The sequence below is a fragment of the Lissotriton vulgaris genome, chromosome 7 (genome assembly GCF_964263255.1).
Source record: "Lissotriton vulgaris chromosome 7, aLisVul1.2, whole genome shotgun sequence".
Classification (NCBI taxonomy): Eukaryota; Metazoa; Chordata; class Amphibia; order Caudata; family Salamandridae; genus Lissotriton; species Lissotriton vulgaris.
The window spans coordinates 1,758,598,664-1,758,729,909 of NC_141695.1; the positions used below are offsets into that span (position 1 = coordinate 1,758,598,664).

The 131,246-nt window shown below is 45.5% G+C and overlaps 1 protein-coding gene across 1 annotated transcript; it reads left to right on the forward strand.

Moving 5' to 3' along the window:
- Positions 1-1,981: 1,981 nt before the first annotated feature.
- On the forward strand, positions 1,982-114,707 carry LOC147706600 (cell adhesion molecule CEACAM7-like). Its single transcript, XM_086929636.1, has 8 exons — positions 1,982-2,147; positions 38,086-38,421; positions 76,992-77,267; positions 88,939-89,079; positions 89,183-89,271; positions 96,721-96,753; positions 97,748-97,791; positions 114,604-114,707. The coding sequence occupies exons 1-8, from the start codon at positions 1,982-1,984 to the stop codon at positions 114,608-114,610; spliced, it is 1,092 nt and encodes a 363-aa protein (XP_086785762.1). The 3' UTR covers positions 114,611-114,707.
- Positions 114,708-131,246: the final 16,539 nt, after the last annotated feature.

Consider the following 131,246-nt stretch of genomic DNA (forward strand, 5'->3'; position numbering starts at 1 on the left):
GTGGAGCGTAGCTGGCGGTTCGGGGTGTAGAAGATGAGGCGCTTGTTGAAGTATGCTGGTCTGATGTTGTGTAGTGCTTCGTGGGCATGGGTGACGAGCTTGAAGGTGATCCTATTTTTGACTGGGAGCCAGTACAGGCCCTCCAGGCGGGCTATGATGTGACTGTGGCGGTGGATATCGAGGATGAGGCGTGCAGAGGCATTCTTTATGCGTTGGAGTCTCTTCTGGAGTTTGGCCGTGGTTCCTGCGTAGAGGACATTGCCTGTAGTCCAGCCTGCTGCTGACGAGGGTCTGTGTGAACTTCCTTATGGTTTCTATGGGGATCCTTCTGTAGATCTTGCAGAGCAAGGGTGTTGAAGCAGGAGGAAGAGACGGCGTTGACTTGCGGGGTCATTGAGAGCAATGAGTCCAGGATGACCCCCAGGTTGCGTGCATGGTCGGTGGGTGTGGGTGCGGCTCCCAGGGAGGCAGGCCACCAAGAATCGTACCAGGCTGAGGGGGTGGGTCTGAAGATAAGGACTTCTGTCTTGTCCGAGTTAAATTTCAGGCAGCTGGTCTGCATCCAGCTGGCGACAGCCTTTATTCCTTCTTGGAGGTTGGATTTGGTGGTGGCAGGGTTTTTGGTGAGTGAGAGGATCAGTTGAGTGTTGTTGGCGTAAGAGACGATGTTGAGGTTGTGTGAGCGGATGATGTTGGCGGGCGGTACAATGTAGAAGTTGAATAGGGTAGGGCTGAGGGATGATCCTTGGGGCACGCCGCAGATGATCTTGGTGGCTTTGGAACATAAAGGTGGGAGGTGGACCCTCTGGGTTCTGCCAGTGAGGAAGGAGGTGATCCAGTCCAGGGTTTTTGTAATGTAATCCTGTGTTGTGTAGGCGTATGTGTAGGGTGTGGTGGCAAACAGTGTCAACGGCGGCCGAGAGGTCCAGGAGGATGAGGGCTGCCATTTAGCCGGTCATCAGTAGGGTCCCATTGTTACCTGTGGCAGCTATGATGGCGGTTTCAGTGCAGTGATTGTTGCGGAAACCGGACTGGGATGGGGTCAGGATGTTGTTCTCTTTGAGGAAGTGGGTCAGTTGCTTGTTGAAATCTTTTTGATGACTTTTTCCGGTAACGGAAGAAGGGAGATGGGCGGATGTTTTTGAGGTCCTCTGGGTCCGCTGTGGGTTTCTTGAGTAGGGCGTAGATCTCTGTGTGCTTCCAGCTTTCCGGGAAGGTGGCAGTCTCGAAGGAGCTGTTCATGAGCTTTCGAACTTGGTGAGCGATGATGAAGTTTGCTTTGTTGAAGATGTGGTGAGGGCCGGGGTCTGTTGGTGAGCCTGAGTGGATGGTGTTCATGGTCTTGATGGTATTGCTGTGTTTGACGTGAGTCCAGGAGAGCAGGTGTTTGGTGAGGCTGGGTGGCGTTGGTCCTGCAGTGTTGGCAGCTGTAGGGAGGGTCTGGGTGTTGAAGCTGTCATGAATGTCTGCGATCTTGCGGTGAAAGAAGGTGCCTAGGAAGTTGCATAGATCTTGTGACGGCGGTATGTCCTTGGCGTTGGAGCTGGGTTTGGGGTTGGAGAGCTCCTTCACGATGTTGAAGAGCTCTTTGCTGCTGTGTGCGTTGTTGTTGATGCGTTCCTTGAAGGAGGTCCTTTTGGTGGCATGGATGAGTTGGTGGTGCTTGCGGATGGCATTTTTTTAGGGCTGTGTGGTTTTCCGGTGTCTTTTCGTTGTGCCACTTTTTCTTGAGTCTTCGGCTTGGTTTCCTGAAGGTCAGCGGTGAACCAGCTGGCCTTTTTGTCTGTGCTTCTGTTTGAGGGTTTTTTGATCTGGGTGAGAGTGTTGGCGCAGTCATCAATCCATTGCCTGAGGTTGCTGGCAGCTGTGTCAGCGGGTCTCGAGCAAGGGCAGTGATTAGCTGGTCATCCGTGACCTTGTTCCAGCTGCGGTAGGGCATCCTTAGCGGGTGGTGGTGCGCTGTGGGTTTCTTGAAGGTGAAATGGATGCAGCGGTGGACGGTCCTGTGGAGTTTGGTGATGTGGTTGAAGGTGACGTGGTTGCTGGCTGCGAGGATGAAGTTGAGCGTGGGACTAGCGGAGTGGGTAGAGGTCATGATGAGCTGTTTGAGTCCAAGGTTGCCGAGGATATCAAGCAGAGCGGGGGAGGTGCTGTCGTCAGTGTTCTCGAGGTGGAAATTCAAGTCTGCCAGGAGGATGTAGTCTGCGGAAGCAAGAGCACATGTGCTGATGGTGTCGGAGATGGTGTCGATGAACTGTGGCCGAGGACCAGGGGGTCTGTCTGTAGACGAGTGTTCCTCTGAATGTGGTGTTGGGGATGGTGTGGATCTGGAAGTGCAGTTGTTCGGCGGTGTTGGAGGTGTCTGTTGGGCAGGTCGAGACTCTGAGGGTATTTCTGTAGACAATGGCGATTCCTCGTCCTGGTTTGTTGGTGCGGTCCCTTCTGGTGAACTTGTATCTATCTGGGATGGCTATGGCAATGTTGGGAGTCGAGGCGTGGTTCATCCAGGTCTCTGTTAGGAAGATGACATGCGGGGAGGCTGAGTAGAGTACGTCCCAGAGTCCGACAGCGTGCTTGTGGACAGAGCAGGTGTTGAGTAGTATGCATCTGAGGTGGTTGCGTTCTGCTCTGACGGGTGGGGTGGGGCTTGCAGGTGTTTGGCCACTGGTGAAGCTGCAGTCACGACAGGTGAAGGGTCTATGGGTGAGTGTCAGACTGGCCTGGAAGCAGTTTGGTGATTGGCTGGTGTTGTGTCCATGGAGGAAGTCGACATCAAAGTGTTGTCGGGTGTCGTGGCTCTCGCGAGGGCCAGGGGTTTTGGCACTGGGCACGGTCCAGGCGCGGATGGGTGCAGACAGGCTTGCCTTAGGCGCATGCCCGTCTGCATTATATAGGGGAATGGAGGAAGGATCAGCTGGGAGGTGGGAGAATGGGTGAGGGTAGGGGGGCGGGGATGGGGATGGGGATGGGGCAGCAGTGGCTGGAATGGGGGAGGCGTGAGGGAAAGGCGCAGATGGGGAGGGTAACAGTGAAGTGGACATGGGGTAAATCAAAAATGAACAGAAGCTGAAAATTAGCGGGCACAAGAAAAGAACAGATGCTGGAACTTAGCGGGCACAAAGAACAAAATAGTAAATAACAAAAACCACAAGACCACAAAAAAACCTTGGAGATTTTTCTGCGGACTTTCGGAAAGTTCAGTGCGGGGTCCCCCAAGGCTCCTCCCTTTCACCTCTTTTGTTTAATCTTTACATTGCCCCTCTTATTTTCTCACTGCAGCAAATGGAGGTCACCGTATTTAATTATGCGGATGACCTCCAACTTGTCTTTAATCTGTCTTCTTCCCCTGCCTCTGTTCTTAATTTTCAATCTATTATGATTCACATCCGGGACTGGATGAACCACAACCATCTGAAACTCAACCCAGACAAGACTGAGCTGGTGTTGACGGGTGGTTCATCCAGCCCCTGGTCCTCCTTGTTTTGGCCCCCTTCCCTAGGCTCTCCACCTGTCCCCTCTACCTCAGTAAAAACATTAAGCATTAATCTCAATTCTCAACTCACCCTTCACTCCCAGGTTTAGTTCTGTGGTCTCTTCTTCCTTTCTTTCACTGCGCACTATAAGCAAGGTGTCCCGTTTTTTTTTCTTTTGATGCTCTGAAATTGATCACCCTGGCAATGGTCATCTCCCGCCTGGATTACGGCAACGCCTTATATGCAAGTATACCTGCATATAGCTTAAGGCGCTTGCAGCAGATCCAAAACCAGGCGGCGCGCCTGGTGTTTAAATTACCAAAGTCTCATTACGTCACTCCCCTCCTCAAGTCCCTACATTGGCTCCCTGTCCGCGCACGTGTCCAGTTTAAGCTTGCCTCCATCACCTTCCAAGCACGACTGGGCACGGCACCGGCTTTTATCTCATCTGAGATCATCCCCTACGTTCCCACTAGGAAACTGCGTTCATTCACTCAATCCCTTCTCACAGTCCCGCGGTTCCGGAGGAAGAAATGGGGAGGATCGAAATTTGTCACCCTTGCTCCACTCTTCTGGAACTCCCTGCCTTTTGAGGTTAGAGCCTTAACTTTTTATCCGCAATTCCGGAAACAGCTCAAAGCTCATTTGTTTACTAAATCCTTTAATTAGTTCATTAGCAGTTCCCTTTCTTTTTTAACTCAGCTTCGGCCTCCCCAGCCCAGATATCTGTTAGTTGCAGCGCCATGAAACCGCTGGTGAACGTGCGCTTTATAAATAATTTTAAATTCAAAATTCAATTCAATGAACACCCAGGGCCGGGGGCTCCGCAGGCAGCGATGGAGAGCAGGAGCTGCGGGGAGAGTGCAGGCCTGTGACCAGAGTCAAGGTCTTACACTGCAGAATTGGAGTTCAACAGTGAGGAATTGTTTACCTACAAGGTTGATCAGTTGAGGAAATTCTGCAGAGCTATGGGATGTCCCATGAAGGTTAGTGCCAAGAAGGAAGAGCTGCAAGTTGCCTTGAGGGCCTGGTTGGAAGCCAAAGAGGCTCACGAGACGGGTGATGTTAAGTGGATGAGGATGAACCAGGGAATGGATTTGGTCCACAGGATTTTCCAGTGTAGGGACCAGTCACAGAGGCTAGTAGTAGCAATTCAGGGAGGAGGTTTTCACAAGAGGAGTTGGTGTAAAACCAAAGGGTCAGACTGCATGAGTTGGAGGTGGTAAAATCTAAAACTCAAGAAGAGGAGAGCAGGAACGCTCTCACGTTGGAAGAGAAACGGATTTTCTTCGCTCATGAGTTAAGCATGGGGGAACTGGACATTAATGGTAGACAAACAGTGTCCAATGTGATTGGTGGCAGCCCACAGCCAGAGCCAAGTGTGGATGAGTACAAGTGTGCACTGGAAGATTGGGTAGTGGTTAGCATGGTAAATGATTTGGAGGGGTTATCCAGTTTGGCCCCAGGGGAGCCTAGGCTCAGAAATTATTTTTCAGAATTGGGCCACCCCGGGTTAAGGTGTGGGCTCTTTGATTCCCAGAAGCCTGCACAAGAACCGGACCCCTGGTCAGGGTTCCAGGGGCCTGAAGAGGCCTCAGAGAGGGAAGAAGGGCCATGTGGCGCAAGGAGTAGAGAGGAAGAGTTGCTGGTTAGCCCCTTGTCTCAAAAGAGTGGGAGGAAGAGTGAGCAGCACCCCCAGTGATCAACATCACCACACAGGAAACTGGGGGGGCCGTAGTAGAGCCCCCTAGTGGAGGCCTAGTGCCTACTTGCCCGAAGTGTGAGGAAAGACACCTAGCATCAGGAGGGCATGGGGAGTCTGTAGTCAGAGCTCCTGCAGTCCTTATGTTTGTGGGTGCCATTCCTAAATGGCAGGCCAAGAAGACTAAATGGAAGATTAAGAGAGGGTTGTGTTCCCCAGTGGGGACACCAATGGGACATTGTCCAGCCAGTAGGGCTGGGTCCCTAGGAGAGACTAAGGTAGACCCACTCTTAACCTAAAGGGCAGGATAACGGGAGGTAGTATCCTGACCGATGAGTCTCCCCAGGGTACCACTCCAGGGTGGGGTTGGCGTTGGACCTGCACCCCTGCAGAGGTCCCCTTGGCCAGGAGGGATCCATGGAACATCATTGTTGGCTCAGGGAGTAGTAATCAAGAAGACCCCCTGGGGTCAGGAAGGCGTGGAACAGGAGGGTGACCCTGTGGTAGAGGGCCTGTGCCCTGGTTCTATCGCCCAAAGTCAGGAAGTCCATCGAGGTAATGATTGGTCTACCCTGGCTTTTGGCTGGGAGGGGGTTGTGTAGGACTTGGCCTTTTTGGCTAAAGTTCCCTAAACTTTTTGCTTTACCCCTGGGTCGTTTTCAGGAAATTGACTTGCAAATTAAGATGCTTTGGGTAATTTGCCAATGCTGATCAGTGTCAAAGTGCAAATGTTTCCTGTGTAAAGTGTAATGGTAATTGGTTGGGCATGATTGGTATGTTTGCCTTACTAGTAAAGTCCCTAGTGATGTGCACTGTGTGTGCCAGGGCTAGTAATGCAAAGTGGGCAGAGAAAGTTCCTCAAGGCTGCCATGTAGGGCCTGCGAGCAGTTTGGTAGGCTAGCATGTTGTCCTGACAAGTGCAACTACTTGTCAGGTCTTACTTTCCCTTTTGCGCACACAGTGGGCACCACTGTGGTAGGTCCCGGGTAACCCTGAGCAGGGTGCAGTATAAGTAAAAGGGAGGACATATACTGAGGGGTGTGCTATGTCCTGACAATGAAAAACACTCCATTTCACTTTTCACTGGTGAAAGGCCATCCTGCCCATAGGATAGAACGGGGGAGGCTGGGTATTGTGTTTGTTAGCCTAGTTTCCCATGCTTTTAAAATGGAGAGGTGAAGTTTAGTATGTATGAACTTACAGTGTCATAACGCATCTTTCAATGAAGGTGGTTTTGTCACTGTGTGTTAAGAAACCACTCTTTTAGAAAGTGGCCGAGTTTTGTGCTTTAGGCATCTTTGTGTGTCTCTGCTGAATGTGGATTGACTTTCTGGGTCTTAGAGGTGAGAGGAGCTGGGGGAGGGTTTGAGGTGGCTCCAGCCTGACCGGCATCTGGAGAGTAGGGGGATGAGAAGCCCGGGAGGTGAAGAGGCCTGGGTTGCTGTTATAAAACAATTGACCCGTCTCCTGCTAAGGGATTAAGGATCCAGACACCCAGTATCAAAGGGAGAAAGGTCACCCTGGGAAGGAGACACCCAGAACTGATTTAGGCAGAGGTCAGGGACCACTGAACACAACGAACTTCAAAGACATTTAGGGGTATAACTATGAGAGCCGAGACCCCTGATTGTTGGAATAGAAATGGATTGAGACTGAAAAGGCTTGGACCCATTTCGTGGTCAAGAGGAACCTCTGCTAAGGAAGGCACAACTGATGAGACTGCTGGGAAGGACCAACCCTTGCTTCATGATCTCTGGCTTGTCTGCAGTTTGCTGTTTAACCAAGGAAGAGGCTGTTGTGCCTGTGCTTTGTGCTCTGTGTCCCCTGCTTGAATAAGACTGTGTTTTGTGCTGTGTCTTGTTTCCCCGAGGGCCAGAGGTGAGCTGGCTCCCTATTTGGAAACACAGGAATATAAAAGTTTTCATAGACCTTTCAAGTGACGCGGTGGGCGCGTGTTGTGGCAGCTTGAGACCCTCGGAAGGTGTGCCCTGTGATCTTGGACACACGAAGAAGTGAGACTCAGACGCCCTGGGTGCTTGTCGTGGTGCACAGGAGGCATTGGTGAAGAGCACCTAGTCAACGCGTGCATCAACGGTGAAGTGAGTCTTTGACGCACAGGGTGGGTGTTGTGGTGCACTGCAGGTGTTGGTGAGGAGCGCCTGTTCAGGGTGGGCATCGGAGGTTAAGTGAGACTTGGACACGTAGGGTGCATGTCGGGGTGCACTGCAGGCGCCTGTTCAGCATGTGCATCAGAGGTGAAGAGAATCTCGGATGAGCATGGTGCTTGTCGTGGTGCACAGGAGGAATTGATGAGGAGCGCCTGACCAACGTGTGCATCGGAAGTGGAGTGAGTCTCGGACACGCAGGGTGTGTGTCGGGGTGCACGAGAGGTGCTGGTGAAGAGCACCCGATTATCGAGTGCACCAAAGGAGAAATGAGGCTCAGACACAGTGAGTGCATCGTGGTGTGGCCGAACGCATTGGTGAAGAGTGCCTGGATATTGCGTCACCGGAGTTGGAGTCTCAGTAAAGCAATGTGCGTGCTTTGGTGCAACCTGGGACTGTGGAGGTGATCGGCTGATTATCGTGTGCACCGGAAGAAAGTGAGTCTCTGCTGCTCGGTGTGCGTGTCTTGGTGCCGACTGAAACGGCAGGAAGGAGTGCCTGGTGAACATACATTCGGAGTCGACATGAAGTTCCATCAGCGCTGTGTGTGTGGCTTCATGCCAGAGGAGACCCATAGGGTGCTGTGGTGAACGTGCACCTGGAGTAACGTAATTTCAGAGGGGTGGCGTACGTGTGCCCTGCGGCCGCCTGAGACCTTCCTAACAGTCGCTGTCCAGACCGGCAGCCCCAGAAGAGGTGAGCTGCCAGGCCGAGCCGCTAAGGCCCATTGAGAAAGTTCTGCACGGAAGGCCCAGTTTGCTGAAGAAGGAGAAGCAAGTGGGTTCACGCCACCAGGTAACGTGGATCACTACCTGGGCAGGGTGCGGGCTTAGCGGGACACTCTCTTGGCCACTCATTCGCGATGTGAGGCTTTGCTTTGGCTCAGATTAGGGCCCGTACTGACCAAAGGAGTGACCGTACTGGGGCAGAGTGAGGAGCTGTACTCTATATCATCATTGATACTTGTGGGGGGCAACTAAATCTGCATCTGGTATAATGTATGCAGGGTGGGCGTACCCCCATAAAAAAGGCTTGTAGAAGTGGCGCAAGAAATCTATGACATTTCACTGCGCCACTTCTACGAGTTCATGGTGTCAAATCCTAACGCCTGCTTCACAGCAGGCGTAAGGATTACCATAGGTCCTTTTGCATGAGACTCGCCCATGTGGAATGGCACATTGCTGGAGTTGCGTCTGATTTGCGACACAGTCCAGCAATGCTTCATTAATGCTCCACCAGATACATTAGGATTCCTGACGTATCTGGTAAATCCTTTTGACATGGAGTGCCGTACTGTAAATACTGCACCTCCAAGGTGTTGCAAGGAGGGCGCAATGAAAAGTGTTGCATCTCTGTTTTCAACCAACAATGCAACACTTTTCATAAATGAGGCCCTAAGTGCCTAAAGTCTCGACCACCAGCTACTGCAGAAGCAACAACATGTCATTTAATCTGTATATTTTATTTAGTTTTTATAGTCATTTTTATCTTGATCGTTCTTTGATCACATGTCTAAAAAACTTTTTCAAAATTATTTTTCTCACAGTTACATACATTCACAAACCAAAACACATATTATCATACATAAATATAGACTGTTTTATATTGTACGTCTTATTGTTAATCTACATCAATAGATTTTTTGTACACTCCCCCACTTTGGCATGCATCAGCTCCAGTTGTGAAATTAGTGGCACCACAACTCAATTAACAGGTTAGCTATAGCCGCGGCTGTGAGTTGCCGTGAGTTGCAGGACGGCCGTGGATGCCACTTACTAAGCGTCCCACAAGGGGAACAAGAGCAAAAAGCAAGTAGCAGAGGGTCTTGTGGGTACTGTCCGATTTTGCGGAAGCGGCCGACATTAGTTCGGTGCAGCTTGCGAATCTGTGCACCTTTAAACAATAAAAGGAAACGTAACCCACTCCGCCATTTTGTTGGGTAACACTGCTTAACACTGCTTATAGTTTCATCAGCAGGCATGAGACCATCCCAGTTATAACCTCATTTCAGCTCAATCACAAGCGCAAGTCTGGTTTTGGTTAAGGCCTAGTTTTGCTAGCTGAAGGGTGGTCTTCAAACCTCTGTAAGGCACAGTGCAGCAGGAAAAACAGTAGTTGGTGATAGGTCATTGGACAGAGTTGAGAGTGGGAGTCTCCGGATCCGGTTTGGAGACAGCGGACGAACGAATGGAGAAAAGAGCGGAGAGGAGTGGAGAGCGAAGAGCGAAGGGCCCGGCATGGCCAGAAAGTTGAAGTGCATCTTTCTGATTAAGTGAGTGGAGGTAAAAGCCAGCCAGGCCAGCCAGGCAGGCACGTAAGCCTGTAAGACCGAGCAAGATGTCCTTTAGGAAATTATGCTCGGCGTGTGCTCTCCTCATCATCTAGTAAATCTCATAAATTATGAAGATCGTTCAGCAGCTATAGACAATTACAGCAACTTTGCTACAAATCCCATCATGTCATTTCTGTTTATTCAAAAAAATACCCCTGATTACTCCTGAGGTGGCAGCAGTGGTCCAAGAAGGTTTGACCTTCAACTTCCACCCAGCAACGCCTTCTTCACTGCCCCTCGTGGAATCACAGGGAAATCAGTGTAGGTCTGCTGGGTACCAGGTGCAGTTTTGCAAAGAGACCCGGACCAGGGCCCAGATGACTGAAAGGGTTGAGGATGGTTCAAGGGAGCTACCATCTGAAACTACCCCCTGTGCAAACTTGATTTCAGACTCTTTCGTTATCCAGCAGAGACAGCTACATAGTTCCTTGAAAAGGACAAAGCAGCCAAAGCCGTCAAGGCTAGACTGCATGACTGATGTTACACCTACAGTGTTACCGGTTCGGAGGGACATCCACAAGGGACCAAGCGAGGGTGGTGGTTTGGATGGTCCTCTGGGTGATGTTTCTCCCATGATTGAGAGGGAAAGGACATGAGAAGAGTTAACGCCAGGGGAAAAGTTTACACTCCCTGACATCGATGTAGAAGGTAGAAGCCCAAATAAGGGACTGGGGTGAATCTCAAGACGAAACCCATAAGGATGATCATTTAACGAGTAGATCCAGGGAAAAAAATATTCCAATTGTAAGCTCTTCTCCTAGGCGTCTCTCTATGCCTTTTTATTCTGTAGTGTAAGTCATTGGATTGATACTACCATGGAGTCTGCCCATGATGTATTCCTGCCTTGTTCACAACTGAAACTGGGAAATGAGAGGGATGGTGTGCCCTCAGAATATCTCGTCTGCATTGAAAAAATCTTAAATTCCTTTTTATCGTTATTAGAGAAACCTGTATTGAGTTCTGACCAGTGCTTTAAATGGTCCGGTACTCACCGGTACTGAGTACCAGCACTTCATTATTTTTCCCCCAAGAGTACCGACACTTCTCCGTTGCCAAGGAGAGTACCGGAACGCACTGTATCAGAACGGCGTTTTAGGTCGCAAATAGTCATGTGAGCATGCATACACTGTGGCGCTTGCTCACATGATGGTAATTTAATTTCAGGGGGGGTCAGTGACACTCTATGGTGAGCAACATGTGACGTCGCCCTCCAGGTAGCTGAACGGAGGGAAGAAAGGGAAGCGCTTTAAAAAGCACAATGTGCTCTGGCTTTCCCTTTCTTCTTTGCAAGCACAGCAGGAAGAAAAATGGCCATAAAATTCCACCTGCGAGCAAGAAGCAGAATTCTTATCAGCGCCAGGGCCAGTCTGATTGAGGATCCAGCAACAAGGAACTTTCTACCTCTCCGTAGGGGAGTGCCTTGTGCGCACCCCCAATCTGCCTAAAAAAATGAACACGCCCGTGTGCACTGCAGGGGTGGATGCAGCGCTTCACCACGGTGCCATAACTTCCGGGCTTCTACTCGATATGCTGCAGCTGGGGCAAGGCCAGGAGGAGAGCAGGTGGTTGGCCTCCTCGCTTTCTTTGCAGGATGAAGTGTTTTTATTCAAAAGTTCTACTCACAAATTGTGTTAACTCTCACTGCGGCCACTTCCATGCAGTCCAGAAAGAAGCTGTTTATCGGGTCTGTGGAAATGGAAATGCTGAACTGTGTGCAAGATCCTTGGGTTATGTTTCAAATGCGGCATATGACAAGTACATTTCTCTTTAATAATGAGATAGTGATCCTTTTATGCATTTGCACTTCCTTTCTGATTTGCATGAGGGTTGAAGCAATGTTTTATATGTTGTTCCAGATCGTGGATGTGGAGATTAAGAATATTTTCCTTCAGTTTTTTCCTTCTTGCTGTTCTCCAGGGCTGGTCTGCCAGGGCCCTGACTCCTTATGTTATCGGGGGACTTTATAGAGTGAATTTTCACCATAAGGGCTCTTGCCACCAAGGAAGTGGGACTGTCTACCTGAGGTGTGTTTTTTCTTGTCCTGGCAGGTAAATGACTTGCCAACCCCCACCCCCCCAAACGGGGAATGTTACTGACATCCTACAATAATCACAAACAGGGAAATTCATTTTTTTCTGCATGTCAAATACTTTATGCGTTGGAGGAGGGACACATACAGCCAGCCCTACGCATCCTTTTAAATCAAATTGAGGCAATTCAAGTAACTTTCCGGGGACAATACCTGCAGTTTTCAACTAATTAAAGTAAAACCATCTATTTTAGGCGTGGTTTCTCCTTCATTGCCTGCACTCCAACTTGGGAGTTCTGCACCCACAGGGTGCCACTACTGTGTTTTGACAAATGCATAATATAAAAACCGGATTTCCATCCATGTAAAATTAGTGATTGGCAAAGTGGTATTGTCCCAAGAATGTCGCTGTCATTTCAGATGTGGCCAGAGGGCAGATCGCTCAGGCCAGGCAGGGAGCTTAAGAACCACCCACACCACTGCAGGCCAGGACACATTTCCCACCACTAGAAGGAGGGAGCGGGCAGAGAACCCAAAAGAAGGAAGGATCATGGTCAGCCAGGGAATCACAGGAATGTCTTTCCTGCTACAATGCTTTGGAGGCATCCAGGAGTGTGAGGTTTTGAGCAGTACAGAGATGTGATTGAGAAGTGCCACATTTCTGCCCCTCCCCAAATGTGGTGGTGGCCTAGTGGTTGTAGAAGGAACACTTGTTGCAATTTCCACTACAGCAGCTCAGAAATCTGTAGGGTTCCACTGCAACATGGTAGCACCAAACTGATCGTCAGCACAACACAACACACATGACACAACAGCTGGCTGTATCTGGTATTCATGAGAATAAAAGTGAGCCAAACAGTGGGAGCACCAGGGAACCCAAAGCACCCAAGGGAGGAAGCCAAGCCTTGGACTTGAGGAGAAGGAGCAGGCCTGAGGGAAGCTTTGATCATCAAACACATGTGGGGTGCCTCCCAGATCAGGAACAGTTGCTACATCCCTTTACTAGCCCCTCAGAATTTTGGACTAGGTTTTGCAGGGTGGCACACTATCTGAAAGTGAATGAAAGTGTGAAATATTATTGCTCTGTTGTGAGACCCCAGTAACTTGCTTTTCCCAGGATCATGACAGCCGACTGCTTCCTTCCACCCGATGTGAGTCAGAATTGCATTTTAGGATGTTGTCTTTTTTTCTTGTAATCGATTGCTTGTTGTAGTGGAGTTGTGCTGGGGCTGCTCTCTTCTCATATGTCAGGCATACTCTGTATGCTAGCCTTTAATCCATAATTCTGCCTTCCTGTTCCTATTGGATGTTTGAGTTTGTGGCATCACTACTGCAATCCTGATTTGCAACTGGCCCTTTTTGGTTCAGGGACACAGCTCACAAGCCCAATGCTGCACTGTCTAATTCCTACCAACTCTTTTCTTTCTTCTTTGCCCCATTGCTCCCGTCACCCCAGCTTTGAAGCTTAAGGACATTGACAAATGTTTTGCATGTAAAATCCATATCCCGACTGAAGGTATATAGGGGGATTTACCAGAGGGCAGATATGCAGTGCAGTCAGGGTTCAGAGGAGAGATTTCAGAGGGTAAAAGAGAACACATGGACAGTGGCACTGGATGGTGCAGGTGGAACAGATCCAAGACCACCGGAGGGTACAGCGTCAGGGACTGCTGCAGGTTCAGGTACAAAGAAAGGAATGAGAAAGGGGCACTCATGGGCATTTGGGTAGGTTACCTAGGGGGCATAGAGGTAGGGCACAAGCTTACAGAAGAGTATCAGGGTACATAGATCTGTGATGAAATCAGAGGCACTCTCTACTCTATCCATTCTCTTGCACTGTTTATCAGGTCCATCTCTTAATACTCTCTTCCCTTTCCCTTAGTATTTATTCAACACATTCTGGCAGGCGCGTTCTGCCCTTCATCAAAAGGTATACTCGATTTTCAAGTTTTCTGTCACACTTCTCAGATATTTTGCACCCATGCAGGCAACTACAATCTCTGCCCTGCATCATCCACTCCCACCATTTGTAACCTTCAACTCTTTTAACAATCCTTTTATTCCCCTTAGGTACTCTTCTCCAAATAGAATGACTCCTCCTATTTACACTTCTCAACCACCTGAGTCTGAAACTTCCCTGTGCCAATCATCCTACCCAAGTACCTACGTTAAGGTGTGAGCATGGGAAACTACCAATTGAGAACACCCCAAAATGTACCTCAAAAACTTGGCTACAGATTTGATGATTGTTAAATCTCAATTTCATGAGGCAATGTGTCCCTAAGTTAAAGGCACCTCCACACGCATAAAAAATAAAATAGATCCAATAATGGCCCAATCAATAATTAAGGCATAGATGCATCAAGGTAAAATCCGCTCGCAAAGGGGCAGATTCTCAGAGTCTGCCCCTTTGCGACCAGTATTTTTGCATTTGGGATACATCATCCCAAATGCAAAAATCGCAAATTTAGAAATCGCAAAATTGCGATTACTTGCATTTAAGGAATCTCAAATTGAGATTCTTAAATGCAATGCATTAAAGTTTAAAAAATAGCGATTTCGCTAATAGGGCTCGCAAATTACCATGAAGTTGAACTTCATGGTGATTTGCAAAAACTTTGAAAAATGCACTCAAGTGCATTTTTCAAAGTTTCATGTTGCGCGCACACATGCCCCTAAGGACATGTGTGTGCGCAACATATGTGTACAGTTCAATTTCAGGGGTGCAACAGGGTGTCCTTTGGACACCCCTGCACCCTTGAAATCGCATTCTCAATTTGCGATTAGCTAATTGTGATTTGCAAATTGAGAATGTCTTCCCATTCATTCCTATGGGCCTCTAGGTCCATAGGAATGATTGGGGAGGTATTCCTTAATTGCGACTCGCAATTTGCGACTCGCAATTAAGGAATTTTAAGAAATCAATATTTTTTTGTGTGATTTCTTCATGCATAGCATTTTGCTATTCCTTAATAGCGAATCGTTATTGTTCGCTATTAAGGAATAGCAAAATGGGTTCTTGATGCATCTGGGGGTAGGTTCCATATCAACAGATCTAGTACAGAAATTCAAATAGTATGATGGGGTCAACCATAAAGGCTGTCAGTAAATACAGCATTACAGGTTGGTGAAAAGGCAGAATTATTTCAAGTCCCAAATTAGCAGCAAAATAACACAGCGTTGCAGTTTAAAAATCACTCAATCATGAAGTGATACTGCCACAAACTGTGCAACTTTACACTGTATTTGTCTTTTCTTGATGCATAATTATCTTTTTCGAGGCATAATTATCTCTTGCCTGACGCAAACCCTGCAGCATTATTTGGTCCTCCTCTGTCTCATAACTCTAGAGTTAAAGAACATCACATGTGTAAGCAATCTGGTTCTTGTTAATGCAATGCCATGTTATAGGAACAGGATCATGTGTCTTTCAGTAAAACAAGTCTCTGCACCTTTTAATGTTTTGTTTAATATACAGGTGCCTCTTTATATTTACCTTTCAACAGTTTGTCAACTAGTACTACTTAATACATGCAAGGGCGCCAACAATACATTACAGATTGAAGCAATTTGTCATCATTTTCACCCCAATTTTTTTGGGTGCCCTTCAAATGTGTTTAATTAGCCCCGCACTTAGTACCGCCTCTAGCCCTACCTTCTTGCCACACCCCCTAGCTCAATCTGATGAGTACCTGCACTTTTTTTCTCCATTTCAAGCAGTGGTTCTGACCATATATTGGAGATGATCTCTGTAATGCTATTTGAAGTGCAAAATGTAACTAAGATTGATACCATCAAGCCTATGGCTACGATACATCCCCAGATGGAAGAACTGGCAAATGCTGTGCCAGTATTAGTCACTCCCTTCGGAGAATCGAGAGAAGTTTGTGTGCAAGCAGGAATACCTCTTTATTTCGTGACCCCCACCGTACCTATGTGCAATATTGAAAAGGAAGAGCTTTGTTTAAGCATATTGTTTGGGGAGGCCAAATTGAGTCCCCCTCCAGAAAAGTCCATTTTGAAAACAGTCCCTCTGTGTAATAAAGGTAAGAAAGGGGGAGAAGTTGTGAAAACAAGGGGTCATGCTAAGCAAGTCAAGCAGGTGGGGAGGTAGGGGGGGTGGGGAGGTCCTAACTCCATTTATCACTCCTGCTCATTCCCCTGTATCGACAGGGAAGGGAGGATTGAAAGTCGGGAAGCGGAGTAGACCCATAATAAATCATAAGGGGGAAAATATGAAAAAGAAATACAAAAAAAATAGACAATTTTCTAAACAAAAAGTGCCACAATTGCATTTTTCACTTTCCCTCGAAAGACAGGGTGATATTCATATGAAAATGGAGGAGGAACGTCCTAAATCCCCATTAGTAGATGGTATTCCTATGGAACCCCCCATAGCGTATATGGTATCAGCTAGGAGATTGGGAGACTCTGAATCAGTAGTGGCCCTACCAACCCGGATGTCACTGTCCCCCTAAGCAATTCATCCCACCTTGACTAACAAGATGCTTGATCCATCGGGAGGGGGAAAGGAAATAAGATGTGGGGTTCCCTCGCTCCAGATAGGGTCTGGGGCCCCTGATTTCAGGGTGGATAGCAACCTGGAGGGGGGTCCCAAATACCAACTATTACCCAGGCTGGGTCGAACAGAATCCCCATAGGACCACATCTCTAACAAATAGAAACCTAGAGGCCCCAATCTCCAACACCGCCTCGTATTCGAATAGTCAGCCTGATGGTGGTGCAAATGTTGTTAGCTTTAGGGATAGGGTTCCTTTATGGATCCCCTGAAGGGACGCTACAAAGAAAACTATTGGAGTACAGGTTGTTTAATCTCCTACGGTGGATTTTACTTGGCTATTTGACAATGAATCTATCCCGGTAAATAGAGGATTCATTCATAGCCTTTTTTCCGAAATTGAGGCACTAAAGCTGATAGCAAGTAAGGATATTTTAAATGTGATGATTAATGTATATGACACTTTTCCCTACTCCAGAGACACCTTTGGCTCCTTGATCATGGCCAATTTGGTTGTGCAGAATTGTGAGCATTTCTTGAAACGTGGGTTTGATGTACCATCTGTTATAGAATATGAGGAACATCATACTATGGGCTCTACAGCTCACTGTTTGAAAGTCTCTAGGGCCACCAATTCAGTGGCGCTAGAAGCGTTGGGCCCTGATACTGAGTATTCAGTGAGTAAACCTACAGACATTGTGGTCTCCGTGGATAAGAAAGGACGCTCAATAAATCTTGTGTCTGGTCCGGCAGCTGCTCCTCAGGCCCTTGACACAAAAGATGAAATAGCCCAGAGGAGTTGGGTTGCAAGAGCCTTGAACGACACCCATCCAGAAGCTGAAAGGAGCGCTCCGTTGAGGTAGCCTGGGGGGCTACTTTTGTCTTGGAATATAACTGGTTTGGGACCCATTGAAATGAAAACATGAAATCTGGAAACAATGAACCCTTTAATTATATGTTTATAAGAAACATGGTCTTGCAAAGAGTTTGATTGTGATGGCTATTTTGTTTATTCCTGCTACGTTAAGCGTTCTGAAAGGGAACATGCCAGTGAGGGGGTTTCCATTTTGCTTAAGAACTCCATTCTTTGGAATCAGACGGTTTGTTGCCACTTCTCAAATCTCTGTATATGCCTGAAGCTGGCATGTTTGGGAGATTCTTCCAGGTCCACTTTCTTCCTTGTGTCAAACCTATATATCCCTCCTGAGAGAAACTTTGTCATCATTTGAGTGCATTTTTGTCTTATATTCAGGATATAGCTGTTAGGGCAGAATGACCCTTCTGATAATTGTGGAAGCCCTAAATGCCAAAGTCCCGAACTCGGGATTCGGGGATTTATGTCAACACTGATAAAGAGGAAATTTGGCATATACCCGTAATAGTATTATGCCAGTGTAAAATTTGTAAAGTGTTCCAGAGTTTCTAGTTGCTTGGTTTGCTTCTTAATGTCGGCCCCAGGTAACTATTTTGATATTGGATTCTGTAGGTATTAAAAAACAGCATTAGCCCCCCATCTGTGGTTAAGAGGCTGCCCCTCCCATATAGGGGTCCCCTTTAGGTTGTTGCTCTTACCTGAGCGAGTACGCCTCAGACATCTGCCGTTCCGTGTCTGCTTTGGGCTGACCCGGAAGCTCTGAGTGAGGTTTCCTGGTCATATTTGCGTCTTTAGGTTCCGAAAAGAGCTAGAGCATGAATCCGAACTTCACGTTGGTTTTGCCCCTCCCTGGAAGTGATTTAGATTTGTACCTTTCCCTGTTATAAACTAGGGTTCTTTTTGCTTGACATCATTAGAAATTTAGATCTTGTTATCCTAAATGGGAAAGTGCCTGTTGACAAAATAGCACAATTTACTTTTCATACTCAGAGCCTTTTAGACTATCTGATTGTCTCATTTCAAATGTTCGGGGCTTGTGAAAATTTCTTTGTTCTCCCGTCGTTATGGAACGACTATATCATAGTGAGTATGACAGTGGCCTTTGATCTTCCTGTATGGGATCCGGGGAATCTTGGCCAGGGTATGACTACTTTTAATAAAGCAAATGGTCTGATATTTTGGAAGCAAATAAAACCTCTGAAGTAGGCTCGTTAGTGAAGAGGGCCTATGTAGAACAGCAGGGTCATGTTTAAGCCAAAATCACACAGCTCTTAGAGGCCCAAATGGAGAAGATACCTAATTTAAGTTCAAAATCTCCTGGACCTCGTTTGTTTTAAAAGGGTTCCTCTTCGCTGACACTTTTAAATCAAGAAATTAACTGACTTTTTCTAAAACAGTATATACAATTTCTCACAGGCCGATAGTGGGAAATTAATTGCCTTAAGCAAGTAAGAAGTCACTGTAAACTTAGTGAAAAGAGAAGGGAGTTTGATGCCAAATGGATTAGGCTGAGGAAAGAGGCAAGAGCCAAGATTCAAGAAAGTATTGGCACTTGATTGCACAATATTGTCATTCAAGGCAGAGGGTTCTGCCTATACCGATCCCAGAAAAGGACTGGGTGAATTACATTTCCCTAGTATAAAAAAATATCAGCCCAGTTGTTCTTGTGATGATTGATGTGGATGAATCTTCTCTTACTGAATTTGGCCCCCTTCAGGGGAGGAAGTGGTAAGTTTCATACAGAACGCCAGAACCTCTGGCGCACAAGGGCTCGATGGAATACCGATTGCGGTAATTAAAAAGAAGTCAGCTGCATGGTAAGATTTTTTAGCGCCATTGTTTAATTCCTGTTGGAAGGGTAGTATTATAGTTCTTATGTATAAAAAGGGTCCAAAAACTTTGGCGGCTAGATGTAGACAGATTGCTTTGCTGGATGCTTCAGGCAAATTATTCGAAAAAAGTATATTATGTCATCTGCAACAATGGGCCCATGACCAGAATATCCTACCACCTGAACAATCTGGTTTCAGAAAGAACCATCGTGCCTTGGACAATATTGCAGACGTTCAGACCATTGTAGAGAAATATGTTTTCTCACGAGGCTTGTTAGTGTATGCAGCTTTTATCGGCTTCTCCACGGCGTTTGATAAAGTGGATCGCCAAACGCTGAGGAGAAAGCTTTTCCATCTTCGTATACCTCATTAACCTTCAGAGTCTTATTATGGAACTGCATTTGGATACCTGGTGTCTAGTTCTGGTGGGAGGTTCGTTGGGGCTATCATGCAAGATCAGAACATATAATGGGCTTAAGCAGGGCTGCTTCCTGGCCCCTCTTATGTTTTCCTTGTATATTGCAAATCTCTCCGGTGTCCTGAACTCATTGAGGGGGAATGCACCCAGAATTGGTACAATGTCCGTTGGTTCCTTATTATGCACGGATGAGGTGGTAATATTCGATCTAACTCCCATTGGTCTGCAACATCGTTTGGATGCCCTAACCAAATATGCAGAAGCCCACTTCTTGAAAATTAACATTGCTAAAAGCAAGATTTTGGTTTTCCGCAAGAAAAGGCTTAGAATAAAGAGACGTTAAAATTGGATGCTTGGTATTGAAAAATGTATATTGGTTGATTCGTATCTATATTTGAGGAAGGTGTTTTCAAAAACAGGGCGAGACCTTGAGCACTTCAAACATTTTGTTAGCAAAGCTGTCTCCCAGGTGAGTGCATTAAATAGAATTGATAAAACTTGGGGCGGACGCCATTTTGGCCACATGTAAAACAATCCTATGCACACGCTATATTCATCAATACTTATGATATGGTATTTACACCATATTATGATTGCATATTAAAAACACATTGATATCAGTTTTTCTTCCTTTAAATGATTATGGTCGTTAGATGTTCTTTATTTAGAAGGATTGCCCAGCCAACACATGTTTCGTCGTGGGTGATATCCCAATCGACTTCTTCAGGGCTTCAAAAGAAAATGTATAAGTAGGATCAGCCGATCCAAAATCCAATTGTAAAAAACTAAACATTATAAGATGAACACTCAGTGACTTTTAGGTTATACAAACCACATAGCAATGGGACTGTTATCTGTGCAAAGGTTTATTGTGAGCATATATGTAGCCCACAAAATACAGCCAAACAGTGGATATAGCTAAATTGTCTGCATTGTAAATGTGTGTGTCTTGTAAAGCGCACTGCTACCCGGAGGCGTCCTGGCGCTATAGACCGCTGGGGAACCCGTCCTGGCTTTCCCTGTGAGATGGTCCCTGCTGGGTATCTCCAAGGTGAAACCAGGCATCCCCGGCGTTTGTGAGGGGCCGTTGTAGAGATGAGGCAAGCTAATGCCCAGAGTTGCCGAATGTAATTCCTGGTTAGAGTAGGCACCGAGGCAAGAATTATCGAGTCCGCTGACCCTGGTTCATAACCCTGCCGCATCGGGAATTGAACCCTGATCCCGGGCCTTCCTCTGCTTCCGGGTATGCCGCCTCTAACCAGTGAGCCACACCACTCCACATTGTGCACCTCATCCCAATAAGTGGTTCAAATCTGTAACATTTTTAATTACTATTCAAGATTGGTCCTTGTAACCGAAGTGACATCTAGATATGGGGAGGTCGAATATCTTAATTAAGTGGGGGTAAAAAAAAGAAGACAAGACCAAAAGTCCCCATCTTCAATTTGTACTGACCAAGGTGTGACATTCATGGTTATAGTGGTGGGCAATATCTAAATAAGAGTGTGAGCCTGTGTTTAGGTCCACCATCCTACCTGTCAAGCAAGTGGTCGATATCTGTCACGTTCTGAAAAACAAGGTGCAAGACGGTACTCACATTAATGTTAGTTCCTGTATGGAAAATAGCCTAATTATTGGTAAACGTGATCGTAAATACAGTATGAGATGGTCTTAGGGTATAGTTCACTCTAAGTGATTTATGGCCGTCGTGTCTTACCTAGCATTATGCCAGCGTGAAATTCGTAAAGTGTTCCAGAGTTTCTAGTTGCTTGGTTTGCTTCTTAATGTCGGCCCCAGGTGGCTATTTTGATATTGGATTCTGTAGGTATTAAAAGGCAGCATTAGCCCCCCATCTGTAGTTAAGAGGCTGCCCCTCTCATATAGGTGTCCCCTTTAGGTTATTGCTCTTACCTGAGCGAGTACACCTCAGACATCTGCTGTTCCGTGCCTGTTTTGGGCTGACCCAGAAGCTCTGAGTGAGGTTCCCTGGTCGTATTTGCATCCTTAGGTTCCGGAAAGACCTAGAGCATGAATCCGAACTTCACGTCGGTTCCGCCCCTCCCTGGAAGTGATTTAGATTTGTACCTTCCCCTGTTATGACAAACTTTATTGTTCCTTGTGACTCCTCGTTAGCCTTTGGATTCAAATGTGCGCGATTCTACTCAATCTTATGTTACGCAGATCCTTGTCTTTATGGTCCCTTATATAGCTACAATGACTTTCCCTTATTTTATAACCATAAATGTCACCTTAGTACGAGGATAAAACATTATTTATAGAGTAAATAAAACCGAGTGACAGGTCTTTTCCAAGTAACCCGCGGACAGGTATACAACAGTAATCATGGTCTTAATATCTGAATACAGCGTTTACTTGCGATGGTCAAGCGCTGCACCTTATTGTTTGATCTAAATGTATACATACAGCGTGTAACGTTCTTAGGTTACAGTGCATAATTCAAATGGAAAATGTGTAATCACATAACATAAATGGCAATAATAATGATAATACATTCTACCTGATGTACAAAATTGTGGACAAGGAAGGGGTCATAGTGTCAATAATGCATGCAGCATATCAGATGATTGGAATTTGTGATCTCATTCTCAGATTATACTTAGATTCCAACGGTCACAATTGAGGATTTAGGGTATTAGTTTGCCTCACCTTTTTGCACCGCGCAGATAGTTTATACACAATTACGCATATTCAGGAGGCAGCAGGTCCACACTTGGAAAAACACCACACCGTATGTTTTACCATTTTGGCCACGTTTTGTCAGCTTTCAAGGTTAAAATTTCCCCTTCATTAATGTATGCTGCTGAGGGATTGGACATGAAGCACTGGCTCTCTTTTGTTGAGGCTGAAGGATGAATCCTGAATCAAATTTATCACCTAAACTCTCTGGCTGCCCTACATGTATTACGTCTTGAATTTGGTTTAGTCTCTTCTTTTACTCTATCTCTGGCAGCGTTTCTGCGGTGGGGTAACTCCCTTTGTTGGGGGGAGGAGGGCACACTTAGAGCTGCCTTGAGAATAGAAATCTTTGATATATTAAAAGATCAATCAACGTTCTTTAGGTCCTTTGTATATGCAAATAATACATTTGGTTTCAGCTTGAACTCTGCTTCCCCTATGCCAAAGTTTGTACTGAAGCAGCTTTTAAAGAAATCTGTATCCTCTATCAGTTTGGTGAGAGATAGTGCTTTAAGTTAGTCCAGGTCCAGTAATGAGGCGGTCTGTGGGAGTGCCCTGAGGAATAAACCACAGTCGTATTTAACTTGGAATAGTCCTCACGGAATTAGAAGGCTGATACTCCTACTGAGATTAACTTTCTGCCCCTAAGAGACGTAACTGGTATCTGGGATAAAATACCAAGAGAGAAGAGAATATATGAAATGTGTAATGTACAAATCCAAGATCTTAACCATGTTTTATTTTTGTGTTCGGAGCTGCAAAGTGCCAGGCTTATGTTTTTTAAGCAACTTTTAATCAAATTTAGTATTCACTCGGCCCGGAAGGCCCGTTCACTGATTTTGTCTCATCCAAATGAAATGGTTTGTTCTAAGATATACCAATTTTTTAGAACATTTCTGACTATTTATTAGGTAACTTTTAATAGTAATTTTACTCATGTTATAACACCTAATGGTTGGATATTTAATTGTCTCTTGTATTTATTGCACTATTTGCACATCATACAGTATGTTCGTTTGTATTGTATGCAAAGTATGTCTCTTTTAATCTGTTTGTGTATTTTTGTGGACCTTCTTCGGAGTTCCATATCAAAATAAATAAGTTGAGGAGGAAAAAATGTGTACACTCCCCCATATCTCAATTCACTCACCCTTTCAATCACCACCAGACACATTTTTACCTCAACGTCAGATTAATGCCCCAGTCTCATGCCTCATGCCACATCCACTTTAAATTAAATTAGGGATAGCTCTCCAATTTCTTGTGTCATTGTTTCATGGAATGGGGTTTCCTAGACTTTCAGTCAATGCATGTTTCAATGGAAATAGATCTTACCAAACCACCTTCACCAGGACCACAAGATTGATACCTTATCCTATAGTGAAAACAATACGGAGAAATCAAGATTTCTAATCAATTTGCATCTCATTCTGGGTAGGTCACCTCCTCATCTTCTTTGGTCAAACTCCAGAGGCAGATATTTTTATCCTTCCACGGTTATACAGGCCTTAAATTGAACCCTTCATTTTATCACTTGTGATGTGGAGAAATGTATGGCATCTGCCGTCTGTATAAATCAATGCTTCCACAAAATATACACAACAATTTTTTGAAAGTAGGAGCATGTCCCTAAAAAAACTTGAATTAATTTTTGGAGATATTGTGTACCAGCCGAGTAGTGCTCCCGCCACCTGCAGAGTCTGTCAGTGGCTGACCATCGGTACATTGATTAATAGTGACAGTTGTTCTTCACATTTCCTGTACATGGTACATCTACATAGTCACACTGTAGTGTTAGACAATATATATGAGATAAGCTAGTGGTAACTGCCCTGGCATATTTATCAGACATTAGTTTTAGTGCCTTAAGAGTCCATGGGCTCAGTTTTAGAGGGCCCAGCCTGCACTTAGTGAACTGGTCTCTCAGTGATGATGTCACTGTAGCTCTGACCTGCGCCCATAGGTGACAACTGTAATTGTAAAGGCAGCAGACTTCTGCCTTGCGCTGCTGTGTGGGGCCCTCTTCTGTCACAGTGAGTTGAGCCCTGCTACTAATACTGGCTGTAGATTTGTATTAGAGGGTGAAAGGGTAGGGGAACAGGGTAGGGGAACAGGGTAGGGGAACAGTATTGGGGGAAGTAGCAGGTATCAATGGCCCCAATTCATGTTTTCTTCCTAACACACACCTAAAAAAACAATGACTGCCTTGTACTGGGTATGGGAGTTCACAGGCAGCGTAGGGGTGCGGTCATTGCTCCACGTGCCCTGGCATGGTCAGGGTGAGTTATCACAATATACCTAAGAGGGATGTCAGACAGCGCCCTTGCTACATCTTTCCATTAGTTCTACAGACCCTACAATGACACGTCACTCAAGGGGGACTGGGTTAGGCAGCTTATCATCCTTGCCCCTGCAAGGGCAGCCCAAAGCCTCAAGTTGTGACAATTTGCACCACCCCACTATTACCAGACAGGTTCAGAAAAAACCTTGAGACCGAGACCACCTCCTTGGTGCCCCTGTGTACATCTAGAGGAGTGGGAGCGGTGTCCAGCCAACACTCGGCCAAATTTCCAGTGCCTCAGGTCCTAGAGGCCAAACCAGCAACAGCGTGGGCTTCACTAGAGACATGGCGGTGTTCCATTACTCAGTGACCCAACCTCTAAAACAGATCAGCAGTTACAGCTGCGTCACATCACCACCACTCAACACAGCACTCATGGCCCTCAGACGCCATCCAGATACCCAACAAGGAGTGGTCCTGCCCCATTGGAAGGGCCTCCCCTATCGGTAACACAAATCAATTGGGTATTTGTCTTTTGGGACCGAAATATCACAACCACTTTTTTAGGTTGAGCTAGGCAGCGCATGTGCTGTCTCTTCTGAGACCTGCTATAATTATTCAGTAGGTTTGCAGTCAGGTTATCTTCTTGCTATTGGCTGCTTGCATTTTGACGCGTACATTCTGCATTTTGATTTCTTAAAGCGGGATTTGTCATGCCTCTTTTACTGTTGCCCTATTTTGGCTGAAAAGGCATTCAAATTATACTTTGTGTTGGCCGACAAAGTATTTATACCATCTTTACTATTTGTGTTTATTTTTTGGCCTCTAAAAGACGTTGTTATAAGTGTTTGTGTTTGTTTTTATGCCAGGCAAAATAAAAAAAGAACCTAACCAAGTAGAAACTTTATTGCATGATTTGTTAAAACCCTTTCAAACACTTCAGATAAAATGTTACAATATGTAAAATTGATTTCTTTAAAAACAGGTTCCTGTAGATAAAAGCATTAACATCCTGACTTATAAAGCTTTATTGTTGGTGCACTGTGCATAACTCATATAGTGGTGTTCCATGAGGAAAGTGTAGTCCTAGTTTAAAATAGCGTTTGAGGCCCGGATTACCTACCCTATGGGCTACTCCCCTTCTGATGACAATTTTATGTATTTTTTTTTTAAAAACTGTTCATGTGCCTGTCTGTTCTGCAAAAGGAGTTTGTCCAACAACTATTATGGTAAGCAAGGGGTCTAGGTCTCAGGCCAAGGAAGCGTTGAGCAGTTCTCCTCCACTAGTTTTTTTTACAACGCAATCCATGAACCTAACCAGTGCACAATTTAGGATGGTGTTCAGGAATCAAAGCAGGCAAACACTGCACCTCTACATGATCTGACCTCCTTGTCGAACCAACCCCTTCGTAGATGAGCTTGTCTTTCCTTCAAGAGGTTAGACCACAAACAGAGTACATGCAGGAGATCTTCCCTATGTTGGCCGCAAAGCCGACTTGTTTGCAGGGCACAGTCTCTTTTCCATTTGGGAAGGTGGCAAATCAATGGAATCGAATGCGGTATATTTCTGTACTCCGCCCCACATTAGCGTTATGGCATATATCATAGGGTGTCCAATAACGTGCTGTATGCCGGCCTCACCAAGAGGCAACCTCAGGTTCTGGCAGCAGTGTCCAGAGAAAGAGGGATGGGAATGTGAAAAGGAATGGTTTAAAAAACAGAACTTAGCCAAAAAAGGTTTTATTTAGAGAGGTTAAGTCTGTTGTTAAAATACAAACTTTTGAACAGGCAATTTTCAAAGGCATTGACAAAATGGATGATAAAAGACATACTTTTCAAAATCTGTCAAAAAAAGAACGTCAAGCATTAGAAGAATTACAGCATCTGGACAACATAATAATTAAACGCGCAGACAAGGGTGGAGGAGTAGTGATACTGAGCAAAGAAGGGTATAACCAACAGTGTCTAGCCCTACTGTCTGACACACATTTTTACAAGAGAATTGAGATTGACCCGACTGAAAGACTGCAAAACACCATCGCTATGATGCTCCATGAAGCAGAGACTCATATGTGGATCTCCAAGAAGGAAGCGGATTTTATGACCACAAAAGAACCAAGAACACCGTTCTTTTATTCTCTTCCCAAAACTCACAAAAATTAGTCTCCACCTCCCGGCTCCCAATAGTATCGGGCATTAGCTCAATTTTGGAGCCATTATCTAAATTCGCAGATGAGTACTTAAAGCCTCTAGTGCAGAAGACACCAACATATCTAAAAGATACTCGTGATCTGCTAATCCAAATTGCTGACAGACCTTTTGACCCCAAGACTATGCTACTTGTAGGGCTTGATGTTGAATCATTATACACAAGTCTACCTTAGGATGACACACTCCAGATGTTGGAAGATCTACTGTTTATGGAGGAGTGGGAATACAACACCCCGAGGCACTTTGTGCTGGAATGTTGCCGCCTGGCCTTACAAGAGAACTTTTTTGAGTACAATGGAGACCTATACCTGCAAAGCCATGGCACTTCCATGGGCAGTGCATTTGCCCCTTCAGTTGCGGGCCTGTATGTGAGCCAATTTGAGAGCCGATTCGTGCTTAATGAGAACAATCCATTCGTTTCCAGTATTTTATACTGGAAACGGTATATTGACGACATTTTACTAATTTGGAGTATAGAGAAAGATCTGAAACTATTCATAGACTGACTCAACGGCTGTGACAAATGGCTCAAATTCACCTTCACCTCCGATAAGCAAAAACTTGACTTCCTAGATTTGACCATCTTCTTCGAAAATGGTAAAATAGAGACAAAAACATACACGAAACCAACTGCGAAAAATAGTCTTTTGTCTTCTAAAAGCTACCACCCAAAACCACTAAGGGATAATCTCCCTTATAGCCAATTCTTAAGGCTAAAAAGAAACTGTAGCAAAACCAGCGATTTTAACCATCAAGCACAAGAACTAAGCAAGAAGCTACAAACAAGAGACTACACTCCATCAACAATTGCGAAGTGCAAAAAACGTGCTAAGCACCAACCTAGGGAATGCCTCCTACAACAACATGTAAAAGAACCCGTCCAAGATCTGGTCACCTGTGTGACTACCTACTGCCCTGCAACGTATGATGTTTAGAAGCTGATAAGGAAGAACTGGAAAATAATAACAACTGGCAAGTACAATTGGCCAAAACCCAGGTTTGCGAATAGACGAACAAAAAAATCTTAAGGACGTCTTGATCCACACACGTCAACGCAATTGCAAACTGCCGATACAAGTGAGAGATCCAAATTTGAGGCCAGTGAGCGGCCACTACCCGTGTGGCACATGTTCGGTATGCAAACTTACTACTGCCACTAAAACTTTCCAGCTCACCGATACATTAACATGGACCCAAAAACACCATACAAACTGTAATTCAACTCACGTAATTTACATGGTGCGGTGCCCGTGTGCAATGAAGTACAACGGGATGACATGCCGGAAGGTGAAAATAAGAATTGGTGAACACAAAAGTAACATAAGATTAAAAAAGAACACCACCAAACTCTGTTCCCATTTTGTTGAAGCTGGCCATGATTGTGAAGAAATGCGCTGGACTGTACTAGAAATGCTGAACGATAAAACCAACAATCCAGAGAAAAAACTGTTTGAAAAAGAACAGAGATGGGTGAATCGTCGCAGTACCCATCTCACTGGCCTCAACAACAATATACCGTGGCATCAAATCATAGACTTAAGTGTAAATAAACTTAATTTTCTACCAACCACCAGTCCCTTTTACACACATCCCTTTACATTGGGCAACGTTCCAATATTTGCCAAGATTAGCAGCAAGTCACGCAGAGCCTTTAGAACCACTGACGACTGATAGTCAGCAATACCCGTCTCTGTTAAAAAATCTGTACCTTGGGAGAAGACCGCCTTTCAGAACATCTATAGAGTCTACTTTCTAAAAAAACATCTAACGAGAATAAAAATACATTGTTCTTCTCAAAGGTCATATTTAAACCACGCAAATACTTGGTTTTTTTGCTACCAGCAGAAATGAAATCAAATTACTTGAATAAACACATTATGTTTGCCATTAGACATGAGCAAGTTTTGTCAATAAAGCTTAGCAGCAGTTTTTGAACTACGAACTAGTCCGTTCTCTATTGTGATCCCCACGCCGTATTAAACAAACGCATGACACACCCCCACATTATCCGGGGGCAGAGTCAGCACAGGAAGACGGCAATCCCACACGTGCGAGTAAGAGCGGCGTCCCCTGCCTTGTGAGTACGTCCGCCGATTATCCAGCAACGAGCCACACGGTAAACTTTTCCCGTTTTCATTACAGCTCAGTAACTATGGTGACCGCGTACCCCGTTGAGGCGAGAATTCCTCTCTAGTAAAGGTATGTTTAAAACAATATGCGAAGCTAATCCATTATAGCGCTTTTTATCCCAGGTGTCCCGGTAAGCGATTTACGGCTTTGTAAGAAGGAAATCACCTCTCTAGTAAAGATATGTTAAAACAATATGGGAAACTAACCCATTAGAGCGCTTTTTACCTCAGGTGTCCCGTTTAGCGATTTACGGCTTCGTAATAGGGAAAGCACCATTTTGATTTAACTAACAAGGTGTTCATATCGTGGTAAATAGAGAGAAAATCAAACTCCCCAAGGGACATCTACAAAGCGCCTCTACTAATTGTTTATGAAACGATCTGTACACGCTCATATGACCATGCAACCTTAAATTACATGCTGCTTTTCTAGCTATGTATATACAGGGAACTGCATAGTATTGGACGAGCTAGCTTTCGTAGTTATGTTAACAAACAAACCACCTACACACTAAAGTCTTTACCTCAGTGATACCCCGTCCAACTTGGGTCATTAGGTGAAAATAACATTACCTTGCCAAGATATACTATACCCCTTTAAACAATAACTGATTAACTTGCCAATAAATATCGTCCTACAATGACCTTAACCTTTCTGGTCTTGTAACAGAATCTCAGTCAGACTTGAGCCTTAGTAAGTCCCCTGTAAGACCCCTTCCCTGAAACGTTAGCTTAAAATAAGCTCCAAAAACTCTAAATCATTAGAAGTTGTAGAACTATGCTGTCATGCATGATAAAGATGTATCTATCTGCATTTGCCTGTTTTTTCCTTCTCTCCTTTTATTATAGGTCTAAGAGGGAAAACAGAAACAATCCAGTGCTTAAATTAACACTGAAAATTACTGCACAAGTGGTGTAAGTGATCTATGTTTTGTTTTGTCCTGACGAAGGCTCCATAGACCCGGCTGGGCACTAGGGAGCTGAAACATGTCGACACCATCCATTAAGTGGTATAACAAGATCCAGTAACTAGTTCTTTCCTCTATACCCATTACCTTTTTAACAAAAGACTTAACCTGTCTAAATAAAACCTTTTTTGGCTAAGTTCTGTTTTTTAAACCATTCCTTTTCACATTCCCATCCCTCTTTCTCTGGACACTGCTGCCAGAACCTGAGGTTGCCTCTTGGTGAGGCCGGCATACAGCACGTTATTGGACACCCTATGATATATGCCATAACGCTAATGTAGGGTGGAGTACAGTAATATACCGCATTCGATAAACATAGCGTTTTCTGAGGGTGTTCCATGCCAACCAACGGTTGAACAGTTACAAGTGTCCATTCCACCACTTGATTACTTTAGCATTGAAATGGGGAACAGAATGGACACCAATTCCTCCTCCCCCCTGTTGATTATTCATTAAATCAATGGATTCACCCCCATTCTCAGTTTTAAAAACTGGAGCTTTGTGCGTGCTCTGAAGGTGAGAGTTAAATAAATCTCAGGTTTAAGCTGTGCGTACGTTCTGAGAGTCATCAACCATGACTTCTAGCTGAGAGGCTAGCCTTGTCTTCTGCTGAGGAAAGTCTTTTCGCGCTGAGTTTTGCTAGCCTCTTGAATTCATTTTGGCTTACGTGCAAGTCCCAGAGGTCGCTCAGGCCTAGGATGCTGAGCCTACAGGGCAAATAGCGATACCCTGCTAGCCATCGTCTTGTGTTCAGCTGGTCCCACAAGTGGTGAGCCAGGCTGCCCTCTTTGACACCCTCAGCTTGTGACAGCTCATTAAAAACGTCGTCATTCGGCCTATTGACTCTTTGCAGATGCCGAATTCCAGCCTGATTTGTGCTGGTGAAGTCTGGGAAGGTAGCTGGTAGGTCGTTCTAAAAATTCTTGCGACTATTTTGTCTTGTTGGCCACAGTGTAGCCCTTTTAGCACCTCACTTCCATACGTTAAAGTTGGAATTATTTTTGCCTGGGCCGCCTGAAGGGTTGGAGCGAAGTTTGGGCCAAATAATTTCTTGTGAATGGAGCTGAGTGCAAATGCTAACACAGTTTCTTCCTTTTTTTGTTTACCCAATTGGCTCTTGAATCTGCCATTAATATTAAAGTAGACTCCTAAGTGCTTGTGGCAGCTGGTTTCTTCAATTCTTTCTGAGTTTAAGACCCATGCCAGCTTCTTGGGCCTTCCTAAGCAAACCGCCAGAATTTTAGTTTTCTTATTGTAAATCGAAAGCCCATTCCTGTTTTAATATACAGCGGTGCATCAAGAGCCGTTGTAGACCTATCTTTGTGTGGTTTAAAAGAACCATGTCATCGGCATACAATAAATTTGACAGGTGGAGACTACCTAGTTTGGGTGAGTGCGAGTTAGCTAGATTCGGGGCTTCCGGGAGATCAGAAAAGAATAAGCTAAAAGGTGTGGGGGCCAGAACGCACCATTGCTTAAGGCCATGCATTGTCAAAATTGGTTGTGACAGTCTGGCGCTGTCTCCAATCTTGATCCTGACCCACGTATCCTGATGCAAAAGTTGCACAGCTCTCAATAAGCTGTTTTGAATGTTCAATAAGGAAAGCTTCTGGCACAGCTTTGACCTGTTGACCTTGTCAAACGCCGATTTATAATTAATAAACCGCAACTGAAATCAGTTGCGCTTCGAGTTCCTGTTCACTGACTGTGGCGGATTTGGCCGAGTCGCAGGGATACCTTTTCGATATTACGTCTAGGTAACATTGTTTCATCGCAAATCCGACTGGGATTACACACTTGGAATAACTGAGTCGGATTCACATTGGGAATATTTGAGAAGATATACACCAATACCCTACAAATAGGCTTGCTGCTGAGATTATCAGGTCTAATGTCTGAATTATAATATTTGTCGACCAACAGCTGCGACTAACTAATTGTGTGACGAATAAGCCAGTCAGACTTATCCAGATATTCTAATTGGATTTATTTTGTTTCTTGGAAGGATCCTATACTTATCAGTGGTACTCATTGTTGGTGTTTTCTATAATTGCACACGCCCTGAAGAAGTTCTGGTGGTCAGAACGAAACGCGTTGGCTGATGGTTCTTTTGAGTATAAGAAAATAATAAAAAATGAACTGAGAAAATATTGAGACTTCTAAATTTGGATTTGGACTCTGAGAAGTTTGAACTGATTGTTTATGATTAGAGTGGTGCCCTAAACTGGATGACAAACCCATATAAATCAGGCTGGTAATGGTCTTTACCTGACTCAGTGCACAGCTCAACACAATTTGTTCTACTTTTCAAAATTCAACTTAATATCACTAAATAAACATATGACTCTATATGCTTATCTCTTTTGATGCTTGTATTTCAGCATTTTTTGATAATCATACATATATATTTCAAATCAATGTACATGTAGATCCTGTATTTACATCATACAAATAATTTTCTTTACAAAATGCTTTAAACTTTGTTTGTCATTAGCAGTGAATCAAAATCCAACTCTTTGGAAAAAATCCATCGAAGAATGCATGTACACATCTAACATGGGCTTCGATTGGAATTCATAGAGCATATTATCAAGGCCATTATCGCCGCTTTATCGGCAGTTTCCTGACGATAAAAGCGGCGATAATGTATCGCCTGTCCTTGATAATATGCCCCCATATCATTGTGTAATGCAACTAGTGGTCATGTAAGCACTCCAATACCTTCGCAATCTTTTTGCACAACATGAAAATAATGAAATGTAACAGCTACAGCTGCCAACTTTTAAGCTGCGGAATAAGGTTCACGTTTTGGCGAGATTTAAATATGGTGCAATTCTGGTCAAATCACGTATTTTTCACGTGCCTAACAATACAATAATATTTGCTTTAATAATTTAACTGCTGCTTTTATAAAGCACTTCAATACCATCTGCCGTATTTACTTGTATGGTATAGTTTCTATTTTTCAACATTTAAAAACTTACAAGCACTGACACGCATCTTTATATAATAGGACACAACATGTACATGTGCATATAAGTTTATATAGCGTGCCTCCCAACATTACCGAAGCTGCCCAGGGGCCCTCACACCCAGTCCTTCTAACGGAAAGTACTGCACAGCCAGCCCATACAGTTAAAGTCTTGGGGGCATATTTACGCGGTCTGGCACAACTCTGCCAATCAGCAGGGATGCGTCAGAATAGATGTGACATGCAATTCTCCCCTTGCGCCACCACGGATGCGTCGCATTTACAATGTGGGGCACTGTGGCGCAAGGATAGGCAAATGTGTGTCACATCTCTCGGCGTAAGGGCGGCGCATTGCTGGGGTTGTTTCACAATCGCAACGCAATTGCAGCAATGCTTAGTCGCCGCACATACTTAATGTGGTGTCTCACTCCTCATGCCTGCTTCAAGCAGGCATAAGGGTTTGACACAGCAGCGTCATAAAACTGACTCTGTGAAATCTTGTAGATTTTGCGGTGTCACTTTTACAAGGCTTTTCTGCGACAGAACACCCACCTGAAACCTGGCACAGGTTTTTTGTAGTGCAGTGCTTTACAACGTGACGCATCTGCCTAGATGCATCACATTGTAAATAAGTTGCAATATGGCGCGCTTCGTTACAGAAGTGACGCAACGGTGGCTCAAATGTGTCGCAAGGGGCTTGTAAATCTGCCCCATGGTATGCTGCCTAAAAACATTTATGCTGACATCTACGGCCACAACATTGCTTTTCCTGTAGGTATTTGTGTTCATTTTTAGGTCACGTAAAAAAAAAAAGTTAAAATGCATTTACACGTTGATTCCCGGTTGTGTTCCTATGAGTGTACATTTTTTTTACTTTTGGAAAAGAAAAGTACTTACACAAGGCATTCACATGTTTGTTCCAGTCTAAAATTCAAACACCTTTAGAAACTATTCGAAGATCTTTGTCGCCACAGCGACAAAGATCCTAACTACAAGGCCCTGTTTCTGTTCATTATAGGATTGCAGTTTCCTTTCACAGCAGATTGTGAAACCATTGACAACTGCTAGGCCACTCCAGACTTTCGGGCACACCCTTCATTTTTCTTTTCTAAAGAAACAAGCATTTGCGATGCAATAGATCTTGCATTTGGAGAGTTTAAGCAATTAGCATTGTAAAAAGCCAGAAACATAAATAACAAGCATTTACAATGCAATGGTTTTCCCTTTGTTAAAGTTTGAGCTATTGGCAATGCTCTTGACAATATTTTTATTTATGTTTTTTTTAACATAAATAAATGGCATTGTCATTTGCAATGCCACTAGCTTTATCTCTCGCAAATGACACCCACAAACACCTACAGAGAGCCCCCCAACACACACCCACACAGAGCCCCCCCCACACACTGCGAGCCCCCCCACGCACTGCGAGCCCCCCCACACACTGTGAGCCTTCTCCACACACTGCGAGCCTTCTCCACACACTGCGAGCCTCCCCCACACACTGCGAGCCCCCCCACACACTGCGAGCCCCCCCACACACTGCGAGCCTTCTCCACACACTGCGAGCCTCCCCCACACACTGAGAGCCCCCCCCACACACTGAGAGCCCCCCACACACACTGAGAGCCCCCCACACACACTGAGAGCCCCCCACACACTGAGAGCCCCCTTATCGTAACGGACCTTCATGCTCTCACTAAATCTAGAGTTGACAGTCCACAGGGGCGTCCCCAAACCGAAAGTTGCATTGGTAAAGACTCGAGATCGGTATTATGTAACTAGTTCACCCTTCTATCGGGCTACCTGCCGGACATCTGACTTTCCATAGATGTATTAAGAGTCTTTTCTGATCCTTAACAGCAAAATACTGCTAGTTTTGCCATGTCTGGTTGTCCATAAGTTGACCCCTAAACAAGTCCCTTGAACACTCCTAGCTAGAACTCCCCAAAAGTCTGTCACTTTGCAGCACACTCCCAGACAATGCTCCCCATTGTCGCAGCATGTGCAGAGACATGTTAATGAACATCACTGCCCCTTCACTACCCTCTTTCCCATTTGACAGCTCAATCACACTGGTTATCATGGCTTTCACACCCTTGCCAGCAAGCACTTACTTCTTTGCCAATAGCTGCCCCCACAGTATTGCCTGCCAACCTCCTGCTCCTACAAGCATCCTTGCCCTCGTGACTTGTATGGTTCCTTCGTCTCGCCTGTCCATGCACATGACTGTCATTTAATGAAACACTTTGACCCTGGCCACAGACACACCCCTCAGCCCCTTGTCCTCTTCCATTTCAACTGCCCCAGGCACGACTGTCAGCAGCCTAAGAACCCCGGCTCACACGGAGTGCTTATTTTACATCCAGCAGCAGACTGTCCCACCCCTCAGCTTAGCCTTTACAGCCACCTCTCTTTCCAGGAGTCCACTCACCTGGTTGTCCATAGCTGGGTCCCCACCTCCTCCCAGGGCTGCTCAGTTCACTTTCCGGGGGCTCCCCTCACGGGCCTTCTGCTAGTGGCATTCTACTACATTGTAACAGGGAACTTCACCAGTATGGGCTGAGTGCGTCATTGATAACATCATCATACCTAACATCAAAACATTGCAACACGGAGAAACACAATTGCTACATTACCAGCATCAGTGTCCACCACGCTGAAACAAATATTGTAACACAGCTGTACATTGAACATCCATGACACCAGAGGCCACCAAGCAAAGCACACAGAATAATTAACAAACCCGAAGTCAAGCAATCTGAAATGCTGCCATCCATTGAACGGGAGCCCTGTCATTTAGAATCCTGAATGGTAGCCCCGGCGCAGGCTACAATTAGGATACAAAAAGTGCCCGAAGGAGAACGGAAGAGGAGAGGTCACGTCCTGATCCTAGATGCACCACTCTTTGTGCTCTGCATGGAGAGTTAGTACGCTGAATGCACGAGGAGAGCTTATCTTCATTGAGTTACTGAAACCCAGACCCTTCACAGCCCTAGGTCTGGATACTACTCACACATAAGACAAACCAAGAGCTCGCTTGGAGCCGCAGCATCCAGAGGCTGATTCTTGCATCAATACCAGCTATTACCAGGGCCTGCCCTAGCCTAGCAGATCACCAGGGCCTTGCGAGGTAGATCCCCAAGACTAGCTTGGCAATCCATGAGACCAGGGCAATCAGAGCTCCGCAATCAGATTTAGTAAAGCGTCAAGGCTGCCCCAGGCAGACCACCATGAGCAGGTCCGGCAGCTAACCAAGACCCATTTAAGAATACCTCTGGGACTGGTTCTGGTCGACCACCGGCCGGGTCCAGATGTGGCCGACCACTGGTGCGAGGTTTAGCAGACCAAGGATCCGGGCCTGACAGGCCCCCGGGACCAGGCCTGTCAGACAAACAGGCCTGGCCCTGCAGAGTTAGGGAAAAAGCCCTGACACACTTTCACCCCACTAGTCCACCAAGTGCTCATGCTGCAAATCAACCAGGAACGTCTGGCACGCATCATCCCAGATACTTGTCATTTTATGACACACACGTTATGTGAAAGCCACACACAAATATTTCTACTCACACATACATACACACTTGTAATGTCAGTCCAACTGTTCAGTCACAAAAACCCAGACCCCCATATCCAATCCTCCCTCACCCTGTCTTGTCTCTCTCACACACACACTTTCACACACAATGTACCTCCACCCTCTGCGCACACACAATCACCTTATTTATGAGACATGCAGTCCATTAACAAATACGGACGGTAACTACAAAGCTGCTTAAATGTTCACACTATGTAACTAGCCAGGATTATGCGCCATGTATTAGGAGCACCATACTTACACAACGCCTTAAAAGCTCACCCAATATGTCCCATAAAGGCTAAACTACAATCAACACCCTTACATCCTCCAAGTTGGGCAACCAGTAATTTAACACAAAATGGAACGCATAACGGCCTAGAAGCAAGCAGTATGTAAATGACACAGCGAAGATTCCCGTTTCACCTTAAGTACACATTTGACCTCGCAGTATGTAGGGAAGCTGTATATAAACATCAATATAATACAGGATATGGGGTATGTTGCCTAACCTAAAAAACCTCACCATCCACCACAACACTGCAAACGTGTATGCAAAAATAAAAACAGATCTGCCTATTTAAGATTTGTATATGTTTTGTGACTTGCACATGCCGACCAGGGCTATTCCACCCATAAAACGAACACGTCTGTCTATTGGCAATCAAAAACAAAGTACGGCTATCAATCACTACAGCAATCAATCTGTGGGTAACAGGAGAGTAGGGGGGTCTGGCCAAAACTTACTGTCAACAGCTCAAACATAGAAACCGTGAATGGGCGGGGCCTTGTCCAATGAAGCAACCATGTTGGGGTCAGGCGAAATGTCAATACCGCATCAAAATGTAACAAGCCGGTGGGATCATCTACAAAACTTTCTCCTGGTGTCGCCGTCTTCCTTCTTCCCCCGGGCTGCGGGGGGCGGGCACTTCCGGCCGGCCGCGCTAGGATTGGCCGGCCGGCTAGTCACTTCCGGGTCGCCGCGGGCAGCGCGGCGTCCCGTCTCTAGCTCAGGCAGGCGGGCGGCGAAGTTTCCCGAGGAGTGGGCTATCTCAGCTCACGGGAGCCTGGCAGAGCGCCCGCCATGGTAGTGCTGGTGGCCGAGGAGGCTGCCGGGCCCCGCTGCGGCGGGACAGACGGAGGCGGCGGGACGCAGGAAGAGGTGGCCTGAGCTGCAGCCTAGGACTCGTGGAAGGGGCGCCGAGTGCCGTCAATGCCAGAACAGATTCGGGGGCGTTCCCGAGAACAGGCTTTCGGCTGACGTAGCCAAAAGCGAAAAATTCTCGGGAACGCCCCCGAATCTGGTCCGGCATTGACGGACAGTCCCGTCTTCCAATGGCTAGCCTCCATTTATGGAGCTAGCCAATGGAAGACGGGGCGGATTCCAAGCCACATATACTATACTCATTAGGTTTTTCCTAGCGCATGCGTACTTCGTACGCATTGGCTAGGCAAAACCTAAAAAGGCATTGTCATTTACAAAGCCAATACCTCAAACTCTCGCAAATGCGAGACCTATTGCATTGCAAATGCCTGTTGTAACGTGTACATTAAAACTATCGCTCTGATCACTCTGTTTGGCCGTCTTACTGCTCATTGTGTTTCAAGGGATCTGGAGGCATCTTGGGTTGGACTGACACTACTACTTGGTGCCTAAACCCTAATCCTGTGGTGCAAATAAACCGCTAGAAAAGCAGGTTATTCCTACAACTGTCTAGAATGTTAGTGTCTCCTACTCCCATGGCCTCTCTTACTATGATGAGTTCCGGCTACAGGAGTCCCAGTCACTGCAAAAAGTGGGCTCCTTTCCTGTTAGTAGAAAAGGCGGAATTAATGTCTGTGGTTGAGTATTTTTCCAACTTTAAATCTCTCTTTTAAACCCTAGTTTCTCGTCTTCCTCTTTCTTTCAGTCTGTCTCGGTGTCTGTATTCAGGGGGCAGCTGCGGCAGCGACCAATGTAGGAGTGGGAGAGGCGGTCACCCTCCCTTCCCCGGTCACCGGGGGTATATCGTCGTCATCCTGGCACAGAGGGACAGCAGTGACCCCTCCACAGCTGATCTGCAATTACCTGGCGGCTCTGCCATCACAGCTCACTGGCCCCCAATACACGGGGCGCGAGACTTGTCAATCAGACGGATCTTTGGTGATCAGAGACCTGCTGACGAACTACACCGGAAATTACACCGTGACTGCGCAACCGACTACTGCAGCCGCTGTAACAGCCACCAGAGAGCTGAGGGTCCTCGGTGAGTGCTTGACCTCTGCGCTGGAAGTCCATGTTTCCTCTTCCTCTGGGGGAGGGTTATAGGTGACATTTTGTCTTTCTTTATCCAGGCACTTTCTGTAAAATAAGAGGACGGCTTGAACTGGTCCATTTGATCCTTGCCCTGCTACAGGACAGGACGTCATTCTGTGCATCGGTGACATCCGTACTTCTGGTGTAGGGATCAGGTTTAATGGTTGCATAAGTTACACCAGTAGCATATGTGGACTACTGATGCAGGAGTTACACCAGTAGCATATGTGGACTACTGATGCAGGAGTTACACCAGTAGCATATGTGCACTACTGATGCAGGAGTTACACCAGTAGCATATGTGCACTACTGATGCAGGAGTTACACGAGTAGCATATGTGCACTACTGATGCAGGAGTTACACCAGTAGCATATGTGCACTACTGATGCAGGAGTTACACCAGTAGCATATGTGCACTACACCAGTAGCATATGTGCACTACTGATGCAGGAGTTACACCAGTAGCATATGTGCACTACACCAGTAGCATATGTGTACTACTGATGCAGGAGTTACACCAGTAGCATATGTGCACTACTGATGCAGGAGTTACACCAGTAGCATATGTGCACTACACCAGTAGCATATGTGCACTACTGATGCAGGAGTTACACCAGTAGCATATGTGCACTACTGATGCAGGAGTTACACCAGTAGCATATGTGGACTACTGATGCAGGAGTTACACCAGTAGCATATGTGCACTACACCAGTAGCATATGTGCACTGGAGTTACACCAGTAGCATATGTGGACTACTGATGCAGGAGTTACACCAGTAGCATATGTGCACTACTGATGCAGGAGTTACACCAGTAGCATATGTGCACTACTGATGCAGGAGTTACACCAGTAGCATATGTGCACTACTGATGCAGGAGTTACACCAGTAGCATATGTGCACTACTGATGCAGGAGTTACACCAGTAGCATATGTGCACTACTGATGCAGGAGTTACACTAGTAGCATATGTGCACTACTGATGCAGGAGTTACACCAGTAGCATATGTGCACTACTGATGCAGGAGTTACACCAGTAGCATATGTGCACTACACCAGTAGCATATGTGCACTACTGATGCAGGAGTTACACCAGTAGCATATGTGCACTACTGATGCAGGAGTTACACCAGTAGCATATGTGGACTACTGATGCAGGAGTTACACCAGTAGCATATGTGCACTACACCAGTAGCATATGTGCACTACTGATGCAGGAGTTACACCAGTAGCATATGTGGACTACTGATGCAGGAGTTACACCAGTAGCATATGTGGACTACTGATGCAGGAGTTACACCAGTAGCATATGTGCACTACTGATGCAGGAGTTACACCAGTAGCATATGTGCACTACTGATGCAGGAGTTACACCAGTAGCATATGTGCACTACTGATGCAGTAGTTACACCAGTAGCATATGTGCACTACTGATGCAGGAGTTACACCAGTAGCATATGTGCACTACTGATGCAGGAGTTACACCAGTAGCATATGTGCACTACTGATGCAGGAGTTACACCAGTAGCATATGTGGACTACTGATGCAGGAGTTACACCAGTAACCTCCAGGTGGGGGGGGAGGGGGCATGCTGTATTCGAAAATGGACTTGAAGCCTCGCCCACTCACCGCCAGTGGTCGAAGTGGGGGGAAAAAAGTAGGGGAACTGTGGGCTGAGCCTCAGGGGGTGGGAATAACCAGAGGATTGGGTCAGCGGGTGGAGTCAGAGGTGTGGCTAAAAAGAGCAAAACATACCAATTTTTAGTAGGTTTGGTATTTCACTGACCAGTTACAGCTTAGGACGTTATTAATTGCAACCAATAGATAAACATTTATTTGAGGTTTAATATATGAGTTATTGACATTAAAATACATTTACAATGTGGGATATTTTTTCAATCACAGAATTTCCCAAGTACGCTTATAAGTGGAATCATAAGCCATTTGTCTCCGAGCCATGCAGTTTCTCTCATCAGTACTTCTCCACCCTTTTTCAAACCATTTCTGAACATAAAATTTGGGCTTAAATTCTATGACAGGAGACCCCACATTTTGGGGAACACCATTGATGATATCATTCTGTGCCCCATGGTCAATGCAAAATTGTAGTCCTACATTTTTATGTGCTTCACGCAACGTGTCATGAAGCCAGCATTAGATGCCTCTTATTTACTGTTATTGTATCTAGACATAGCACACAAAAGTGAATATATACACCTAATACAACCCAGACATGTTGGTTTTGCAGATGCTTTAAGCAGTATCAGATCAATAAACTACAACTATTTTATTAGTAGTTTGTGTAGGTACTACTCAAGGTAGTTAGCATTGAGAATTGCAAATGTATCAACTCTGGAATTATGGGTGTAGGAAGCTGGCTCTGTGTACACTATAGACTGGAGGTGATCCTCAGTATGGATTGTGGTGTACAGGGCTTAAAGGTTAGCCCACCATGGCCACTAGTAGGGTCCACCTGCTGGTGCTAAGAGACCAGGGCTTCTATGGTCTAGCGGGGGCCTTCTACGGTCCAGTAGGGAAATGTGCTTCCTCAGGATAGTGGTCTGGGTGACTGGGTGACTGGTCCTAATCTCTGGGTTGATCCTCCGGTACATCGAGATAAACTATCTTGTGTACAGGCAGTGTTTGACATCCTAGCACCAGTGTTCACTTTTCCTTTTCTATTCACGTTATAGACATTTTTGTTATGGATTGGTGGTTGCTGATAACGAGAACCTGAGGAAACAGGCGAGTAGCTTCCTGCTCACTCCCATGGTGTTACTTCCCTGAGGCACGACCAACCCTTTCACTTCACTTTAAAATCTCTTCTCACTCACCTGAAGCATACACACCTCACATGAGGGGAGGGTATTAACTGAGGGAGACACCAGTTAGAATCAACCCAACAGTTAAAAATGTAAACTTTTTTCTTTTTTTAAAATGGTTTCCAGATCCAAAAAGCACAAACGGCATAAGATTAACCACTGGCCCAATGGAAATCACAATAGATTGGTAAGGATCTAAGGATGAGATTTACCGTGTGAACAGGTCCCGTGTTGTGTATGAGTATATGAGTGAGGGACATCCTGTTTTCTACCCCTGCAGCTCCTTTGTGTATAATGACTGGTCATGATGCCTGATCCTGGTTCCCCTGTTCCAAATTTGGTAGCTCTGGCCACAGTGCCACATTCTCTCCCCCCTGAATACCTTTCTATCCCACTGAGAGAAACATGCTACAACCCAATTGTGCCCTGTTATAAATGCCTAGATGTGACTCAATTCAAATTATGCACTGCCTGGAAAAAAAAATATCCTGGAAAAAAGCAAACACTCATAGGGAATGCAAGATTTTGTAAAGCATGCGAAATATAAGCAGGAACAACATGGTTACCTTAACGCTTTAACACTTACTGTCCAGAAATCAATGAGTATTTTTTGCTTCAAATGTTGAGGACACGAATACAGGGCTCCTCCTGTACACAGGTGTGCCTATCGTGCACTTGTGGACAGCAAGGAAGGGGTTAAGTAGCGCTCAGATGATAAAGGGACTCTTCAGGAAAATCTGATCTGACTCATGGAAACCCACAAGGGTTCTCCACATTCACGTCAGCCAGCTAGCTGCTCAAACATCAACATTATGTATTCAAGTGTCCTGCAAAGGATACCTTTTGAAGTGTCCGGCTTGGCTAACTCTCCTTCCCACAAAAAAAACTTGAGTTCTTGAGAGTAAAAGGCAAAAATTATATTTTCATTTGGGAAGTGAAGGCTACATCCAACTTTATTTTTTTGGGTGACACTATAGTATGCTATTGATGCTGAAAAGCGTTGCTAAAACAATTCACAAGCCTAAGAGATACCAAAGCAAGACCCATTCGCTTTGCTAATGCTTGTTTAGATATCTCATTTGCTAAATTGGGCACTTTTAATTTGGTGCCAGACAGGGCTGAACTGGGAACCCAAAGCAGTCCTAGCAAAGAGGTCCCAAAGACAAGACCTATTTATTTATTTAAGAAGTTTTCTATAGCGCAGGCTAGACCCCGGGGTATCGGAGCGCTTTACAGTAGAACAACAACAGATAATCATCAGATACAAAATAGGGTAGGAACATAAAACAGAGGAGTACAAAAAACAAAAGAGCAACACATTGTAGTGTAGCACATTATTGCCTCCAAGGATCTTCGGAGTCTTAGAGCAGAAGCGGCATTCGATGTTTGTTATTTGCCCCACACTATCCATTTCCTAGGGAGCGGTTGAGGAGCAGGGTTTTGAGTTGGTGTTTGAATTCTACAAAAGAGGGAATGGTTCTGATGTGAGGGGGAATGGAATTCCAAATTTTGGGAGCACTTCCGTTGGAAGATCGATCTGCAGTTTTTTTCTTTCTAGTTTAAGGTGGGATGAGTAGGAGGGAGCTTGAGCTTCTCAAGTTCCTGGTCTGGCCGGCGTTTATGGGTTTTTTCGCCAGGTACTCAGGTTTGCCGGTGTGGGTGAGACGGGCTGTTCTAAAGCTAATCCGCTTTTCCACTGGAAGCCCCTTGAGTTCCTTGAGTGAGGGAGAGATGTGATCGTATTTCTTGATGTTGGTGATCATTCTAGCAGCCGCATGTAGCGTTGTTTTGATGGGAGCCAGATGTGACTTTGGGATTCCTGAGAGGACTGCGTTCCCACACTCCAGTCTTGACAGTACCAGAGATTGGGTGGCCTGCTTGAGATCATTGGGCGGAATGTAGGGTTTTATTTTGTTCAGTAGTCTGAGATTAAGGAACGCACTTTTGGCTGAATTCTTAATGTGTTTTGGGTCAAGAGTGATGTCTAGAGATTTTACAAAGTCCCCTAGAGTAAGATTCCCATTGAGTGCATCGATGGCCTTTAACCACTCAGCAATTTGGGGATTGTTTTCCTTATTTGAGATGAGAAGTGTCTCAGTCTTATCAGGGTTTAGTTTCAGGTGGTTGCTTGTCAACCGGAGTTGGACATTTTTCAGGACATCATTAAGTCTTTGTATGTCTTTGAGAGAGGTCGTTTCCAGGTAGATCTGGGTATCGTCAGTGTAGAGATGGAAGTGGATGTTGGCTTTTCTGAGTAGTTTGGAGAGAGGTTCCATGTAGATGTTGAAGAGTTGCGGAGAAAGCACAGAGACTTGAGGGACTCCCTTGTTGACTTGCTGGAGGTCGGAAGTGAAGTTTTTATTTTTATTTTTTGTGTGCGATTGTGAACCATTTGAGGACTAACTTGCCAAGACCAGCTCTTTCTTGGAGAGCCATTATGAGGAGTTTGTGATCAACAGTATCAAATGCTGCCGAGAGGCCAAGGAGGATGAGGAGGCAGCATTGGTCGGAGTCTAGTAATCCATGTATATCGTCAATGATGTTGAGAATTGCAGTTTCTGTGCTACAGCCTTTTCTTAAGCCAGACTGGTGGGGGTCCAGGAGGTTGATGCTGTCCAGGTGCTGGGTTAGTTGATGAAGTATGCATCTTTCAAGTGTTTTTGAGAGGAGGGGGAGGTTCGATACAGGTCTAAAATTGTTTAGACTTGTCGCATCTAGGACGGGTTTTTTCAACAAGGGGGTGAATTGGCCCATTTTGAGGCAGTCAGGAACCACTCTGTTTTTCAGGGAGCTATTTATAATCGTGCTCCAGAGCGGAGCTAAAATGTGCTTCATTTATTTGGTCAGTAGGGTAGTAATGGGGTCTAGGACATGGGCTGAGTGTTTGGAGGTGGAGATCAGCATGATTATCTCTGTTTCTGAAGAACCGGGATTTAAACCCAGCGGTGCATGGGGCATGCCCATAGTCTTCGGGTTCACCTGTCTTAGAATACAGAGACACGGGATACTTCTTGGTGGCATCAAAGATCAAATTTATTGGCTGCAGCCAGTAACAGAGGTCCTAGAAGTACAACACGGTGTATGTTCTCAGGAGACTGCTCAACTTTACCTTTACAAAGCAAGCCATCCCTTTGTATATAAAAAATTGTGCTTCAGGCAAACATTCCATATTTACAGTTTGACCACTCACATGTATCCACAACAAAAAGCATTGCATGATGACAACCCATTTTTCAGTTTCTCCAGCCCATAATTAATCATCAAACAAACCCAAGATAAACATTCTTCTTTAGACAAGCCGGACAAACCCATAATAAAAAGGACCACAACCCACATCATAAATAGACCATAAAGAAAGAAACAGAAACAGATAGAAGTAGGATAAGGCATGTTTGTGTGTGGTAAAACTTTATGATGTCCTGTGCTCTGATCCTTAATCTTGATCAGCAAAAGGGCAAGAACTGGTTTGGCAAGGTCCGCTTCAGGCAACAGGGTCAGTTCACTCAGGTCAAACAGAAGTCAGCGCAAACTCAAGCTAAGGTGTACGTGTACTTAAGACTTGTTCAGCCACAGTCATCGGCCTATGTGAGGGCAACCACAAAATGGCTGCCATGCACAAAATGGAACCCGAGGGTACAGAACAAAATCTTCAAATACACAGGGAATCCATCGGTGTAACATGACGAAAACACTCATACTTGCTGAACTCACTGTTTACGGTTCGCTGCTACCAAAATCGTAACAGAACCACAACCTTTATGACCGAGGTTCAGAATTCACGGAACCTCATTTCTTGAATAGGATGGAAACTAAACAAGGCATTGGGAGCGGGCCCGGGAGAAAGATCCAGTGACCCAGCTGCGCTGCTCTTTGCGTGGTGTGTGTTGAAGCTGTCCAGTGAGAGTTCAATTTTTGTGATCTTATCCTTGAAAAAATTGGCGAATTTGTCGCATAGTTCTTTAGACGCCTGCACAGAGGAGGACACAGGCTTGGAGCTTTTTTGTCTGATGATGCTGTAGAGCTCCTTGGGTCTGTTTTTGGCACTATCCAGTGCCAAGCTGAAAAAGCTGGATTTTTGGTTTTTGATGTGGTTGTTGTACCCACTTGGCGTCTTGGGGGGATTCACCTTGTGAGGTATAGGTCGGGTTGAAGCAGTGTTGTCTCTTGTTTATTTTTAAGACAGGTTGTTAAGCATGGGCGAATTTTGCGAATCTCGCGTTCGCGAATTTTGCGGATTTGCGAACTCGCAATTCGCAAAATCCGCGAATTCTCGCGAATTTGCGGATTTTTTTTTTTTGTGTGTTTGCGCGGGTTTCTGCCAGTTCACGAGGGTTTTGTACAATTTCGCAAACGCGAACTTACCTGTCGGGTCGCAAGTTTCGCGAACTTGTTGTTTCTACGTGTCCAGCCTGTTTGGGACACTCTTCTTCATCACTGCCACTCTCTGTCACCACTGCCACTCTCTGACTACTCATGCCACCCTCTGGCCCACCCATGCCACCCTCTGTTTCATCACAGCACCCTCTGGTTGTCCAGTCAGTGTACATTATTGTGGCAAAGCAAGCACACCTTCCCTGCCTCAAGCGACCTGAATTAATTTGGGGCTGATTAATGTGTCACAGAATATTTTTTTAGCTGGCACCTGCTTCCTTAGTGCTTCCTGATTAGTGATCTTTTGCACTTGCTAAGTGCTTTCATTGTTGCAAAATTAGTTACAACACCTGCCCTGCCCCAACTGACAATAATGAATTAGGGGCTGATTAACGGATTTGAACTTCCAGCCTGGCTCCTGCTTGTCTCCCTTAGCTGTAATTCAGGACCTTTGTGGCATATGTGTAACTATTCTGAGGTTCAGAGCAGGGTCACATAATAGTTGCAACTGGCAACTGAACTCTGGAGGGGCCCCTCAGGAAGCACTACAGGAAATGGCTACTAATGATGAGCCTGAACTTTTGAACCTGGTAAGTAGTTTCAGTTTTGCTCAGATCGTATTTCTGCAATTTTGCGCTTATTCGCGGGGCGCGAAGTTGTACTGGGAAGCCGCGAACTCACGCGAACAGTACGAGCAAGCCATAAAATCCGCTGCTCGCGGATTTGCGGATTTTGCGGGAGATTCGCGAATCTCGCGGATTGCGAATTTACCGAAAATCCGCAAAATCCGCGAGCGAAACGGATTTTCCGCCCATGCTTACAGGTTGTCTCTTTTTGAAATCCTAGGAGGGAGGAGGATTGGGTCCTGACAAGATTTTGAGTTTCTAAGATCTGTGAGGGAACTGGTGGGGTTAGGAGTCACTGTCGGTGGGGCACCTTCTTGAGGTTGCGATGAGTGGGTTGAGTTGGAGGATAAGGTTGTTTTATCCTTAGGGAGCTGTGGCGCATGTTTGGTCGGGACACTATGTTGGGTGAGGACTCGAGGGATCTGAGCGGTGGGGGCATGTGGTAGTGTGGATTGAGTTTCATTTTGTAGCCGAGAAGCTGTAGGCGGGGGTAGGGTTGGGGCGGTGCTAGGCAGGTGGGGAGAGCGGATAAAAGTGGGGGTAAGAGGGGGTCTAAAGCTTTAAGGTTGGGTGTAGTAGTAGGCGGGAGTTGGATTGAGGCAGAGCGAGGCAGGAGTGGGAGAGCAGCTCGAAGTGAGGGCAAGAGGGAGTCGAAAGTGTCAAGGTTCTCATTGTTTGCTTGAATGAGGACTGTGCCGTTAGTGTAGATGGTCACGGATGTGGTCCCACTTTTAGACAAGCGATTAGGGAGCACGGATGTTAATTTGGAGCTGTGAGGTGTGGATGTGGTTTTGGCTATGTGTAGATGCGTTCTGAGCATGTAGATCCAGTCTTCTGGTCTATCCATGTGAAAAATAAGGTCCATCTTAATCAGACCTTTGGAGGAGGAGTGGTATTGACTTTGCCACTGCTTGTTTTTATATCTCATTTGCTAAATAGGGCTATTTTAATTTGGTGCCACAGAAGGCTGAACTGGGAACTTAAAGCAGCCCTGACACTTTGTCCATCCCTTGTACGGTGTGTTGCGAGCCAACGCAGTACAAGGGATGGACAAAGGGGACATGGGAAGAGGGTGTTCTCTATCCAAGGAAATTTAGAAAAGATTACATAAAGTGTGCATTTTACAACATATTTTATTGTATATTCAATTGTATTGGCATTTAGAGCACAGTAAATGATGACCTTACAGTGCTACAGGATATACCAATCATGTTGGGGCTCTTCAATGTTTCTCTCACTATCACCCTCCAACAGTGCCCCTCATCTCTCCATAGCCACTGTCATGTGTATTTAATTTGTTTTAAGTAGCGCCTCTCATTCCAGTGTAGCTGTGTGCGACAGGGAGGGAGTAGGAGAGCACCATATTTTCAAAGATGTGGCTCCCTCCTCCCCTTTCCCCTGCGCTGGCGCTAATTACAGCTGCCGTGCGCCACACACACACACCTTAGCGACATAGCACTAGGGTGTGTGAGTCCAGCATAGGTTTTGTACGGTGCAGCACGCATACAAAGTCAAAAAAGGAAGGAGAAATTAAAGCATTTTTCCTTCCGTACGCCTACTTGAAAAAAGCACAGTTTCCTCACGCTAAACCCAATCTACTTCATTTAGTAAATTGGGTGTAGTGTGAGAAACCCTGGGTGGGTGCTTGGGAACACCCATGCTCTACCCTTGATACGCCCCATGGTGCTAAGTAATGCGAAGAAGCGCAGCGCCCTGCTTCCCATTACTTTTCCTTTATTTCCAGCGCTAAACAAGTTTAGCGCTAGAAATCTTAGTAAATCTCCCCCTTAGTGTGCTAGACATCCCAGCTGGTTTTGTTACTGGGGAATAGATTTGCAGCCCCCAGTAACAAAACCGGCCTTCCACCCCTGCAGCCTCCATACAGATGCCCACTAAGCCAGTCCTGCCTTGGTGCCTGGGCCTATCCAGTCCGACCCTGGATGTGTACCACAAGGGGCTCTGGTGCTCGGGTGTCTCAGAACTGGACACTTCGGGCTGCGTTTATGTTATATCCTTAATAAAGGTAAACAGTATTTTAAAAAATGCCACATCCCTAAACACAGACAGAGCAGCAGTACACTATCTATAAAATAAAATAAGGAAGCAATTAAACGTTTTTTACAGGTTTTTTTTTAAAGCGCCAATGTGAGGGAACAGTCTGCCACAAATTCCACACTGGAGTCCTCTTCCTTTACTTGTGGCGTTGTCAGTCTGGGTGAGGGTGGGGCCGCCAATGCATCCTGATGTTACAAATTGCATTAGTCACAGTGGGGTGCAGGCAGGTAGCATTGTCTAATTGATATGTAAATTATTGTAGCAGCAGGGGCATCATTGGAGTCACTTTCTCATGCTGCTGGATTGCTCCTACAGTGTTCCTGGGCAGGCCCCTTCCCACAGCCAGAGGGGAAGGGGAGGAGGTCCCGCAACTGCAGAGGCCGTCCTCAATGTGCACCAAGCAGGACTCTAATATTTTTCAAGTGCGGACCATTCCTGTCATCCTGGGACGCATTTTAAAAATAGAGTAGTAGGGGTATGGACTTTGTAAAATTAAAAAAGTAGGGGCACACCGTGCCCTTCCGATCCCACCCACTTCTACCACTGCTCACCGCCCATATTTTTCAGTGGTTTGTGTCATTGTCCTTCATAAATTCTGGCTTCAGATTCCTTAACAGGCTAATTAGTCCATTAGTTCATTTGTAACCTCCCATGAGGACTGGCCCTTTTACTTCTGTTGTTACACAGTATGTTTATTTTAGTCTGTAGGCACTATTTTCTTTAATGACTTTCTGGTGGTGCAGGCAGGACATGTCAGTCAGTCAGTCAACACGCTTTTATTCGATAAGTTAAAATCATAAAAAGACACAGGTACAATCCATAGAAATGTAAACAATGTTCATTATACATTATACAATTAAAAATATAAAAATTTGTCAGAATACGACTAGGGCACAAAAATAGTATAACAATTCATTTATATAAATACATCTTAGACTAACCCTCAGGTGCATAAAGATCAAACTATAAAACTCGGGGCACCTAACCTCTTCTTCTTGATCCACACTCCAGCTACTAGAAAGCTAGCGACATGGAATGTAACACGCGCACTACTCAGCAGTTGTAAATACAGAAGGGCAGGCCTAACCTGTATGAACCCTGCCTCCCTTAAAATTGGCACCAAATACTTTTTCCTAGGGCCTGCGTAGTACTCGTAGAACATAATAAAATGTAAAGCGTCTTGTGCGGACAGATTATCACATCTACAGGGTTCGGAGTTATCAGGGGTGCCCCATTTTGGAAAGACGCCCAAAGAAAAATGAATTAAAAATCCTCTAGACAAGCTAGATATTGATTTGGAAGGTCACTCTCACTTGAGTTATAAAAATGACAAAATAACAATTTAGGCATTTGTGGCGCTGACAGCTCTACTATCAGACAGTTATGACAGCCTGACTCAAGCTGTATTAAGGAACCATTCAGTTTAAGGGTAAAGAACATTGCTAAGCCACCCTTAGCTCTACCCACCAAGGTCGGTTTAGCCGGAATATAGAAGTGGCTATAACCGTCTAAAGAGAAACTGTTTGATGTATCCCAAGTTTCTTGAAGTGCTATTATATCATATGAAAAAAACAGATCTAACGGTGGTCCCTACCTCTTGAAGCACCTAATCTCAAATCACCCCTTTAAATTTCTAGTTTGTCCCTAAAATAAAGAGAGGGAATCGTGTGCACACTGAGTAGCACCCACCGTCCCGATGCCTATTCCCTAAGGAATTCAAAATTGATTTCTACAACAGCTAAGGTGCACCACAAGCAATAATATATAAATGAATATTACAATAAGTTGCAAACGATGATTCTCATTTTTTGGATTTTCAATCTTTATTCAGCAAAAATGGAGTACCACACAGCCGACGCGTTTCGTCCCACGCAGGGGACTTCTTCAGGGCTTAAAGTTTGTATATATGTATAGTCCGAACTCCTATTCAGTGCGTTTTCTTGGCTTGAGAGGCGGTCACAGGCTAACTTATACCACCAGTCACAAGGTGGAAGTCAAAATATAGTGGTCCCTTTAAAATTTACCATCAGTTGTGCTTGTTCGTCAAATGACTGCCCTTCTATTTTAGTGATGAAATCAGTGGTATCCCTAAAGTACGATTTGACCTGCAATATGAAAGGTTTTAAGAAAAAGTCAATGTATTTAGAGACTGGCTCTAATGCAGAGTCACAGCCAGACACAATGGGTCTGCCTGGTGGTACCCAATCATTTTTTGTGTATTTTTGGCAAAAAATAAAGAACAGGCGTTCTTGGCGATTTCTTGTTTAGGTATTCTGATTCCTTTGGGCCTAAAAAGCCTTCATCCAGTCCTGTCTTAGTAATTCTTGCAATCTTGTCTTGAATTGCGTACACCGGGTCCTCTTTTACTGGCCTGTACCACTCTCGATTATTGACATGCGATTTACCTTCATCAAGGTACATGGATCGGGACCATAGCACTACTGCCCCACCCTTGTCAGCCTGTTTTATTAAAATAGATGTATCTGCTTTAAGATCACAAATGGCGGCTGTTTGGCCTTTACTGATGTTATTCTTCACAAAACCTTTTGTCTTTTCTAGTTTGGTGAGAGATGATAAGACCGCTTGCTCAAAGGCAACAATTTGCCTCAGAATATTTTGTGTGGGAGTGAACCTCGATTTAATCCTGAGTCCAGTAGTTTCCTGACTTGACGTCATTTCGGCGCCCGCGAAGAAGGCCTTCAACCTTATTTTTCGGCAAAAATCTAGTGCCTCTAGCTTGAGTTTAGTGAAATCCGTTCTTTTGTTTGGAACGAACTTGAGGTCCAGGCTCAAAAGCATTTCTTCATCTTTTGTTAGTTGTTTATTTGAAAGGTTGACTATAGTAGACTTCTCTAGTTCTTGTAGTACTTGATGCGAGTTCGCATCTCCCATGGCTGCTTGAAACAGACTCTCGATTGACCGCCTCTGGCTAAAAAAGAAGATGCTGCTGGAGCCCCTCGCCTTTTGGAATTATCCTGCCTAGAGTCTGAGGAGGAATCAGATGAGGTTGTGTCAGAGAATGTGTGGAACCTATTCCTCGTCTGCCTTGAAATTATGTTAATGCCCCCCTTGACTCCACTGAGGTATAAAAATCTTCTTTGAGGAAGGGATACACCTGATCTAATTTAAATGATTTGGAGTCTCTCTCGAATTGGGCTGCTTTCACATTAAGAGTGTTATCTTTAAAAAGCGAAATTTCTTTTTCTATCTTATCAATGAGCACTTTTGCTTCTGTTGTGGTCTGATTATCTGTGATGGTCTTGATAAGCTCCTCTATTTCTCTCTCTTCTTGGCTACAAATACGTTGGGTGTCTCTATAGTGTGCACCATTAAATCTCTATTGCACTTGGCATTTATTTGACTCAAACCTTTCTTGTACTCCACGTCTTCGATAAAGATGACTGGAATGTTTTTTACCTGGAAGCCCCAAGGGATCGTCCCTGCTTTTAAATGTTTGAATAAAAAGTGGCCGTGCAGTTCAGTTCGGATATGTTTTTTTTGGAGACGGGTTAATTTTTCTGCCTCATTTTGCTGTTTGGCTGAGGTGCTAAGGGTTATGGTAGAAAATGGTGAGGATTCAAATAGACTCTGAATATGGCTTTCCGTGAAGGACAGCATGCCTTTCTCTGCCATACTATGCAGGAGAAAGGTCCACTGCTTGAGAATTAATCTTTATGAATAAGGATAAAGAGGACACAATGTGTCAATCCCTACCCACTCGGGTCACTACCCGCTCTTGAATTTAAGAAAGAAGGGGGTTGAGCCCAATGAGAAAGAGGGTAGGTCGGGCCACTAAATACTGTAGAACAAGGGAGTTTACCTAAGCCTCTGATATTGATTCAAACAATTAATGCCTGAGTAAGACGAACAAAATTTTATTAGTTTATCCTGACATTTGATTTATGTAATTTTTCTTTTCAATTAATTATCGAATTTATTTTGCATCTAGACAGAACAAGACTGTCGTCAACTTCACGTATTGCCATACAATTTACAACATGGTGAACCACAAATCATAAACATTTACAGTGAAAAAACTTGAAAGTGAACATATAATTATGAATACAAGAACAATGTGCTCACGATTTCAAAGAATGAATCAATTGGCAGTTGCCAAAAAACAATAATCAAAACCTAAATTGTCAATACAATTCCGGTGGGGCGAAAAGGAGCTTTTTGCACATTTTGATGGGTGTATGTTTACGATTGGACATGTGGAAGCTCTCCTCTATATGAAATGATATTTTTAACTCTTATATAACTTCTGTACCAATAATTATTTGGTTTTATTAATTGCACTAATATGATGTACCTGTTGTCTTAACTATGATCATTTTTTATGTATACTGTACTTTTATGGATGTATCTACTCCGAATAAAGATCATTTGACTGACTGACAGATGTCGAATTTACGAGAGATTGAGCTATTAGCATTGTACATGACAAGAGCTTAAGCCCTTGCAAATGCAAGACCATTTGAATTGCAAATATTTTTTCAAAAAGTGCCCCATACAGGGCTTTCACTTTAATGGCGACCACTCCCCTTTCTTTAGACACAGCTTGTCTAAACAAATGGGCGCGGCCTCTAGGAATGTGAAAGCGCGGCATGGGGCGGTTTTGCATAAAAAGTATTTGCAAGGCACAGGTCTCGCATTTACGATAGTTTAACTATTGGCATTGTAAATGACAATGCCTTTTATTTATGTTTTAAAAACCAAAATATAAATAAAAGGCATTGTCATTTACAAAGCCAAAAGCTCAAACTCGCGTAAATGCAAAACCTAATACATTGAAATTTCTTGTTTCTTTTAAGTAGGCTAAAAGTGTTAGCTAGTTTATTTACTTGGATCACTTCAAAGAATGTTCCTTTTTTAGGTTGAGGCTTGACAGCGCATGCGCTGCCTGCAAGACTGTTGTAAGAAGCATAGCGAGTGTAATCACGTCTGCTGGCCACCATTGGTTAACTCTTGCTTTATTATTATTGTTTGGCTCCTAATTGGTTGGTGTTCCGATACATCACTTCAGTTTTTATCGGAAGCAGCACTAACCAACTACAATGTTATTATGCCCAAAGTGTTTCTGTGTAGTATTTAGGGACTACTTGTTTTATTGTGTGTAATCACGATGCATAGTATGGTGCACAGTTTCATGTTTTATTGTTTTGTAACCATGGAGCCCGCTTTCATTGGGCGCCATGAATATAAGTTACATTGCATGGGCGGTTTATATTTTATCACGCGCCCACTTTTATCATTATGAGATACTTATATCAGCTTCCCTATGGTTGCTTATGTAGTGGAGGCACATGACTGAAACAGTGGTTAACGCTCGCTTTCATAAAGTGTGACCCATCTCAGCATTAAAGAGAAACAGCCCTGCTCTGAGATGGATTAAGGTATGCTGGGCATTGCAGTTTGTGCAGCTTGCCATCAGATTTGCGCACTGAAATTGCTGGTTGTAGTTTCCTGCTTTCCGCACTAGGGGCCTCATTTATGAGGCCGTTCGTCACTTTTACGCCGCCGGTGCGTCACTTTTTGTGACGCACCAGCAGCGTAAAAAATGTGCCTTGTTGCACCATATTTACAAAGTGACGCATCTAGGTAGATGCATCACTTTGTAAACCCCGGCGCTACGTTATACCTACGCCAGGTATAATGTATGCAGGGGGGGGCCTTCTGACGTAAGAAAGGGTCATAGAAGTGACGCAGTGAAATCTATAAGATTTCACTGCGCCACTTCTAGGACACAAATGCGTCAATTTCTTACGCCTGCCTCACATCAGGCGTACGACTGACGCAGGCCCTTTCCCATGGGGCTTGCCCCATGTGAAAGGACTCATTGCTGGAGTTGCGTCACTTTTGTGACACACTCCAGCAATGCGTCACTTTTGCGCCATACAGATACGTCAGAAATACTGACGTATCTGTAACTCCATGCGCCATGATGCGTCATACTGTAAATATGACGCATCGTTGGTGTCGCAAGGAGGGCGCAGTGAAAAGTGACGCATCGCTGTTTTCACGCAGCGATGCTTCACTTTTCATAAATGAGGCCCTAGCTTTCTACTGTGTGGCCGTGCTAGAGAGGAAGAATTCAGCGAGTGTGACTTAAGTTTACTGCGCGTACAACAGAAGAGCCTGGCAAACCAGAGTGACTCTTTACTCGGCTCAATATGTGCAGGGGGTAGGGAGGGTGGAGAAGGAATGTGTCATAAATTTACTGGCCTGCCACCTTCTAAGTAACTGCACATAAAATACAGGTGTCATCAACAAAAAAATAAATGCAGTTACATTGGGAAATGCAGTCTATTACTGATCAAAAAAAATAGTTAATGTCGGGGTTTGATCGGAGACAAAAGAACTGAGAATATATCTTTATACCATGCACTATCTCAACCCGGTCAAATAAGTGGAGAAACGCCGCCCACCCGCGTGGTACCCTGCTCTCACGGCTTACACATACTCTGCCCTTTTACTTCCCACCCACTCTCACAGTGCTCTCATCAACTCTTGTCCCCAGCCGGACGGTGCCTTCCAAATGCAGGCCGCGCTCTTTAGCATCCGCATGATTCAAATACTGGTGGCACTTGAGCCCACCAAACCCGGCTGCCGCCTTCCAAGATCATGGGCTTCAGGAGTGTAGAAAGGACGCTTGGTTAGGGAGGGTCGCATACATTTGGCTTCACAAGGCGGGCATCAGGGCCATGGGCGTAGGAAGTGTGGGGGACGCGGGGGATATATCCTCCCCAGATTTTGGAGTGGGGGGGACACGGGGGACAAGGGTTGGGGAGACGAGGGGACAAAAGAATTTCCCCTCTCTCTCCTGTCTGTGGCAGGGCCATTAGCACGTGAAAGTGCTACCTAATGGCCCTGCACTTGACCTGCCTGGAGTCAAAGAGGCCCCCCGCCCTCTGCCCTTTGTTATGCTGCAGGAAGGCTCAGCGTCCTGGGAAGGGCAGAGAAGGGGAAAAAACTGTCTCTTTTCCTTCATACCCATTTCTATCTTTGTCTCGCTCCTCCTTAAGTTCTGATTTCAGAGCTCTCTTGTACTCTCGCTTGCATCCCCTTTTCTTTATTTGTTTCTCTGTGAAATGGATCCAAAATAGGCGGACACTGGCTGGATATTTCCTCATTTACTGACCGTTTTATAATTCCAAAGAAAAACCTCGAGACGGAGAGAAAAACATGAAATACCTAAATTAAGCAATACAGAGTGGCCAGCAGACATGCCAGATTGGTATTTACATCCACACATATTAAAACCACTGTAAAGAGTTTGCCAGTGAAAGCGATATCTTGTTTTCTTCTTTCTTTGAACAACATTGCTTTCCCAGGGTGGGGAAGCGCACCATTCCTAAAGGGACGGCAATACCTGGTTGATGGGTGAAGTGGAAATGTTTAATACAATCGTTTTCAACTGTTTTAATTATTTTAGCTTATAAAATGTGTACTGCGGCTCTGTGTTTGGGGATGTTATTTTCTTTTAAACCAAACTGCTTACATTTTGAAAGGATATAAGCAATGGACATTGAAACGGGTCCCTTCCTGGTCCTGTAGCCATGTCCTGAATTTTTCAGGAAAAATCACTTACTGATTTCTGAATACTGAGTTTAAAACTTTTAAGGTAACCATGTTGTTCCTGAATGCATTTCACATGATTTGCTTATTCTTGCATTCCTTATGAGTATTTGCTGTTTTCAGAGTGTTCTTCATTTTTTTTCAGGCAGCATTTTACTGTTCTAATTTGAATTTAGTTGCAGCACAATTGAGTTGTAGCTGAAGGCAGTGCAAGTTTCTCTCAGTGGGGCACTAAGGTGTTCAGTGTGGGAGAGGATGTGGCACTCTGGCCAGAGCTGCTGAATTTGGAACTGGCACACCATTTTCAGCCTTCATGACCAGTCCACCAGACCGCACTCCTGACCGAGCTCATTCCGATGCTACACCTTAGGAGGACCGATAGACCTTAGACGCCCTGGTGTCTTAGCACCCCCAGGTGGACCCTAACGATGGCAAGTGTGAGTTAACCTTGAAGGCTTGTCCACCACAATCCATACTGCAGTCCACCTCCAGTCTTGCGAGCAGGCATACGAAGAAGCACACCCTAGATTGACAGTGACTGTCACTGAGGTCACAAGATCCTTGAGGCCAGTCCACCGCATCCATTGGTACCTCCATTGGCCTTTTTCAGTAGTAGAGGTGCAACTTACCAGGGATTGGCAATGTAGGATTTACATGCACACCAAACTTAGGGGGTGATTATAATGGAGGTGGAACCGCCACATCACCCCGTCAGTGGCGGTCCCACCGCCATCGGTGACTGCATCTACACCAACCATATTACAATGGCAGGTGGTTCCCTGGTGGTCGGAAAGACCAACCGCCACGCAACCGACTGGCTCCTTGAGCCCGCCAGTGCGGCGGAGGGTCTTGTGGTTCCTACAATGCTGGTGGTACCTACCAGGCACCATTGTAAGGATTACGATACCCCTTACCCGCCAGCCTATCCATGTAATGTAATGTAATGTAATGTATAGGCATTTATATAGCGCACTACTTACCCGGAGGGTCCCAAGGCACTTCGACCGCTGCGAAACCCTTCCTGGCTTCCCTGAGAGATGGTCCCTTAATGGGTATCTCCAGGGTGAGACCAGGCATCCCCGGCGGTCTGGTGGGGCCGTTAGTGAAGATGAGGCAAGCTAATGCCCAGAGTTGCCGAGTGTGATCGCTGATCAGAGTGGGCACCGAGGCGAGAGAATTATCGAGTCCGCTGACCCTGGTCCAGAAACCTGCCGCGCCGGGAATCGAACCCTGGTCCCGGGCCGTCCTCTGCTCTCGGGTCTGCCGCCTCTAACCAGTGAGCCACACTACAAGTTCACCCACCATGACATTTTGGTGGAAAGGGACATTGGAGGGCCATAGCGGGCCCCTTTCCCCCGGCCCCAGACATGGGACCTAGGGGGCATCTAATAAGCCCCCCTACATATCATTGCACCATGTGGCAGGCACCGCATTGTGCCTGCCACGTAGTGCAGTGATATATGTAACATGTCAATTTTTACATTGCGGCAGATGGTGCAGCCAGCAGCACCTGCTGCAATGTAAAAGATAGGCACGGCAAACGCCATAGTGGCGGTCACATTGTAATGCCTATCGTGGGGCCGCCACCTTGAAGGCCAGTGGTCCCATTGCCCGATTCGATGGCGGACGGACTGAAGTCCGCCTGCCTTCGTAATCAGCCCCTAAGTTTGTAAACGTCATGGTCTCTGCTTCATGCACAAACACTTTAACATGTACAGCCTTCTTTCGGGCCACTGGAGTTATGCAGCAATGGAGGTCAAAATTATGTTGCAGTATTGATTAAATGAAGCAACAATAAAAAGGCTGCAGTGTGATGCAGTGCATTTTATGATACTTTATTATTTTAATATATATATATATATATATATATATATATATATATACATACTAACAGCCTCTGTAAACCTTTTGCCTCATTAGTACCTGTGTAACATACAAATGCAGCAGAGGAAAAGGGGACCAGTCAACCTTTGCAAAGGACCCTGCACTTCACAGAACATAAGTCACATATATTTTAGTAATTTTCGATCCATTTGAGCTACAAAATAGTTTTGGGTCAAAATGTTAGATTATGCAGGAGATGATGTATTATTTGGCAAATATGATACATTCTCTCACACATAGGAGGGGAGAGGGTCTACACACAACTATACCACCCCGAACCCCCTAAACTAAATATAATATACACAAAGAGGGGTGGAGAGGAAAGAAAAACATACAACAAAGCGTACAAGCAGTGACACGGTTGTGTATTATGAAAAACTGCCCTCTTTGATTCTTTTATTAGGATATCCCGTAAAAAATTTCTTGTAGCTGCCATGAGGGCCGGGCACACACAAAACAAATAAATTAAAGATTCGTTTTGGTAACCACAGAGTGCATTTTGATCAAGTATCATGGGGTTTCCAAGAGGGACTTAGATCCTTAGATTTGTGGAGGCCCATACGGAAATCAATAAGGATCTTTTTTAGGTGTTGGCTGAAATGAGTTGCCAAGTATGCCTGGGGTTGTTGACGTGAATAGGCAGAAATGACTGTCCAGGCATGGCGTCAATGGGTCAATGTTTGTTTGTCTTCCAATAATGACTTTATTTTGGCATTTGAATTAGCAGTTTTGCAGAACTAGCCTGATCTTTTTTTTTGCTCCATGCTTTGAGCAAACCAAGGTCTGAAAGGCAAGTCTGCAGATGGGTGGCCCAGGCCTGGGTGGAGTCGAAATTGATTTCTTGCCAACAGAGATGGTTTAATGAGTCTGGATCAGCTGCGCGGAGTTTGTGGCAGAATTTAACAAACCCTGACTTGGACCTGTAGATTTGATTTTGAAGACCACCTGGGCTGGCGAGGCACATTTCCGTAATTTGAATACAACTTTGTAGATTTTAGTTTGTAAGGTGTTTAATAAACCAGCCTCCCCTCCAAGCCATGTAACAAGACCATACAATAATGTAGGTAAAATCTGAGGGGCCATTACTTTTAAAAGATGAGTGTTTTTGGAGGAGTCGCCTATATCCGAAAATTAGCGTCTGGGATTTGGCTTTCAACACCGCAGAGTGTTCTTTTTTCGAATTGTCGTTACCTAGGGTGACCCCCAAATACCATTAGTGTGGCTGTACCCCAATGGCTAGATGGTTAAATGTCCAGCTAAATTTAATGGGCTTTCGCTCTATAAGACGTATTACTTTTGTCTTTTCTCTATTTAATTCCAGATGTTCTTCATTCAGATAGAGATATAGGGCATTTATCAGCCTTTCCAGACCAATTGGGGTTCCGCTTAAAAGTACAATGTCATCAGCAAACTGGATAATTGGCATTGGGGTGTTACCAAGCTTCGGAGCGTGATTTACGATTTGGTTGAATTTTTTCCCTAGGTCGGCCAGGTATAGGTTAAATAAACATGGGGCCAGGACACAGCCCTGTTTCAGTCCGTCCTCCGTTGGAATTTTGGACGTGAGGCTTGAACCGTGCCCTTGTTTGACCCTTGCCCAGGTATCTGCATAAAGGAGCATGACAGCGTGGAGGACATTTTTTGGCAGCCCCCACTCATTGAGTTTTTCCCAAAGCCTCCCCCTACTGACTCAGTCAAAAGCCGCTCTAATGTCAATGAAGCAGCCGTATAACCATTTGTTATTCGCTTTGGCTCTTTCCATCAAGAGGGCTAGGGCTGCGAGATTTGTTATAGTCCCTGTCCCTTTTCTGAAGCCAGTCTGATAACTTGGACTTAGGTTGTTGGTATCTACCCATTCCTGGATCTCCTCCAATATACAGGAAGCATATAATTTAGCTTCCACATCGATTAGAGATATCAACTGGTAATTCAGTGGGGATCTCCTGTCACTCTTCTTGGAGATTGGGTGGATGATGTTACCATTCCACAATGGTGGCTGCTTCTTGCAGGCAAAGACTTGATTAAACAAGGCAGAAAGATGGAGTGCCCAAAACTCAGTGTAATGTTTGTATACTGCGTTGGAGAGGCCATTGGGCCCTGGAGCGCCTTCGGATTTGAGATGGTTAATGCACCTTTTGACTCTGTCGCAGGAAAACAATTCCGGTTCAATCCCCAGATTGTTGAAGCTTTCTGTGTCAGGGTGGGCTGAAAGGTTGTCTGTCGGTCCTTTCAAGTAGCTTAGTATTGTTGTTGTGGTAAAGCGATACTGATTTTCTGAGACTGAAAGTTCCCTTTTTCGATAGAGATTTTTTACGTGTGATTCCCAGCTTTGTTTACTAATGCCTGGGTCCTGAGATGTTAGGTCCGCATTGTTTAGTTTATTTGCGATGCCCCAAAAGTCCCTTGAATTTCGCTTTGTGCTGACTGCTAGCAGTTTTGCCCACATCTCTTCCTTATAATTTGTCTTGGCTTTCCACAACATTTTGCAGTAGTTGTTACTCATGCTCTTAACAAGAAGATGGTTTGATGCGGAGGCCTGAGTGTTGTTCCTTAGTGCCCTCCGTTGCGCCTGGGCTATTTTTTTCTTTTCCTGCCTTAGTTTAATATTAAACCAGGGTTCTCGTGGGACTAGTGGGACTTGATACGGTGCAGTTGGGACCGAGTGTTTGAGAGACAATTTTTCTAACAAATTTATCCAGGTTGAAACCAAGTCTTCATTTTGATCATTTTCATATTGAGAAAAGAAATTACTTGCGGTTTCGTAGATGGCTTTCGTTCCACTGCCCCTCCAACGCAATTTTCGTTAATTAAACTTCTCAGGCTGATCAGAGATGACAGTCAACTGGGCAGACTCCAACACCCCTTTGTTGATCCAAGTAATTTGTGGAAAGTGATCGCTTTCAGATCGTCTTGTGATTTCATAGTCTGCTACTAAGTCAAGCAGGCTATTACTAATTAATGTAAAGGCAATGGTTGACGATGACTTGGCACTCAAGTATGTTGGTGGTGCTAAGATTGCACCTGTTGTTCCGGGTTTTAAAATTGTTAAACCCAGCGTTGACAGTTGCTTTAAGGTTGATGGGTTAAGCATTCCCCGAGAATTTTGCCTTGGGGTATGTGTGTTTAGGTTGTCAAAATTTAGATTAGAGTTGAAGTCGCCTGATAGTATCAACAAATTTTGAGAGTTTGAATTCTGAAGTTTTTTATGAGAGTGATGAGGAGGGCCAGTTTCTCTTTTTTTTAGTTTTATCAGGATTAATGTAAATATTTATTAGTAGCAGTTGGAGTCGAGGTTTTATGAAGATCCTAGTTACCTGAACCTAATTTAATCCCACGTCCTGTGTTTCCGGCTCCCAATTTAATCTCTGCGAGATGTATGTGGATAGACCTCCACTAGGATGGCCAAACTTGGACTTTCTCTCGGCAAGGATATGGTACTCGGTGAAGCCGGGAATGGCGGGGGGTACTAGGTTCCAAGTCTCTTGTAATAAAAGGATATCATATTTATGGAAGAAAAGTTGTGTCTCACTATCTTGGTCCATACTGCTAAACCTGTGAATATTCCAACTGCAGATGCCTATTTTAGATGTATTAACCCTATCCTTAGATGTGAATTTGCACCGTATGCATTGAGGTAGTTGTTCATATTTTTTAGTAGTACTTTTGGTTAAGGGTTAATGGGATCCATGACCAGTTCTGTGTGGGGGACCCGCCAATGCGAGGATGCGTTAGATATGAGTCGAGTCCACCAACTTCATGGACTACTGTGGCCGAACGGGCACCCTGGAGACATGAGATTTGCCTGCAGTTAGGTGGCTCCTCTCTGTTTTTTTTCTGTATACTTTTTGCATGCGGGAAAGGGTATCTCGGGCGCACATGTTGCGTGATGGTTATGGCCCAGTGTTCAAATGGGCCTTTATTTTTGAAGATCTTTACTGCTATCTCCTTGGAAGCCCAGGTGGTCACAGAGACTTTGATAATTGAATTATCAATTTTTGGACCGAACTCAACTGAGACTAGGTCTTGCGAAGATATTCCTCTCAACTCGGGAACAAGACCGAATAGTCTTAGCAAATTTCCTCTGTTTAAGATATCGTGCAGGCCCTTTGACTCATATTCGGGAGTGAATGTCAGGATGGGTTCTAGTTTTGCAATTGGAGCAATTGACGGGTCTTGCGAGCATGGAACTATGTAGTCAGACTGTTTTACAGAAAAATTTGCTTTTGGTTTTTGAGTAACGCTTACTATGATGCCCTTGTCAGTGGTACCCCTGGCAGGAGAAGGGGCAGTTTGTCGCATATGGTTGTCATTAAATTGCATAACGGGGTTTGACTGAACTGTACAGTTACGATTTTGCCCGATTTTTGTTATTATAATCGGAGAGTTAATCCTTTGTAATTCATTGGTTCCAGTTTTGTATTGAATTGTTCCCACTGGGGCCATTGGATTTTGTTTTATGCACTCTTGGTCGATCCCAGTTTTTATTATTTTTATGGGGTTCAGGTCGTGTTTTGCCTGAGCGAGAATGTGATCGCTACTTCGATGCATCATGCACTGAGTTGTGGGTCCGTTGGTGCTCATTGGGAGTGGCTCTAGTGAATGATTTTTTTTTGTTAAATCATCCCCGAGAGCTATTAGATTTCCTTGTCCAGGTTTCTGCCTGATTTTTGAGGAGGAATGATGACTTTTCATTGTTGATGTTGTTTCTAGTGCGGGGGTTGGGGCTGATCTTAAGTTTGTGCAAGCAATCATTGCATCATGGGACTTGCTCAGATCTTCAATTGATGCCTGATTTGGACCACAGGACTGCGTCCCCTGTTTTGTTTTTTTTGACGAAACTTTTTCCTGTGAGAAGTTATGGCCTGCCAATGAATTAGTGGCGGTGTTTGAGGAGCTGTTTGCTGATCAGTGGTACTAATGCATCCCTTACACAGTAGTTGTATCCTATTCAGTGGCAGTGTTGTATTATTTACTCAACAGTTGTGTCATATGGCCGGGATGCCTGTCACCCCCTCCCAACACAATCCCCAAGGATGGGAAGACGGACGCAGTTTAAACTTTTGGAAGGCGGGAGGGAGTTACCCTCCCGGCCGTATTTATTAAAATATGAAACAAAATTAAAACATTAAAATAAAAGTTTCATATCATGTACAATTTTCATTTATTACATTTCGATGAAGACATGTTCATTGGCTAACCTTAACAAATCTCTAATACAAAGGTTTTCCTAGCCGAGTCTAACATCCTGCAAATGCATACATTCTAAATTAAAATTGTACATCCTAGCATTACGGGCCAACGGCAAGGTCGCAACCTGTGTCAGATCCCTACTACCAAAACTCTCGCCCTCACGGTGTAAGTGGCGGCCGCGCAGAGGACTGTACCCTCTGTGCCAACTCCAATTTCCCTTGTCTTGTTGGGGGCCCCCTATTTCAACTCGACGCCATCTTAAAGGTCGTCCGAGGACCTGTATGAGGTGTCTGTAGGAAGGCAGCATGGACTCCCCCCCCATCCCACACTGTCTATCACATCCGCCGTCGCGGATAATCTGTCCCCGGGAAATTCGTAGGAGGGGCATATAGCCGCCTCCTCCCCTGGAAGGGGCCTATGGCCGTCTCCCGCTAGGCGACCCATACTTAGTGGGTGCCGCCTCCCCGTGGGAGGGGCCAATGGCCGCCTCCCCCCTGGCGCTCCCATCCATAGTGGGTGGCGCCCCCCTCTAGGGACCTTGAAATTACTGCTCACTGATCATGACCTTACCGCCCGACCAAAAAATAAATACGACATTTGATTACCTACTAAGGGAGAAAACATCATCGTGTCTACTTGCAACATTTGTTTATACTACAAGAAGACCGTACCTTCAGACAGAAGTCATATCATGAAACTAGACCTTCGTATACCGCTAAACAGAGGGAAGAAGATGTTTATCAGAGAAAAAAGACTTTATTGCAGAACTAACATTGCCATAAGGGGCTGGTGGGTGGGTCAAAATTGCTCCTTGTTCCGTCGAGGGCTCACGTGCAACGAGTGGATGCAGCTTCCAAGCACAGGAACAAGAGGATGCTTCTTCGGATTCCCGCTCTCTTTATTCCTCTTCGGGAGGGCGTGAACCCTCCGCTGGTACGCCTACTGGGCGTGGCCATCAGTGTAGGTGTCTAGGACAACCCCTCTTGGGCGGGAAAAGACGTGCCCCGGCTACGCCGCTTCGGGCATACCAGCCGTGACACGCCCCCGCCCAAAAATGGTTTCCCGGGAGGATCGGGGCCCCCAACCATACTTTCGGGGGGACCGAGTGGTCGCCCCTTTCCATATGGCCGAGATGCCTGTCACCCCCTCCCAACACAATCCCCAAGGATGGGAAGACGGACGCAGTTTAAACTTTTGGAAGGCGGGAGGGAGTTACCCTCCCGGCGTATTTATTAAAATATGAAACAAAATTAAAACATTAAAATAAAAGTTTCATATCATGTACAATTTTCATTTATTACATTTCAATGAAGACATGTTAATTGGCTAACCTTAACAAATCTCTAATACAAAAGTTTTCCTAGCCGAGTCTAACATCCTGCAAATGCATACATTCTAAATTAAAATTGTACATCCTAGCATTACGGGCCAACGGCAAGGTCGCAACCGGTGTCAGATCCCTACAACCAAAACTCTCGCCCTCACGGTGTAAGTGGCGGCCGCGCAGAGGACTGTACCCTCTGTGCCAACTCCAATTTCCCTTGTCTTGTTGGGGGCCCCCTATTTCAACTCGACGCCATCTTAAAGGTCGTCAGAGGACCCGTGTGAGGTGTCTGTAGGAAGGCAGCGTGGACTCCCCCCCCCCACCCCACACTGTCTATCACATCCGCCGTCGCGGATATCCGGGCCCCGGGAAATTCGTAGGAGGGGCATATAGCCGCCTCCTCCCCTGGAAGGGGCCTATGGCCGTCTCCCCCTAGGCGACCCATACTTAGTGGGTGCTGCCTCCCTGTGGGAGGGGCCAATGGCGGCCTCCCCCCGGACGCTCCCATCCATAGTGGGTGGCGCCCCCTCTAGGGACCTTGAAATTACTGCTCACCGATCATGACCTTACCGCCACAGGCCGGATAGTTGACCGGCTATCCAGCCCCCCCACAAACTCCTCCTAAAGGTCATGCTTCCTCAAACCCTTTAGCCATGCCATGAAGTCTCCTATGAGTAAGACATTCCCCTCCCGGGACAAGTGAACCCCATCATCGAGATACATGTGATCACCCCGAATACACCCATGTGGAATACTATGCAACTGCGCCGAGCGAAACAATCTACCAATTTTGTTGTTGACCTTCTTCACTGAATGGTTCAGTGCTGACACCGAGAGGCCCCCCCGCCATATCTTCCTGGGAATCATGTGGGACCAGGCAATTGTGCACCCCGGGATTCTTTTCGCCAGCCAGCTAACGGTAGACAAAACTCGCTCGAGTAATACTTGCCTACCGAGTGTCACCATGTCATTGCCCCCCAGGTGTACTATGATTACAGATGGCGGTGACCTCTGACGCCCTAAGAGACCCTCAACAAAAGATTCGAACTGGTCAATACAGAGCCCGCCCCTTCCGTGGAAGGCCGCTCTGTACCCGTATTCCCCGGCTGCGTGAGTTACATCACCTGCTTTGAATACGTCCCCGGCCCGCCTCACGTATGAGTGGCCCACGACCCACACCACTCTCTCCTCAGCAGGTGATCTCTGACCGCTGGTCCCCTGGTACTGGGTCGACTGCAAATTCCGCCCCGCAAAACATGCTCGCGAAACTGTAAATCAAACAGAAGACAAGAAGCGTGAGTGCATGTAACTTGACTTCACAACATGTGCAATCGCACATACCTTTTAAAACAATTCGAGGACCATCGTCCTAACTGTTTCACCTCTTCAGCACTCTGACCCCTGGCTGTAGCCTCAGTAGCAGCCCCTATCCTAAAGGAGTGGGTCCCAAAATTGCACGGGTCCATGCCCGCCGCTGCGATTGCCAGTGCTAGCACCCTCTGAAACTGAAACCTCGTCAGTGGGGTGGCATTGATGTGTCTCAGCAAACTCCCACCCCATGTATCCGCCCTCAGCGCCAAGTATTCCTCAACGCACTTTATCGGGCACGTGGGGGACCCTCGCATGCACTGGACAACAACACTGTTTCCCATGGCTCCCTGGTCAGTCTTGGACTTAGCTATCGTGACTACCATCGAATCACCCCTAATTAGGATGTGATCCCGACACAAGCCTCCCTCCACATCTTTCTTATTCTTTGCTACCAGTTCACTCACCCGCATAGCCCCATGGAACGCTAATGCGAAAGTCGCCCCGAACAGAACTGCTTCGAATTGGGAGGAGCATGTCGTGGGTAGTTTCGCCATAAGTAGGGACAACCTTTCTAAATCAATCGGGCGCCTCTCGTCTTGCCTACGACCCTCAAGGCGCTGCCAGCCACGAAGGGCTTTTCTTGCCACAAAGGAAGCTGTTGGGTCCTTGATGCCATGCACCTGCGCCATGAATGAAATGGCCGCCCTGTGTCTATTGGCCGTTGCCGCTGATCGGCCTTCCCTGTGCAGTGCTACCAGGAACCTTAGGAAGGAATCCTCCTGACCCCATTTCTGATCCCGTGTCGGACCCAAAAATGCACAATAGGAACGAAACGCCCCTTCGTATGCCTTCCTCTCCTGGGGGCTAAGCTTGCTGCCACGAGGTCTTGTAATCCGGGGCACCGAGTAGCCAGAGTGCTTCGGGGAACGGTGCCGCCGCTAGGTCCGCTGTAGGTAGATAACCCCTGAACGCCTGCATATGTGAACGAGAGAGTGCATCAACTGCATGATTCAGTACACCCGGCACATGTTTCGCCCTGAACTGTACATTCAGTCTCATGCAAAGTAGCACCATTTCCTTCAACAATCTCAAGATCCACTTGCAGCGTGCTGCCTGATTGTTAATACATTCGACAACAGTCATATTGTCAGACCAAAATACCAAAGAGCGATCTCTGACTCGTCCGGCCATGCCATCAGAGCCACAAAAATAGGGAATAGCTCGAGGAACCCTATGTTACCCGTGAGACCGCTGGTGTGCCACCACGTCGGCCATGTTTGCGCCGACCATCGATTACCAAAGATGGCGCCAAATCCCACGCTCCCCGCCGAGTCAGTCCACAAACCCAGCTCATCCGAAGACGCTGGCGGCTTGTTCCACACTACTCGACCGTTGAAGTCCGCCAGAAATGCCAACCAGATGCGCATATCCTGGCGAACCTCTGCAGACAGTCTCGTGCGGTGGTGTCCTTCCTTGAGACCAACCATAGCTTGTGCAATAGAGCGTGAAAAGGGGCGGGCCATTGGTATCACTCTCAGGGCAAAGTTAAGCTGACCCACTGCTTGTTGTAACTGATGCAGGATCACTTTCTCCCTACTAAGGCACAGTTCCAGGGAAGCCCTAAATTTCGCTACTTTTCCTACTGGCAAACGGAAACATCCCTCCACAGAATCGAGCTCAATTCCCAGAAACTCCAGTGAAGTAGATGGTCCCACCGTCTTACCTGGTGCCAATGGCACTCCAAATTCCCTCATGAGGATGCAAAAGTCCTGTAGCGCCTGCGCACATTTCGTGTCGCCGGCTGCCCCCAAGAACAGAAAGTCGTCTAGGTAATGCATAACATGGCTATGCCCAGTGGCCTCGGTGAATGCCCATTCTAAAAAACAGCTGAATTTTTCAAAATAAGCACAAGAGATGGAACAACCCATTGGCATGCATCTATCAATGTAGTAACGTGCTTGGAACACAAAACCTAGCAGACGCTGATCCTGTAGGTGTACCGGGAGCAACCGGAACACCGACTCGATATCTGATTTCGCCATCAGCGCTCCGGGCCCCAGGCGATTCAACATGGTGACGGCATCATCGAAGGATGCGTACCGCACTGAACAAACTCCTGGGTCAATCGCATCGTTCACCGAGAAACCCCTTGGAGCTGACAAATTATGGATCAGCCTAAATTCCCCTGGGTCTTTTTTGGGGACCACTCCTAACGGGGAACAGATGAAATTCGCTACTGGCGGGTGCTGATATGGGCCCGCGACCCAGCCAAGGGTAACCTCTTTAGCAATCTTTCTCTCCACCACACCTGGGTTATGCTGAGCCGAAAGATGGTTTCTACAAAGAGGTTCCCCACGAAAGTCCCCCGCCGGGATGTGGAAGCAGCCATATAAGAATCCATTCCTCAACACCCCAGCGGAGACATGATCAGGGTATTTGTTTAGCGAGGGAATCATCGCCATAATATCAACGGGGGTAGGTAACGGTACACAAAGGTCCCCCTCAGTCTTGTTTGGGCCCTCCTCTACCTCCCGACCTGCTATTTTTTGACCTGCATGAACTCTCCGGGTGCGAGGAATTCCCACAACCCGCACACGCATGTTTGAACTTACATGCCTCTTGCGGTCTGGTGCAGTTGCCTCTATTGAAGCTCCAACAGACCCCCCGCTTTCCCCCATTCCCACCGGTTCTCGGTTGGTGATCGCCACCGGCGCCCGCTCGAAAGGGCACCGTGGGCTGTTGGTGGGAAAACCCCGACCCATTCCCACCTGGCGAGGACGTCTTCGTTGCGCCAGACAGGAGCTGCTTCTGCCAAGAAATCGAGTCGAGACAATCCCACGTCAAAGATGAATCATACTCTTTTGCCTTACGGAATTTCATGTCGTAACCCATCAATTCATTCCCCTCATATGTTTCATAAAAATCCATTATACGTGCCTGATAACAAGACAATTCAGGTAAAACCTCGGGCTTACGCTCCCCAATAATCGCAGTAAACATTGCAAAGGCCTTGGCCCAATTTGTTATCGTCTCATCCACCCTGAATCTCGCCATTTTGGCTCGCCAGACGCTCGGATGCCACAAATCTTTCTGTGTTTTAGCATACTCCATCTCGCGATGGTCAGTCAACAAAGAAAACATATTAACATACTTGTCTGCCCATATCAACTCTTTCGTGGCCAACGGGATATGTTGAACCACTCTCTCCCGTCTTGAGGGCAATGAGCCCTCCCCCGCTACTGGCAAAGCGAGCTTACCCGGTTCGGTTGTTGTTCCCGCCGTTTTCTCGATGCCAGCTGCTGGTCCTTCCGGGGTCACCTGTGGGGAGACAAGAGGGAGATTCGCCTTTGCGGCATCTCGCGACTGCCGCAACTGCTGAATTAGTAACCTGCCTCTTCGGCCGTGTCTCCGGGCGCCGTAGCACCCCCTGCCTTTTTGCCGAGCCATGCGGCCAACCGGGTGGCCAATTCAGGAGGCATGTCCTCGTCGTTGGCGGGCGTAATCACAACCGGAATCGGCTGACCCGCGTCTGGGATTGGTACTGGGGCCTCATCTGGTATGTCAGGGCTGACCGGGGGCACCTTGGGGACCGGAACTTCCCCCGCCGCAGCCCTCCTCCTGACCCATTTCCCCCTACCCTCAGGGACGACTCCCGGCAATGCCGGGCCTATTACCTTCCTGGTAATAAAAGGCTTGTTCATCGTAGCCAGCTGCTTCTTAATGCCCGCCATATCACAGCCAAGCGCTGGGACTTGACCAGCGCTTCGTTCTATCTTCGCCATTCTGCTCACCAACATGCGAAGCACCTGGTCTGTCTCTGAACTTTTTCCTGCCTTCTTGCCAGACATCGTTTTTTCAATATTCGCTCCGAGTCGATCAACACGGTCCTGAATCCTTAGCCTCGAAGTCGCTGAAAGAGAAACACAAGAATTACAAGTTCTCAAAATTGCTCCTTGTTCCGTCGAGGGCTCACGTGCAACGAGTGGATGCAGCTTCCAAGCACAGGAACAAGAGGATGCTTCTTCGGATTCCCGCTCTCTTTATTCCTCTTCGGGAGGGCGTGAACCCTCCGCTGGTACACCTACTGGGCGTGGCCATCGGTGTAGGTGTCTAGGACAACCCCTCTTGGGCGGGAAAAGGCGCGCCGGCTACGCCGCTTCGGGCATACCAGCCGTGACACGCCCCGCCCAAAAATGGTTTCCCGGGAGGATCGGGGCCCCCAACCATACGTTCGGGGGGACCGAGTGGTCGCCCCTTTCCATACTCAGTGGTAGTAATGTATCATTTACACAACCGTTCCATCTTCTTCAGTAGTAGTAATGTATCCTGTACACAACAGCTGTGTCCTACTAAGTGGTAATAGTGTATCCTGTACACAACAGTTGTGTTCTAAATGGTGGCAGTAATGTATCCTTTACACAAGTTGTGTCCTACTAAGTGGTAGTAATGTATCCTGTACACAACAGCTGTGTCCTACTAAGTGGTAATATTTTATCCTGTACACAACAGTTGTGTTCTAAATGGTGGCAGTAATGTATCATTTACACAAGTTGTGTCCTACTAAGTGGTAGTAATGTATCCTTTACACAACAGCTGTGTCCTACTAAGTGGTAGTAATGTATCCTTTACACAACAGTTGTGTCCTACTAAGTGGTGGTAGTAATGTATCCTTTTCAAAATACTTGTGTGCTACTCATTGGTAGTAATGTATACCTTACACAGTAGTTGTGTCATACTCAGTGGCAATGATGTATCCTGTACACAACCGGTGTGTTCTAAATGGCGGCATTTATGTATCCTTTATGTTTCTTTTGCATATAAATCAAAAATGGCAGAATCTATTATTTTCACCACACTCTACATATTGCAACCTTGCATTTATTCACATATATTTTGCAAATCTCTTAACTAAACATTTCCAAAATCTATAGATGAAAGTTTGTAAATGTAAAGGATTTCATGTTATGTGAAGCTCACAGTCCTACTTTGTGCATCTCTTTAATGCGACTCAGCTAGCAGCAGCAACAGCCGCAAGCATAACTTCATGTTAGAAGAGATGACATCACTAAGGCCTTCAGACTCCATTATAAAGACACCATCAAGCTTCCCCATCTTCCTTGCTGCGACGTAAACATAAAACATGAACAAAGTGAAGATTAAATCATGTTTACAATATTAATGTCACAAACTTTTTAACATACTTTTGTAGGATACTAGCAGCCCGTCCCGACGTTGTCCGGGTATGAATTGCTGCCGCCAGTAGTATATTGTTTTGTAGGATTTTGTTTTGATAGCATTTCTTATCTGTGACAGGCCTGTGAAACGCTCCGATTCACAGTGCATTGCTGATGCACTTAAGAGTGCGCGTTCAGTAGTATGTGAACTCGAGTTTCCCTACTTTATTTTTCCTTGCAATATTATATAGCGCAAACTTGACAACATGGTATGAGCACAATTTACATTTAGGAAGAACACATGAATTTGTGGTAGGCATGGGGAGACAAAGCGATTTGCCTGGAATCACAGGATGTTGAGCTGATCCCGAGATTCGAACGTAGCTCCCCAGCTCTAAAGTTCGCAATTCTAGAACTTGTGGCGGGAGGTGTGTCTAAAAGTGTATGTCGGTGCTGGCCATCAATGAGAGAGACCTGTGCATTTTTCAAATCGGTGGTGAAAAAATATGAGTATGTTGCTGGAGATGTGGGCCGCTTTGCCACCAATGTACTTACCGGGGGAGGGTAAACACTTCTTATTCCACAACTCTCTTTCCGCATACCAATACTCCGCTTGCTTTCATTACGAAAGTACCATGACTCCGCAATGTCATTATAACGCATGGCATTACATTTTATATGCTTTTACCACACATACATTTACAACGAAATTCGTTGTAAATGCATGAATTGTAAAAGCATGTTTTTAAAAAAATGTTTGGATAAGGTAAGTATGGGTATAGGGGTATATGTTTTGGGGTACTGAGGTATATGTTTTGGGGTGTTTTGGTATTTTAATGGTTCAGATATAGTTTTGGGTTATGGGGTACAGGGGTAATTTTAGGGTTCAGGGTTAAGTTTGGGTTTTGGGGTACAGGGGTATTTTAAGGTTCAGGGGTAGGTTTGGGTTTTGGGGTACAGTGGTATTTTTAGGGTTAAGGGGTAGGTTTGGGTGTTGAGGTACAGGGGTATTTATAGGGTTCAGGGCTAGGTTTGGGTTTTGGGGTACAGGGGTATTTTTAGGGTTTAGGGATAGGTTTAGGTTTTGGGGTACAGGGTATATTTATAGGGTTAAGATGGGTTAGTGTTCAAGGGTGTTGGGGTATTTTAAGGAGTAAGGGTGGGTTATGATTATGGGGTGCAGGGGTATTTAAAGGGAGCAGGGTGGGATTAGCACACAATATGAGACACGGCATGAAGGGCGGAACGTACCACATGCCCCCAGCACAACGCAGACACGAGGGACAACTTTTCTGGCACAGTTATTTTACCTTTTAAATGTACATGGTGAGCGTCTGCATAGCCTATGTCCTTCTGCTCCAAGTGTCCTTTCCAATGCTGTATTGGGTGTTGTGATTGATGTTGTGGTTCCTAAGATTACCCGCCTCAAAGGTTTGGGCTCTCTCTTTATTATATTAGTATAGATGGTCGGCTGAATCACGATTTTGTGGTAAACAATATTGTAGGCACAATGTTTCTGTCAACGTCATTGTTTACCACAATATTGTGTCATTGATCAGTTTGAAAGGTATGCAATTCATATATTCTTTTCCTTTACGGATGAGTATTCTTCGTGTCCTACATTTTGTGACATCTTCCTCCTCCTCTCTTCCTCCTCCTACTCTGCAGTGTAACTTGATTTGCTACTTACCGGTAGAGTTGGGGTCCCTACATTACTGGCTTGAGAGCTCAGTGTAAACTAAGGACAGATGCCTGGAGGTAGGGGTGTAGGAAGCCCTATGTGCACAGGATAATAACAAAGCATACACTGTCATGTCACTACATTTACACATGTGTTTCCACATCATCTAAGCAACCGGTGGCCTGTGTATGGCTCCATGGAACGCCGGGAGAATAGGAATTAGATCACACAGGGAAAAACATACCCCTCTGTACCTCTCATCCTGCTCAGTGAGGTGCTGTTCTTGAAATGTCCCATCACCACAGGCCATGTTCCCCACTGCCCCCCTGCTGGCACATAACTATTCCATCTTGAGCACCCAGGTGGCCATGGGCATAGTTTGCTATTCATTATGGCAAAACATGTAACAAAAATCAATAAACTACCCCAAATTATTTAAAAAAACACATACTATCAGTTTTTTTATTAGGGTGTAATGGACCTACACGTGTGTGGGGCTGAGTAAGAGGTTTGTGGCCTTCCCGCTGAATGAACATGAGTGACTGTGGTATCATTTTCTTGGTACTGCACAGTTGTGCTAACACTGTCTTCCACTGGTGGTTTTGGGAATACTGTGTGGTTTTCCTACACACTTTATTCTTTTGGTTTGTCCTGTTTTCCTGGTTCCTTGGTTTGTTCTACAGTTGTCCCCAGTTGTCCCCAGTGTAATCCACGTCATCTCCGCGTAGCCCTGTTTCTCCATCCCCCCTGTGGGTCATCCCTGGACTTGGAGATGACACGTACACAGGAGGGTCAACATTCCTACTCTGGTCTGCACTGGGTTGTCCATGCTTTAAACTGTCATCCCTCTTCACTAATACACTCAGTACCTCTCCTGGTGACGCCCATGTACACATCATGCACGTGCACCTGAAGGACCAACGCATGCGCAGTACCATGTGCACCGCTCCGAGCACAAAAAGAGAAACGTAGACTTAAAATATTTACATCTACGTCTAGGTCATTTCTAGATACTGTTATCTTCCTGCTAATTCATCAGAAAAACCCGAGTTCAAGTTATTAATAATAAAATATGCAAATATGGAACAAATGCCGCAGCCTGAATCCCACGGAGGTGATTGCCAACTCCAATATTTGCAGGTGGTGCCCTACAGCAGTATATGTAGTGTCTGTACGTCACCTGTTCCATCTCTACCACTGGGGACCTTCACGTGTTCTCCTGTCTGCCTGGCTCTCTTCGCTTCCGGGTCACGGTGGCTCCAATGGTCCTGGATCTTATGACGGTCTATGGTAGAGGGGTGAATTGTGGCAAGGGCCCCTCTTTCCTTGCTGCAGCTTCTTTCATTAAATGCCATGTCATCACCTGCTGGTGCATGTGTGCCTTGAGAGAGGTGTTAGGTGTGAGTTCACCTACAAGGACCTCCCAGCATGGACTCTCTGCCCACCAGCACCCTGAACCCTTGAGCTCACATACACTGAGGCGTGACCTCTCTAGGGGCAGCGCCTCCTCTTCTGGGGATCTTGCAGATCCCAGCAAAGCACATCCTGGCTTTGATTCCAAGTTTGTGACTCTGTGGCCGCTGCATCAAAATGTTTGTGATCAGAAGAATTATATAGAGGACCAAGCCGGTATACAACAGTTACAACGCATCTTTTACTCCGCACTACCATTACAACGCGACTTTTACAACGCATACCATTACAACGCATTGTGCTGGGGGGCGCTCTAGGATAGGGAATAAGTATAATTTACTATCCAACACCTTCCCTAGGGTCCACGGGGACTGGAGTTAGAATAGTAAATTATACTTACCACTATCCAGCACCTCAAAGCGCTATGCGTTGTAATGGTATGCGTTGTAATGGTCGCGTTGTAACGGTAGGTAGTTGTAATAGTATGTGTTGTAACGTCATACATCCACCAAGCCACTTTGTTCTTTCCTTCCTTCAATACTTTTTTTTATTTTGTTAGTCACATGCTTTGTTTATTTTTACAGTATATAGGGGTTCAAGTGACTTTATACAAGTACTCTCTCTCTTTGAATTGTGCCAGGAAGTGGTTCAATATTTTCAATCCTTAAGGAAAAAACTGAAAGATCATGGAGAGAGTGAGGGACAATAGGAAGAGAGTGAGACGTGCACAATAGGAAGAGAGTGAGACGTGCACAATAGGAAGAGAGTGAGACGTGCATTATAAAAAAAGAGTGAGACGTGCACAATAAGAGAGTGCGGCATGCACTATAAGAAGAAAGCACGGCGTGCACTCTAAGAAAAGGGGGAGTGCGGCCATTACTAAGCTGGTGGTACTCCAGAGACTGTTATATTATTTCGTCAACATACCTATTATGATTCCACTACCGACGTTTAAATTACTAGACACCCTTTTGATTGAGCTGATTGTGGACCGGGGTCGCAGACGCATAGGACAAGGGGGATTGGGAATTCCAGATCTGCTGGCTTATTGCTATGCAGGTCAGCTGCAATGGTTGGCATATTGGATTGCAGGCCGCAACCTACGAGAAATTGCTATGACTTCTCAGGCGTGGGAAAGAGGAGACTTACATGCGCCATTACTGCCAAACAGCAAAATCCCCTTGTCGGCACCACCACTCTTGCAAACGGCATTGTTATACTGGAAGAAGGCGATACGATACACAAAAAAACCTGCGGACTACGCTCACAACATTCCCTTGCTGGGAATTCCTCTGCCATCAGGGTCGGTGTCCCTTAGGCATATAGCGGCGGGGACGGAATCGGGGGGTGACCACACTTGGTTCTTTCTTTACCAACGGGATCTTAATGAACCATGATGCATTTGTGAGAGAACCGGGAGCACCACCTTGGTTATTTCTGCTCTATGCACACCAGGCGCGCAACACCCATTGGCCTCAAAGGGCTTCAGCCCCCTCCGTCGTGTGTGGCAGCCCGGGCTCAGACGTCTCCAGGGCACACACACAGCCGCACCTGAGCACTTCACAGGTCTTTAAAAGACCATGTGCATGTTAATGGGGCTTTGTTGTTGTTTCACCCCTTCTAAGAGCCCCTGCAGCTCGACTCTGCATATCGCCTAAAGATTCAGCTCCCCCTGAAATATTTTCTTAACCCCCGCCGAAATTTGACTCTAGGTTCGCCTCTGATGCACACATAATAAAATATATCTGTACAGTATGGGCCCCAGAGGAAGAGGAACCATCAACGCACGCACTGACACACATGCAATATCTGATGGGCCATGGTCGCCACCTGACAAAATGGATCTACCAAGGGATCCGTACACATACATTAGTGTCACTTCAGGCGACCCGTGCAAAATGGGACGCGTATATTGGTCGAGCGCTCACAGATAGGGAATGGGCCTTAATGCTGCAAAACCCAGAGAAGATATCAAGGAACCCAAAGTGTAAGTTCATACAGCTAATGATAGTTCACCGGGCATATTTGACTCCCCACAAAGTGAGTTTCATGGTACCGAAGGCACAGATAGCTGCCCCCGATGCTCGTCCTCACACACGGATTTGCTGCATATGATATGGGACAGCCTGAGATTGAGCCACTACTGGCTCTCGGTGCAAGACATGGTCAATACGGTTGCCCCAATACGGAGTATTAGAACAATGGAATATTTACTACTAGTGCTAGGGCCTAAGGGGAAAAAAGGTAGTCCTGCCCACAAATTTACTAACTTGGCTCTGATCTTAGCTAAGAGAAACATTACCATGAAGTGGAAGGCCACTAGATCTCCCTCAGTAGTGGACTGGTACAATGAGGTGATTAGATGGGGTAAGGCAGAGGAAGCAGAACTTAAACGGGAGCAACACAGGGGGCTGCGAAAGATACCCATTTCATTGGAATGGAACACTCTTGCGGCCCTAGATCTGCAGACTTAGAGGTGAGACACCCACATAAGTGCACAGAGATGGTTACAACAGCCGGAGGAAGCCAATATTAGAAGAAGGAAATGTTGAATGTCCTGATCATGACAGAAAGTTTAAATGGGCCACTATGCTTAATCGTATTGTACTGTGGTGTTGACTGAGGAGAATATATACTAGAGTCCGACTGAGTCCGGGGAGGGAGGGAGGGAGGGAGGGAGAATTCTTTGTTTGGTTTATTATTGTTGATACTGTAAGGTAACAGCTGACAAATACTGTTTATGTGATTGGTGCAGCTATGAAAATCAATAACATGATGTTAAAAAAAATAGACTTGTGGCTGGCATCATTGAAATTAAGGACAAACAGCGTCCATCACAAGTGACATTACGGACAAGGTACATTGGGCTAAGAATGGTCCATGTAAACCACAGACAGTGGTCACCCTATTCAGTAGATTCTGAAACCATTATTATACAAGCACAGAACCCATGTGAGAATGTGGGAAACACCCGGGCAGATAGAAGTTCGTCCCCTCCTTGCTCTATACCATCCATTTCCTGATTCATCAGTGAGGAGAAGTGCAGTGCACCGCACACAACTAATCCTGTCTCTTTATTGTTGGTGCAGAGATGGTGACTAAACCCACAGTGACTTCTGTGCCCTCACACCTGGTGGTGAACCAGGGTCCTGCAGAAATAACCTGCAACGCCTCGAAAGCCGCCACTTTTATCCTCTGGTCCTTCAATAACAGCCCGGATCTACCTGGAAACATCATTCCGTCTCCAGATAACAGAACCCTGAGAATCGCCAACGTGTCCCGGGGGGATTCAGGGACCTACCAGTGCTTGGCCCTGAACCCCGTCAGCAACAGCGCCAGTGACCCTCAGACTCTAATTGTTGCCTGTAAGTAATCTCACAATCCCCACCTCCTGTTGATTGTCACTTTGGGCCTATTTTATGACGCCCTTACGGCAAGTTTGGGTCACTTTGTACAACCCTACGTTACATAATACTGTGTCTGGTATAATATATGCAGGGTGGGCTTTCCACTGCAGAAAAGACTCGTAGAAGTGTTGCTGTGAAAGCTACGAGATTTCACTGCAACACTTCTGCGGCCTCACTGTGTCAAATCCTTACCCCTGCTTGAAGAAGGCATAAGGGTTATGCTGGCCTTTTCACATGGGGCTTGTCCCTTGTAAAATTACACAATGCTGGAGTTGCATCTGTTTCCAGACACACTTCAGCAATGTGCCATTTTTGCACCAACATATATATATGGACTCCTGACGTATCTGTCAATCCTTGCGACATGGAGCGTTGTACAGTAAATACGCGAATCCATGGTGTCGCAAGGAGGACGCACTGAAAAGTACTGCATCGCTGTTTTACTGCAGCGATGTAACACTTTTCATAAATGAGGTCCTTCGTGCCTGACATGCAGAGCCCCTTCTTTTCTGTGATGCAAACACTCACAGCCCCTTCCTCTGTTCCCTTCCAAATGGGCTGGAGGATGTGAAGATCTACCCACCAGGATCGCACTGTGTGCAGAACGGGACAAAACTTTCTTTATCCTGCACTGCGGAGTTCTTCCCAGAACCGCGGTACCAGTGGTTTCTGAATGATACTGATGTAAAAAGACCTGTTAGCACATACACCGTTGAGAAGGTGTCCTTGCAAGATAACGGGATCTACACGTGTGTGGCTCACAACATGATCATCGGCCTGACTGCGAAGGCTTCTGTCTATATTGTTGTTCCGGGTAAGTGATCGGTATTTAGAGAATTTACACCACACTCAATCTATTGGTGAAGATGTATTTTCAAGATCTCATACTGTACGTCATATATCATCAACCTTGTTTCTGGTTTCTCTGCTTCTTCTGCAAGCTCTTTCCTGTGTTTAGCAATCCTTGAAGCCAGCTCTCACGTGTGCCTGTCCAGTCTGTCAAATCTTTTTTTTAATTGTTATTAATTAATTAATTTAACAATTTCAAGCCAGATTTTTCAACATACAAAAAGAGAGGCAAATCACAGACCGTAACTGCAGGTGCAAATACCAACAGAGCACAAAAAAAGAATGAGAAGAAAAGAGGATTTACAGTAATATTTATGATTTGAATTAAAAAGAAAAAAATCCCAACTGAAACATTTTTTACAAATTTTCCCAAAGAATGATGACCTTTAGCTGTTGCCAGAGGTAACTCCAAATTATGAACCTGTTGGATTGGGGAACACCACTCAACCGCTTTTGGTGGGTCAGAGGAAACCCAAGATCTTGCTATGCAAAGCCGGACACATACTAACATTACTGTGGTTAACAGTAGCGTAACAATAGCCCTGCAGCTCCGTGGGCCCCTTCGAGACTGTGCATGGGCCCCTGGCTTGAGAGATCTTTACTGTGTCCGGAGTGTGCGGGCCCCCTCTATATAGTTTGCAGGTGGGGCCCACCCAAGGTTTGTTACACCACTGGTGGTTAAGCACCATAAGCCACCCTCATAGTCAGACTTAACGCACAGCATTATCACCTTAGTATTTAGTGAGACTTGATGGCCCACACTGTCTGACATAAACTTATTTATCCCATCCCAGAATTGTTGTAAGCCAGGGCATAACAATATTGCATTTAGGGCATTAAGGGCCTCATTTCGATGTCGGTCGGAAATCGTCCAACCACTGGTCCGAGGCTTTCCAACCAGTACGAAAAGTTTACACTCCGACTGCCGAATTAGAAAGTCGGTGGTCGGAGTGTAGACCGGCTGGGGACTCATTTCCAACAGGCTCAAGGAGCCCGTCGGCCACTCAGAAAATACTCATAATCCCTTAAGGACAGTGTTTCCACCATCGGGATTATGATGTCAGTTTCCGACAGCCTTTCCATGTTGGCCTTTCTAAAATGTACTACTTGTATAGCGCATGTATCACCCCCGAAGGGGTCTCAAGGGGCTTGTATGCATACCGCTGTGGAACCATTCCTGGTTTTTCCCTGTGAGGTGTCCACTCCTGGGCACCCCCAAGGTGAAGCCAGGCATCCTAGCGCTGTTGGGGCCATTGTGGAGATTAAGCAAGCTATTGCCCAGAGTTGCAGAGTGGGACCCATGATTAGAATAGGCACCGAGGCGAGAATTATCAGGTCCGAGGAAATTGAGCTCAAGACCAGCCGAGGCGGGAATTGAACCCTGGTCCCGGGCCAGACCTCTGCATCAGGGTCTGCCGCTCTGACCATTGAGCCACATTTTCTGAAAGGCTGTCAGAAAGCAACTTTGGGTGTCCCTAGCAGTGCCTCCTTCTCCCCTGGTCCTTTAGTTGTGGCCATGCGGGGCAACTATAGTGCCCCCTTTCAATCACTAAACCTGTGTTTGTGCTGTTGCCAGTTTCGGACTGCCTCAGTCACAAGCTCCCATTGTAAAATGGAAGTTTGCAACTGCACCATGTGCGGTCGCATCCAAATTGCTGTTTCGGGACTGCGGTCCTGGGGTGGGTCTGTTCCACATCTGCGGCGAAGCTGGTCGGCGGCTACTATGACTGACAACGTTATCAGGTCCTTGGTCCTATATAAGGTAGAATTCACTCCCTAATGAGAATTTTTATCCGGGGTATAATATAGGAGTCACATTGTCCGAAGCTGTTGTAGTTTTAAATTAGTAGAGTGTACAGATAGAACAAGTATGTCTAATGCGCTCCGAGTCTCTGAGAGTAGAATCTCAGATGCAAGAGACTGGCTCCATTTTGTAGCTAACTAGGCAGCATCATCCAAAACATATTGACAGAAGCCTAGGTACAACATACTAATCAAAGGTTTCCTGGTGGATTTGTAATAATTCAACGCCAGTTCTGAGCCTGCCATATCAAACAGAAATTCACATCCTGACAATAGACAGTCCATAATTTGCAAATGATGAAGGAGGTCCCATTTATCTTGCAATCCTGAAATAGATAAAAAACCATTAAGGTTGCACAGCTGGCCAGCGTTGAAATCCCATGCCATGCCAGACCCTACCGACTGAATCGTGGAAGGTTGGGGGAAAAGTGGTATTACAAAGCTTTATTTTTGCAAACAACATTGTTTGTGCCTTTCACATGAGAACTGTCTGCTGTGTTCGTTCTCTGCCAGTACTTGAAATTTAGTGTGAACATTGTGAGCAAGGTTGATAAACAATGCACCTTGTTATTCTGTTCTGGTCAAGCCGTAGCACCTAGACAAAACATACAGATGCAGCTGTTGTTGGAAGCTCGTACTTTGATATTATGGAGATACATGCATGGGAAGCACACATTTTGAGAGGGACCTTTCCAGGGAGATGAGCAAGACAGCATCCATGATGTAGATCTACCATCTATAGGCTAAGGTATGGGGTCTGCTGACAAAGCCCAGAGATCTTCCATTATTTAACAATACTTATGGTTAGCAAGGGGAGAGAGGTTAGGCACTATAGTCTTTTCTCCATTATCTTTTTATGATGACATCTCCCTTCATGATAAATGGACTAGCTGCTATGCTGACAATACTCATACTATGCAATTATCTGCTTGTTGTTGCACATATACTGCAAGTTAGGACATGCTAGTTAAAATAAATATTTTAAACAGTTTTGTATCTCTGTCAGATCCTATTGTGGACAAGCACATGAGTGCGAGCAAAAGGGTGTGTCTTGTTACCACGATATCCGAGAGTTCTGGGAGGGTTGTGTTCTGGAGTGTGTAATCTTTTGTTTAACTGGGAGAGAGTAGGAGAGCGAGTGAGACACTATAGCTAGTCGGTCCAGAGTTTGTGGGCACTCAGGAGGTAGGAAGACTCAGTCCCTGCTCACTAAGGTCCAATAATCCCACGCATAGTTCTGTTCTTGTGCAGAATCCCTGCAACAGTACTGCTTCACTGGATTTAGGCTTAAATATTGACATTTTCTGCCCACAGAATATTTGTATTCCCCTTAAACTTCAATTTATAGTGTCGCCATGTAAGCGACTATTTGACATACTTACTGAATGTATTAGTTTATTTTATATGTGTGTAGAACCACATAACCTTGAAAGAGAGTTTTATGGCATCGTAGACATATACGTACACCAGGTAGAAGTGACCTCATAAATAAGGGCCTGATTATGATGTCAGAGGGACTTATGTCCACCTGACACCGACGCAGAAGCAGGACCGCCCGACTAGCAGTCGGAGGTCCAACTGACCGCATTACGATGCATCCGCCTTCTTGACGGTCGCAATGTGTATTCTTTGTAATGCACTGTGTGCAGTACAAAAAAAACACATCTGACATATTCCTAGTCTACGTGGCAGGCACCATGAGGTGCCTGCTACATGGTGCAGGGATATGTAGGAGGGCACCATAGTGGCCCCCCAGGGCCCATATCGGAGGGCCATGGGGTTAGAGGGGCCCTCTACATTCCCCCAGGTCCCTTTCCACCTGCCTATTCATGGTGGGTTAACCTCCATGAAACGGCTGGTGGAAAGGGACATTGTAATCCCTACAGTGGTGTCTGAGAAGGCGCCGCCAATGTTGTAGGGATTGCAGTCCCTCTCATGGTCTGAGGGACTCCATAATCCCATCAGATGCGTGGCGGTCGGTCTCTTCACCCGCTCTCCAACCACTCGCATTAATAATGCAGCGGCAGTCCTGCAGGGTTCGATGGCGATGGGTCTGGCACCAACAGTGTGATGGTGGTTGTCGGACTGCCATCATAATAAGACCCTTAGTTACAGAACATGTTAGCCACTTAAATGTCGGATACCAAGTGCTTTGTAACAATTATTTGGTTACCCATTGTAACTTTGTCCAAGCATGTTTCATGATATCGCTATAAGTGACCTACACATTTGCTTTTTGCCATAGCTCTTTGATGCCCTTGTGCTGTGACCTGCGACACTTATAAGTAATCTGTCAGAAGAGCATTGACTATGCCCCACTATCTGCCCTGCCTGCTTTATCTCTTGTGACTATACCACACTCTTAACTCTGTCCACTTGTGACTGCATTACCCTGTTGTTTGGATCTTTACTCCAAACTTTCTTTTAGTTGTTTATTTGTGCTTTACTCTGATGCGCTGTCATTGCGACATATTATGAACATTGTTCACATTGGGCCTCATTTCGCATATTTTGGCGTTGGGCAGCGCTGCAAGCCTTCCAGCTGCGAGGCCCTGCGTCAAAAGAAAAGAGCAGGAATGTGCCGTATCTATGAGATACTGGAACCAAACAACAGGAGACACCCTGTATATCCAGTTGGGACCGGGTGTAAGTTTTATGTAACAAGTAACAATGTTTCAACAGGTAAAGTTAGGAAGCCGGTTAATAAAGCATGCACATTTAGTTGAAAAAAGAAGACAGGGAGGCGGAAGGGGTTGTTTGAATAATGCAGGAGTGGTCAGATGAACAGAATCAGCACTATTTACATTAAATATGCGTAACCCGAAGGTACTTGTGCACATATGTCCTTGTGAAAAGGTGAACAGCGCAAGTGACAAGTGATACAGTGAAAGGCAGCACAGAATGAACAGTACTTACAACATTTACAAGAGTTTTTGGTTCACAAATGTTAGATTAAAGAAAATGAAGTAGGTTTGACAATTTAGGTGAACCACGGAGATGCGCTAAAGATTGCACTGGACAGTCAACGACGTTTCGACCTGTTATTAGTTCAGGTCAATATTGTAACTATGTTTATTCTGCACCGCCTTTCGCTGTATCACTTGTGTCATTCACCTTTACGCAAGTGCATATGTGCCCAAGTACCTTTGGGTTATGCATATTTCATGTAAATAGTGCTGATACTGTTCATCTGGTCTTAATCGGCTTAAAATATAGACCACTCCTGCATTATTAAAAACAAGCCTTTCAGTCTACGTCTTTCCTTTTTACAAATAAATGTGCATGCTTTATTAATGTTCTTCCTAATATTACCTGTTGCTAAGATCTTACTTGTATTTATGAGATACAGCGTATTCCTGCCACTATGGTGCAATGGTGTCTGCATTGTAGGGATGATGGTTTTTGTGCAGTAAGGCACCCCTTCCTGCACTAAATCAATCAATTGAGGAGATTTCCTCTTTCTATGTCTGATGCTGAATGCAGCACACATCGAAAGTGGAAAAAACGGAGAAATAATGTATTTCTCCTCGTTGCGCCTTCCCTACGCCACCCGTGGGGAGGTGAAGGCTTTTGATGCATTCTCATGCATACATCTTGTTGTAAATTTGGGAATGTGTCAAATGCCATGGGTGTCACTTGGAACACCCACAGTAATCCCCATGGCACGCCTACCCATCATACAGTAAGGCACACAGCGACTTGCACTGTGTTGCCTCACTCCGCATCTATAAGGCTATGAAAAGCTACGCAGGGTGGATTTACCTGTCTTTGCAGATATGGATATGTGCTGAGAGCCACTGGAACACAACTACTTTTTACATCCCTGTTATTCCCTCATGACTTAAGTCTAATGGTATTTTAAGGAAGTACCTGCCCTCCTTTTGAGTGCTCCAAAACAAGGTTTGGTGGAGTTTGTGCTATTAAATAAATAAATTAGTAAATAATTAACTGTGACTAAAATCGTTTTTGAGAAGCACTACATTTGCAGAATCCTCAGGGGCGTATTTAAGAGAATTGTCACCCAGTGTAGTGCAGCCAGGTACCGAGCTGTGCTGCACTGTGTGACAGGGAAAGGGCAGCAATGCGCTGTATTTAAAAGAATGCGCCACATTCCTGCCTTTTCCCTGCTCAGACGCCTCTGTGGCTGCCTAGCACCAACGCAGGCACCCTTGCGCCTGGATGCAAGGGCGCCTGTGCTGCATGCAGAATTGTTGTTGTGCAGGAAGGGGAAACGTCCTGCAAATAAACAATCCAGAGAGGCGTATTCCGCTATCTATGTGTGCCGTGCAAAACACAGATGAAGAGGAAGTAATAAGGAGAAATGAATACATTTCTCCTCGTTACGCCTCTCCTGGGAAGGCATATCTTTGTGGCGCATTTCCAGTTTTACCAGTTCTTTTAAATCTAACAATGGGCCAAAAACCATGGGAGTTGCGTGTGAACACCTCTCTTGCGCAGAGTATGACAATGATGCAGCCATTTGCACTGCATTGCTTCACTTGAGATTTATAAAGCCACTCAGGGCCAGGCAAGGAAGCCTTGTGTGGCTTCATAAATCTCATTGAGTTGTGCCGCTCTTGCACCTTGTTATGTTGTTCAAGAGCAACACGCCTGGGGTCATAAATATGAGCTTCAGTGGTCTGTCACATGGCGGATGTGACACCACACTCCTGGTATCTTTAATACAGTGCTGTGAACAGGTATTGTTTGTAGAAATGGGGAGGTAGGTCCTGGGACGTGGGGTCAACTGGACCATATAGTACTTTTTGAAAAACAAGGTGCTGGCCCTACAGTTTATTTAATAGAGCTCTTTAATTAGAGCAACAAATCAGTCTTATTTCTAGATTTGTCTGGTATAGTTTATTTATACCCTTTACTTTTTCTTTACTTTTTCATTTGATCATAGAGATTCAATTGTATGAGAAAAACATCACATTTAAACATTACACATATACTTAATTAGTAACATTAAACATAAAAGCAACAATTCATTCTATACACATACATACATATTGCACCATTATTATGCAGCAAATATTCAATCTTTGCATTGTATTTCAACAGATGTTTAAAGGATAAAGTCACTTTCAAAAGGATTTAGAAACAAATTCAATGAAAAAAATATATCTGACTATACGAATTAATCAATGTTCTAGTCAATCCAACAATCAATTTGTTCCTTTCTGCTAGAAGTTGATAGACTCCTTTTTCCCGACGCGTTTCGAACTCGCTATTTCATTTTACGGGTTCTCATCAGGGCTTTATCACTTGTTGTCTGCAAATTATGTACAAAAAAATAAAAAAATTATAAGTTGGTCTATACCTTCTTAACATCCCCTTTTATATTGCACTGTGCTGCTTAGTTACAAAAGGAGTACCTTTGTTCTGGTTTGTAGCAAGTTTACGGGGTTCACTTTTTCTCTTTGTCTCTGTTTACAGATTCTGAAAGATGCCAATAGTCTAGTTTTAGTTATTAGCTTAAACGCATTCCCTGTGACACTCTTAGATTCTACCTGTACGGTGTAGATATTTCGTTCTCGATATTAATCGGCACTCCGTGCATGTACGTTTCAACTTCTGTCCCAAGATCCTGGATGCGGCAGGGATCCTGTCCGTCTGCCTAAACAAAATGATCAGTATGACTACTGTGTTCCTATTAGATGATGTAAAAACCCCGCGCCCAGCATTAAATATGTACCTTGGTCTCTGCACTTGGTGTGCTTTCTCTCACTTGTCTTTAAATACAGCGTGTTCTATGCTGCGTCCCCTGGGTTCATGATTTGTTCGCAATCCTATCAAGATTAAAAGGATGAAATTAGCAGCCGCCAACTTCTCCCATGCACGGAGTGCCGATTAATATCGAGAGCAAAATATCTACAGCAGCAATGTCACAGGCACATATTTGATAGCATATAAACAATTCATCAACTCATGACTTAAAAGTGCATGAATTCCATGATAGGCATTTGTATATTGAAAAAGAGTTCACATGCTGTAATGCAATGCAGGGGTACTCTCACATTGTCAAATAATTGAGTTGACTTCAGCTTAAATTATGTTAATTAAAAGCTCACATAAATGGAACCAATGTACTCCACATTTAACTTTAATTTTGATCTCTGTTGGGGTGACCATATGCAGGCACTTCACTGGTACAGCCTGTGAAGTGCCTGGTACAGCCTGACCTAATTTATCAGACGCACTGTAGCATGGGTGTGACAAGCGTAGAAGCAAACATTGTCCTGCTTTTCGTTACCATCTTGCTCAAACTGAAGCTTTACCACGTTCCTTAATTGACCTTTTGCATAAGTAAGTTTTGGTTGGTTGCATACACCCACCTGCTTTCTAAAGACACTGATCCAGTTGCTTAGTCCATGTTCGATGTCACCCTCTTCCATTCTATGGCAGCACCCTGGCTTCTTTTAATTGTCCTCATTCGCCATTGGTGATTCAAACTGTTTCAGTTTTCAATGACTGCTAGGATGTGTAGTTTGTCAGCATACCTCATACTAAGTAGAACTGGGTCTCAGTACTTTGTGTCTCCTCGTTGTCACTGTAGTACTTGCAAAGTGAGGGGACATTTATTGCTATTTAATGGGATAACATTCTTTTCATAAGACTAACTTTGCTTTATATGTTTGACGGGGTGCTATAGTTTTAATCTGTGTCCCGTAATCATCGCTCTTGTATGTGGATTGGTCACTAATGCCTGGCTATGGTAGATGCTGGGACATATAGTCCAACCAGTCATTACACGCCATATTGACTCACTTCTAAAGGATGTGTGTTATAGATGTGGCTTGTGTCTCATATTGATCACCATAATCATCCATGCTTCTGGATTGGTTATGGTGGATGCTGTAGTCTTCACAAAAGAATCCAGTGGGAGTTTGACAATGATGATATTACCACAGGCTGTTTCCCTCTTCCTAGCAGGAACAACATGGTCTTGATGTTGGCAGGTGGTATTGATTTCTCAAAGTTATATTTGAGCAGTACTTACCTTCAGATCAGATTAAATTCAGCATGAAAACCAGTGAATGCTAGTTTTTGGAGAGTTGGTTAAACAGCATAATGAGAGGCTTGAGCAAGTTTTAGATAGGTTATTCACCTAAGGATAAACCCTCGATAAAGAAAATCCCAATTTTCGGAGCAGGAGATTTATTTACAGCAGCAGGGGTGAGGCCGATATCTGAGTTAGAAATAAATCATTGTCAATGCAACAATTCCAAATGACAATGACCAGTTTAGGTCTTTCATTGGTCTTAATTTGTGTTGGGTTATTCAGATAAATCTCAATGTTTGAGACTTTTATTAATAATGGAGAATCTATATTTGTGGGGTGAGGATGATCAAAATGTGTGAGGATGAAAAAGGAGCTACTGCTGGACCAGGTGTAGAGTTTATGTTCGATGTTGGTTTAAGAATTATTGCACAGTGGATGCCAGTGCCATGAGCCTACGGTGAGGTTCTCTTGCAGGTAGATGAGGGAAGAGAGGAAGCAGTCGCGTTTGATAGCTGCTCTTTGTCTAGCAGGGTTATGAATTACTTGGTAATTGAATGGGAGACATTAGCAACTTTCTGACTCTTTATTTTCGCAGATATGTTTGGGGTGTTAAGGTGATTTTAAAGACTGATCATAATCCAATACTCAACATTTTGAAGTCGGGAGGGGTGAGTGATTGCTTTGCTAGACTACTGGCCAAGATGCAATTTTACATTTGCATCATTGAAGATGTTCCGGATGAAAGAACTGTATCTCTGACTGTCTCACTTGCCAGATGTGTCAAGGGTGCTTATGAGACAGAGAAAGGAGAAGCAGTAGCAAATGTATGTGATGTAATGGAGGGTGTTGGAAGTACTCTATCCAGGGAGGATTGGATGGTAGCTATGAAAAATAGCAATGCTTTGAAAGCAGTGGTTGTGTTCATAGAGAAAGGATCTTGAAGCAAGACTACAGTTCCAGAAAGTGACCAACCTTGTTACGCCATTCTGGAATCATTAACAATGAGTAATGGGAATACGATGATGCAGGGAGAACAATTTGTACCTTGGTAAGGCCATGACTTTCAACCATGTCAAGGAGAGGGTTGAGTGGGTTGGAAGATCAGGCAAAGGAATAGATGTTTAGGTGTGAGGTGTGTGAGGGAGTGGAGAAGGGTTGGTTGGTTGGTTTGGGTACGGTAAATTCTGACCAACATATAGATGATCTACGATTGTCATGAGATGAAATATGTTTTAATTTATTGATCCTTTTTATGGTCCGTACGAGATCTTTCAAGATATGCAGAATGTGGTTGTTGATCTGCATTGGGGCATGGAGGGCAACCTTTAGAAAGGACGGAATTCTGTCATGGCTAGCCCACTTTGGAAATTAAGAACATTTTGGAAGGATGTGGAATTTGTCATACACACACCTCTTTGTACAATCCCATGGTTAATGGGCAGGGGGAGAGAATAATCTGATTAGTTAGGGGCACCATGGAAATGGTGTTTAAATCGGGTAGTTCAGAGGGCACTGGGACACATGTTGTGGGAACACCATACTACAATTAATATTGTAATGGTTAAAGCCCTGATTGAGATAATGTGAGATAGATCAGTTGGCGCAAAGGTGACTGCAGGATGGTTGCACAAAAGGTATGGTGTTGAGATTAAGGACTAACGTTTCCCATATCAAAAGTCAGTTGCATGCTCAGTAGTTATTTCCGGTAGTACAGAGGCAGAATTTAGTCATATATTTATGAAAATGCTTTTCAATGTTCTGCTCACCTCTTCGCCATACCCATATTCTCATGCTCATGTATGTCCATTTAGTTCACTCACTCTTCTAGCACAACCCTTAAGTCTTAGTGAGGTGGCATTATTGGCCAGCACTCCCACTCTAAAAGCTGTTGCAGCACCACTGCGTGTGCTCAGATCCAGTATATATAATCCAGGCTCTCACTGGCTGCTTTCATTCTGCTCCCTCCCACAGGCAGTCCTTGCCCCACCCCTGGCTCCTGCTGGCAGACCACTCTTGGCGTGGCCTGCGGCGTTGTCCTCGGTGCTGCAATCATTGTGGTTGGGATGGCGGTTCATTATGAGAGACGCCTGAAACAAAAGGACACAAACAAAGGTAAAAGTCCATAACTTGGCCCTTAATGTATCTCTCTGTATATTATATACTATATTCTGTATATGTGACACAACAGTAATGCTTCCATCACTCTCTGTCTCAGATGAAAACATGTACCAGAATCCCAGTGTTATCAAAAACGCTGATACCCCCTATGAGAACGTGAAGAAAGGGCGCGATGGTCAGTCAGCGGTGAGTAGCTGGCAGTGATGAAGTCATGGTTCAAGGAAAAATGTAAATAATTTCTCATATGAACAAATCAAATGTATTCGTATTGTTTTTGTTTTTAATTTTCATACTGTGTGAGACAAAGTGCATAGACCTTTCACTCTCTGCAGAAAGTGCATTGCTTCTGGGGGTTGTTTTGATCCCTTCACACAATAGACTGTAAGCTGTGTTTGGCCCAAAAACTGCCTCCACCTTTTTAGAGTGACCCATGAGGTGCCCTGCTGCGTTAGTCTGGGAGTGGCTACTGTTAGCTGAAGATGCTGCAGGAACCTTCCTTCCTTCATTAGGGGCAGCGTTTCTTATCACTTTAGTACATGTAATTTTAGAAAATGTAGATGAGCTCCCTGCACGTGGCCTGAGGGTGCAACCGCGGCCTGGCCTTTGTGTCTACATGAGACTGGCATTATAGCTCTTTACATACGTTGTCAGTGCCCACATACCTAGTCTCCAGCATATAATGTGTGTTAGGGAGGGTCTTTCCTATCACTTTATCAAAGGAACACACACCTGTTTTAAAGTCTGTACCTCTATTTATGATTGAGCAAGGAGTGTTGCAGATGTTGGCAGACTATACATTGAAAATGGGTTGGTGGATATGCAACCACCGTGGATTGACTTAGCAGTGCAACCCAATCCTGGAAACAACTCAGCCTCCACCAGGGGAACATCTTCCAAGTAAGATAGCTCCAAATTGGATGATTAGCATAAGAAAGTTTGTTATTAGTTGGCGGAATTTGAGTTATATCTAAATAATAAGTCCAAAATCTGGACAGCCCAGAGGGGGGGGGGGCAATGTATTAAAAAAGTAGGAAATCTGTTTTCAAGTTTTACATGTTCTAGTAGTGAATAAGTCTTTAAATACATTTTTCACTACTGCAAGGCCTACCTCTCGCGATAACATTGGTGTTACCCTATTTAATTTAACAATCAGTAATTACCACATGCGAGCAGGTAATCCGTTTATTTTTGTTGTCTTTGTAATTGTAATGAAACATCCAAATTAATGGTGAAATCTGATTTAAAATTTCAATTTTGAACATGTCACTTTTGGAAAGTTAGGATGTTCCTGCCTTAGCCATTTGGTACCTGCAGCCTGTCTCTGGGTCAAATGTCATATAGGTGGCAGTTGGGCTTTGTTTATTCCTCTTAGACAACCACACACAATACATAGCTTAGGTGTTCCTGGGTGGGCTATCTCTGACAGGATCGGAGAGAGGAGCTGGGAACAGTACCTCTTACACTTGAATAGGCCTTATCGTGCCTCCACATAAAAGGCTGCCTCCCCGATATAGTCAGACTGGAGCCGGGGCCAGGAAGGCAGGCCACTTGTGCAATTCAAAGCCATACCTGCTTCTCCCACTTCAAAGGCACAAATGGGTATAAATGCTGGACTTAAGACACTTACAGCCAGATTCATCATCGGCATGTTTTGCGAGTCTGTAATAGCGATTTATAAGGAATCGCTATTACAGACTCGCAAAACAGGATCGCAAATAAGGAATAACTCCCCATTCATTCCTATGGGCCTAGAGGCCCATAGGAATGAATGGGAACACATATCAATGTGCGAATCGCTATTAGCGATTCACATTTTGATTTTGCGATTTCAAGGGTGCAGGGGTGTCCAATGGACACCCTGTTGCACCCCTGAAATGTACATGTAGCCTGATGTTTTGCACACACATGTCCAAAGGACATGTGTGTGTGTAACATACCACTTAGAAAAATGCACTAAAGTGCATTTTTCTAAGTTTTCGCTATTTACCACGAAGTTACACTTCGCTGTAGATAGCGGCCAGGAATAGCGAATTTGCAAATAAAGGCCACTTGTGCAATTCAAAGCCATACCTGCTTCAAAAGCACAAATGGGTATACATGCTGGACTTAAGACACTTACAGCCAGATTCATCATCGGCATGTTTTGCGAGTCTGTAATAGCGATTTATAAGGAATCGCTATTACAGACTCGCAAAACAGGATTCATGTAGGAATCGCAATATTTATTGTGATTCCTACAGCTTCCTTATTTGCGATTAGCTAATTGCTAATCGCAAATAAGGAATAACTCCCCATTCATTCCTATGGGCCTAGAGGCCCATAGGAATGAATGGGAAGACATATCAATGTGCGAATCGCTATTAGCGATTCGCATTTTGATTTTGCTATTTCAAGGGTGCAGGGGTGTCCAATGGACACCCTGTTGCACCCCTGAAATGTACATGTAGCCTGATGTTTTGCACACACATGTCCAAAGGACATGTGTGTGTGTAACATACCACTTAGAAAAATGCACTAAAGTGCATTTTTCTAAGTTTTCGCTATTTACCACGAAGTTACACTTCGCTGTAGATAGCGGCCAGGAATAGCGAATTTGCAAATAAATATTGGTTAATGAATTGCATTTAAGGAATCTCAAATAGAGATTCCTTAAATGCAATTCCTCGCAAATATGCGATTTCGCAATTACCGATTTTTGCATTTGGGATGATGAATCCCAAATGCAAAAATTGCACTCGCAAAGGCCCAGATTCGCAGAATCTGCCCTTTGCGAGTCGATTTTCCCTTCATGAATCTACCGGTATCTCTTTAGTACACTTCTGGACCTGCGGATATTCTGCCAGGAAGAAGGACTGTGCTGCTGAAAGGACTGAAACTCTGCTTGAATGTTGCTCTTAAGGCCTGTTGCCCTGCTGTTCTGACCTACGGCCTGCTGCCCTCTTGCCTGGTTAGAAGGACTGGACCTGCATATGTGTAATCCAGGACCACCTGAGTGACTCTAAAGGCTAGGTGGTTGCCCTCCAGACTTGAGCCTCAAGAACAGAAGGCTCCAACGACCTCTACCCTAGCACTTGTACACTGACATCTGTGAGTCTACCAAGCCAAGTAATGCCACCCCAGTCTTGGACCCTCGGAAGTGGGCGTGAGGTGCTCTGCCAGCCTTTATAGTGGCCAGTCCCGTTCAGAACCCACACATCCCTGCTGCTGCATTGATTGGATCCTTTACAGAGACCTGCATAGCTTCTGCAGCAAGCAAACTATTTGGAACCACCGCTGCATGCATCCTTGGGGCACCCCTTGCATCCCTCGTCGACGACAGCCTTACCAAAATGCCGGCAGCGCATTGTAGCCTTGCATCTCCGCGGGCACGCACTGCATCCTTGATGCCAGACTTGGCATCGCAAGTCCTTGTTGACGGGATCCTCGATGACAATGCAAGACCTCGCATTGCAGCCTTGCTGCATCTCCTAATCAATGCATCCCTTTGGTGGCACATCTTCGGCGCAACTTTGACGGAAACCTGGATTTAATATACTTTGTTCTGCAGGCCTGCGCTCCATTGCAGTCGGCCTGAACCTGTGACTTTGTCTCAGTCAGTAGTAACCATATATACACTACTTTTTACTTTTTTGACACTATTTTCACAAAAATCTTTACATTTGCATATCTCCAGTTCTACTGATTAGATTTTTTTAGGTTTTTTTTGTATATTAAAGAAATCTCTACTATTCTCATCTGGTGTGGGATCCTTTTATGTGGTCACTTTATTACGGTTTGAAGAGTTGCACACATACTTTACACATTGCCTCTAAGTTAAGCCTAATCCTCCTTGCATAATTAGAAGTAATTTAGCAGAAAAATCCAAATGCATGAGCATATTTATCACTTGTTAATCGTGTTTTGTTGCATTTGGCGCTGTTTCTAAGCACAGAATGCACCCTTGTGTCCAATTTGCACATAAGGGTGCATTTTGCACTAAGAAAATACTGCAAAATGACAACAGTAAGTTGGGGGAAAATTCCTTGCCAAAAGCACATTTAGCGAGCTTTAGTGGCTGCTCGCGTTCCTTTTTCATTGCATTTAGCATTATCTCTTAGCGCAAAATCATCCTTTCATCCATTTTGGACATGAGGGGTCATTTCTGTGCTACGAAAAAGCTCTAAATGCAGACTTGCTCTTCTCATGTAATTCAATTGTAATCTTACAGAATTCTTGTGATTAATCCAACGGATTTATTTGACTAACATCCATCCGTACTAGTGTCCTCAGGCAGGCCACGGGACCCTCCTCTCCTCTCCTCCCCTTTCTTCCTCTCCTCTCTTCCTCTCCTCTCCTCTCTTGTCCTCTCCCCTTATCTCCTCTCCTCTCCCCTTCCCTGCCTCTGCAAATTACATGCCCCCCCCCCAGCCTACTCAGTTAACCCTTAGGTAATGCATACAGTCAAATCAATAAACCTTCCTACCATACCCTGAGAGCACCATTAGAGAGAGGAGCCATTTAAAAAAAGATATCAAAAGAAATAGACCTGGACAATATATTTTCAATGTATCCCATATGAGTAACCAAAGCTTTTTTACAATTGGACAAAAAAAGAACATGTGTAAAATATCACATGTAACTAGAACAAGACCAACACCTTGCATCATTAAAAAGTTTAAACCTATACAGGTCCTCCGGGGTCAGGTATAGTCTATTATAAAAGTAATATCATGTTTGGGTCGCGCTTGCTGAGCGAGAGGAAGTATGAATCTTGGCCCATATGGATCCCCAGATCTGAAAAGAAAACTCCTGTTGAAGATCAGTCTCCCACAAGAGCTCTACCTTGCATTTTGTTCTGATATTGGAGAAACAAGACAACATCTTATCAATTTCAGCTGCCTTCATTCAATAGGAGAAGTCCAACGTAAGAAGGAAGTCTGATTGTGGGGACAGAATTAGAGTTCTGAGAGAGAAATAGAAGAAGAGGATTATTTAGAGGCAGGTAATAAGAGGATATCTCATATTTTTTCTGAATCTCAGAAAAATCAAAAAGAGATCCGTCTGAAAGTATATGACCAATGGTTATAATTCCTTTGTCAATCCACTCCTTCCAATAGAGAGCTCTATCATTCAATCTTACATGCTTATTATACCAAATAGGGGTTTATGAAATAATGTCAACACATGAAATAGAGGAGGTAATTAAAGGTTTAGCAATGGCTATAGAACGGGTAAGTATAGGCGAGGAAAAAGCACTGGGGGGCTGGGAGATATAAACTGTGTCAATGAAAGAAAAAGGTGCACGTTGAGCCTGCTCCAGTTGACCCCAAATTGTTAATATTTCATGAGGCTCCGTTCAAAGGGAAGTCCAAATGTGTTAAGATCAGGAAAGTTAACCCCTCCAGTGTCTTTGGATTGTTGAAGATGGGCCAATGAAATTCGAGTCTTAAGTTTATTCCACGAGAATTTGATCAAGGAAAAGTTAATAATTTTAACGAAAGAGAGTGGAAGGGCAATTCACGACAAAGAGAAATAGAAATTAGCTATTGTAAACAGCATCATTTTAATTGTTGCTATCCTATCCCATCAAGACACAAATAGAGGAGACCACCCTTCCATCAATGACACATTTTTTTGATGATTTCAGTAAGGTTAATTTTAATGGTTGCTTTGATATTGTTTGAATATAGGATAGCTAGACACTTAATGCTTTTTGAATTCCATGTGAAACCAGTATCCTTAAACATATCTGGGAGGCAGTATTTATTTAGGGGCAGGACCTCTGATTTACCTATATTAAGCTTATAAGCAGAAACTAAAGATTAGTAGTTTAATAATGAAAACAACTCAGGTTTTGATGTGCTAGGGTTAGATAATTATAACAAAATATCATCTGCATAAGCAGTACATTTTATATCCATGTTCTGAAATTGGAAGCCTGTGAAACTTGAGGGTCGGCTGATTTTTTCTAAGAAGGGTTCTAAAGAAAAATAAATAAAAGTGGAGATAAAGGGCAAACTTGTCTAGGCCCTGTGTGGAAACCTGGCATGGGCTACCCACCCCCCTCCACACCACCTTCCTAATATCTACATACATGGTTCATCCCATACGTCATCCTCACTGCCAACAACAGATAACATAAGACAAAGGGACTCTATGCTTTTAGTATAAATACAGCACCTCTTGCTAGCGTGAGACAGAGGGAAACGAGACTTCCAGGCTGGCACACTGGCCAGAGACGGTGCATGCAGTCGCTCCAGCTGACAGTGGTCTAACCATCCCGTGCGGGGTGTCCAACTCGAGACCAGGACGAGGTCCCACTCTCTCTTGACTAAGGTAATGGGGTTCGACTAAATCCTAGTGGGAGTCTTGGCTTCTTTCGCACCTACTCACATGCTAGGTACACTTAGGTACATCTAGACAGGCAATGTAGGAGTATGCGCTTTATTTTATAAATGCATTTTATATTCATGTATGTGTTCATGACTATTGCAACATGGTAGAACTGTACTATCCCTTTTTATTCACTGTACTGCTAGTTTTATATCTCTGCTACTCTGCTACTGTTTAACAGTTGTCGCAGCACATATATTTTACACAAGAAGAACAACTGTGCAATAAATACTTATTGTAAGCACGCTCAACAGTTTTTTCTTTGTAACTCTCTGAGACTGAATTAGCAAGCACGAGTGACTGAGCGAAAAGTAGTACATTGTTTCCACGAGTCTGAGAAATCAGGGTTTGTCGTGTTCTGAGGTTGCCAGAAACTAATCTCTCTGATAACAAGTATATTCTAGTGGCACTATGAGCCAACTAATGCAAACAGGCTATCATATGCGGTGGGGCTGCTCAGAAAGAATCAGTCTGCCAACAAGCCCACAGTATAGGTTATCGAAAAGCGCAGGTCCTGCATAAGGGTAGTATAGGAACTGCACTGCAGTCTCTGCTTGGACTGGTAATGATTTGTGAACTCACAAAGGTTATATGTTAATTTATGTATGTAAACACTGTCATTATGTTTTTGCACTCTTTAAAAATCACCGTCATCACTGCTCGATGGTTCTCCCCCAACGCCTCCAATGCAATAAACTGAATTATTATTTGAGCTACGGCCACGGTGGCACGTGAATTAGGGGCTAAAGAGGATGACGCGCTCTAAGGTGCCCCCTCTACGGAGAGGAGGATTGGAGAATGTGCTCATCTATTCTTCAGCGAGTGAGTCAATCTCATAACAGAGCTCCTGTCTAAAGGATGCAGTCCTGTGGAGCAACGTTTAAGAAGAGACTGCTGCAGGGGCCCGCACCTCAGGGTAATGGCAGGTTCCACTTTACCCTTTCGCTTTCCCTTCCTCTCCAGTGGTCTGGATGTGTGAGAAGAGAACGAAAGCAAATAAGAAGGTGTTGAGAGGGTGGAGGGTGGACAAGGGTTGGAAACATCAGGAAGCAAAGAAGAGTCTCAAGGATGCAGTGAGGTAGCAGAACAAAAGCCTGAGCTGCCCCCCCTCAGCGAGTTACAATTGATGACGCAGAGGTCAGTCATTCTTGTACTTTCCTTCCAGCCATGGGATCTCCAGGACAGGATGCTGTCAGATGCTCTGTTCCTATTTTATTCTTAAATCCTCAAATGTGTTAAGTCTTTTCCTTCTCTCTCCTGTAGAATCCCGACTCCGCTGCAGACCCAGCGTACATGGTAAGTACATAACACAGTACAAGGATCAAACCTTGTGACATCACCAGACGTAAGCCTTAGAGTCATTATTGTATTTCACCTTAGAGACAGGAAGCAGATCCCTGGCACAGGAAGTGGTGATGCCCTTCCTGTGTGCAGGAGACTTGTCTACCTGAGGGACAGAGGAACCGGAAACAGAGGCAGGGCAGATGTTCTTGGTCCTCAGCTTCGAAGCTTACGGAGGGAGAGGAGGAGTCTCAGGGAGGAGAACATCAGCAGAGCTTAGATCAAGAGCTGATTCAAACAAATTAAGGGTGTAGGAAGTATAAATTGTAGACTTTTCTGAATTCAAAGTCAGGAGCTGTAGGAGTCAGTAAATAAAAAGGTAAAACCAAATAATTCATAGTCATCAGATTTACTGAACACTGATGGAGTGTGTGTCCACCCGACGGACAGCTAGTGAGCAACACAGTCGTTGCTCAATGAGGACTAGTCCGTCGTGTCATCGTGTCAGGTGTTTCTTTTAACAAAGAAACACCTGACACGATGACACGACGAACAAAAGCTTGAATGTTCCTGGCGCATTGGGGGCTTGCTCACAAATGCACAGGGCAGGGGTGTAGCTACCACTGCTCCATCAGGTACAGTGGCACCAGGGCCCAGAGCTCCAAGAGGTTCAGTGATCCCTGACAATGCTGTATTATACTACACTAACAGCAGTCTAAGGGGGCATTTTCCTTGCTTGCACCAGGGCCCATGGTACCCTTGCTGTGCTCCTGGCGTAGGGGACATAGTTTGTCCCAGATCCATTGAGTCTGGCACACAAGGTTTTGACGTCTGAGCCAACTGATTTGTTTGCATTCACGCCTCTGCATGAAATGGGGAACCATGAATAATGTGGATGAGTTATCCACCAGTTGCTGGTACATACAGCTTCTCCTAGCTGTGCCATATTAATACTATACTGTGCCCTATTATGAATACATTATATAATACTTGATTCTTTGATTTCCAGGAGTTGAAACATGGAGACCGAGCAACCTACGAGCAGATAAAAAGGTAAAAGATGAAATATTCCATTTCAATGTATTATTGTTTCTTTATCTTAAGCAAGGTCTGGTTAATATATTGAAGGAGGTCTCTTGGCGTCATTTAAACCCCTTGACCGGGCAGTGTAGCTGCTGTGCTGTTAGAAGCTCACTGCCTACCCAGCCTGCCTAGCGGGGATCTTACGGCCTTCAATGCATCTGTTGGTGATGTGGTTGTAGTGAAGCTTTGTTGAACAAGAGACAATGTTGTTTTTGTTTAACTTACCAATTTTTTTTGCTTTCTATTATAAATTCTAAAAGCAGGATTTTGTTTTTGAAAACAAAGATGCAGGGGCCTTCACTCTGCTGATTAGTAATTGGTTCACTTCTCTTCCTGGTGCTGCCATATCCTCTGAGTGACAGAGAAGTCTGGAGGCATTCATTACGACCCAGTGAAGGTCTGAGTGGGGGTGCGTCCAGAGGGCTATATACATATATTTGTTAGAATATTGTGTGCTAAAATATCGCCCATCAGAATAATCATTATAATATGATCAATCAATCAATCAATCAAGAAATGTATATAGCGCGCTACTCACCCGGAGGGTCTCAAGGCGCTTGGGGGAGGGAGGTCCGTTACTTCTCGAACAGCCAGGTCTTGAGTTGCTTCCTGAAGGAGAGGTGGTCTTGGGTAAGACGGAGGTGGATGGGGAGGGAGTTCCAAGTCTTGGCTGCCAGGTAGGAGAAGGATCTTCCCCCCATGGTGGCTCTTCGAATGCATGGGACGCGGCGAGGGCGTGGCTGGTCGATCGTAGCTGGCGGGTGGGAGTGTAGAAGGTCAGGCGGTTGTTGAGGTACCTGGGGCCCAGGTCGTGGAGGGCCTTGTGTGCGTGGGTGAGGAGACGGAATGTGATTTTCTTGCTGAGGGGGAGCCAGTGCAGGTCTCTCAGGTGTTCGGAGATGTGGCTGTGTCGGGGGATGTCCAGGATGAGTCGTGCGGAGGCGTTCTGGATGCGTTGGGGTTTTTTCTGCAGTTTGGCCGTGGTTCCGGTGTAGAGGGTGTTTCCCTAGTCTAGTCGGCTGGTGACGAGTGCCTGGGTGACCGTCTTCCTGGTTTCGGTGGGGATCCATCGGAAGATCTTTCGGAGCATGCGTAGGATGTTGAAACACGATGAAGAGACGGCGTTGACTTGTCTGGTCATCGAGAGGGAGGAATCCAGGATGAAGCCCAGGTTGCGTGCATGGTCCGTTGGTTTGGGTGCGCTGCCCAGGGCGGGGGGCCACCAGGAGTTGTGCCAGGCAGAGGGTGATGATCCAAGGATGAGGACTTCCATCTTGTCTGAGTTCAGTTTTAGGCGGCTGTTCTTCATCCACTCGGCTACGTCTTTCATCCCTTCGCGTAGGTTGGTTCTGGCGGTGGCTGGGTCGTTGGTGAGGGAGAGGACCAGTTGGGTGTCGTCTGCGTAGGAGATGATGTTGAGGTTGTGTTGGTGTGCGATGGCTGCGAGGGGGCTCATGTAGATGTTGAATAGGGTCGGGCTGAGTGATGAGCTTTGTGGTACGCCGCAGATGACTTCGGTGGCCTTCGATCTGAACAGGGGTAGGCGGACTCTCTGGGTTCTTCCGACGAGGAATGAGATGATCCAATCCAGTGCCTTCTCTTGGATTCCAACGTTGCTGAGGCGTTGTACTAAGGTGCAGTGGCAGACAGTATCGAACGACGCGGAGAGGTCCAGGAGGATGAGGGCCGCTGTTTCCCCGTTGTCGAGCAGGGTTCGGATGTCGTCAGTGGCTGCGATGAGGGCGGTCTCGGTGCTGTGGTTGGCTCGGAAGCCGGACTGAGAGAGGTTGAGGGATCCGTTTGTCTCGAGGAAGGCGGCAAGCTGTCTGTTGACGGTCTTCTCGATGACTTTGGCGGGAAACGCAAGGAGCGAGATGGGACGGTAGTTCTTGAGGTCGGTGGGGTCTGCTGATCGTTTCTTCAGGAGGGCGCTGAGTTCAGCATGCTTCCAGCTCTCTGGGAAGGTGGCGGTGTTGAAGGAGCAGTTGATGATGTCCCGGAGTTGGGGTGCAATGACGGAGTCGGCCTTGTTGAAGACGTGGTGGGGGCATGGGTCGGTTGGCGATCCGGAGTGGATGGTGTTCATTGTGTGGATGGTGTCTTCGGTGCTGACCGGTGTCCTTTCGCGGAGGGTGGTGGTGGGGGTCGTTGGTTCTGTGGTTGGTTGTGTGGTCTGTTCGCCGAAGCTGTTGTGTATGTCTGCGATCTTGCTGTGGAAGAACTAGGCAAGTGAGTCGCAGAGGTCTTTTGAGGGGGTGATGTCGTTGGTTCCGGCGCTGGGGTTGGAGAGCTCTTTGACGATGCTGAAGAGTTCCTTGCTGTTGTGGGCGTTGTTGTCTATTCGATCCTTGAATGCTGACTTCTTGGTGGTGTGGATCAGCTGGTGGTGTTTGCGGGTGGTGTGCTTGAGGGCGGTCATGTTGTCTGTAGTCGGGTGTTTTCGCCAGGCTTTCTCGAGGGTACGGCAGTTCTTCTTGGAGTTCTTGAGATCGTCATTGAACCAGAGGGCTTTCTTGCTTCCGGGTCTGTTGGGATGGTTTGTCAGGGGTGCGAGGTCGTCAGTGCAGTTGGTGATCCACTGTGTGAGGTTGTTGGCTGCTTGGATGGGGTCCGTTAATCTGGTGGGAGGGTTCTGGTTCAGTGATGTGGTGAGCTGGTCGGTGGTGATCTTGATCCAGCTCCTGCGGGGAGCCTGGTGTGGGTGGTGGTGAGTTGTGGTCCTTCTGTAGCTGAAGTGGACGCAGCTGTGGTCTGTCCAGTGGAGTCCGGTGGAGTGGCTGAAGGAGATGTACTTGCTGGAGGAGAAGACTGGGTCAAGCGTGTGTCCGGCGTAGTGGGTTGGGGTGTTCACTAGTTGCTTGAGTCCGAGGTTGGCGAGGTTGTCCAGCAGGGTGGTGGTGTTTTTGTTGTTGTTGTTCTCTAGGTGGAAGTTGAGGTCCCCTAGGAGGATGTTGTCAGCGGATGCGAGGGCGTGTGGGCTGCTGAAGTCTGCGATGTCTTCTCTGAATAGTGTGCGGGGTCCAGGGGGTCTGTAGCTGAGGGTGCCTCTGAGTGTGGTCTTGGAGTCGGTGTGTATCTCGAAGTGAAGATGTTTGGCGGCTGTGAGGGTGTCGTCGGAGTTGGTCGTGATGCGGATGGTGTTCTTGTGGACGATGGCGATGCCTCCTCCTGTCTGGTTGACGCGGTCCCTCCGGGTCAATCAATCAATCAATCAAAGACATTTATAGAGCGCACCACTTACCCGTCGGGTCTCAGGGCGCTGGGGGGGGGGGGGGGTGCCGTTACTGCTCGAACAGCCATGTCTTGAGCTTCTTCCTGAAGGAGAGGTGGTCTTGGGTCAGGCGCAGGTCGGGAGGGAGGGAGTTCCAGGTCTTGGCGGCCAAGTAGGAGAAGGACCTTCCTCCTGTTGTCGCTCTACGGATGCGTGGGACGGCGGCGAGGGCGTGGCTGGCTGATCGGAGGTGGCGTTTGGGAGCGTAGAAGTTGATTCGGTTGTTGAGGTAGCTCGGACCTTGATCGTGCAGGGCTTTGTGTGCGTGGGTGAGGAGACGGAAGGTGATTCTTTTGTTGACGGGGAGCCAGTGCAGGTCTCTCAGGTGTCCGGAGATGTGGCTGTTACGTGGGATGTCGAGGATGAGTCTGGCTGAGGCGTTCTGGATCCGCTGAAGTCTCTTCTGGAGCTTGGCGGTGGTTCCGGCGTAGAGGGCGTTGCCGTAGTCCAGTCGGCTGGTGACGAGGGCCTGGGTGACGGTCTTCCTGGTCTCCGTGGGGATCCACCAGAAGATCTTCCGTAGCATGCGCAGGATGTTGAAGCACGCTGAGGAGACGGCGTTGACTTGCTTGGTCATAGAGAGGGAGGAGTCCAGGACGAAACCCAGGTTGCGTGCGTGGTTAGTCGGTTTGGGTGCGGTGCCCAGGGCGGGGGGCCACCAGGAGTCATCCCAGGCGGTGGGCGTGGAGCCCAGGATGAGGACCTCCGTCTTGTCTGAGTTCAGTTTCAGGCGGCTGGTCGTCATCCACTCGGCTACCTCCTTCATCCCTTCGTGTAGGTTGGCTCTGGCGGCGGCGGGGTCGTTGGTCAGGGAGAGGATCATCTGGGTGTCGTCGGCGTAGGAGATTATGTTGAGGTTGTGTTGGCGTGCGATGGCCGTGAGGGGGCTCATGTAGACGTTGAAGAGGGTAGGGCTCGGCGAGGATCCTTGAGGGACGCCGCAGATGACTTCGGTGGCTTCTGACTTGTACGGTGGTAGGCGGACTCTCTGTGTTCTTCCGTCGAGGAAGGAGACGATCCATTCCAGTGCCTTCTCCTGGATTCCGACGTTGCTGAGGCGCTGCACTAGGGTGCGGTGGCAGACAGTGTCGAAGGCCGCGGAGAGGTCTAGGAGGATGAGGGCCGCTGTTTCTCCGTTGTCCATCAGGGCTCGAATGTCGTCGGTGGCGGCGATGAGGGCGGTCTCGGTGCTGTGGTTGGCTCGGAAGCCGGATTGCGAGGGGTCGAGGGATCCGTTCGTCTCGAGGAAGGCGGCCAGCTGTTTGTTGACGGTCTTCTCGATGACTTTTGCTGGAAACGGGAGGAGCGAGATTGGCCGGTAATTCTTGAGTTCGGTGGGGTCTGCTGTAGGTTTCTTGAGAAGTGCACTGAGTTCTGCGTGCTTCCAGCTCTCGGGGAAGGTGGCGGTGTCGAAGGAGGTGTTAATGATGTCCTGCAGGTGGGGTGCGATGACAGTGTCGGCCTTGTTGAAGACGTGGTGAGGGCAGGGGTCGGTCGGAGATCCGGAGTGGACGGAGTTCATCATGCGGACGGTGTCTTCGGTGCTGATCGGAGTCCAGGCTCGGAGGGCGGCGGTGGGTGGCGTTGCTGTGGTCGTGGCGTGCGTCGGTTGGGTGCTGAAGCTGTTGTGTATGTCCGCGATCTTGTTGTGGAAGTAGGAGGCGAGGGAGTTGCAGAGATCTTGCGAGGGGATGATGTCGTTGTTTCCGGCGTTGGGGTTGGAGAGCTCTTTGACGATGTTGAAGAGTTCTTTGCAGTTGTGTGCGTTGTTGTCCAGCCGGTCCTTGAATGCAGTTTTCTTGGCGGCTCGGATCAGTTGGTGGTGCTTCCGGGTGGCGAGTTTGAGGGTGGTCTTGTTGTCCGGTGTGGGTTCCTTTCTCCAGGCTTTCTCGAGGGCTCGGCAGTTCTTCTTGGAGCTCTTGAGTTCGTCGGTGAACCATGGGGCTTTCTTGCTGCCGGGTCTGCTAGGCGGGGTCCTCAGGGGGGCGAGTTCGTCTGCGCAGTCACTGATCCACTTCGTGAGGTTGTCGGCGGCCTGGCTGGGGTTCGCTGAGCTGGCAGGAGGGTGCTGGCTCAGGGAAGCGGTGAGCTGGTCGGCTGTGATCTTGTTCCAGCTTCTACGGGCAACCTGTTGCTGGTGGTGATGGCTCGTCGTTCTTTTGAAGGTGAAGTGTACGCAGCTGTGGTCCGTCCAATGGAGTTCTGTGGCGTGGCTGAAGGCGATGTCTTTGCTGGATGAGAAGACGGCGTCGAGTGTGTGTCCAGCGAGGTGGGTGGGGGTGCTCACCAGTTGCTTCAGTCCAAGGTTGGCGAGGTTGTCGAGCAGGGTTCTGGTGTTGCGGTCGTTGTTGTTCTCCAGGTGGAAGTTGAGGTCCCCCAGGAGGATGTAGTCAGCGGAGGGGAGGGCATGCGGGCTGACGAAGTCGGCGATGTCCTCGCTGAATTGAGTGCGTGGTCCCGGGGGTCGGTAGATCAGGGTGCCTCTGAGGGTGGTCTTCGGGTCGGTGTGGATCTGGAAATGCAGGTGTTCGGCGGTGGTTAGGGTGTTGTCGGTGCTAGTCGTGATGCGGATAGTGTTCCTGTGGATGATGGCGATGCCTCCTCCCATCTGGTTGGCGGTGCGGTCCCTTCGGGTGATCTTGTAGCCCTCTGGGATGGCGATGGCGATGTCGGGCGCTGAGGAGGCGTTCATCCAGGTCTCCGTGATGAAGGCAACGTCAGGGGCTGTGGCGTCTAGGAGGTTCCAGAGTTCGATGGCGTGTCTGTGGACGGAGCGGGTGTTGAGCAGGATGCACTTGAGGTGTTTGCTGCTGGTGTTCGGCTTGGTAGGTGCTGGTGCCGGGCAGGTCCGGATGCAGGTGAACTTGCAGGCGTGGCAGCTGAAGGGTCCGTGGGAGCGTCGTGGGGTGGCTCGGTAGCATCCTGGGATTCGGCCGGAGTTGAGTGCGATGAGGGTGGCGGCGGTGTACGTCATGCGGGTGGGCGGGGGTCCTCGTGAGCCAGGGGTCCTGGCACTGGGCGCGGTCCAGGCGCGGACGGGCGCAGACGGGCTTACCTTTGGCGCGCCTTCGGCGCACAATCGGCGCGCCCGCTGCGCGTGACCGCTGCGTGTTCGCACGGTCGCCATATATGGCGAAGTGCGCGAGTGGGCGGAGCAGCTGGGAGGCGGGAGCGGGAGGGTACAGAAAGAAAAGGGGCGGGGTTAGCGGTGATGGCGGGAAGCGGGGAGGGATGCGACTGGGGCGGCCGAAAGGGCGGCAAAAAAGGCACAAATGGGGCAAAAAATACAATTCAACAATACAACTCACAGAACAAATTGGCAAAACAGAGACAGGGACACAGGGCAGGAAGCTAGCACAGACCACGCCGCTCGATGGCAGGGGGGCGTGGTCACGCGGCGGAGCCGGGGCAGCGAGGCACAAGGAGAGGAGGCACACGCAGCAGCTGGTGGCCGTGCGGCGCGGGGGTGTCCTAGAATTAGGTCACACTCACCTGCGTCGCACGGTCGCCATATATGGCCAAGTGCGCGGGTGGGCGGAGCAGCTGGGAGGCGGGAGCGGGGAGGGTACAGAAAGAAAAGGGGCGGGGTTAGCGGTGATGGCGGGAAGCGGGGAGCGGGGAGGGATGGTGTATCCGTCCGGGATGGCGATGGCGATGTCGGGCGCTGAGGAGGCATTCATCCAGGTTTCCGTGAGGAAGGCAACGTCTGGAGCTGTGGTGTCGAGCAGGTTCCAAAGTTCCACGGCGTGTCTGTGGACGGAGTGGGTGTTGAGCAGGATGCACTTCAGGTGGTTGCTGTTGGTGCTCGGCTTGGCGGGTGCGGGTGCAGTGCCGGTTCGGCTGCAGGAGAACTTGCAGGGTTGGCAGGTGAAGGGTCCGTGGGTGAGTCCTGGGGTGGCTCGGTGGCAGTCAGGGATCCCACCGGTGTTGAGGGTGGCGGAGTCGTACGTCCGGCGGGAGGGATGGTATCTACTGTGGCCAGGGGGTCTGGCGTTCGGTGCGTCCAGGCGCGGACGGGCGCAGACAGGCTTGCCTTTGGCGCGCCTTCGGCGCACTATCGGTGCGCCCGCTGCGCGTCCGCCATAAATGGCGCTTTTGGGAGGGGCGGAGTGGGAGGGAGGAGCAGCTAGGAGGCTGGAGCGGGGTGGCGCGGGCAGGGAATGGGTACACCGCAGAAGGGGGGCCGCAGGGGAGCAGCGGCAGGGAGCGGGGAGGGCGAGGAGATGGCAAGGAAGCCCAAGGAAGAACAAAAACAAGAACAAGCTCAGGGACAGAACAAGCACTGGAAGCGAGCAGGGACAGGCAGGTAGGGACACCGGGCACACTCACGGGGAGGCACGCGGCGGGTGGAGCGACCGTCACTGACCAGAGTCAGGTCAGGTCACAGCTCCCCGTCGCGCTACCACCACTTAAATGATCCGGAGAGAGGGAGGAGCAGCTGGGAGGCGGGAGCGGGGTGGCGCGGGGAGGGGATCGGTACACGGCGGAAGGGGGGGCGGGGGCCGCAGGGGAGCAGCGGCAGGGAGCGGGGAGAGCGAGGAGACGGCAAGGAAGCCCAAGGAAGATCAAAAACAAGAAAAAGCTCAGGGACAGAACAAGCACTGGAAGCGAGCAGGGACAGGCAGGTAGGGACACTGGGCACACTCACGGGGAGGCGCGCGGCAGGTGGAGCGACCGTCACCCACCAGAGTCAGGTCAGGTCACAGCTCCCCGTCGCGCTACCGCCACTTAAATGATCCGGAGGGAGGGAGGAGCAGCTGGGAGGCGGGAGCGAGGTGGCGCAGGGAGGGGATCGGTACACGCATAAGGGGGGCGGGGGCCGCAGGGGAGCAGCGGCAGGGAGCGGGGAGAGCGAGGAGACGGCAAGGAAGCCCAAGGAAGAACAAAAACAAGAACAAGCTCAGGGACAGAACAAGCACTGGAAGCGAGCAGGGACAGGCAGGTAGGGACACCGGGCACACTCACGGGGAGGCGCGAGGCGGGTGGAGCGACCGTCACCGACCAGAGTCAGGTCAGGTCATCATTTGTCAGATCAACATTGTGACACAGAATATTGTGCATATAACCCAGAGGAAGTGGTCCACGCTCTGAGCCTCTCTTCACACTCTCTCTATTGGCTAGTAAACTGTAGATTGTTTTCATGTCATGATGGGGTTTGGAATGTCGTTGGGGGTATTTATAATGCATGGTAGAATGTTGGTGACAGAATAAACATTGTTCAAATGGAGTCACCTCTACTGTTCGATTCTTTTCTCTTGTGGGCTTTATAGTATTTATATAATTTAAGTAAATTAATAATATTTAAAAATCCAACGTACTTCCGGTATCTTTTAAACACTACAATTGGTAGATTACCTTTGCAGGCACACAGAAAGGGGCTTAAAGTGCTCATGCTTACACTGGGGCTGCATACTCAGCTGCCCCACCTGCTGTAGTTCCAGCCTGGACGTACACTGCGGTCATCAACCAGTCAGTTCTTTTCGAGAGTGACTCCGTTGGTGCCTCTTTTATGCATTGTTGAGTGAGGTTGATATATTTCTCAAATTTCAATAGTTCCATAGACTCCAGGAGGTTGAACACCAGGCTTATGACCTCATGGCATGGTTTTATCCATATGCCAGGAAGAGTGGTTTGGGTAGTGCACAGCATAAGTACAGGAGTGCCGAACAGCCACAAGACAGGTGGTTAAAAGATACATACATGTAGGCACAAAGGCTGCAGTTGGGAGTTTTAATGAGTAACTGCCTCTTTGAGTTGACATTTCTAGATCATAGCCCCATTGGCCAGCAAACATTATTTGTTTCAGGCTCGCTTTCCAAAGGGCGCAACTGAGATAAGGGAGAGATGTGAGGCAGTCTGATTGAGCATTATAGTAGGATTGCCCCACTGTTGACAATAATAAGCCTGGATTTACTGAGTTTATCCATTTCACTTGCCTTGGACAGTGTTGTCATTTGTTTTTTCAACGTTGCTTTAAGGGCCGCACATGACAGCAGGAGACTGGCCAATGTCGACTGGTCGGTTTTAAGTATGGAGATAGATCTATGAAGATATATCAACCATGGGTCCCTTCTTGGTTAATGATGTTCCGAAGAACGGTTTCATAGTATTAGTTGGGACCTTTTTGTTCCTATAGTAATAATTTAAGAAGGATGCCATGCTTGCCCCTGTTCCAGCCTGTTTAAGCATTTCTGGAGATATGTAAAACATGGAGAGACCATTGTACATGCATTGAGCTGATACTTATCTATGATGTCAACTAACTGGCCCGGATAGGCTTCGTTGCCATACCTGATTGTTGGAAGAAGAGTTGCTGCGATTACTTATCTCATTGCAATAGAGGAAGGGGTTTCCAAAGCTTTGTTCACTGAAAATTTCGAAACTCAAAATATTGTGATACAAAAATATTGTGTTAAAAATATCAAGCTCAAAAATATAGTTTTCCTATACGTATAATGGTAAGAACAAAAATATCAAAGAAATATTGTTTTACAATAATATCAACAACTATATGCAAAAATATAGGGCAGATGTAGGAAGCCTAATAACGGTGGGTATCAGCCGAAATTACCAAATTTCGGCTGTTACTGACCGGTATTAGGCTTTTCAGATGTAGGTGGCCACATTTCAGGATTCGGTAATTTACCAAATCAGTAATTTAAAATACTGATTCAGTAAATTACGGAATCTGTAAGGTAGGGTGCACTCAAGTGAGTGCCTTTTACATTTAAGGATTCGTTATTTACCACCAACTATTAGTTGGTGGTAAATAACAAATTGCTTTTAAAAAGCAAATTTTTGCTTTTTATTCAGTGTCATGTGGCATACATGCCCTTAGGGTATGTATGTGTGCCACATGTGCACCCATGCACTATTCAGAAGTGCAACAGGGTGTCAATGTAACACCCTGCCACCCTTGAAAGGGTTCCCCCTATTACCGATTCGATATTTACCGAATCGGTATTTACCGAATCGGTAATTCCCATTCATTCCTATCGGCCTCCAGGCCCATAGGAATGAATGGGAATTACTGAATCTGTATTTACCTATTCGGTAAATACCGAATCGGTAAATACCGATTCTTAATTACCGAATCTTACCGATTTGGTAATTTTTACCGAAAAATTATCTACATCCCATTTACCTATTCTTAAATACCGAATCGGTAAAATTCGGTATTTAAGAATAGGTAAATTTAGATTACCTACATCTGGCCCATAGTTTTTTAAGATATATATAGTTGAAAATAGTAACGATTTAATATATAATAACATGTAATATAATGTGAATTAAAAATCTTTAAATAACAGAAAGCATATATATAAATATATAGTTATTTAAGCAAACACACAGATATATGTTTGTTTATATACAGCGATATATTATAGCATCATTATTAAAATAGTAATTCTAATTTATTATAATTTACTAATTATTTAATTTTAAAAATATAACACTTGTATATAGAAATATGACAAATGTGTATTTAATAAATGAAACACCATGACAAATAAACTGGGACTTTAAAAAAAAACATACTATTTTAATTACACATTAAAAATAAACAACATAAAAAATATACTTTACTAAAAATATATTATATATTACAAATATTACTAATTTAAATAATATAATTTAAAATATACAGAAACATTATAATATTATAATTTTATACAATATAAACAATACTATACGTTTCTAGGATTAATTTATATACTAATCCCACGTCAGTCTCTGCAACAGTAGGGAAAGCTTTGGACTCAGGAGGGGTAAAATTCACTATTCTCACTCCAGTCTGTGCAACAGTAGGGAAAGTGTTGGACTCTGGAGGGGTAAAAGTTACTATTCCGACTCAAGTCAGTGCAACAGTAGGGAAAGAGTTGGACTCAGGAGCAGTTCAATTCACTAGTCCCACTCCTGTTGTGCCACAGTAGGGAAAGCGTTGGACTCAGGAAGGGGTAAAATTTACTATTCCCAGATAATCAATCAATTATCATTTAATGACCTTCCCAACCTATAACCCTGCAAACCCAACAACCCGCTCCTAAAATGCAAATTAAAAAAATATAAGAATTACACAATTTACATAATAAGTTACCAATTAAAATAATAATGTATCAATAATTAATAAACTAGTACTTAAATAACTTTCCACCCCATACCCCTACAAACCCAACAACCCACACCTAAAGTATAAATAAAAAATGATATTAAATCATTTGCATAATCAATTAACAATGAATAAATATTGCATCAATAAACTCATAAATGAGGCCCCAGATGTCTGCCGTCTGAATGAGCGACTGAAGATTCAAGTAGCTTTGATAACTTCACCATGTTTCATATCAGGTTTATCGCTGGGTTCCTCTTGAGGTTTACCTGGTGCAGGTCACTGTATGAGCTAGGAATAATATTTAGTATTGCTCAAAAGTGTAGCTCACAGCCAGCTCCAATCATTAATATACTGTCAATTGTCTCTGGGGCTTTCCTCCTTGCTGAACTTTTTAATTGGAATTGAAGCATGATATTAGCTGCTTATTGTAGGACAGGTTGAGTTGGGAGTTTCTGGCCCCTTTCAGAATACTGCAAGAGTGTGTGTCTGGATTTGTTCTGCTAATTATCAAGATTTGAGCGTTAGTATTATCGATCCTCTGCCCCTCTGGTGACCAATGTTTTAAATTTGACTTCTAGAATATTTTCCAAGCTTGCATTAGGTGAATTTGGGACATTTTAGGCAGCCTCAGCAAATTTGATCTATTTAGGATTGACCCTCAGACTGGTAATGGGTGTTCAAAATCAGTGTAGTTGGTACTTGTTCATCTCTGGCCTCCATTTGAGTGCTGTTACTGTTGTCATCATTAATAGCGTGGTTTCCCCGCTATTTATCTAGTGTGGGCCAGTTGAGGCTGATGCTGGAGTTGGCCAGAGGAGGTTCCCTAATATTTTGTACGACTAATGGAGTTGGTAACGCAGCTCCTTGTCCCCACCAGGTTTGGACTTTCAGTAGGTGAGAGGCACTAAACTGGGTTTGTGGCACAGTTAAAGAACGTGTCTGCCTTTTTGAGCCTAGCTCATGGTTGGCTTTTGTAGATGATGGTCCCCTGACCTGGATTTTCAGAGCTAAAGGGGCTTCTGGTGCATCTTACGTAGGCAACTTAGAGCTGATATTGGAGTTATCAAAAGGATGAGTCACCAGAGTGCTTTGTACTACTACTGAGATCGATGACTGAGTTAAGTGAATTACTAGACCTGGTCTGGTTTGGACCTTTGTTGGATGAGTGGGATTGAGCTGGGTTTGGGGCACAGTTGGAGGCTGCATTTCCGAGCCTTGCCCACAGTGCTGGGGTTTCAATGCTGAGGGGATTTATAATGCCTCGTGGCAATTGAAGAAGTTGTCAGAAAGTTCCAATCCCATATTCTGTTGTTAGCTGCTTCCTGGACATCGTTTTTTTCCTCGGTGCTTGTTTCCTTCTTTAGGGAATTGTTCCCCTGTAAGATAGGGTACAGGGTAGCCGAGTTATCACGTGATGTTTTAGCCTGGAATGGAAGTGTTACTTGTTGTGAAGCATGTTGGCGCTGTTTTATAGCTTTATTTTGACATTTTCCCAGTCTTGTCCTTGATGTTTTAAAGAGAGGTCGGGTACAATTTGTGTTTCTGCTATGCTACCAGGACCTGTGTGCCACATGAGGATTCACTGCCATTATCTGGATCACAGTAGTTGGAGTCGGACCAGGTTGAACCATCAAGTGTGATGTGGCAGGCTGCTCTCTTACGGTGCCTTGAGCGCCACTCCGAGATTGGCTACCACTAATTTCCATTACAAGTTGGCTAGAGACCAATAGATTTGCACTGGGAATGTCCACGCTGATTGTTTGAACGTCTAAAACCGATGTAGAGGGGATGGGCCTTCACAACCCAGCAGGGTAAGTAGCTCTCTGATGTTGGACTTACCTTGACTTGGTGGCTCGGCTGCGACTAACATGGTTGCAGAGTCATCAAGCCATAGATGTGAAGGTTCAGTGCCTGACTTGACAAGCCGATGGAAGGCCTGTTTCCACTGCAGAATCTTATTTATTTATTTATTTATTTAATTTATATGGCGCGTTATAACCACCTGGGTCTCTAAGCGCTGTTTGTCCAGATTTACATGGTGAGGTATTGCATTCACTTGATCCCACCTGTGCACCTAGGGTCTGCTCCATGCTTGTTTAAACAGTACAGTTTTTAGTTTTTTTCTGAAGGATAGTAAGTTGCTTTCCTTCCTGAGTTCTGGAGCCAGTTTGTTCCATAAGGCTGGGAGTGTATTGGAAAACGCACGACCCCCCACCGTAGTCAATTTGAAGCGGGATTGGGACAGAAGAGTGGCATCCGACGAGCGCAAAGTCCTACCCGGTGTGTAAGGGGATAGTCGGGATTTCAGATATTTTGGCGCTTTGCCATACAGAGCCTTGTGAACGATGCACAGTCCTTTAAAAACAATCCTCTGACGAATTGGGAGCCAATGTAACTCGTGCATCAGAGGAGAAGAATGGGCAGTCCTGGGTTTTTTGTAGATCAGCCTAGCTGCGTCATTCATAACCCCCTGTAGTTTGTCCAGCAGCCGCTGGGGCAAACCTATATATAGGGAGTTCCCGTAGTCCAGCCTAGCCAAAATTGTGGCTGAGACCACGTGTCTCAGAGTCGAGAATGAAAGTAAGGCAGAGATCTTCCTTAGTTGTCTTAGAAGGCCTATACAAGTGCCCACCACCGTGGTAACTTGTTTTTCCATGGATAGTTTGTCATCCACATATAGGCCTAGGCTTTTAACTGCGGACGCTGGTTTCGGTGGTATACCCAGCTCCATAGGCCAAAATTTCTCGCTCCAGGGGTTGCCCGAGATGGAGATGGGCAACACTTCCGTCTTATCCGGGTTGACTTTCAGAGAGTTCTCGGACATCCAGTTGACCGTGGCTTTCAGTATGTCCTGCAGCCTGGTGGATGCTCCCGGGCCATCATCCAGCCGAATGATTATCTGGGTATCATCGGCGTAGTTGTACACAAGACAGTCCATCCTATTCAGGAGAGCGATTAGTGGCTGCAGGTAGATATTGAAGAGTAGGGGTGACAAGGCCGAGCCCTGTGGAACCCCGCAGGTGATCGGAGCAGAGGTGGAAAGTAAATCTCCCAACTGTACTCGTTGCGTCCTGCCCTGCAAGAATGATGTGAGCCATGCATGTGCTGTACCCATGATACCAAAGGATCTCAACCGCGACAATAGCTGTTTGTGACACACGGTGTCAAACGCCGCGGAGAGATCTAGTAGTATCAGGGCGCTCGGTGTTTTTACATCAGCCCGAGTTCTGAGCTCATCCAGGATAGATAGCATAACTAGTTCCGTGCTATGATTAGCACGGAACCCTGCCTGATTGGTCTCCAGCAGGTTGTTGCTCTCTAGATGGCCCGAGAGTAGAGCTAACACATGCTGCTCAATCACTTTAGCCAAAAAAGGCAACTGGGAGATGGGCCGGAAGTTTTTCAAACACTTCGTGTCCGAGCCGGGTTTCTTCAATAAGGGAATCAGGCGAGCCTCTTTAAAAGCTAAAGGGATCTGTCCTGTGCAAAGAGAGGTGTTCAATAGATGCAAAACCTCTTCCTCGATTCCTGGAACTGCCAACTTGAATATATCAGGAGGGCATGGATCCACCAAGGAACCCGATTTAACCCGGTCTATGATTTTGAATAGTTCCTGTTTAGAAATTGGGGAGAACTCAACTAACGGTGAGATATTTAGCGGGGCGGTAAGGTCCGGTGGGCAGGGACATTCGAGGTGTGTAGTTGCAGCAATTTCATCCAGAATATCGGATATCTTCTTTACGAAGAAATCCTGAAACCTCTGACAGTCCTCCTGAGTGAACTCGGGACTTTGTTCTTTATTTACCCTGAGCTCCGCCAGGACCCGAAAGATTTCCTTTTGCGGATTTCTTGCTGCAGCTATTCTTTCCTCGGGGAACACAGCCTTCCTAGTTTGTATGGCTAGTTTATAATTAGCTAAGGATGAGGCGTATTCTCGCTTGGCAATGGCGTCATATTTTTTACGCCATGCCCGTTCTTTCTTCCTCACCCCATGTTTCATCTCCCTTAGGGAATCATTGTGGTAAGGACCTCCGGCAGCATACCCAGTTTTTCTACTACTGGGAGGCAAGAGCAGATAGGCTAATCCTTCCCAAGCGATCTGGTACGTTGTTCACCTGGGTCCAGCGAGTCCAATTTGCACTCCAACTTAGTTATAGACGTTGGCAGGGCAGTGCTTAGTTTGAGCCGGTGGTTTCCGGTGCCTGGCACCGGCACCTATTTGTCAACACCGACTCTTATGACAGCTGACACATGGAGGCACTGTTCGTGTAATTTAGAGACGAGCAGACCAAGAGCTGTTTATTAATTGAATGTACATTAAATCAAAGTACCCATCTGCCAGTAAGCCATTCTTAGTGCCTTGCTTGCCTCATATAGTCTGAATTGTCACACTTGTAGGCGTGTAATGGTTTGAAGTTGTGCAGGCACTGTCATTGGGAGCACTGGCATGACCAATGGGTAGTGATAGCTGCAGTGGCATCACTACAGGGGCACTGGTACTTACTTTTTTTGCAAAGAAAGCATTGTGCCTTGGTACCGATCAGGTCCAGTTGTATCTCCATTATATCTCATTGCCAAGTCAAGGCATTTATCATTGCAGAGGTATCCTTTAGGCGACTCTCTTAGAGCTCATAAAATTGCAGAGTAGTTAAGCTCTGTGCTCCCGTAAGCAGGACAATTTTCATTTACGCATGCGCTCTGACACCCCAAAGGACCAATGCAAATAGTGAATGACTTCAGCACCAAAGCTAATGACTAAAGGGACCGACCCCTTGAACACTCTCATTATGCTAATCACTACTGATTCAGATTGTGAATTGAGCTTCAGGCAACCAACCTTTTTTAAGCATTGTTATGATTATGATAATGGTTATGAGTATCATTATTATTATTATTATTAGTGGTAGGAGGAGGAGGAGGCATAGCAATAGTAGGAAGAGGAGGAGGAGAGTAAACGTAGGAGGAGGAGGAGTAGTAGGAGGAGGAGGAGGAGGAGGGGGAGGGGGAGGGGGAGGAGGAGGTGATTAGAACTAGGAGGAGGAGTAGCAGTAGGAGGAGGAGCAGAATAGAAGTAGGAGGAGGAGGAGGGGGAGGAGGAGGCGGAGGGGGAGGAGCGGAGTAGAAGTAGGAGGAGGAAGAGTAGCAGTAGTAGTAGTAGGAGGAGGAGGGGAGTATAAGTAGGAGGAGTTGCAGTAGTAGTAGGAGGGGGAGGAAGGGAGTAGAAGCTGAAGGAAGAGGAGTAGCAGAAGCAGTAGCAGTAGTAGTAGTCATTATGAGTCCGGAAAAGCTGCATTTAACACCGGGTCAAAAAAATTAATCATCAGGAGTCTTACTCGAGATCAAAGAACACAAGTTTGCATTTTGAAAATGTTAATCCATAATTGTTTCCTTGTTTTAGGCCCTGATGCTTTGGCTGAGAGGACTCTGTGCTGGAGAAGAAACGTTAATGCTATTAATAACCAGAAGATCACCGCTTACATCAATGTACAGAACCAAGTAGCTAATAATTGAAACTGTTTTAGTAACAATGTATTCAGCTTCAAGTGATTTTGTTTGATAAGTTCTTCAAATGTGACCACTTCTATCCAGATTAATTTCAGTTCATTTCTGTGACATGTAAAAATTATTAATTTTATTACAGAAGCAGTTTTATTAACATTAAATTGAATATCTTTTACTTTTAAGACTGGAAATAACATGTTTGGTTCATATAACAAATCTATTCTAATATGCAAAAATGAAAACATAAGTAATGGTGTATTGAAATAGAATTGCAACAATTTCAACAAATGATGATGTATCCTATAAAGAAACCATGGGCAGTACATAAAGGAGAAGATGACATAATGTAGACATAAGCTTTATAAGAAGAGGGGAACATAGACATAGTATTTTAAAATACTGTAACTAGATTAGTCTGGTTACAGGGCACATCTTTCAATGTCCAACTGTACCAACTATTCTGAGTGGAGGAAATGTCAACGGCCTCCTCTTGCTTTCCAACTGGCCGTACGTGTTGCCATCTCCACCTCATCAAGAACAGCACAGACATCAAGGAAGCAACAGCCATTCGCTTAATGGCCTATTTGCCAAATGCCACTGGGTAGAATCCCTGGTCCATAGTGTTGCATCGCGCCCTACATCCGTCCTGTTGATAAAGAATAGACCCATCGTCCAGGATCCATATTTTAACTCGCGAGCTCAGTTTTAAAAAGCCTCATGTCCAGCAGCAAGACCATCAGCTTCTTTACTGCCAGCTTTTTATGGTCAGGCTTGATAGACAGTTTGTGAGAATTGCCAGGAGAGGGGCTTTGGCTCCACATACATGCTGGGGGCCATGTTTACACAATTTGATCAGGCAAACAAAAAGCGTAGGCGTACTGCACTCCTACTGGCAGTTGGTGGGTTCCCACACACTTCACCTAATATGGACCCTCTGTTAAACCCTGATATCAGTGACGTGAAAGGGAACCCATCATAACGCTACAATCCCATTGTCAGGCGACGTCTTCCTCAGGGTCTGTCGTGAAGTTATAAGGGCCCACCTCTCGATACCTCCAATTCCGAATGTAATTACTACACAGAATCTTGGAGTGATCAAGCGAGGGGAAAAGGGAATTGGGAAGGGAACTGCGGGGAAGGAGATCTGAAAAGGAAAAGTTAGTAACAAAATATTCTGTAAATTCTAAGTTAGCTATAACCTTTGTGGAAATTCTAAACACAAGCCTATAAACAAGCTCTCTAAAATCCGATAATGCTTCCTACACAGTTGTATTCAAAATATAACTCTTTATTGATTATGCTGTTTAATTTTAAATCTCTTGTGAATTGCGACAGATTCTTCATCAAAGAAATAACAACACACTTCAGCAAATAAACTCCTTTACCAAAGTTTCGGAGGACAAACTAAATGAATACCACATTAACATCATCAGCAAGAGATAACCATTTGACCTATTAGCCAGAATTCACAAAAAGGGAAAGCGCCTAGACAATCTTGCAATAGAAACAGAATTTTACGAGCATTCAAATAAGCTTTGCGTTCCCCCAGAAACACTATCAACAACCCTTGCCAGCAATGGATTGCAATTCTCTACTTGAGGAATAAAACATTTAAGGATTCGAACTTTCTGAGTTTTAGAAATCACTTATAATGCATTTGGCAGCTTTAATTAACACCTTTAAGAAGAAAGTTATTTTCAACATAATTAGCCAAGAACTAGCAACCAGGAATTCCTATTCCCTACCTGTAGAGTACGACCTACTCTACTACTCAGATGGATGACACATCCCCTTGAAAAGCTCCAACTCGGTTCTTGAATGCTGGAAAGCTGAGAACGGAGCAAGCTGGAAACTGCCACGCCCCCTGCAATGAACACCGAAAGCCTCCGGTGAAATCCCACTCCAAAACGCTGAGCTGTGGGAAACAGGAAAGGGAGCAGGAAGAAACCACAGCCACTCCCTAGGAATAATCCAGAATAGTGAGCGCAGGAGGCAGGGCGCGGTCACGTAAGTTAGCGTGCCTTCGGTGCTTACGCACGCGACCCGACAACCAAAGCTCACGCATTAGGCGTGAGCATGCCAAACCTCACGCATTAAGCGTGAGCATGCGAAACCTCACGCATTAGGCGGAAACGCAGCAGACAGCAGCTAAAGGACAGGGAAACCTGCGCAGATCTACAAACATGGATGCAACCTTAAAGCACAAGCAGGTTTAAAGCACATCAGCCACCAACGCCCTCCCAAAGAGGACTGATGCATTTTGCCACAAGGGCAACTCCGAATGCAGAGTGGGGCGGGCCCTAGACCACAAGCCACCCTAGCCCTGACAGTACACCCCCCTCCCAAGAGTGGTCTAGGGCCCGGCTTTAGAGGGTGGAGGAGGTGGAAACGGCGTACCAAACGTGGGGCATGAACATTGTCAGCCGGTTCCCAGGAATCATTTTCAGCACCGTATCCCTTCCAGGAGACAAGATACCACAACTTGGAACCCCGACGTCTAGAATCCAAAATGTCTCGCACTTCATATTCCCAACTACCATGAACTAAAATTGGAGCTGGACGGGGAGCCAGATTCTGATTAGCAGGTTTAAGGAGGGAAGTATGAAACACTGGATGAATTCGTAGAGACTTAGGCAACAACAACTTGAATGTCACAGGGTTCACTTGTCGAAGAACTGGGTAAGGACCAATGTACTTAGGTTGAAACATAGTTTTGTGTTTGAAGTTCAAGTTCTTCGTAGACAACCAAACTTTGTCTCCAGGGGCATACGTAGGACCTGAACGATGTTTTTTGTCATATTGCTCTTTGTATTTCTTCTTGCTTTGTGACAAGCGATCCTGAATTTGACGGTGAATAGTTTGCATAAGTTGTACAGAGTCTCTAACTGCTGGTACACCACTATCATCTTTAGCCATAGTCAACGGTATGGTGTTAGGCTCATAGCCATAGAGTGCCTGGAACGGAGAGGAACCGGTTGATGAATGTGGCGAAGTGTTATACGCAAATTCAGCAATCCAAAGCAAATCCAACCAAGATTTCTTAGAGTCCGTAACATAACACCTCAAGTATTGTTTCAAAGTTTGGTTCAGTCTTTCAGTCTGCCCATCAGTTTGGGGGTGATAACTAGTGGACATATTGGAAGTGATGTGTAGATCTTTACACCATTGTTGCCAGAACTTGGAAGAGAATTGAGACCCTCGATCTGAAAGCAATACTGAAGGCAGTCCATGTAAGCGCACCACATGTCGCAGAAATATTTGTGCTAACTGTCCCGCAGTGGGTAGCTGCTTACAAGGGATGAAATGAGCATATTTGGTTAAACTGTCCACAACTACTAGAATCACAGTATGGTGTTGAATTGGTGGTAAATCAGTAATGAAATCCAAAGAAATATGTTTCCATGGTTCAGTTGGTGTAGGTAGAACCTGTAGAAAACCTTTAGGCTTAGTGTGATCGGACTTAAATCTTGCACAGACCTCACAATCATTTTCAGCACATCCTTTTACAGCGTTGGCCACCAAAACATCTTTTGTATTTTCTCCACAGTCTTTCGAGGCCTGGGTGCCCGGCCATAGGATGTGAATGTAACCAGTTAAACACAGTTTCTTGTAATTGCAAAGAGGGCAGATAAACTTGCTTTCCATGGAAAGGTATCCCTTCTTTGATGGTTTGGTTAGCATTGGAGTTCAACCATGATTTCCACTGAGAAGAAGGAAAATTTTCATGAATATTCTCCAAAAATTGGTCTGCCGAGAGTACATTTATTACTTTGCCTGGATCGATTATTGGTTGAGGAGTTCCTTCAAAGCGATGCAAAGAAGAGTCTTTTCTGGACAGGGCATCAGCTTTCTTGTTGTCTTGGCCTGGACGGAAGGTAATTATGAAGTCATATTCGGCAAAGAACATCATCCACCTGAGTTGTCTCGGGGTCAACATTCTGGCTGAGCTCATAAACTGTAAATTTCTATGATCAGTGTACACGGTTACAGTAAATTTCGCTCCCATTATGTAATGTCTCCATTCTTTGAAGGCTTCTAGAATTGCTAGTAGTTCCTTTTCAGCTATTACATAGTTTTGTTCTGCGGGATTTAGTTTTCGAGACATGTAGGCAACCGGATGCATTTGACCAGTAGTGTGATGTCTTTGAGAGAGAATGGCTGCTATAGCTACATCAGAGGCGTCAGCTTCAATGATAAAGGGTTCCTCTACATTGGGATGCATGAGAACAGGAGCTTCAGTATAGGCTCTTTTTAACTTCTGGAATGCATGTTCAGCTTCTGTGGACCATTCAAAGTTCACCTTCTTCCTTAACAACCGTGTGATGGGAGCTACCACAGCAGAAAAGTGATCAATGAAGCGGCGATAAAAATTTGCAAAACCCAAAAAGCACTGTATGTCTCGAACAGATGTCGGAGTGGGCCAATCAGCAACAGCTTTGATCTTTCTGTCGGTCATTTTCATCCCAGTTGGAGTGAGGAGGACTCCCAAAAATTCAACTTCCCGAACATTTAGATAATTTGCAGTACAAATTATGAGATTGCAGAGTCTTCAAAACCTTTCTGACGTGACCTTCATGTTCGGCTTCGGAATCAGAATAGATCAAAATATCGTCTATATAGACAATAACAAAAAGATCCAAAAATTCTTTCAAAGCATCATTCAAAAAAAACTGAAAAGCTGCTGGTGCATTGCATAGCCCGAATGGCATCACCAAGTACTCAAACAATCCATATCGGGTTTTGAAAGCAGTCTTCCATTCATCACCTTGCCTGATACGAACCAAATGGTAGGCTCCTCTGAGGTCCAATTTAGTGTAGATTTCTGCCCTTTTAACTTGGTCCAAGAGAACAGGGATGAGAGGCAATGGGTACTTATTTTTGACTGTGATTTTGTTCAACGCCCTATAATCGATGCAAGTCCTCAATTCCCCATTAGCTTTCGGAATGAAGAATAAAGGAGACGCTGCCGGAGACTTGGAGGGGCGGATGAATCCATTCTCTAGATATTGGTCGAGATATTCTCTTAAATGCTGGTTCTCTTTTTCAGACAAAGCATAAATGCGACAATTTGGGACACTAGATCCAGGTACAAGATCGATTTGACAGTCATAACTTCGATGAGGAGGAAGGAGGGCTGCCTTAACTTCACTGAAGACTTCTGCGAAGTCCTTGTAGACTTTAGGTAACAATGTTTCTTTTTCCTCGGCTGTGGCCAATTGACTTAGAGTTGGTTTTGAGGCATTAAGACAAGAAGAATGACAAAAATCAGACAGAAAAACCAGTTCTCTCTTTCGCCAATCTATGGTTGGATTGTGTAAGCAAAGCCAAGGCATTCCTAGAATAAAACCATACTGAGGTGCTTGGATAACATCAAATTGAAGCTCCTCCTTATGTATTTGTTGCTTAGCATCTTCACAGAACATAACAACCTTAGATGTTTGCATGGTTACTGGCCCTCCAGCTAGAATTTTTCCATCCACCGCTTGCACTATTTCTGGAGTCTCTTTTTGTTCACAGATGATTCCTAAGCGTTGGGCCGTTTCTAAATCTACAAAATTCCCTGTAGCTCCAGAATCAACTAAAACTTCCATTTGGCATGTTTCATGAATTAACCTGATTTGTACGGCCAATCTGAAATGAGCTTTGTAGTTAGAGACACATGAGTTCACAGAAGGGAAGGCAATGGTACCCAAGAGATCTCCCTTCAAACATCTTGGGCCAATTAGTTTTCCGATTTTGAATCTGTTTTCTCCAGAGCTGCTGACTTACTAGAGTTAGGAAATTTTCCCTTTGGCTTAGTTAAACAGTCCTTCACGAAGTGACCCTTTCGACCACAATAAAGGCATTGTCCATTCTTTCGACGATTGTCTTTCTCATCTTTAGACAATGGTTGTCTTAAAGTTCCTATTTCCATAGGTTCCGAACCAGTTTCAGAATTTGTAGATTGAGGCCTAGATTTAGCTTCTGATCTCCAGTTTGGTTTGTCTGTTCTTTTTTTATCTGATCTCCGTTCAGAGAGTCTGTGGTCTAAACGCAGCGTTAGATTAATCAATTCAGAGCAAATTACTGGTTGAGGATCAATTTGTGCCAAAACATCTTTTAGATCGTCTTTTAAACCTTGATAAAAGAGGGCAGCTCTTTTTTCTTCTGGCCAAGAAGTTTCAGCGATTAACCTGTTGAAGTGAGACAAATAAGAAACAAGGTCCCTATTGCCTTGTTTCAACTGTAGTAGTTCTCGATCTGCGGATAAAGTAACAGTTCTGCGATCAAAAACTTTTTCAAATTCTTCCACAAACCGTTTCCAGTTGTAAAGCAGAGTGTCATCTTGTCTGACCAAAGGAACTGCCCAGTTTGCGGCATCTCCAGTCAAATAGGAAATTAAAAACGCAATTTTAGACTGTGGGGTTGGAAACGCAGCTGGTCTACAAGCAAAATGCAACTCTATCTGGGTCAAAAAGATTTGCACCTTAGAGGGGTCCCCAGAAAAACGTTCAGGAGCTGCCAAAGGAATCTGAGGGGGTACTGTAACAGCTATGTTTGTATTTCCTCTGCTAGCACCAGTTTCTTGAAACTCTTCCGGAAGAGGAGTACTCTGTAATTGAATATTTTCCACCTTAGCTGCTAACAAAGCAGTTACATCCATGGTTTCCTTTAAGTCTGCTTGTATACGCATGATTGCAGACATTAGATCATTGATGGTGGCCATTATGACTTCACGTACAGACCAGGGGGAAAATAATTCGTGGGCTCACTATTCTGTCAGGCGACGTCTTCCTCAGGGTCTGTCGTGAAGTTATAAGGGCCCACCTCTCGATACCTCCAATTCCGAATGTAATTACTACACAGAATCTTGGAGTGATCAAGCGAGGGGAAAAGGGAATTGGGAAGGGAACTGCGGGGAAGGAGATCTGAAAAGGAAAAGTTAGTAACAAAATATTCTGTAAATTCTAAGTTAGCTATAACCTTTGTGGAAATTCTAAACACAAGCCTATAAACAAGCTCTCTAAAATCCGATAATGCTTCCTACACAGTTGTATTCAAAATATAACTCTTTATTGATTATGCTGTTTAATTTTCAATCTCTTGTGAATTGCGACAGATTCTTCATCAAAGAAATAACAACACACTTCAGCAAATAAACTCCTTTACCAAAGTTTCGGAGGACAAACTAAATGAATACCACATTAACATCATCAGCAAGAGATAACCATTTGACCTATTAGCCAGAATTCACAAAAAGGGAAAGCGCCTAGACAATCTTGCAATAGAAACAGAATTTTACGAGCATTCAAATAAGCTTTGCGTTCCCCCAGAAACACTATCAACAACCCTTGCCAGCAATGGATTGCAATTCTCTACTTGAGGAATAAAACATTTAAGGATTCGAACTTTCTGAGTTTTAGAAATCACTTATAATGCATTTGGCAGCTTTAATTAACACCTTTAAGAAGAAAGTTATTTTCAACATAATTAGCCAAGAACTAGGAACCAGGAATTCCTATTCCCTACCTGTAGAGTACGACCTACTCTACTACTCAGATGGATGACACATCCCCTTGAAAAGCTCCAACTCGGTTCTTGAATGCTGGAAAGCTGAGAACGGAGCAAGCTGGAAACTGCCACGCCCCCTGCAATGAACACCGAAAGCCTCCGGTGAAATCCCACTCCAAAACGCTGAGCTGTGGGAAACAGGAAAGGGAGCAGGAAGAAACCACAGCCACTCCCTAGGAATAATCCAGAATAGTGAGCGCAGGAGGCAGGGCGCGGTCACGTAAGTTAGCGTGCCTTCGGTGCTTACGCACGCGACCCGACAACCAAAGTTCACGCATTAGGCGTGAGCATGCCAAACCTCACGCATTAAGCGTGAGCATGCGAAACCTCACGCATTAGGCGGAAACGCAGCAGACAGCAGCTAAAGGACAGGGAAACCTGCGCAGATCTACAAACATGGATGCAACCTTAAAGCACAAGCAGGTTTAAAGCACATCAGCCACCAACGCCCTCCCAAAGAGGACTGATGCATTTTGCCACAAGGGCAACTCCGAATGCAGATTGGGGCGGGCCCTAGACCACAAGCCACCCTAGCCCTGACACCCATTGTGTGTGCATCTGTCCCTGGTCGCCTCACAGATGCCCTTAGCTTTTGCCCTGTTTTAAGCATGCAGAGTTCCTCAGAAACACCTGTGCTGACCTTCGAGCACCCTCATATTAGTAGATGCTACTGCAGACCACCGCTATTGGATGAGCCGTCAAACAGGACCCACCCATCCTCTTTTAATCATGTGACATCTCCATTAGAAGGCATAAGGCGTGCCCTTCACTTGTCTTCTTATTAATGGTGGGATGGAAAATGTAGGGACATGGCCATAAAACAACTAGAGCTTGTTTAAAGGGGTGTGGCCTCAGTAATGAAGGGTGTGGCCTAATAGAGGGGAGTTGAATCCTGTGGTGCACACATTCTTAAAGAGTCTGTAAAGGATTGTTTTAGAAAGAAAAATTGTATTTTTATGAGCAGTTTATGAGGGGCTGCCTATTTTCATAATCTGCATATAAAAGTCTAACAGATATTGTTTGGGTTACTTTTATTTATTAGTGAATGGAGCACAAATGTAATTTTCAGTTTGAAAACATAAAGCAGAAATCTGATGCCTGTATATGCCATTCTGAAAGTCTTGACCGCCATGGGAAAGTGAGGAGCCAGTAATACTCCTTTCAGCAATAATCCCCCATCCGGGAAGTACTAGGGACAATGTAAAATATAGAACAGACAAGCTTTGATTTTATATAAGAGAGATGAGGGGCAAGCAGCTCAACACTATATTGATAGTAGACGACTGTCCTAATGTATGTAAGACATGTAAAGTGTGAACATGTGCGATTGAATCGTTTGTTAATATATCTTGTTTTCTGCTGAACTGCAATAAAAAGATTTAAAACAATAAATAAATAAAACTCCACAGAGGATCACCAGCAATGACTGTGAGCCCCCAGGGTGCAGGCTGCCAGAGAGACAATGCAGCTTTGTGATAGCAGAGTGTGATTCTAGAATTGCCCTGTTGCTCAGTGTTTTAGTAAAGTTAGAAGTTTTCCATAAACTAGAAATAAAAAGAATCCACCCACCCTGGGATATCCTTCATACTGTTCTAATCCCAAAGTGACATGTGCTGCTGATACTCTCTCCTTCTTATGAAGTAACCTGTGTTCTGATACCCTTCATCTTTTAAGAGCACCCTGGATGGCTGGATGTTTATGGCATGTCATAGAACCAGGCTTGCCTTATACTAGGTGCTCCTTGTGGGGTGACCCAATATGCCTCGATGCTCTCTTCTAGCCACTATCCCCCTCCCTTGACCACTCCCTCAAATTTCACTTTAAAATATTTAAAACGTTGTCACTGAATGTGGTGGAAATCTGGGTTATTGTTTCAAGTCCGGCACAAGTGTTTAATGTAAGGTGGCAGAAGATGTACGTTGGTAGGAGCATGAGAGGGTTCAGTGGCCCCCGAAGACGTCTCAGCATTCCCACTGTTTGGGCCTTACTGGGGGTAACAGGAGGCTTGTTGGCCCCCACACTCCCTCTGGAGCCAAGGGACCGTTATCTCCCAACCATCAGAGTGCCAGTTGGCATGTTGGCCAAGTGATGGAGGAAGGTTGTGTGGTCTCCGAAGACCTCTTCTAAGCAATTGCACTGTGTTGGACTTACTGGAGGTAACAGGAGGAGTTGTAGGTTCCCAAGGACTTCCTTGTGGGCCAACTACCCCTCCTGTTACCTTCAGTAAGTCCCATGCTGCAGGATTGCTGAGACGCCTGCCCCCTTTCTCTACCACTCTGCAAATGCGTCTTCTGTCACACTACTGGTTGGGGCATGAAGTCCTCTTGGATGCTGAAGGACCTTGGGGGCCAAGAAGCCCTCCTTGTACTTTCTGTAAGTCCTACACAGCAGGATTCCTGAAAGCTGGTCAGAGGTCCGGCCCCCTTTCTTCACCACTCTTCAAATGCCATTACTGCTTAAAAAAACATAGACATTCATTAAAAAGACCAGAGGCTACAGGGACATTACAGTTAGGACATGGAATAAAAATAACCTTAGAAATTTACTGAAAAAAACATATTTACAGGGACGTTATAGTTAGACTCAGGTTTCCCTTATACAAAACCAGTGAAATTATAACTCGCACCCCTGCATGCGCTGCTTTTGACCTCACATATCAAATGTCACCCACCATGTCATGAGTGATGTACTATACAAGGTCATAACCAGTGCATTGTGGGGGCATGAGTTATAGCTAGCTCGGCTAACTATAACTGCTGAATTGTACTTGTTTTGTATGAATAAAACCCGTGTATATATATATATATATATATATATATATATATATATATATATATATATATATATATATATATATATATATATATATATATATATATATATATATATATATATATATTCCCAAGAAAGTCTGCCACAAAAGAAGAAGACTTGAGGCGGCACTCGAGGTTCGTGGTGACTTCAATCCTTTATTTTCAACCATGGGCATTGACGCGTTTCGGGGGTTTACTTTCCTTTTCAAAATGCCCCCCTGGTTGGTAATTCGCCACTGTTGCTAGTAGTCCCGCTTTTAAAAGAGTGTGTCCTTCCCACCACCTGAAGTAGTGTGGGCTGCCTCAAAGACACGGTCTGGAATCGCCTCTGTTCTCACAAGTGAACAACATTTCCCAGCATGCAGCGTCCATCTCATGCTGGCGGCGACCCCATCCATCGGTGCATTTTTCAGGTGAGTGACCGATGGACCGTGTAAGCAGGCAGGGAATGTAGCAATTGTTCTGGGCATTTCCTGGAGTCAATCACGGTCCTCTCCCCCTGCCTTGCATTTCCATCCGTCGTGGGGCAGAGAACACCATTAAAGTAAGGGTGTGGTCCCATTGAAGTATGGACTGCGCATCCGCAGCTGCATCCAGTTCAGATTTCGTGCGGGGCAGTCAGAGGGTCTTCCATGTAGCGACCCCCTTAACACTTGCGGGGGGTGCCAGCCCAGCGCGCAGCCACACTGAGGATCGCGTAGCTGAACACGCCATATGTTCCCAAGAAAGTCTGCCACAATATATATATATGATCGCCACAACTCGCTATGTTACACGAAATTAGACGGCACTCAGAAAGTTCCTTATCCAGACGAAAATTTATTGGCAGACCCCCTGCCCCCTCGACAAACGCGTTTCACCACTTGGGCTTCGTCAGTGTCAACCAGATTACAGTGAAAAACTCCATTTTATCCCCACCTTCCCCTCTTCAAAGAAAGAGGACTGAATCATGCCAAATCTATGGCCATCTTGTACTGTACATCATTTTAGAAAAACAATATTTACAAGCTATACATGGTAGGGAAAATGATGTGTCTAAAGTGCTCGTGCGGTTTAAAAACAACATAGAGAAATCCATAATAATATTTCAACATTTCATATCATCGCATATAACACATTTCCTTTGAAGGGGACAATAGAATAAAAACAATTCATTCGTGAGAATAATCCTATCCCTCTACCTTGCCAATCTTATGTGTTTTCGCTCTAAAAACCATCCTCTCTATTAGGATTCAATAACATTGGTAGAAGAATGAAATCATTATACACTCTTTTTTTGTTTTTTTGTTATAACAATGTTCTTGTCAATGCGACTTTGAACATTAAAATAACCATTGTTCTATTAGGTCTTCTATCTTATGTCCACGATTATTCAATTGTGGATATGCGATTGAGTGGTCTTGCCCTGTATGGGCATAATTATTTTTTACACAAATCCCTGCTGTGCCATTACGCCCTGTATGGGCATGTCTTTCCATACAGCTAGATGTTTCATAGTAAATACAATTTTAGGAGAGCAATATATAGCAATGTTATTTGAAAAGTACACATTTTGCCATTATCACCATTCTTTTTTCATTTGCTCACATTCCTGAGAGCCTCTTGTGTCTAAAGTTCATTTTGTTGACCAACGCTAGTTTATTTTTCACCACTTCTGTTAGATTTAATCCAGATGTACCCATAATTCTTCATCATTGGTCAATCCTCTCGGTTGCATGCTTTGCAGATCAATGATGTATCTGGATTCCAATGCCCTCAATGATCTAATTCTGACTCCCCCACGTTCCTTCCTATTCAGCTGGTCAATAAGGAAGAACGACAATTGGTCATTATTGCTGTTGTGGTGGGTTTCAAAGTGGCGCGCCACAGGGTAGCTGTTATCCCTATTGGTTATGGCACGCATGTGCTCCAGGATACGTTTTTTCGCCGGATTGATTGTACTGCCGATGTATCTCTTGGAGCACGGGCATTCCAGACAGTAGATCACGTATTCAGAATTGCAGTTCAGTAATTTCGTGATCGTTCTTATGGGGCGTGGGTCGTTGGGTCTCCCTTCATACTTTGTTCGTTTTTTGCTATACTTGCATGCCTTGCAGCGCATGCAAGGATAGAAACCGCATATGGGTTTTTTAATCAAAGCTTTCGGACAATCTTTAAAATGGCTGTTGGTCAAATGGTCACTGAGAGATTGGCACCTTCTAGAGGTTACAGACGGTCTAGGGGTAGCATATTGTTCATTATAGGATCTGTTTTAAGAATATGCCAGTTTCTGTTAAATATTTGTACTAATTCACTGGATCTCATGTTGTAAGTAGTTATCATTCTGGTTGTTCCCTCTGGTTCCGCCTCCTTTACTTTAGTTTTTATCAAATCTTTTCGTTCAAGGAGATCAGCTCTTCTTGCTGCACTCGCTAATGTTGCTCTCGAGTAGCCTCTGTCTTGAAACCTACCCACAGCTTGATCCCGAAAAAAAATTATATATATATATATATATATATATATATATATATATGAGGTACGTGGCGCTCCTTGAACAACACACAGCCAATCAGCCGATCAGTGGACACAGGAACCAGCAAGACCCGTAGTTTGGTGCAAATCTTTTATTTTAGTATGTGGCCCAGCACCAGTCCGCCATGACGCGTTTCGGCTAGAGATAGCCTTGATATAATCAAGATTTTTTCATCAAAGGGTCATTCCATTTTAGAACAGAATATTCTGTTTATGTTCTTACTTATACATGTTGACTGAGATACATCGGGAGCACTACCTTGCCAGTGTATAAAATAATTATTTAGCACATGCAAGACCACAACAAAGACCCGATTAAGATCACTTATTTTGTAATTGATGCAATACCACCAAATAGGCAAGGAGGGGATCAGGAGAAACAATTGAGAGCACTAGAAATGAAATAGATCATAAATTGGATTGTAAAGCCCTGAAAGGTTTAAACATGGATGAGGAGTTACATTCATGTTTGTAAACAATCAGTTAGCTCTGAACTTTGAGTTATCAGGAATGGATACAAGTTATTGGATTCAGTCGACTTTTAATAAGAGATGGCGCTTTAACTGTCATGATTATTCAATGATTCCCAAAGGTTTTTGTGGTTTTCCAAATTTTGAAATGTATTTTTGTGTATTACATGAAGCTGCGGTTACAATCGAGTTCAACAAATTTTTTTTAAGAACTGATGCATTTCATTATTGAGATGTAAATATTTTTCACAGAAAACCACTATGGTGTAATACATTTCATGTATGATATTGAGCACTAGGCAAATATACCTTTAGAAAAATTCAATGCATTTCAGTGAATTGATTATAATTGTAAGTTAAGCTACTATGATATAATGACTGGTTTATGGGCAAATTATGGGTAAAAATGAAAATTCACAAATGAACATGAAGTACAATTTAGCATCATGAGCAAATTGAAAGAATTAAGAATCATGTAAAGGAATGATTTCTAATGTAATACAATAATGTTGATTTGTATTGGGGAAAAAAGTTTTTCATTCACAACATGTAAAACTTTGCATGAAATTTACGTTCAATCACAACATGGGGAACTTTCTTTTTTGTTTACCTCTGCTTGTAATATCAGGACATATAAACAAAGTTTGATGCATGGGCATGTCATGAGATCAAGACTGCTGAGTCGGTCGGAACGCGTTATGGTGGACAAAGCTTGAATACATCGAGATAGTGAAATCTGCTGGTGGTATCTGCCTCAATCTTTTAGAAGAATTTCGGATTGCAAACGTGAATAGATCTAGGTAGTGTATATATATATATATATATATATATATATATATATATATATATATATATATATATATATATATATATATATATATATAGTTATAGTTTCCATAGGAAAATCGTAACATTCTTTTCCAAATAAGTTTAGCTCTGGTTGACGAATCTTCGTAAAATGTTCAAAACTTATGACATGCTCTGGTTTGCTCCTATCTTGAAAGTTTCGGGGTGATTCAGCAAGCGGGAGCCGAGAAAACAAGCATTTGCAATCTAACAGGTCTCGCATTAGGAAAGTTTGAGCTATTGGTCTTGTAAATGACAATTTTTTTATTTATGTGTTGGTTTTGAAAATAGCTATATTAATAGCTTTGTCGTTTACAATGCCAATAGTTATAACTTTCGCAAATGTGACACCTATAGCATTTGTAATGCAACATGTTTTGTATTTACGTGTCTTAGATGTATTGATATTACGAATAACAATGGCTTTTAATTTTTTTAAATAATTTATACTTAAATAAAAGTGATTGTGATTTATAATGGCAATAGCTTACACTTTTGTAAATAACTTTTGTGAAGATTATGTTCAGTGTATTTTATTGTGATGAAAATCCAAGAACAGAAGTGAAATATTAACATCTTTTTTGACATTTGTAATAAAGCTTGAAATATTGAGAGAACATATTTGAACCAGTTGTTGTTGATTGGTTGCACAGATTGATGCTGTGACAGCGCGGATTGATGTGGTGGCGCTGAGTAATGCTGTGGTGGTGCTGAGGGATGCTGGACTTGCGCTGGGTGATGCTGTGGTGGTGCTGAGTGGTGCTGTGGTGGTGCTGAGTGATGGTTTGGTGGTGCTGAGTGGTGCTGTGGTGGTGCTGAGTGGTGCTGTGGTGATGCTGAGTGATGCTGTGGTGGTGCTGAGTGGTGCTGTGATGGTGCTGAGTGATAATGTGGTGGTGCTGAGTGGTGCTGTGGTGGTGCTGAGTGGTGCTGTGATGGTGCTGAGTGGTGCAGTGGTGAGCTGAGTGATGCTGAGTGGTGCTGTGGTGGTACTGAGTGATGCTGTGGTGGTGCTGAGTGGTGCTGTGGTGGTGCTGAGTGATGCTGTGGTGATGCTGAGTGGTGCTGTGGTGGTGCTGAGTGGTGCTGAGTGGTGCTGTGGTGGTGATGTGGTGGTGCTGAGTGGTGCTGTGGTGGTGATGTGGTGGTGCTGAGCGGTGCTGAGTGGTGCTGTGGTGGTGCTGAGTGGTGCTGTGGTGGTGCTGAGTGATGCTGTGGTGGTGCTGAGTGGTGCTGTGGTGGTGCTGAGTGGTGCTGTGGTGGTTCTGAGTGGTGCTGAGTGGTGATGTGGTGGTGCTGAGTGGTGCTGTGGTGGTGCTGAGTGGTGCTGTGGTGGTGCTGTGGTGGTGCTAAGTGATGCACAAAAGGTGCATTCAACAGGAAGCAATGAGGTGCATAATATAAAAAAGTGGAAGCAATGTACATTGTTGTTGCTATCATCATCAACGGTGCTGTTGCCTTTGAACATTTATAATCAACATCATATTAAAGAGGAAATACAAGCAAATAAAAATGGTAATGTATTGATGAAAAGAGCAGAAATCAGGAATTGATGGAAGAAGAATGAGCAGGCTTTAGTAAGGGAAAGATAAAACGATGACATTCAAAATAAAAAAAATAAAACAAGACAAAAAGTGATAGAATCTGAACTCTATTCGCAAATCGCTGATGTTTATTTTGACTTGGTTTCTGTTGAAGGGGCTATACTTAAGTACTGAATTATGACAATAACCTATATGGACACAGGAGGGCGCACGTTACCATGTTTTTTAGGAGAACAAAAAAATATATACTTTGAAAAGAAGACGAACCCATTAAGATTATCTTTAACGTAAAAAGTAGCCTTTTGTTTTAAGGAAATAACAAAGGTGACCATTATCGTTTCTTGCAAGACCGGAAATGGCAGTTTTCCTGTAAAGTCTGACTCACCCGGTTGCAGCGCCACAATCAGACAGACACACAGACAAGGCGCTTGTTTTAACATTTTGCCAAACTAGCCAGGACCAGTGTCCTAATCTAGACGATTACAGCAGCACAATGGTGGCTGCAGGAACATGCAGACAAGAAAAACACAGCGGGATGCCCAGAGTTCATGGTTCATTAAATATAAATTGTTATATATTTGCTTTGATATACTGCTTCACGAAACGCTACTTCGTTCTGTAAGCACTGCAAATCACAGGTGTAAAAATCACTCAATTTACTACGAATCAATTTACCATCATTAGAAGGATGGAAGGCTGAATTGGTCCGTGTGTCTGCGTTGCATAATGCGCTCGTTATGGGCGGGTGGTGGGTGGGGCTGCAGCAGAAACTGGAGCCACTTGCCGGCACAGTGGTTAAATCGG

Excerpts from the sequence above, each read along its gene's own strand:
- LOC147706600 (XM_086929636.1), top strand. The coding sequence starts at position 1,982 with ATGGATGCAGCGGTGGACGGTCCTGTGGAGTTTGGTGATGTGGTTGAA. Across the intron at positions 89,272-96,720 it reads GGCGCGATGGTCAGTCAGCG|AATCCCGACTCCGCTGCAGA; the intron begins GTGAGTAGCTGG and ends TCTCTCCTGTAG. Across the intron at positions 96,754-97,747 it reads CTGCAGACCCAGCGTACATG|GAGTTGAAACATGGAGACCG; the intron begins GTAAGTACATAA and ends TTTGATTTCCAG.